Source organism: Delphinus delphis, chromosome 6 (genome assembly GCF_949987515.2).
Source record: "Delphinus delphis chromosome 6, mDelDel1.2, whole genome shotgun sequence".
In the NCBI taxonomy this organism is placed as follows: domain Eukaryota; kingdom Metazoa; phylum Chordata; class Mammalia; order Artiodactyla; family Delphinidae; genus Delphinus; species Delphinus delphis.
This window is the reverse complement of record NC_082688.1, coordinates 41,881,505-42,014,633: the sequence shown is the minus strand read 5'-3', so window position 1 is coordinate 42,014,633 and position 133,129 is coordinate 41,881,505. Positions and strand designations below refer to the sequence as shown.

Here is a 133,129-nt window from a genome sequence, read left to right as displayed (position 1 = left end):
ATGGCTTTAACCCAAACAGGTGGTAGCAGAGGCGATATTGAGACGTGATTGGCTTCTGGCTACAATTTGAATATAGATCTAATGGGTTGAGGTTAATTTTCACAGTGCATATGGAACGAGTCTCAATATTTATGAGACCACCCCATTAAAAAAAAGTGAAAAATTATAGTTGCTCAGCTTAATAGTACATATTATTTACTAGTCCCAGAATCATACGACATTTGGCTATCGCAGAAATCAAATTTCCCCTTGAAAAGTGAAACACAGAACCACTGGAGACATTTATGGGCTCTGAATGCGATTCCCTGTATGATGAAAGAATAATTCTGATTTTTTATGAGCACGCTTTTGTATTCCTGTGATTTAATTCTCATAGCAATCTTTTGAGGTTCTTGTTATTAACCCTATTTTTCAGACGAAAGAAAGGAGGCTCAGAGAGGTGAGCTAATTTTCTCAAGAGCTCCCAACTGCAGAGAGGGAGGATTTAAATGCAGGCCGGTTCAAACATGTGCTAGACGAATAAGAGCACCATGTTGGGAACAAACGTACATGCTGCCTAGAAAGAATATTCATTTGGGGCATTTCAGTATGACTTACTTAATTTCTCTCTTTCGACTTCATACTCACATCTCATAAGGACAACTCTGGAGGGTGGAAGCCCTGCAGCAAATACGAGACATCGTAGCTAGGACACTAGGACCAGTTGTGTTTTCCTGTTAGACTGGGAACGAGCGTCCTTTCAATGGCCACAGCCCTGGGTCGGGTGGTTCTTCCAGACGGTGTTTCCAGCGTCCCTGGGAGAAAACGCTGCCATCACCATGGGGATTCGATGCTTTCCAGGGCTATGTAGCCAGCATCGTCTCGAGACAAGGAACTATTGTTCGGATAGAAAGAGAGCATATTTCTCACTAGGGATTTGGGCTTGAATAAGGATTCAAATTTCAACAATGCCTCCTTTTGTAAAAATGGCTGACTTTTTTTTTTTTTAGGAGTATGTGATTTTTTTTCAGATTCAGATCATGGCTACTAACAACTGTTTCTCCTACAATGTTTCTTAAAAACATAATGTATGTGTTCCTGGGTATTAGGCTCTCACAGAATAAATACCCCATTACACATTAACATGAAGGCTTCATGCTGTTCTGAGCAGACTCTGGCTTTGCCACGGCAGGAAAGTTGTTTTGGGGGTGGGGTGGAGCCGGAAGCGATGGGTTCCTGGAGGGGAATTGGCACTTATGGAGAATGGCATCTAATGTGCCAGACACTTTAGATAAGTTATTCTAATTAATCCTCACAATCACCTGAACAGATATTATGCAAGTTTTACAAGCAAGGAACGTAACTAGGTGACTGGAGCAAAAATCACAGCTGGTGAGAATGGAATCTGGGATCGGTTCCCAGATTTCACTTCAAACCTGTTCTCTTTCTGCTTCCTGTTACATGCTCCCTTGCTGACCTTTTCAAATTTCATTTTCTCGGACGAGCCACCTGGCAAGGAAGAGTGCACGAAATGGTGCTTGTGAACGCCTCTGCCACAGGGCTTGTCACATAATAAGTACTCAATAAAAATCACATTTTCTCCCATCTTCCTCCTGTATCATCTCATCTTACCTTTTGTTTCTCTTTCTCTTTTTCTTCTCTCTCCTTTTCTTTCACCTCCTGCTTTCTTTTTGCTCTCATATGCTTTTCTCTGTAGAAACCCCAAATCTAAAGATCCTGTTCCCAGTGACAACATAAGCTTTAAAAAAATCTCCCCGGAATAAATCAACAAGAACAATGTGAGATCCACATGAGGAAAACTAAGAAATTTTAGTGAAGATACAAAAGAAGACCTGAATAGATGGAAAGATATACATATTTCAGGAGGAAAGATTCAATATTTTAAGGATGTCAACTTTGCTAATTAATCCATAAATTCAATGCAATCCCAATACAAATCCTAATGGGAGATTTATTGATATTGATAAGTTGATTTTAGAGTTCATGTGGAAGAGAAAATGCACGAGAACAACCAAAAAATGTAAAGAAAAAGAAACAAAGAACAATGGGGTAGGACCTGAATTTTTAGTTATCAAAATATGCCAAGTGTATGTTAATTAAAGAATGTTGTATTGGTTCAGAATAAAAACAAGGACAAATTGAATCAAAAAGAACAATTCAGGGACAAAGGGACATTTAGAATATAAAAAGGGAGCATTTCAAATCAGAGCAAAAAGGACAGATTGTTCAAAAATGATATTGAGAGGGTTGGAAATCCTGAAAAAAATAATTTAGATTCCAGTATCACATCATACACACAAAATCCAAGTGGATTAAACTCTATAAACACTAAACTAAAAAAAATAACAAATCAGAAAGGAACTTGAGTAAAATACAGCATATCAGTTTTTAGAATTTTAGGGGGTGATGAAGGCCTTCCTAGGGAAGATGCAAATTCCAGGAGCTATTAATAAAAATACCTTATTTCAAAAAATTTAAAGTTCTGTGCGAAATAAGACTCTAAAACTAAAGGTCCTAGTGAAAGTCTTTGTAAAATATGTAAAGCAAAGTATAATATACAAAATATATTAAGAGCTCCTAAAATTATTAAAAGACATAAAATGTAAAACTGGGAAAAAGAAATGAAGAGATAACCATAAAAAATTAAAACATTGATAAAATGTAAAAAGATGCTTAATCTCAAAATAAAGGAAATGCAAAATAAACCACAAGGTGTACTTTATAAATAATCAGGTTGTTAAAAATTCAATAGATTGATACCAGTGTTATCAGGTGGAAATGGACAACTTCACACACAGTTTTTAAGAGTGTAAATTGGTACAATCTCTTTTGATGACAACTTAGAAATAGCTATCAAAATTTAAAATAAGCATTTTCTTGGATTTCTTAATTCCATTTCTAAGACTCGTTCCTCTGAAACATTCACAGATATTCATAAAATAAACATGGCTAGTCATTGAAGGTTTATTTATAATAAAGAAAAATTGGAAAAAGAAATTTTCCTCGGTTAGAGAAGGGTTAGATGAAATATGGTACACTTATATTGTGGAATACTACATGATGACTGAAAAAAATGAGGTAGATTTATATTTACTTCATAAAAGAGCTTTAAGACATATGGTCAAGTAAGAAAAAAAAAGTAAGGTACCACATACTGTGGGTAAAGAGGATTTGGTTTTTCATATTATTTGAATTATTTGCAGTTAGCACATTTTGCTTATGTAAATAAGAATAAAAGGAATCTTACTTCATCTTATAATATTTAATTTGAGCCAAGTAACCATAGCAGTACTAGTACTGTTCTCATGTATTCAGTAAATTTCCTGGGCTACACCCTCCCAGGTCAGGGATGAGTTGGTGACACTACGGGCTGGAGACCCAAGAGAACAAAGCTGAGGCGATGCTGAATTAGCACAAGAGAAGAACACTTCTCCTCAACTCCCAGCTCAGTATTGTAGCTATAAGCGAGAATCACTTACTGAATTCCCTCTTTTGCTTTGGACTTCAGTGAAGTCCTTCTGGCCATGGAACCGTGGTACTTACCACCCAACAGTGTGGTAACCATCTTCTGTTTCTTGGTAAACTCCCTTCTGTCACAGGGGAAAAGTAGCACCAGGTCTCTCTCCCCTTCCTCCCTTCTCCAAAACCTTCACTCTTGTTTAGCTGAAACATTTAGGAAGAAAAAGAGAAACTTTTAAAAAGTTTTAGTAATATAAATATACATGTATGAAGAGTATATATTAAACTTCACATCAAACATCATTTTTCCTGGAAAAAGTCCTTTAGAATATTAAAAAGAAAACTATCATCATTTATAACAAAGTCATTATTCTCCTACAATATTTCTTTGTGTATATATTTCTTCTAATTATTTTGTATTCTTTTTGTACCATTTTCAAAATATTTCTCTTCCAATTAGATTTTTCACCTTCTAATTATTTTTAGGTACAAAAAATACTGTTTTTGGATTTTTTCTGATGAGTATATTGGTTAGCCTAAGTCGCACATGATAGCAAGCTAGAACTAAAACTGTAACTGATCATAAAAATATGAAAACAGGACGAATAATTCTGCACATACTCAAGAGTAACCAAAGTACTTGAGCATTTCGAGCAGAATTGAACTCTGGCCTGAAAATCAAGAGACTTCAGCTCTGTCATTCAGTACAAACTTGGACAAGTGTGTGTCCTCTTAGATATTTTATAGATAGATGAGTTTCTTTACCTGTAAATTAAGTGGGTTGAGTAACAAAATTTTAAAACTCCCGTCCACTGATAAGATTCAAAGATTTCCACCGATGGTTGGGTGTGTAGAACGACTGGCAGACAGAACTTAGAAATAGAAATAGAAATAGAGATTATCATACTAAGTGAAGTAAGTCAAACAGAGAAAGACAAATAGCATACGATATCACTTATATGTGGAATCTAAAATATAATACAAATGAACTTATCTACGAAACAGAAACAGACCCACAGACCTAGAAAACAAACTTACGGTTACCAAAGGGAAAAAGGGATGGGGGAGATAAATTAGGAGTTTGGGATTAGCAGATACAAACTACTATATATACTGATAAAATAGGTAAACAACAAGGACCTACTGTATAGCACAGGGAACTATACTCAATATCCTGTAATAAACTCGAATGGAAAAGAATCTGAAAAAGAATATACATATATGTATAACTGACTCACTTTGCTGTATACCAGAAACTAACACAACATTGTAAATCAACTATACTTCAATCTCAAAAAAAAAAAAAATAGAAACAACAATGGCAATAACGTTAATAGCTACCATTTCATGCGCGCTTATCACGTGCCGAGAACTAGGGTATGTGCTTTATATATATCATCTTGTTTGATTCTTATGCCATTTGAGGTTGAGATTATTTCCTCCATTCTTTAGATGAAGAAATGGAGACTCAGAGAGAGTAAATAACTTTCCCTAGGGCATACAACTAAAAGTGGGAAGTCCTGAAGTCAGGTCTAATTCCAAAGTTTGTGTTCTTAAGCTAAGGGCTAACCACAACCTGCGGTACAGGTCATTTTAAGGCTCCCTCTGCATCATACTGTTAGTGCTGCAGGGGCGGGGTTGGCGAGGCAGGCGGGGAGAGGGAGAAGGGGAGGCTGGCAAGATAAGACTGTTGCAGGAGAGGGAAATGTCACGTCATGGGACCTGCAGGAGTCTTAGGACCGATTGCCAAGTGAGGGTTTTTGGCAGGAAAGAATTCAAGAGCCAGCCAGAGTAAAGGGAAAACAAATTTATTTAGACATGCACATTCTATAGGCAGAATGTGGACGTCTCAGGAAGTGAGAGTGGCCCCAGCAATGGGGCCATAGGTTTTTATGGGCTAATTTCATAGGCTAATGAGTGGGAGGAATATTCTTGCTATTTTGGGGATTTCCCAGGAATTGGGCCACTGGGAACTTTCTGGCCTTTTTGGTCTTCCTGGGAACTGTCAGGTGTAAGGGGGAGTGATTTTTAGTGTTACAAGGAAGGTATAATGAGCTAAAGGTCAATGCCTGGGCTATTCTCACAGCCACATTGTTTGCAGCTGGTTCCAGCTGGTCTTCATCACATCCCAACCGCTGCGCCCCTTCTTCATTATGTAGCATTTGTGTCCTGCCTCTTTCCTTCCCATCTCAAGACCTTCAAGAGTCCCTTGTTTCAGAGAGTGAATATAACTCAAAGCTTCTTCCATTGCCTAGAATGTTCAGTTGTGGATGGGGCAATGAATTTCCAGATGAGCCTGGAAATTTATAGCTGTGAGGCCATCCTGAAATTTTCCACTAAGATGAGAAATGATTTGCATGGCTGAAGACAGATGAATCTCCCAGTTGAGTCTTAGAAAGGAACTTCCGGGTCAGGTTCCTTGGCTGGCCTGGATGCCTGTAATTCACTTATTGTGTGATTAAGTGACAGGGTTATTTTTCCAGAGCTAATGATTCAAAAGCTTTCTGTGATATTAAACTCAGACATGTGAAAAAACAACAAGCAATTAGAAGCAATCAAAGCATTCTGAAATTAAGATTCAATTTCTGCATTTGCTAAACTCTTCATCAAAGAAATCAGTAATTTTTTTAAAAGCTACGAATATGATACACAGAGAATTAGAACAGCAATCAGTTTTAAAATGTACCCATGCTTCCCAGAATGCTTAGAATATTTAGGACCTAGCATTTTTCACTTGTCTTATTATGTTGCATTTTTTTAGACATGTGCCTTTGAACACTTTCTTGAGAAAGATTTCTCTTTCAGTTTTGACAGATGAATGGGCATGTAACTCCGTGAATGCCAGAAAAACCCTTATAAGCATCAAAGAATAAAAGCCATACTGAGCCATTTATACAAGTACTTCCAGCAAATTGCAGTGGGCAGGCTTCTCTTCTTTGGGTTTTGGTGTATAAGATGTTTGAAGATCCCTGCAGTCATATTCAACCAGGTGGATCTTGAGGTTTGTGAGTGTACCACCATCCTCAGCCTCTAAGAACCTACCAAGGGACAGAAAACAGGATTAGAAATAAATATCCTTCCATCCAAGCAACTCCTTGCCTTCTTTAATTGGCATTTTCATTTTGCTCAAGGCTGAATTCAATACCTTTTGAATATGAAGTAGAGCATTTTACCTTTCAGTCGTGCATCTCTTTTCCCACAATCCATTAGTCATTCATGTCTTTCTCTTCTCTTAGGTGGCTCAAACACACCTTTTTCAGTTTCTCTAATTTATCAAAGTTTTTCCTGAGTGGAGCCTCTGCACCTGTTGTCACCTCTGTCTGAAACCTCCCTCACCCCCTCTCCCTTTTCCAGCTGCCTCATTCTTTAGGTTTCAGCTCGAATGTCACTCCTTCGGAGAGGTCTTCCTTACTACCCTCTTAAGTGTGCCCCCCTACCCGTCTCCACTTGGTTCTGTTACTTAAAAATAAATCGTATAATATTATTACTTTCTTTTAGAGCAATCACAATTATAATTGTATATGTAAAAAAAATTATGGGGCTTCGCTGGTGGCGCAGTGGTTGAGAGTCCGCCTGCTGATGCAGGGGACACGGGTTCGTGTCCCGGTCCGGGAGGATCCCACATGCCGCGGAGCGGCTGGGCCCATGAGCCATGGCCGCTGAGCCTGCGCGTCCGGAGCCTGTGCTCCGCAACGGGAGAGGCCACAACAGTGAGAGGCCCGCGTACCGAAAAAAAAAAAAAAAATTATGTTCTTTTATTATTTCTGACTTTCCAACAGGACTGTAAACTCCATGAGAGAGTATATCTTAAGGTGCATACATACAATATTGTTTTCAAGTCAAAAAGCAATACATATACAAACACATAAAAAGAAAACTACAGGCCAACATTCCTTATGAATATAGATGAAAGAATCCTTAACAAAATATTAGTAAATTGGTCTCAGCACCATATAAAAACAATTATATATCATGACCAAGTGGAGTTTATCCTAGAAATATAAGGTTAGTTAAATGTCTGAAAATCAATTAATGTAATGCACTATATTAATAGAGAGCGATGGACAGAAACCGTATTATCATCTCTATTATCATCTCAATAAATACATAAAAAGTATCTGGCCAAATTCAATAATTATTTATGATAAAAACTCTCAACAAACTTTCTCAACCTGATAAAGGACATCTCTGAAAAACTAACAACACTATACTTAGTGGTGAAAGACTGAATTCTTTACCCCTAATATCAGGAATAAGAAAGGGATACCCATTTTCATCACTTTTATTCAAGACTGTAGTGGAGATTCTAGCCAGTGCAGTAAGGAATAAAGATACTAGAGGTATATAGATTAGAAAAAAATAAATAAAACTGTCTTATTTGTGATGATATGATCTTGTATATAGAAGATCCTAAGGCATGTACCAAAGAAGAACCCTATTAGAACTAATAATCTAGGTTACCAAGGTCCAGAGTATGCAAGATCAATGTACAAAAATCAATTTTATTTCTAGAAGCTAACAATGAACAATCCAAAACTGAAATTAAGGAAACAATTTCATTTGTGATACTATCAAAAAGATTACTTAGGAATATATTTAACAAAAAAGTGCAGGACTTGTATCATGAAAACTATAAATAATTGTTGAGAAAAATTAACAAAGACAAATAAAGACATTTCATATTCATGGACTGGAAAGACTTAATATTGTTAAGTTGGTAATTCCCTCCAAGTTAACCTATCAATTCAATGCAATCCTTTTAAAATCCCAGTAGGCTTTTTTTGTGTGTGTGGAAATTGACAAGAAGATCCTAAAAGTCATAGAGAAATGCAAAGGGCAGCAGCTAAAACCACTTTGAAAAACAACAAATTCAGAGGACATACATATTTGAGTTAAGACTTGCTATAAAGCTTCGGCATTCAAGACAGCGTGGTATTAGCATAAGGATAAGCATAATCAGTGAAACAGAATAGAGTTTGGAAATAAACTTTATACATATGGTGCATATATATATATATATTTTTTTTAATTTAATTTAATTTTTTTGCCACACCTCACTGCTTGTGGGATCTTAGTTCTCCGACCACGGATTGAACCCAGTCCCGGGGCAGTGAAAGCGCAGAGTCCTAACCACTGGACTGCTAGGGAATTCCTTTTTTAAATTAATTAATTAATTAATTTTTGCCTGCACCGCACGGCTTGCGGGATCTTAGTTCCCCAACAAGGGATCGAACCCGTGCTCGCGGCAGTGAAAGCATCGAGTCCTAACCACTGCACTGCCAGGGAATTTATATGGCCAATATATTTTTGATAAAACTTCCAAGGTAATCCAATAGGATAAGGATCATCTTTTTAACAAATGGCACTGAGAAAACTGCATTATCTAAATGCAAAAAAAAAAAAACCTAGCCCTTTCCTCATACCATACAAAAAATTTACTCAAGACAAATTATAGACCTAAATATAAAAACTAAAACTATAAATCTAGAAGGAAACAAATATGATAATCTTTGTGCTCTTGGGTTAGGCAAAATTTTCTTAGATATGACACCAAAAGCATTCTCCATAAAAGAAAAAATTGACAAACTGGAGTTTATCAAAACTGAAAAATTTGTTTTTCAAAGGACATTTAAAAAAATGAACTGACAGGGCTTCCCTGGTGGTGCAGTGGTTGAGAGTCCACCTGCCGATGCAGGGGACACGGGTTCGTGCCCCGGTCTGGGAAGATCCCACATGCCGCGGAGCAGCTGGGCCCGTGAGCCATGGCCGCTGAGCCTGCGCGTCCGGAGCCTGTGCTCCGCAACGGAAGAGGCCACAACAGGGAGAGGCCTGCGTACAGCAAAAAAAAAAAAAAAAAATGAACGGACAAACCATAGACTAGGAGAAAATTTGCAAAACATAAAACTGATAAAGAAATGTACCCAAAATATATATTAAAAAACTTGTTGCAACTAAGGAGCCGGCAAGCCACAACTAAAGGAGCCCGGGAGCTGAAACTAAGACCCGGTGCAACCAAATAAATAAATAAATATTTTTTAAAAAAACCTTGTAACAATAATAATAAGACAACAACTCAATAGAAAAAAATGGACAAAATATTTGAATAACATTTCACCAAAGAAGACATAACAACTTGCAAATAAGCAGATGAAAAGATGCTCAATATTATTAATCACTAGGGAAATGCAAATTAAAACCATAATGAGATACCACTACACACTAGAAAGGTTAAAATAAAAAAGGCTGACAGTACCAAGTACTGGCAAAAGATGTGGAAGGGCTTTGCTTTTGAGGGAATTCATGTGAGAGGAAAATAAATGAATGCTATGTGCATAATAACACCTCATAGAGGAGACGTGGTTTACACTTTTTCATTGGGTAAGTCTCCAGATGGTTCTGCTAGGGTACAGGTTCTCAATTTTTAAATGAGAGAATTGTATTAGAGGAGCCATACAGTTAGTTCCTTCCTCTCAAATGTGAATAAGTGGAAGGGAGAGGAAACGTACTGCAGGTAAGGGAGAAATATACATAGTGCTATAAGAAGCTATACTGCGTATGTATGTGACAATGAGAGGCCACTTGACTAGGGATAGGTTGCAGGCAGATGAGCTTCAGGAAGCAAATCTGGAGAGAGGAACAATCAGTTTGGTTGTCCTTGAAACCTCAGCCCTGGAAAACTGGGTTTGAAAAAAGTACAGAGCAATATAAAACGTAGGAACAATATTTTTTACTCTTACAGTAAACTTCTGCTATCTTCACTCATTTGGGTGAAAATTTCCTAAGTAATTTAATTATCCAGGCAACTTCATTGCAAACCTTTAATGCAAAATAGTGAAACAAATTATCAAAGGGAAAGTTTTATGTCCATCCCATTTCTGGCATCTTGGTTTCTCCTCTGAACTAATTTTACATTTTTTTCAAATGAAAATAAAATTTCATGCAGTGACCATAAGTAAACAGTGAATCATTAATACGCACAAAAGTTTGAATTTGACATGCCTCAGTATGACATGAGATACTTCATGAATTATTTAGAGTGTTCTTGGTATCTCGAAAATTTTACTTACCTAGCCACGGTGCATATTCTTATGAGATATCACTAGCTTAACTTTACAGGGAAAATTCAGAGGAAATCAGTATGAAAAATAGATTTCATCAGACAAATGTTTTAATAATTTGGTTTTAGTAATACAACTTGATAATAATTCAGAAAATGTGCTGTCTGATGTAAATTTTGGCAGAACTAGCATCTTCCCGTTTTCTCTTTTGATTAGGCTGTTTGATACAGTAGAGCAAACATTCTATTTAAAAGGTTCTTTTATGCCATAAAACTTTATATAATATTGAATTAGTCAAAAGGTAAATGGTTCCACCATCCTACTTGACTAGTGTAATGTTAACATTTGATCATCCAGTCACTATCTGTAAAGATCCTATCCAATGAGAGGGAAATTGCTGCTTCACCAGATAAGTATTTTCATTGTTAGATAATACTTTCATTTGCAGGTATACAAATGCTCAATTTATGATTTTTAAATTAAGAAAATCAGGTGTTAATATTGTTTTTCTATTTATGAACACTCTCTGATTTAAAAACAAAATCCAAAGGTACACTATACTGTGATGCTCAAAAGAAATTAATAATTACCCACTCCTGTTACTGAATGGTCAGTAATGGGGAAGGATTCATTTGTATAGGGTAGACCATTTGATTCTATTGTGACCAAGAAGACTATATTCTTTTTTTTTTTTTTTTTTTTTTTTCGGTACGCAGGCCTCTCACTGTTGTGGCCTCTCCCGTTGTGGAGCACAGGCTCCGGATGCACAGGCTCAGCGGCCATGGCTCACGGGCCTAGCTGCTCTGCAGCGTGTGGGATCTTCCTGGACCGGGGCATGAACCCGTGTCCCCTGCATCGGCAGGTGGACTCTCAACCACTGCGCCACCAGGGAAGCCCAAGAAGACTATATTCTTAAGCAGGATGGTTCAGTGGTTTACTTAGGTTTGTTTTAATTCCCATTTAATTCCTATTTATGATAGTATGATATTTAAACCAGAGAAAAATTCATTATGTGAAGTCATGAACACTAAAAGGAGAAAAAATGCTCACCTGAAACATAAAATAAGACATAGTAGGACAAATTGAAGAAGTCCAAAGAAAGTAACATATCCGTCTTGCATCTATATGTTTCAACAGGGCCAGTGATCATAAGGAAAAGATCATAAAGGTTACTGAGTCTGATGTAGATGCCACCATATTATGTGATGTCTCTCAAACATTGCTTGAGGCATTAGACGCACTGGACAGGAAGCCACAATCAAGGAAGTTCCTGAGCCTTCTCATTTCTTAGAATATTTGCTAGTAAGTCTTCAAAGACTTAGAAATCATCAAAGAGAAAGCAACAGAAGAGCTGAAGACCAGAGTTCAAAGAACTGCAATTCAAGGGAAGTTGCAGAAGTTTCAAGACAGTGAATAAAGAATCATGAAGACAGACTACTTTCATGATCATATCTGATGGGAAGAGATGTCATCTGTCCATGTCAACACTGGAGACCTTCAGAAGTTTGTTGTCAAAGAAGGCAGCTCTCCATAAAGATAAGGCTTGTTTGGAAGTGAATGGCCTCTAGCACTTCAATTACACAGGAGAAAAAGAAAACCTCTTTCAATATTTACTTAAACTACAAACATTGAAATATTCCCTGCACATTTTTTTTTTTTTTTGCCAAATCAGTATAGTCCCCGGTATGATGTTTTTTTAGTTGATTCTATTTTTCAAACTTTAGTACATTTATTTAAAACGGAAAAAATATCTAACTACCACAAATGGAAGTCCAGGAAAGTCACTTTTAAAAGAAGGCAACCATTAAAATAAATATAAATTAAATAAAAATCATTTTTTTCAGTCTTTAGCTAAGTATTATTGCTTACTGAAGGTTCTGGGGAAGAGCTGAAGATATAAAACCCCAAGACTGAGCCTTTCACCTTGACTATTGAGAAGAGTTGAAAGAAAAATCAAAAGGGGCAACATCTATACCTCAGGCAGAATCATCTCTTACACTACTGGTTGTGTTATCTAGTACATGTATAGGTTGCTTTCAGTATTTTGAATAAGTTCTATTCAATTTTTTAAATTCTTTACTGCTTTTTAAACTTTTATTCCTTGGAGGTAGTCTTCCCTTGTTCTTGGGTTAAAATTTGAGCAGCTCCCATGATTTTGCTGGTCATTCTCTGACAGTTAAAATCCAAAGATCATATCAAGTGACAAACACATTCTCACTTAAAATTGTCTTCTCTCTGCTATTAGAGCTAGCTGTAGCCAAGGTGTGAGAGTCTTATTACATGGTTTCCTTTATTTCAAGCCAAAATGTACTTTCTGGTCTCTCCCATGCCTAGATCCTACCTCTGCTCTCTGGAGACATTCTGAATAAGTCCCATCCTTCTCCTCTGAGTCAGTTCCTCATATAATTGAACACAGAAAATTTGGCTTCTTTCATTCTTCATTTTTTTAAGCCCAAATTGCCTCTTATCTCCATGGTTTCTCAACATAAAATTTCCTCTTTAAAATTTTCAAACCTACAGAAAAATTGAAAGACTAATACAATAGGCACCAATATCCTTCACTTCAATTTTATATATATGTGTAATTCTTATTTTTTCTGGGCCATTTGAAAGAAAGTTGGAAACATCATCCTATTTCACATTTAAGTGTTTTAGCATGACAACGTGTATCTCCTAAGAGTAACGACATTATCTTCAAAACCATAATATCATTATCTCACTTAAGAAAATTAAAGCAATTTAATAAATTTAGTAATGTCATATATAGACCATATAAAATTTTCCTATTATGCAAATAATGCCTTTTCAGCTGTTTTTTCTTTCAATCTAGGATCAAATAAAGGATCTCACGTTGCATTTGGTTTTCATGACTCTTTAGTTTCCTTTAATCTATAATAGTCCCTCCAACTTTCTGTGAATTTCATGACATTGCTCAAGTTAAAATTGTAATCCAGCTATCCTGGATCAACCTCACCCTGACAAGCCAGAGCCCACAGCCTCCTCCAGATATAGACAGGCAAAAACAAATTAGAGGGACAGGTACATGTAAAAGTATGAGATTAGAACACTCCCTAACACCAAACACAAAAATAAGCTCAAAATGGATTAAAGACCTAAATGTAAGGCCAGAAACTATCAAACTCTTAGAGGAAAACATAGGCAGAACACTCTATGACATAAATCACAGCAAGATCTTTTTTGACCCACCTCCTAGAGAAATGGAAATAAAAACAAAAATAAACAAATGGGACCTAATGAAACTTCAAACTTTTGCACAGCAAAGGAAACCATAAACAAGACCAAAAGACAACCCTCAGAATGGGAAAAAATATTTGCAAATGAAGCAACTGACAAAGGATTAATCTCCAAAATTTACAAGCAGCTCATGCAGCTCAATAACAAAAAAACAAACAACCCAATCCAAAAATGGGCAGAAGACCTAAATAGACATTTCTCCAAAGAAGATATACAGACTGCCAACAAACACATGAATGAATGCTCAACATCATTAATCATTAGAGAAATGCAAATCAAAACTACAATGAGATATCATCTCATACCAGTCAGAATGGCCATCATCAAAAAAATCTAGAAACAATAAATGCTGGAGAGGGTGTGGAGAAAAGGGAACACTCTTGCACTGCTGGTGGGAATGTGAATTTGTACAACTACTATGGAGAACAGTATGGAGGTTCCTTGAAAAACTACAAATAAAACTACCATATGACCCAGCAATCCCACTATTGGGCATATACCCTGAGTAAACCATAATTCAAAAAGAGTCATGTACCAAAATGTTCATTGCAGCTCTATTTACAATAGCCAGGAGATGGAAACAACCTAAGTGTCCATCATCGGATGAATGGATAAAGAAGATGTGGCACATATATACAATGGAATATTACTCAGCCGTAAAAAGAAACGAAATTGAGTTATTTGTAGTGAGGTGGATGGACCTAGAGTCTGTCATACAGAATGAAGTAAGTCAGAAAGAGAAAGACAAATACCGTATGCTAACACATATATATGGAATCTAAGAAAAAAAAATGTCATGAAGAACCTAGGGGTAAGACAGGAATAAAGACACAGACTTACTAGAGAATGGACCTGAGGATATGGGGAGGGGGAAGGGTAAGGTGTGACAAAGTGAGAGAGTGGCATGGACATATATACACTACCAAATGTAAAATAGATAGCTAGTGGGAAGCAGCCGCATAGCTCAGGGAGATCAGTTCGGTGCTTTGTGACCACCTAGAGGGGTGGGATAGGGAGGGTGGGAGGGAGGGAGATGCAAGAGGGAAGAGATATGGGAACATATGTATATGTATAACTGATTCACTTTGTTATAAGGCAGAAACTAACACACCATTGTAAAGCAATTATACTCCAATAAAGATATAAAAAAAAAACTTAGAGGAAGATTAATACCGCCTTTCCTTTGAAAGCTTTTTTAGCAACTGCAATAGACAGTTGGTTCCCGTGGTCAAACAGACCCCACCTCAGGCCCATTTCCTATGAACACCTGTCAGGCTGGATCTTCCCAGTCTTGGAGTCATGTAATTCTTTTTTGAGCTTGCTTACAAAACCTACCTGGTGGAGTCCTTCTTGTTGGTTTGGCTCATTTATGAAAAATAGCTGAGTCAGTTTGAAGGTCTGGTGTCCCTTCACGCATGCCAGCTGCCCCTGCAGTTTGTGATGTGCTCACATGTGGCGAACACAGCTTAGCAGCAGGAGAGGAGAGTTGGGCACAGGATTGCTCACTTGGCGGGACCAGCACAGGGCAGACTGAGTGAATGTGGAAACGACGCAGAGTCTTGGGCTTGCAAGTGAAGAACGGTGATCTAAGTCCCAACAGTCTCTGTTTTACTCCAGACAAAGGGCCAGCAAGGTGGGAGGGAGAAGATTCCAAGTGGTACTGCTATCTTCACAAGTGAGCAGTGACCCTAGAAGCAAATCTGATGTGGAACACTCAGAATCCAGGAGGCAGGCGGACAGCAGAAGGAAAATGTGTGCCTGGGGAAATAGGGTCCTTGCCCCCAAGCAAAATTTCAGGGGCAGATTGCCTGTCCCCAGAAAGGGACTTGCATATAAAGCAAAGTAAGGCTGCAATAGAGAATTTATTTAAATAGGGGCCTAGAACTGGATTTTATAATGGAGACAGAAATAGTATGTGGGTCTGTGGTAGATCTATATTCCAAAGACTAATCCAAAACCAACGGTGGTTTCAGGGGGGTATGTGTGCATTTGTCACCCTTTGATCTTTTTCCTCAATTAAGTCAGTTTCATCCTCACTTCACCTTTTGGCTCAGAACCTAACTCAAAAACAATAAGAAAAAAAATAAATAAAATCTCAAAATCCCCTCAAACCCTTTTCATTAAAGTAACCTCTATTTTAACAGATGTCATTGGTCCTTTGTATTTTCAGTTGGAGTAGAAATTAATAATATACTTGCTATTCCAGGGGATTTCTTCTGTTCTGCTCTCTCCAGCTAATTCTTTTTTTTTTTTTTAATATTTATTTATTTATTTGGCTGCACTGGGTCTTTGTTGCAGCACACAGGATCTTTAGTTGTGTCATGTGGGATCTTTAGTTGCGGCATGCAGGATCTAGTTCCCTGACCAGGGATCGAACCTGGGCCCCCTGCATTGGGAGTGTGGGGCCTTAGCCACTGGACCACCAGGGAAGTCCTATCTCCAGCCAATTCTTATGTATATCTTGGATCCTGAGCTTCCGGTGTTTGCCCTGGTTCTTCCCAAAATACTCTTTCACTGCCAATCCCTGAAGCCTGTAGATTCTTCCTGGTGACCAGAAATGCTCTATTCTCATCACCAAAGCTATTGATCTTGCAGGTTGTAAGTCAGGAGAGGCTAGATGCTGCAGTAACAAGTGCTCCTCCCCCCCAACACAATGGCTGGTAACACAAAGATTTCTCATTATACTTCACATTCATTACAAGTCATTACAGCTTTGTTCATATGGCTTTTACCCTGGGAACAGCCTCTATCTGGAACGTTGCCAGTCTCATGGTTGAGCAACAGGAGAAATGACAAGCCACACACTGGGTCCAAAAGTGACTGTCTAGAAATGACACACTTTTGCTTACACTTCATTGGCTGGAATCTCATGGACTGGCCTGACAGCAGTGGCACAGGGAAGTATAATCCTCCCCTAGGATGCAAGTATTCAAGAATAATTTACGTAAGTGTTTCAATTTATATAAGTGGTTTTTTCTGTTTGTTTCTTTTTTGCGGTATGCGGGCCTCTCACTGTTGTGGCCTCTCCCGTTGCGGAGCACAGGCTCCGGACGTGCAGGCTCAGCGGCCATGGCTCACAGGCCCAGCCGCTCTGCGGCATTTGGGATCTTCCCTGACCGGGGCACGAACCCGTCTCCCCTGAATCGGCAGGCGGACCCTCAACCACTGCGCCACAAGGGAAGCCCTACATAAGTGTTTTTGCTATCAGGATATATGCTGCTTTCCATCAGGGTTCATGTGCCTATCAGGATATGTCTGCTTCTCTATCAGGATACATGTGCCATTGTTTAGGGACAAGAAGCTTCTGGATCTTAGGCTAGGACTGAGCTGTGGTTTGTGTACTGGCCCCCTAGTTCCTCCCCAGGCCGGGTTTTCAGCATTGCTCTTTCTCCTCATCCTATCCGAGAACCCTTCCATTGCGTGTTTGGGACCTGCCGTAGGACCAGGCTTTGGTCAGGAGTGACAAGCTAAGAATGAGTGTGGGCTGCCCCCTTTTCCCTTCCTACTAGCAGCTGGGTCATAGCTGAGCTTTCTTTCTGACACATGCAGCTTCTTCCCGAAACACTGTTTTTGTTTTATTTTTATTCTTATTTTTTCATTCTGGCCAACCACTTCATAACACACTGCCAGCAGATTCAATTTGTCTTGTGTTTCTTTCTGGAGTGACATTTTTCCTTAGCACTTAAAAAAAAAATCCAGTTCATTCTAGGTTTTGGCCTGCCTGGCACTATTGTCAAAGGTTTCTGTCATTCTTTTCAATGTATTTTTCTGGAACTAAAATTTCCTCAGGCCTCTCAAGGCTATGGGTACAAATGAGATCACGTTTCGGGTAATAACTCAAATCTTGACTCATCTTGCCCACTTGCTCATGTAGAGACTTCCTGACCTCACCAAAGGTCTCTCCAGCTTTTTTCTGGGTGTGCCAGGAGTGAGGGCTGGGGTCAGGAGTCCTCTCACATTCTTCTGTCTAGGCCCCCACCCCATGAATGTCCACTGCCGGTGGACTCAACTTGACACGTGGGTTATTCAGGACTCTTTGGTTGCACATCATGGAAACCAACTTGAGCCAACTTAATCAAGTTAGAAGGTTCACAATAGGTACATGAGGCCATTTCTCAGAATATATGGCATACAGCTGGCCCTCAAGAAAATTCTATTAGACTAGAAAAATGAAATGTTTAAGAATCTCCCCTCTTTTACCTGCTTATTTCTGGGCGTCTGCTTTATTGGCTTGCCTTTGCAGACTGGATCTTTCTGCATGCACACTGGGGAGATTCCCTAGTTCTCCCTGAATCCCAAATCCAGTTTCTGAGAGGATGCCATTCAGGCCTGGATTTTAAGTAAAAGTTAAGAATGAGGATGAAGGTTACTTAGCAAAATAGGAGTTTGAAGGTTCACCTGGCAGAATCGGGTAGGAATGAGAGCAAGAAAGATTTTTCTTGAGTTTTCCAGAGCTTCCATAACAAAGTATCACAGAATGAGTGGCTTAAACAACAAAAATTTATTTTCTCATAGTTCTGGTGGCTAGCAGTGCAAGAACAGGGTGTTGGCAGTGTTGGTTTCTCCTGAGGCCTCCTTGGCTTGCCGAGGGCCACCTTCTCACTGTGTCGTTACATGGTCTTTACTCTGTATCTGAGTGTCTCTGGGGTCTCTCTGTATGCCCTAATCTCCTCTTCTTATGAGGACGCTAGTCAGATTGGATTAGGGCCTACCCTAATGGCCTCATTTAAACATAATCATATCTTTAAAGGCCCATCTCCATGGGCTTCCCTGGTGGCGCAGTGGTTGGGAGTCCGCCTGCCGATGCAGGGGACACAGGTTCGTGCCCCGGTCCGGGAGGATCCCACGTGCCACGGAGCGGCTGGGCCCGTGAGCCATGGCCATTGGGCCTGCGCATCTGGAGCCTGTGCTCCACAATGGAAGAGGCCACAGCAGTGAGAGGCCCGCGTACCGCAAAAAAAAAAAAAAAAAAAGGCCCATCTCCAAATATAATAACATTCTGAGGTACTGAGGGTAAATTTAGAGGGAACATAATTCAGTCCATAACATCTGTTGCCTATCAAATCACTTGAAAACCTAATGGTGTAAAACAAAATTTTTTACTATGTTCATAGATTTGGCAGGTCAGAAATTCAGAAGAGGTATGGTGGGGATGGCTCTTCCCTGCTCCATGATATCTGGGCTCTCAGCTGGGATGACTTAAATGGCTGGAGGCTGACAAATAGCTGGGCTAGGGGACTCACTTCTGAGATGGCTTCTTTACTCACATGTTTCATGCTTGGGTTGAAATGGCTGAAACCTGTGCTCAGATGGTACTGTTGACCACAACAAGTCCATGTGGCTTGGGCTTCCTTATAGCATGGCAGCCTCAGGGAAGATGGACTTTTTACATGGCAGCTCAGGGCTCAAAGAGCGTTCCAGTGACCAAGGGACATAGTTTCACTTCTATTATACTTATTGAAGCAGTCACAAGCACAGATAAATGCCAAAGAATTTGTGACCATATTACAGAACTGCCACAACAGTCATATTCAAAATGTCTAAAAAAAAAAAAAAAAATTGGACAAAATGTCTACTACATCCCTGTCCCATATGCCCTCTGTGAGAAGATCAATTCTCTCCCATGACTGTTGGTTCTTGTTGTTCTCCAAAATTTGGTAAGCTTTTTATCCATTTAATAGAAATCAGCCCCAATGTGTCAGTAGCCACACTTGAGTTCTTCTCTAGCCAAGCATCTTAAATTTGCAATATTTCAAAGATTTCTCAGTCTCATACCTCTCGCTCCATTTGTTTATGGGTACTTAAGTCCACCTCTGGTGAGAGAGTCACACTTTTGGTACCTTTTTCCTGTGCCATTAGAGGCATGTTAAAAATTGAGATATAATTGACATAAGACATTATATTAGTTTCATATATACAACATAATGATTCAATATTTCTATATATTGTGAAATGGTCACCACAATAATTCTAGTTAACATCTGTCACCATACATAGTTAAATTTTTTTCTTGTGATGAGAACTTTTAAGATCCACTCTCTTAGCAACTTTCAAATATACAAGTCTACATTATTAACTACAGTCATCATGTTGTATGTTACTTCCCTGTGACTTAATTATTTTATAACTGGAAGTTAGTACCTTTTGACCACCTTCACCTATTTCATCCACCCGCAATGCCCTACCTCTGGCAATCTACCAATGTATTCTCTATATCTATGAGCTTGGTTGTTGGTTTGTTGTTGTTGTTGTTAGATTCCACATATAAGTGAGATCATATGGTATTTGTTTTTCTCTGTCTGACTTACTTCACTTAGCATAATACCCTCAAGGTCCATCCATGTTGTCACAAATGGCAGGATTTCATTCTTTTTTGTGGCTGAACAATATTCCATTATATACACACACACACACACACACACACACACACACACATGCACGCACGCATGCACACACATAGCACATTTTCTTTATCCATTCATCCATTGATGGACCCTTAGCTTGCTTCCATGTCTTGGCTATTGAAAATAATGCTGCAGTGAACATGCGGGTGCAGATATCTTTGTGAGATAGTGTTTTCATTCTCTTTGGATAAATACCTAGAGGTGGAATTGCTGGATCATATGGTAGTTCTATTTTTAATTTTTTGAGGAAGCTTTGTACTGCTTTCCATGGTGCCTGTTACATTCCCACCAACAGTGAACAAGAGTTTCCTTTTCTTCACATCCTCACCAAAACTTGTTATTTCTTTCTTTCTTTTTTTAAAAAATACATTTATTGGAGTATAATTGCTTTACAATGTTGTGTTAGTTTCTGGTGTACAACAAAGTGACTCAGCTATAAGTATACATATATCGCCGTACCCTCTCCCTCTTGAGCCTCCCTGCCATCCTCGCTATACCACCTCTCTAGGTTGTCACAAAGCATTGAGCTAATCTCCCTGTGTTATGCAGCAGCTTCCCACTAGCCATCCATTTTACATGTGGTAGTGTATATATGTCAGTGCTTCTCTCTCTCTTCATCCCAGCTTCCCCTTGCCCCACTGTGTCCTCAAGTCCGTTCTCTACGTCTGCATCTTTATTCCTGCCCTGCCACTAGGTTCATCGGTACCATTTTTTTAGATTAACGCTATGTGTTGTAGCATATGGTATTTGTTTTTCAATTTTCTGAGTTACTTCACTCTGTATGATAGATTATAGGTCCATCCATCTCATTACAAATAACTCAATTTCATTCCTTTTCTCCAGAAAGTAGGCATAGAGGAAAGTTACCTCAACATAATAAAGGCCATATAGGACAAACCCACAGCCAACATCATTCTCAATGGTGAAAAACTGAAACCATTTCCTCTAAGATCAGGAACAAGACAAGTTTATCCACTCTCACCACTGTTATTCAACATAGTTTTAGAAGTTTTAGCCACAGCAATCAGAGAAGAAAAAGAAATAAAAGGAATCCAAATCAGAAAAGAAGAAGTAAAGCTGTCACTGTTTGCAGATGACATACTACACATAGAGAATCCTAAAGATGCTACCAGAAAACTACTAGAGCTAATCAATGAATTTGGTAAAGTAGCAGGATGCGAAATTAATGCACAGAAATCTTGCATTCCTACACACTGATGATGAAAAATCTGAAAGAGAAATCAAGGAAAAACTCCCATTTACCACTGAAACAAAAAGAATAAAATACCTAGGAATAAACCCACCTAAGGAGGCAAAAAACCTGTATGCAGAAAATTATAAGACACTGATGAAAGAAATCAAAGATGATACAAACAGATGGAAAGATATACCATGTTCTTGGATTGGATGAATCAACATTGTGAAAATGACTATACTACCCAAAGCAATCTACAGATTCAATGCAATCCTTATCAAACTACCAATGGCATTTTTCACAGAACTACAACAAAAAATATCACAATTTGTATGGAAACACAAAAGACCCCGAATGGCCAAAGCAATCGTCAAAAAGGAAAATGGAGCTGGAGTAATCAGGCTCCCTGACTTCAGACTATACTACAAAGCTACAGTAATCAATGCAGTATGGTACTGGCACAAAGACAGAAATTTAGACCAATGGAAGAGGATAGAAAGTCCAGAGATAAACCCACGCACATATGGTCACCTTATCTTTGATAAGGGAGGCAAGAATATACAATGGAGAAAAGACAGCCTCTTCAGTAAGTGGAGCTGGGAAAACTGGACAGCTACATGTAAAAGAATGAAATTAGAACACTTCCTAACATCATACACAAAAATAAACTCAAAATGAATTAAAGACCTAAATGTAAGGCCTGTCACTATAAAACTGTTAGAGGAAAACATAGGCCGAACACTCTATGACATAAATAACAGCAAGATCCTTCTTGACCCACCTCCTAAGAAAATGGAAATAAAAACAAAAGTAAACAAATGGGACCTAATGAAATTTAAAAGCTTTTGCACAGCAAAGGAAAACATGAACAAGACGAAAAGACAACCTTCAGAATGGGAGAAAATATTTGCAAATGAAGCAACTGACAAAGGATTAATCTCAAAAATTTACAAGCAGCTCATGCAGCTCAATAACAAAAAAACAAACAACCCAATCCAAAAATGGGCAGAAGACCTAAATAGACATTTCTCCAAAAAAGATATACAGATTGCCAACAAACATGTGAAAGGATGCTCAACATCACTAATCTTTAGAGAAATGCAAATCAAAACTACAATGAGGTATCACCTCACACCAGTCAAAATGGAAGTTCCTTAAAAAACTAAAAATAGAACTACCATATGACCCAGCAATCCCACTACTGGGCATATAACCTGAGAAAACCATAATTCAAATAGAATCACGTACCACAATGTTCATTGCAGCTCTATTTACAATCGCTAGGACATGGAAGCAACCTATGTGTCCATTGACATATGAATGGATAAAGAAGATGTGGCACATATATACAATGGAATATTACTCAGCCATAAAAAAAAACGAAGTTGAGCTATTTTTAGTGAGGTGGATGGACCTAGAGTCTGTCATACAGAGTGAAGTAAGTCAGAAAGAGAAAAACGAATACTGTATGCTAACACATATATATGGAATCCTAAAAAAAAAAAAAAAAAAAGGTTCTGAAGAACCTATGGGCAGGACAGAAATAAAGATGCTGATGTACAGAAATGACTTGAGGACACGGGGAGGGGGAAGTATAAGCTGGGATGAAGTGAGAGAGTGGCATGGACATATATATGCTGCTTTATAACAAAGTGAATCTGCTTTATAACAAAGTGAATCAGCTATACATATACACATATCCGCATATCTCCTTCCTCTGGCATCTCCCTCCCACTGTCCCTATCCCACTCCTCTATTTGGTCACAAAGCACCGAGCTGATCTCCCTGTGCTGTGTGGCTGCTTCCCACTAGCTATCTATTTTACATTTGGTAGTGTACTTATGTCTGTCCCACTCTCTTCATCACCGCTTCCCCTTCCCACTCCCCGTTTCCTCAAGTCTATTCTCTATGTTGGCGTCCTTATTCTTGTCTTGCCCCTAGGTTCTTCAGAACTTTTTTTTTTAGATTCCACATATATGTGTTAGCATATGGTATTTGTCTTTCTCTTTCTGACTTACTTCACTCTGTATGACAGACTCTAGGTCCATCCACCACACTGCAAATAACTCAATTTTGTTACCTTTTATGGCTGAGTAATATTCCATTGTATATATGTGCCACATCTTTATCCATTCATCTTTCAATGGACACATAGGTTGCTTCCATGTCCTGGCGATTGTAAACAGAGCTGTAATGAACATTGTGGTACATGACTCTTCTTTAATTATGGTTTTCTCAGGTTATATGCCCAGTAGTGGGATTGCTGGGTCATATGGTAGTTCTATTTTTAGTTTTTTAAGGAACCTCCATACTGTTCTCCATAGTGGCTGTATCAATTTACATTCCACCAACAGTGCAAGAGGGTTCTCTTTTCTCCACACCGTCTCCAGCATTTGTTTGTAGATTTTTAGATGACGGCCATTCTGACCGGTATGGTTTTGATTTGCATTTCCCTAATGATTAGTGATGCTGAGCATATTTTCATATGTTTGTTGGCAATCTGTATGTCTTCTTTGGAGAAATGTCTGTTTAGGTCTTCTGCCCATTTTTGGATTGGGTTGTTTCTTTTTCTGATATTGAGCTGCATGAGCTGCTTGTAAATTTTTGAGATTAATCCTTTGTCAGTTGCTTCATTTGCAAATATTTTTTCCCATTCTGAGGGTTGTCTTTTGGTCTTGTTTATGATTTCCTTTGCTGTGCAAAAGCTTTTAAGTTTCATTAAGTCCCATTTGTTTAATTTTTATTTTATTTCCGTTACTCTAGGAGGAGAGTCAAAAAGATCTTTCTGTAATTTATGTCAAAGAGCATTCTGCCTATGTTTTCCTCTAAGAGTTTTATAGTGTCAGGCCTTACATTTAGGTCTTTAATCCATTTTGAGTTTATTTTTGTGTACGACGTTAGAAAGTGTTCTAATTTCATTCTTTTACATGTAGCTGTCCAGTTTTCCCAGCTCCACTTATTGAAGAGGCTGTCTTTTCTCCATTGTATATTCTTGCCTCTTTTGCCAAAGACAAGGTGTCCATATGTGCATGGGTTTATCTCTGGACTTTCTATCCTCTTCCATTGGTCTAAATTTCTGTCTTTGTGCCAGTACCATACTGCATTGATTACTGTAGCTTTGTAGTATAGTCTGAAGTCAGGGAGCCTGATTACTCCAGCTCCGTTTTTCTTTCTGAAGATTGCTTGGCCATTCAGGGTCTTTTGTGTTTCCATACAAATTGTGATATTTTTTGTTGTAGTTCTGTGAAAAATGTCATTGGTAGTTTGATAAGGATTGCATTGAATCTGTAGATTGCTTTGGGTAGTTTAGTCATTTTCACAATGTTGATTCATCCAATCCAAGAACATGGTATATCTTTCCATCTGTTTGTATCATCTTTGATTTCTTTCATCAGTGTCTTATAATTTTCTGCATACAGGTTTTTTGCCTCCTTAGGTGGGTTTATTCCTAGGTATTTTATTCTTTTTGTTTCAGTGGTAAATGGGAGTTTTTCCTTGATTTCTCTTTCAGATTTTTCATCATCAGTGTGTAGGAATGCAAGATTTCTGTGCATTAATTTCGCATCCTGCTACTTTACCAAATTCATTGATTAGCTCTAGTAGTTTTCTGGTGGCATCTTTAGGATTTTCTATGTATAGTATCATGTAATCTGCAAACAGTGATAGTTTTATTTTTCTTTTCCAATTTGGATTCCTTTTATTTCTTTTTCTTCTCTGATTGCCGTGGCTAAAACTTCTGAAACTATGTTGAATAACAGTGGTGAGAGTAGGCAACTTTGTGTGTTCCTGATCTTAGAGGAAATGGTTTCAGTGTTTCACCATTGAGAACGATGTTGACTGTGGATTTGTCATATATGGCCTTTATTATGTTGAGATAGGTTCCCTCTATGCCCACTTTCTGGAGCGTTTTCATTATAAATAGGTGTTGATTTTTGTCAAAAGCTTATTCTGCATCTATTGAGATTATCATACGGTTTTTATCCTTCAGTTTGCTAATACGGTGTATCACATTGATTGATTTGCGTATATTGAAGAATCCTTGCATTCCTGGGATAAACTCCACTTGATCATTGTGTATGATCCTTTTAATGTGCTGTTGGCTTCTGTTTGCTAGTATTTTGATAAGGATTTTGGCATCTATTTTCATCAGTGGTATTGGCCCGTAATTTTCTTTTTTTGTGTTATCTTTGTCTGCTTTTGGTGTCAGTGTGATGATGGCCTCATAAGATGAGTTTGGGAGTGTTCCTCCCTCTGCTATATTTTGGAAGAGTTTGAGAAGGATAGGTGTCATCTCTTCTCTAAATGTTTGATAGAATTCACCTGTGAAGCCATCTGGCCCTGGGCTTCTGTTTGTTGGAAGATTTTTAATCGCAGTTTCAATTTCAGTGCTTGTGATTGGTGTGTTCATGTTTTCTATTTCTTCCTGGTTCAGTCTTGAAAGGTTGTACTTTTGTAAGAATCTGTCCATTTCTTCCAGGTTGTCCATTTTATTGGCATATATTGCCTGTAGTAGCCTCTCATGATCCTTTGTATTTCTGCGGTGTCAGTTGTTAATTCTCCTTTTCCATTTCTAATTGTATTGATTTGAGTCTTCTCCCTTTTTTTCTTGATGAGTCTGGCTAAAAGTTTATCAATTTTATCTTCTCAAAGAACCAGCTTTTAGTTTTATTGATCTTTGCTATTGTTTCCTTCATTTCTTTATCATTTATTTCTGATCTGATCTTTATGATTTCTTTCCTTCTGCTAACTTTGCAGGTTTTCTTGTTCTTCTTTCTCTAATTGCTTTAGGTGTAATGTTAGGTTGTTTATTTGAGATGTTTCTTGTTTCTTGAGGTAGAATTGTGTTGCTATAAACTTCCCTATTAGAACTGCTTTTGCTGCATCCCATAGGTTTTGGGTTGTCGTGTTTTCATTGTCATTTGTTTCTAGGTATTTTTTGATTTCTCTTTTGATTTCTTCAGTGATCTCTTGGTTGTTTAGTAGCGTATTGTTTAGCCTCCATGTGTTTGTACTTTTTACAGTTTTTTTTCCCTGTAATTGATACCTAGTCTCATAGCATTGTGGTCAAAAAAGATGCTTGATACAATTTCAATTTTCTTAAATTTACCAATGCTTGAATTGTGACCCAAGATGTGATGTATCTGGAAAATATTCCATGTGCACTTGAGAAGAAAGTGTATTCTGTTGTTTTGGGATGGAATGTCCTCTAAATATCAATTAAGTTCATCTGGTCTAATGTTTCCTTATTTATTTTCTGTTTGGATGATCTGTCCATTGGTGTAAGTGCGGTGTTAAAGTCACCTACTATTATCGTGTTACTGTCGACTTCCCCTTTTATGGCTGTTAGTATTTGCCTTATGTATTGAAGTGCTCCTATGTTGGGTACATACATATTTACAATTGTTATACCTTCTTCTTGGATTGATCCCTTGATCATTATATAGTGTCCTTCCTTGTCTCTTGTAATAGTCTTTATTTTAAAGTCTTTTTGTCTGATATGAGTATTGCTATCCCAGCTTTCTTTTGATTTCCATTTGCATGGAATATCTTTTTTCATCCCCTCACTTTCAGTCTGTATGTGTCCCTAGGTCTGAAGTGGGTCTCTTGTAGACAGCATATATACGGGTCTTGTTTTTGTATCCATTCAGCCAGTGTATGTCTTTTGGTTGGAGCATTTAATCCATTTACATTTAAGGTAATTATCGATATGTATGTTTCTATTACCATTTTCTTAATTATTTTGGGTTTTTTTTTTTTGTAGGTCTTTTCCTTCTCTGTGTTTCCTGCATAGAGAAGTTCCTTTAGCATTTGTTGTAAAGCTGGTTTGGTGGTGCTGAATTCTCTTAGCTTTTGCTTGTCTGTAAAGGTTTTAATTTCTCTGTCGAATCTGAATGAGATCCTTGCTGGGTAGAGTAATATTGGTTGTAGGTTTTTCCCTTTCATCATTTTAAATATGTCCTGTGATTCCCTTCTGGCGTGCAGAGTTTCTGTTGAATGATCAGCTGTTAACCTTATGGGGTGTCCCTTGTATGTTATTTATTGCTCTTCCCTTGCTGCTTTTACTATTTTTTCTTTGTGTTTAATTTTTGAAAGTTTGATTAGTATGTGTCTCAGCGTGTTTCCCCTTGGGTTTATCCTGTATGGGACTCTCTGTGCTTCCTGCACTCGATTAACTATTTCCTTTCCCATGTTGGGGAAGTTTTCAACTATAATCTCTTCAAATATTTTCTCAGACTCTTTCATTTTTTCTTCTTCTGGGATGCCTACAATTCGAATGTTGGTGTGCTTAATGTTGTCCCAGAGGTCTCTGAGACTGTCCTCCATTCTTTTCATTCTTTTTTCTGTATTCTGCTCTGCAGCAGTTATTTCCACCATTCTATATTCCAGCTCACTTCTCTTTTCTTCTGCCTCAGTTATTCTGCTATTGATTCTTTCTAGAATATTTTTAGTTTCAGTTATTGGGTTGTTCATTAGTGTTTGTTTGCTCTTTAGTTCTTCTAGGTCCTTGTTAAATGTTCCTTGTATTTTCTCTATTCTATTTCCAGGATTTTGGATCATCTTTACTATCATTACTCTGAATTCTTTTTCAGGTAGTTTGCCTATTTCCTCTTCATTTATTTGGTCTTGTGAGTTTTTATCTTGCTCCTTTGCCTGTAAGATATTTCTCTGTCTTTTCATTTTGTCTAATTTACAGTATGTGAGGTCTCCTTACCCTAGGCTGGATGGTCATAGTTCCTCTTGCTTCTGTTCTCTGCGCCCATTGGTGGGGTTTTGGTCCAGTGTCTTGTGTAGGCTTCCTGATGGGAGGGACTGGTGCCTGTGTTCTGGTGTGTTGAGCTGAACCTTTTTCCTCTGATGAGCAGGGCCATGTCAGGTGGTGTGTTTTGGGTGTCTGTGAGCTTAGTATAACTTTAGGTAATCTGTGTGCTAATGGGTGGGTTTGTGTTCCTGTTTTCTCTGTTGTTTGGTGTGAGGTGTCCCAGCGCTGGGAACTGCTGGCACTTGGGTGGAGCCGGGTCTTAGATTCAGATAGAGGCCTCCATGAGAGCTCTTGGCGATTAATCTTCCCTGGGGCCAGGAATTCTCTAGTGGTCCAGCATCCTGGACTCGGTGCTCCACTCCAGAGCCTCAGGCCTGACTTTTGGTCAAGGGACCAAGATCTCGCAAGTTGTTCATCACAGCAATAAAGGGTATTAAAAAAAAAGAGTAACAAAACCCCAGACAAATGGTAAAAAGTAAAATCTAACAAACAGAAAGAGAAACAAGGGAACACTCACACACACAAAAGAAACAAAAACAGAACCAAATAAATCAAATAGCAAGAGAACAACCAGACAAACAGAAGAACCCAAGAACGAAATCAAACAATTAAGAAGAAAGCTGAAAAAAACCCAGAACCAAAACCAAAGCAGAGGGCCATCTGAAGAATAAAGCAAACAAATATATTAAAGAAAACAAAAGGCAAACAAAATCCTGGAGAAATGGTAAAAACAAAATCAAAGAAACAAAAATAGAAACAAGGAAACACACACACGTATAAGAAACAAAAACAGAGGCAAATAAAATAAAAAGCAAGAGAACAACCAGAGAAATAGGAGAACTCAAAAATGAAATCAAACATTTAGGATTAAAACTAACAAAAACACATAACCTAAAAACAAAACCAAAGCAGTGTGCCAACTGAAGAATAAAGCAAGGAAACAGAACAAACTGATAAAAATGAATAAAATAATAACAAAATAAAATAAAAGGGAAAAAACACAGGACAACAGAAAAGCAAAGTAGAAATGGAAATAATAAAAAAAGAGAAAAATATATTAAAGAAAAAGAGGATGAAAAAAATGAGGGAAAAGAATACAGAATGACAGAAAAGCAAAGTAAAAGTAGAAATATGTGAAAAAAAAGTTATAAAACATGGAGATCCCAAAAGACTTAAAAAAAAAAACAAAAAAAGAAAAAGAAACCAGAAAAAAAAAGGTAGAACTAACAACAGAATGAATCAAAACATAATAAAATTAACAGTAATAATTATGTTTCCCTGGGGTCTCTGCTGTAAGTGTCCTCGCACATGCCATGAGCCACAGCCCACCTCCGCCTCCCCAAGAGGCTCTCCTCTGCCTCTGGGCTGGTCTCTGGACCTGCCGTGGGCACTGTGGGGATCACTTAGACTCTGATCTGGCCCAATCCTTGCATGTGCTGCCCCCAGAGTCCACAGCTGCCAGAGCTAGACCGTTTTCATTTGTGGGAACACTCATTGTCTACTCAGATAGTCCATAGACACAGGGTCTACCTAGCTGATTGTGGGGATTTAATCTGCTGCTTCTACAGCTGGTGGAAAGATTTTTGATCTTCTTCCTTAGTCACCCTGTCCTGGGGGTTCAGCTTTGGTTTTATCCCCACCTCTGTGTGTGGTCCACCTAGAGGAGTCTGGTCCTGAGGCTGCCTTGGAGGTCTTGGGTCTGCCCCTGTGAGGACCGGGTGCAGAGGTGGTCTGACTGCTTGGATCACAGGAGCCCCAGCAGTGGCAAATGCACAGGGAAGCAGGTGGCCATGGGTGCCAGAGATATGGCCCTAGTGAGGCCTTTTCTGACGCCCAGTGTAAGGCATGTGAGGGCCAGCCCTGGCCAGGGTTTTTCTGGCACTCGGCAGCAGGCGTGCGAGGGCCAACCCTGAGATGGCTTTTTTTTTTTAATTGCCCTGCAGCCAGCATGTGAGGGTCAGCTCTGAGGGGGATTTTCTTATTGTTTGGCAGCCAGCACACAAGAGCCAGCCCACAGCAGGCTTCTTTTATTGTCGTTGGCAGGCACCAGTGTATGGGGAGAGAGAGGCTACAATAGTGGCTCCTCCCCCTGCGTGTGACTCAGCAGTAGCGCCTTGCTTCCACGGCAGCCTCATCTTCCTCCATAGGCATTCCCTGCTGCAGATTTCCTCCCTCCCGTCCCCTAAGTCCATCTCCCCAAAGCCAACAGCAGTTCTTGCTCTGGGCCTGTTCTCCAATCCCCATGCACCAGCTCCCAGCCCCCTTGCACACCTGTGAACACATGTCCCAGTCCAAGGCATGTAGGGTCTCGGTATGGACCATCTGTGTATTTCTCACTCTGTCCATCTGCCATAGATCAGCTGCTTCACCCTCTTCCAACAGCCTCAGATGTTTCTCTTCTGTCCCAGTCAATTTCCCCATCAGAGAGGGGGTTTCCCCGTTGGAGAGGGGATTTCCCTGAATTTGGGAATCTCTCCTCTGCTTCAGCTCCCCTGCCCCTGGGTGCAGGTCCCATCCTGCTTCCTCTCCTCCTCCTTCTCCCTTCTTTTTTTCCATCCTACCCAGTTAAGCAGGGATCTTTATAGTCCTTTCTGGTGTCCAAGGTCTTCTGTTAATTTTCAGCCAGTGTTCTGTGAGAACTGTTGCATCTGTAGATGCATTCCTGATGCATCCATGGAGAGAGATGAACTCCATGTCCACCTACTCCTCTGCCATCTTGAATCTCATTTCTTTCTTTTTGATAATAGTCATTCTAACAGGTGTGAGGTGTTAGCCATTGTGGTTTTGACTTGTATTTATTTCCCTGATGATTAGTGATGCTGAGCACTTTTTGTGTACCTGTTGGCCATCTGTATGTCTTCTTTGGAAAAATGTCTACTTAGATCCTCTGCCCATTTTTAAATCATATTGTTTGGGGCTTTCTGCTATTGAGTGTATGAGTTATTTATATATTTTGGATATTAAACTCTTATGAGATATATGACTTGCAAATATTTTCTCCCATTCAGTAGGTTGCCTTTTCATTTTGTTGATGGTTTCCTTTGTTGTAAAGAAGCTTTTAAGTTTGATGTAGTCTCAGTTGTTTACTTTTACTTCTGTTGCCTTTGCTTTTGATGTCAAATCCAAAAAATCTTTGCCAAGATCTATATCAAGAAGCTTATCACCTATGTTTCATTTTAGGAGTTTTATGGTTTCAGGTCTTATGTTCAAGTCTTTAATCCATCTTGGCTTAATTTTTATGTATGGTATAAGATAGTGGTTGAATTTCATTTTTCTGCATGTGGCTATTCAGTTTTTCCAAAACCATTTATTGAAAAAAACTCTCATTTCCCCATTGTATATTCCTGGCTTCTTTGTTGTAAACTAATTGACCACATATGTGTGGGTTTATTTCTGGGCCCTCTGTTCTGTTCCTTTGATCTATGCCTGTTTTTAATGCCAATACCACACTGTTTTGATTATTACAGCTTTGTAATATAATTTGAAGTCAGGGAGCATGATGCCTCCAGCTTTGTTCTTTCTCAAGATTGCTTTGGCTATTTAGGGCCTTTTGTAGTTCCATTCATATTTCAGAATTGTTTTATTTCTGTAAAAAATTCCATTGGAATTTTGATTGGGATTTCATTCAATCTGTAAGTTGCTTTGGGTAGTATGGACATTTTAACAATATTAATTATTTCCATTTATGAGCATGGAATATCTTTCAATTTATTTGTGTCTTCTTTAACTTATTTTGTCTACTTGTTATAGTTTTCAGTGTACAGGTCTTTCACCTCCTTGGTTAAATTTATTTCTAGGTATTTTATTCTTTTTGATGCAATTGTAAATGAGATGTTTTCTTAATTTCTCTTTTCGATAGTTTGTTATTAGTGTATAAAAATGCAACAGGTTTTTGTATGTCAATTTTGTATTCTGTAACTTTATTGAATTTGTTTATTAGTTATAACAGTTTTTGGTAGAGCCTTTAGGAATTTTTTATATATAATATCATGTCATGCTAATAGTGACAGTTTTACTTCTTCCTTCCCAATTTGGATGAATTTTATTTCTTTTTCTGCCTAGTTGCCCTGTTAAATACTATGTTAAATATAAGCATCCTTGTCTTATTCCTTAGTAATTTTTGAGTGGGTACTGAACATTGTGAATTTTACATTGTTTTGGGCCAAATGTTGTATTCCTTTTTTAAAAATGTTGAACATTTTCTGCTAATAAGTAAGTTACTGGAAGGGTTGATCCTTTTTTAGGTTTTTTAAAAGCCTTTATATAGGGCTTCCCTGGTAGCGCAGTGGTTGAGAGTCCGCCTGCTGATGCAGGGTACACGGGTTCGTGCCCCGGTCCGGGAGGATCCCACATGCCGCAGAGCAGCTGGGCCCGTGAGCCATGGCTGCTGAGCCTGCATGTCCGGAGCCTGTGCTCCGCAATGGGAGAGGCCACAACAGTGAGAGGCCCGTGTAATGCAAAAAAAAAAAAAAAAAAAATGTCTTTATAGGGTTGGTCGAGAAGAGCCTTTTTTTTTCTTTTTTTTTGGTAGCTAATTTAGTCCCATTTCTAAGGTGTATCCATCTTGGGCTCTCTACTGAATGCCCTTTGTACTAATTGAAGTCTTGCCAGTTTGGCTGGGAGAAACTCTAATAATTAATGTGTGAGCCTGGGGACTATTCATCTTACAACTCCTCAGTAACTGTTCCTTCCTCAGAAGTTGTTCTTTTCTGGCTTCATGGATTCTTGTCATATGCATTTGTAGATTGGTATTTTGTCAAAACATGAAGGAACCCCTATACAAGTTTCTGGAGTTCTTTCTCTGTGTAGCTTTGTTCTCTCTAGTACTTGGTGCTGCAGATTTCTAGTTGCCAGAAATCTAATCTCTGTCTCCTTAATTCAAGAAGATTGCCAAACTCTTCCATGTCACAATCCAAGAATTATCCCGGAAGAGAAACCCTAGGCAATGGGAGGGCTCACATCTTCTATTTCTCTTTTCTCAGGGAGAAAGTCCTCTGTTGCCTTTTGTCTAATGTTGAAGAATAATTATTTCCTACATTTCATCCATTTTTCTAGTTGTTTATGATGGAAAAGTAATTCCAAAATCTTATTCTCTCATAGACGGAAGAAAAAATGGGCAGGATTTTTTTTTTTTTTTTTTTTTGCGGTACGCGGGCCTCTCACTGTTGTGACCTCTCCCGTTGCGGAACACAGGCTCCAGATGCTCAGGCTCAGCAGCCATGGCTCACGGGCCCAGCCACTCCACGGCATGTGGGATCTTCCTGGACCGGGGCACGAACCCATGTCCCCTGCATCAGCTGGCGGACTCTCAACCACTATGCCACAAGGGAAGCCCGGGCAGGATATTTTAACAACAAATCAAAACACTTAAGCTAAGGAGTTTAGCTACTTCAATTGTGTACTAATCTATGTCTAAGCTTCCTAGAATTCAAACACTGATTATAAGGGCAATAACTTCTGTATATAATCTATACAAATCTTACAAACACAATTGGCTTCTTATATCATCAAATACATTTTAAAACTTTTTTTGCATCAGAAACATTCCCGGTTGAAGAGAAAGAATTATATTTATAGAAACCTTTTTTCCCTGGCCATTTGGCTTTTTTTACTGTGTTTTTTTTTAAAACTGCCTTTCCATAGTCTAAAGTATATGTATAATTATTTCTCAGCTTTCCCTCCTTCTTTCTGATGCTCTCCATGTTGATAATACTCAGATTTCTATCATTTCCACATCATTATAATTTCTTCCTTATTCTTTAGAATTGGTCCAAGTTAGTAGTTCCCTTCATTCCTTCCACCACCCACTTTTAGGCAAAGTGATTATCAGGGAAGAACTTACCAGCGCTCTGTTTTTGGAAGAAGGAGACTTTGAGCAGACATCTATCTGTTCAGGAGAAGTTCCTCATCCTTATTATATCTTGTCTCTAGGTCAATCTTGTAATCTGCATGAGGAAAGCATCTTTGAGGCAGTTTGTAAAACATACTCTCTTATATCATTCACCTGATCTATTCCAATCTTTAATTTTATACAAATGGTCTCTGAATTCATTTTAGTGATGAGGTGGATGTTTGTAATTAGTTTTAGTATAGAATATAGAATTTTCTAGATAACAGTGTCTCATAGTTGAATGATGATTATTTGTTACTTTCCCCAGGACCCTTGCCCTGTGTTATGTTGCATAGCAAGAGTAGGGCAGCAAGATACAGGCAACGATGTCAACAGCCATCAAAACCCCAGATTAGGAAGAAAGAGTCTCAGGCTCGAGGAAAGATGGTTTGATGACATAAATGGAGAAGTGCAGGAGTGGAAGCAGCTATATCTATTATTTTGAGTGGTCTAATAAGTATAAATACAGCTTGTACCTTTATTATTGATTAGAATTTTGTGAAGTTAGTTGATTTTCAAAAACTACAATATCTTTTTCCATGACCATAATTTAGCAGCATACACATTGGCTCCTTCTAGGAGTGTGCATAAAATTTATGGAAAAGGAATGCACACACTCGAATGAAAAAAATAGCTGGCTCTGTGTGCCTGAATATCAAATGTGAAAGGACCAAGTACTGACAAGCTGATTGGAGTGTTGATGTATGCAAAAAGCAGTCAGAGCAGAAAACAGAAGTGGCTTCAAAAATATAGATTTTTTCAAAAGTACCTAAGCCCAACAGTATTTACACCCCTTACCAGACATAATAGCTATTAGTATGTAGGCATCCTAGGTGACTAATGTAGTTATTGAAGAGCCCAACAGGGCCTTAAGTTTGTCGTTAGGGGCTTTTTTTTTGCTCAAACTCAGAAACTGAAGCTCAGTATAATGGAAGACTCTCCACTGTGATCAAAATAGTGGAATTAGAAGGTTTTACCACTCCCATATCATTAAAAGCAAGTTCATGGTTCCTTTGAACTACTGAGTGTAGTTTTTTTTTTTTAGATAAAGGATCAGTTTTTTCCTAATGTTTAATGAAGTTCATTGTCTCCCTCTTCAAGGAACATGAACATTATTTCTATGAAACCATAATATAGATGTAAGATGATTGGTTATGTTGATGATCTGACTACCTTCAAATTGTTTGGTAGCATTTCCCTAAACTCTTTTAATCAAATTTTGTTTAAAAACATAGACACTAGTGGCTGTGGCAGTGGGTAGTGACAGTGGGGGCATGAAGGACAGAGGAGAGAAGCAAAGTGGAATTGGATAAAAGCCCCTCACCTGCTTTTGGACAGGTGGCAGGGACCGGCTGTGGACCAAGGGGAACAGAGGAGCCTAGTGGGGCGGGCCCCCTCTCCCCACCAACCTGGACTTCCATGTCTCTTCACTTTGGCCTCTAAGTTCTTTGAGCCTATGTACTCCCTCAGTGGCTCAGGCCTGGGCTTTCTGGGAGTGACTGTCATCTCTTGAACCTAGCCTTCGGGAATAGTGGTGTATTCTTTTCCTAGAGCTGCTGTAACAAAGTACCAAAAACTGGGTGGCTTGAAACAACAGAAATTATACTATTTCAAAGTTCTGGAGGCTAGAGTCTGATATCAAGATGTCAGCAGGGCTATGCTCTCTTTCCAAACTCTAGGGGAGAATCCTCCCTTGCCTCTTCTAGCTCTTGTTATTGGCCAGCATCCTTCTTTACCTTTTAGATGCATCACTCAAATCTTTGTCTCTGTTGTCATGTGACCATCTTCTCCCTGTGTATCTTCACATTGTCTTCACTGTCATTCTTTTTAGAAGAACCCCAATCATATTGGATTAGGGGCCCAAGCTACTTCAGTACGACCTCACCTTAACTAATTACATTTGCAAAATCCTATTTCCAAACAAGGCCACATTCTGAGGTGCTGGGGGTTAGGACTACAACATATCTTTTTTTGAGGAGACAGAACGTGACCTTTACAATTAATAAGAAAGAAGTGCTTGTTATAAGTTCTGGAGATCCCTGTTTTTTTTATGGAATACAGTTCTGCAAAATTTTCATATGATTCCAATATATATACTTGTGATGTATATATTGAAATACTGCTTTGTTGGGACTGAATTCTGATTCTAAGGATTTTCAAGGCAAAGTCTCTCTGTCAGCAATACTAGCACAATGATCGGCAAGAGAGAAGTGGAATTAGAGAATGACAGAAAGGAAGAAGAGGGCCATCACACACAAGCTGGGGCAGAAACATGGAGGCAAAGAAAAAAGTATATCTAGGGACAGAAACCCAGAACAGGTAAGTCACCAGCCACAGAGATAGCTACTTTCTCCTTACTGGACACATGGTCATTCATTTCTGCTTCTCACTGTGTGTGCTTTTCCCCCCGCATTCTTTCTCTAGATACTATTTCTCTATTCCATATGCACACAGCATACAGCTTCCTGTTCATCACATCACATTCAAATTCACATGCTCACTTGAGCCACCACAGACTGGGTGGCTTAAACAACAGAAATTTATTTTTGCTTCTTGCAAATGCTACATGTCCACTGTAGGCTGGCTATGGCTCCATTCCATGGTATTTTCACTCTGGGACCCAGATTGACAGAAAAGCATCTATCTGGTATATAACCCATTTTATAGAAGAGAGAAAGGAAGGGTATGGTAAAAACATGATCTGACTGCTAAGGCTTCTGTTCAAACAAGATATACATCCTTCCTGGCCCATTTCATTGACCAGAACAAGCCATATGGCCAAGTCTAACATCAATGAGGGGGCGGGAGTTATGCCCCCAGGGGAGGGTATCAAATGCTTGTAAATAGTATTATAATCTACTACGACGGTGTTCTCCCTAAGATCAGTGTGGGGCAGACTTGGGGATTTTTCAATATATATAGTAATAATGCTCAGATGTGGCATGGGGCAGTTGGGTGAACAGTGGTCCCAATCTTTATCCTAAGGTTCTTGGACTAAAAGAGATTGTAGATAAATCAAAATGTGAAAGAGCACTCAAGAGAAAAGGCGAAGAATGAGGAGGTATTTGCCACATGAAACAGAACTTCCTGGGATCATAGTGGAAAGGTGTGGGAAGATGGAACTCAGCGGGAATCAGGTTGCACAAGAGAAATCACAAAGAAGTATAGAGAATTATGTATCCCGTCTAAAACTCACATTGTGCATAAATATATGAAAGGCTCTGATGAGTCCTGCAGCAAAGATTTTATGAAACGTATTTATCCACATAGTAGCCCTCCCCCGTTTTTGCCATTAACACCAGAGTCCCAAAGAATACACTCTGGGAAACAATCTTGTTGACAAAGTGAAAGCTGTGAGTTAAAGAAAGTCAACTGTAACATGTTCTATCCATATTTGTAACCACAAAAGTTTGAGAATTGCTTGGGAACAAGGAAATAATCTTGTGGAGAAGTTTTCAAACTTTGTTATTTCAAACCAAATATTACGTAGAACTCTAGTATCTAAAACCCAGAGAAGCAGAGCTGTTCTGGTTTCATCAGGCCTAGGAAGACCAGAGCCCTACCTTTGTAGCCCTCTGTGCCACCCCTCCCACCTGTGCCCCCAAGAAAGCCTCATGGAACTTTAAGGATTGGAGGAACATTGGCTGAAAATCCATAATCAAAACAGTTCCTCATTCTAAGACGGGGACACACCTTAGAGTGTTACTCAACTGGGTCTGGAGTACAGGTCTCCAGCCCCACAAAGCCCAGTGAATTTTTTACTGCATTATGTCGCTTTAAGTCTTTGTTCTAATACCACTTGCGTATATCCTTGTCATTACTCTGTTTCACTGCTGGTTCCTAATATCACAGCATCAGTGAACATAATGAACCCTGTTCTTCTTAAGAATCTCCCTGGGAATAGGCATTACATGGAGAATCATCTAGCCCATTACTGGTGAGCTAAATAATAGCATCCTAATGGCATGAACAAATTAATGTTTCTACCCAAGTGTCAAACGTACTAATAGAAAGTGACTTGGCCATGGGCTAGATTCTGCCACAAAGATTAATAGCCTTTTAAAAAACTTCCTGAAAAATGGTTTATCCCAACCTCAGAATAAGATAAAATGATTTTGAGGGCAAAATTCTCTGCAGATTCAAATTCTGAAGATCTAGATATGAATTGCTTGAAAGATTTCAGAAACAGTCATATAGGTATTGAAGAAGCACTAATGACATTCAAGCTTGTCCATGTCTCCCTGCTAAGGCTTCGTCTGCTTATCAATGTGCCCTTGGGGAATGGTATTACTATAAAAGCCAGAACTTGTATATTAAATTTTGTAAATAATAGAAAACAAGTAAATGGGATAGCAGTGTCAATACCAGGAAGTGTATTGCTCACAGCCTCCTGAAAGCTCCCATGTCATAAGGTAGGAATTTCCTTAATAAATGGACCCAATTAATATCAATCAATGTTTCTCTTTTACACACATTTATAAGGGTTTCCTTGCTGAAAAGGGGCAGGATTATTTAGTTTTTACAAAAATGAGATCATACTATGCTTATTATTCTAAAACAGGCTTTTTTTATCTAAAAATATTATCGACTTATTTCCAAATATACAGAAAGTTATCTCATCCTTTTAATTACTGTATAGTATTTTATAGCATGAATCTATCCCAGTTTATTCAACAATTTCTCTTTGTATATATGGTGAGGTTGTGTTCTTGTTCTGTGACAGCATCAGATGTTTCCAATCTTTGTCATTATGAGGAAAAATACCTTGTTTTATCAATAGCATTTCCATGTTCAACAGCAACGCCTGAACTAATTTTGTCTGTTCCTTAGCCAGTTAGAATTTTCTGTTCTCTAAATTGATTGTGCAAGTGTTTTTCCATATTTCTATTTCATTGGTTAGTTTTTCTTATCAATGGGTAGGAATAATTTGTATATTAGAGGTTAGTCACAGTCTATCTTAGCTTTTTAATTTGTTTGTATTTTCCTTTATCATTAAAAGTTTAATGTCAAATTTTGAAATCTTTCTCTTTATAATTTTTTTCTGTGTCTTATTTAGAAATTCTTCTGATCTGGAGACCCTAAGATTTTTTTTCCTAAAAGTTTTTGAAATTTTGTTTTATCACATTTATGTTTTTGATCCATCTCACATTTAGATTTATGGATGGTATGAGGTAGGGTGCTGGTGTTATTTTTTCCATGTGGAAAACAATTTTCCTTCATTCTTGATGCTGTTCCATCTCTAAGGGATTTTCCTCAAATGCCTGTCAAAGATGAGTTGCAGGCATGTCCATATTACAACACACTGTAAGAGGAAAAGGGAATAACCAGAGCAAGTGATTTTCTTTTAACTAAGTGACGCCACTGTTGCACACACCACTTTTACTCCCATTCCAGTTGTCCGAACTTAGCCACCAGGTCATATGTAGCAATAAGGGAGGCTAGGAAAGCCGCCTTTAGCTAAGCAGCCATGTGCCAAAGAAGAAAATGAGACTGAACTTGTGTCCACAGCCAGAAGCCTCCACCAATATCCATTTCTCCCATATTCCGTAGTAAAAGAAGGAAATTTTATTTAATAGAGCAACAAGTTCACTAAAAACCAAAAACAAACAAAAAAACAAAAAGCAACTCACTTGCTGCTTGCTATGGCTAGGTGACCATATATAGAGGTTGATGGGTAAGACGTCTGGGACAGGTCATTCAAATAAGGACAGCTATCTTGGTACACCTTTTAGTCTCTCCTGCCCAGGTGGATACTATTGCTGGAGTTCCAGAAAGCTTCTTGGAAGAAGAAAATCAAGCATTCAAGATGGAAAACATGACGTCAGAGGGTATCTCAGTGGTAGATGACTTCTCAGAACTGCCCTACCACCCTGGATGGCCCATCTCCCACCCCTGTACCATCCCTGGGAGGTGTTCATCTCACAGCACTCTGGTAGTTATTCTTTCTCTGGTACTAATTCCTTCTGGCCTTATGAAGTCTAACTCTGTTAATGAATAGCTTAGTATTTGTTCAATATTCAAGGGGTCTGCTATGCAGATTTCTGGATCTTCTTCTCTACAGAGTTTTCTTCTCTACACTGGCCTTCCAGGCAGATTGCAGCCACCTCAGGATTCCTGAATTCTGATCCTGTCTCTTCACCTCATTGAGACTGCTCTGCTCTGCTTGGGCTACCCATCCCTGCACCATCATGTAGAAAGTGTGTCCATGCAGAAATCTAAGGTGGTTATGGGTCTCATTTCATTTGTTTCCATTCTCTCAGGGACCACATTCTCAGAGTTGATCACTTCCTCATGTGGCTTGAAATTTTCTTATAATGAGCAAATCTTCTTTAGGGATTTTATTTCCCTGTTGGGAATTTTATAAATACAGAGTTGTAAAAGTGGTCTATGGTTTTATTATTTGTTTGTTTAAATGTTTGCTTCAGCTGTGATTCCCAAGAGTTTTCACTAATATGACACGTATTTTTGTATTAATATTTCAGTGTGGGAAATGCTATATGAAATGTATAATATAAATTTTAATTCCATGCTATGCACGGACCAGGGGAATTCCCTGGTGGTCCAGTGGTTAGAACTCTGTGCTTTCACTGCAGGGGACATGGGTTCCATCCCTGGTGGGGGAACTAAGATCCCGCATGCCCCACGGCACGGCCAGAAAACAAACCAAAAAACAAAAAAAAGTGCTAATGCAGGGTCCAGATGTGAGACTTTGATGTACAACAGAAGGCATGTTTAAGTTCTACTTTGAAGCTCATAGACTCAAACTTTCTTTTGGCTTCCCAGGGCCAGTGGGCATTATTTTTTCAGTTCTCCCTTTCCAGAAGTGGTAGCCCTTCCGGAGAGCTGGTTTTATCCAGGATTTATTCTTCTCTACCAGTTTGTTTTGTTGCACACCTCCAGGGAACACCATTCACGTGAGCACTGTTCTCATGGCCTTATGGCTGCATTCTCATTGTGCTCTGTTTCCTCTAGGCTGGTGAGGGCTCATTTCCAGGTGTGTAGCCCCAAGAGACTATGTTTAATACGAGCCTTCCCTCTGGGGGATGTCCTTTCTTTGTTTTGAGTTCTGGTAAGTGTTTAATCTCTTTTGTTCATATTTTATCCAGCAGTTCAATGTGCTTGTGGTTGAGGGAGAGGGGTCTATATTAGTTCGGTTTGCCCTGTTATTCAAACATTTTGTTTATAAACATTTTATAGCTTTATTTTTTACTTTTATATTCTAATCCACTTAATGCGGTTTTTCTTTCAGATGATAACTAGTATAGATGTTTAGAAAAGCTACTTAGTTTTGTCTGTTGATTCTACGCTATCTTGTAGAACAAATATTCTTTCATTTTTGTTGTCGTTGATTTTCTTACATTTTATCTATATGCAGTCACGTTGCCTGCAAATAATATTGTTGCCTCTCGTACACCTTACTTATACATAAACCTCTCACCAGTTTTTTCCCGTTTTATTGCATTGTTTATGTTAGCTATGATGAATAGTAGTGGTATTAGTGACCACCATGCCAAACTTTCAGAGATGATTCTAAGTCACTATTTTTTTAAAATCAAGTTATGGTGGGTATGGAGATGCACTGCTTAGATTCCCTTTTGAGGAAAGACTTGTTACAGCTCTCAGTTCCTTCAGGATTTCCCTAGGCTACAGACAGCTGCCTCAGCCATGAGCCCACGCTTCCTACGTTGCCCCAAATCCAGTGATTGATCAAGGCGAGGGTATAATGGTCCAACCCTCTGGGTCTAACGCAGGACACCACTGACAGGCTTCTTTCTCTGCCCAGTCCTAATGTCTCCTCCCTTCCACAAGGATTGATCCCTAAAAAATATCCTGCACATTGAAATCTATGTTTCTGTCTGTATCTTTGACCACATTCTATTGAAAGTGTATGGACCTCTCATAATTACTTATTTCTAATTAATTTGCAATTTCAGCTTTTTAAAATCTCTAACCCAAGACTCACTTTTAAAGCTTTCTTAATTCTTGCTGTAAGTGACTTAAACACATATACATACCTATACCTACCTTTTAATATCAATCTAAAATTTTTATTTAATTATGATCAAAGAATATAACCTAGGATATTTCTCCAGAATTCACTGAGATTTTATTTGTGGGCTAATATTTGCTCCAGAGCTACATAATATTCACAGCTATTAGGAAAAATGTGATTTTCTGTACATTGGGAACACAGTAAACAATATATCTATTAAGTCATTCTTACCGATTGTATACTAAAATTTGCAAAGTTTTGTATTCTTATTTAAATTCTGAGTATTTGAGGGCTTCCCTGGTGGCGCAGTGGTTGACAGTCCGCCTACCGATGCAGGGGAAACGGGTTCGTGCCCCGGGAGCCATGACCGCTGAGCCTGCGCGTCCGGAGCCTGTGCTCCACAGCAGGAGAGGCCACAATGGTGAGAGGCCCGCGTGCCGCAAAAAAAAAAAAAAAAAGAATTGAGTCACATAGGGCATTAAATATGAAAGAATATGGTATACTCAATTCATAAAGGATTGGCCTATTATTTCTTTCTGCATTTTTAATTTTATACAGCTGCCCTTCTAAGCTGAAGAAACTGATGGCTCCAGTGTGATTTCATTACTAGGTAGTTCTTTGTCACTCTCACTTACATGGTTATTAAAATTTAAAAAGTTTTCAGCTTTCACTGCTGTGGCCTGGCTTCAATCCCTGGTCAAGGAACGAGATCTCGCAGGCGGCACGGTGTGGCAAAAGAAAAAAAAATTCAGACCTTTTTTCAGAAGACTTTTCAGACTTTTTCAGAGAAAAGACAAAGTTCTCACCACTAGGTGCTAGAACCCCAGACCAAAAGAACCCATTTGAACTTTTAACCAAAAGTAAGACAGACATATGACTTATGGCAGCTCATGTGACTTCTGGCTATGGACAATGGCTGCTTGGTCTCTAGCCAAACCCCTCAAACAGGCTGGGATTGCAGTAGTTAATCTCTGAGACAGTTACGTGGAGAATGATACACCCCTTCCTGTGCCAGGTATAGATCTATTCAAGTAAATTGATACGACAATCCCTCTTTGAGTAATCTATTCCACAGAAGTAAAAGCACTGAGATTTAAGTCCAAAAATGCTTATTGTAGCAATATTTAGAGTGGAAACAAGGCTGGAAACAAACAATGGCCATCATTAGGAATGGTCAAATGAATGTTGGTACCTCAATTCTATGGAATATTATACAGCGATTTAAAAAGGAGTTAGAACCCTATCTATTGATGGCAGGTATAGTATAGCAGCTGGCATTTTTAGAATGCTTACTATGTATGTGTCAGCTCTGTGCTGTACATCTTATAAGATGAGAAATATTATTTCCTCTACTTTATTTTATAGATAAGAAAACTGAACACAAGGATGGTTAAATAATTTTCCAAAGATATCAGAGCTAGTCAGCAAGGAGCCAGGATTCAAGCCTAATCAGTCTGACTCCAGAACCTGTGCTTTTTATCCCTACACTAGCTTACAAGCTGCAGAGAAATGGAAAGTAAGACAACATTTGAATAATAACAAACAACCCAAAAACCACATAATGTGTTTATGTACTTGTATCAATTTGTATGAACATGAAGAAAAGTGTGGAGAGATACAACCAGATATTAACATGGATTACCTTGGGGAGCCAGGTGTGGGTGGGGATGGATGGAGTGGGAGAGCTTATTAACGCTTTATTTATACATCTTTGCCTTGCGTTCCAGGTTATAGACAGCACATCTAATAGTTGTATCTCTAGTCTAACTGATAAAGTTCTTTGTACACCCACAATACATTCCAGAATTCATTCATTCATCCAAAGAACACTTATTGAATATCTGCTATAAGGCAAGCACTAAGCCAGGCATAGGGATACATATATTAAAGGTATCTAGAGACACTTCAAGGAGACAGACAAGTAGAACACATCATAAGTGTTAGGACAGCAGTAAAAAAAAAAAAAATAGGGACAGTTAGTAGAGGCAGGACCCAGGCATTAGCGTGGTGGTGGAGAGAATGGTAATCCTGAAATGTTTTCCCCAAAAGCGGCACTAGACAGCCTCAGCTTAGCAATCCCCTATGATCTCAACTTCACTATTATTGCCTCCTTTTATTTTATTTTACTTTATTTTATTTCATTTTATTTTATTTCAGTTCAGTTTCTGGCTTAGAGATACAACAAGGTAGATTATTTGTTTTTGTTTTTGTTTTTTTGCGGTACACGGGCCTCTCACTGTTGTGGCCTCTCCCGTTGCGGAGCACAGGCTCCGGATGCGCAGGCTCAGCGGCCATGGCTCACGGGCCCAGCCGCTCTGCGGCATGTGGGATCTTCCCGGACCGGGGCACAAACCCGTGTCCCCTGCATCGGCAGGCAGACTCTCAACCACTGTGCCACCAGGGAAGCCCAACAAGGTAGATTAAATAGAGCCTGGGCTTTGGAATCTGGTAGGCCTGGGTTTCAAGTCCTAATCTCTAACTTACTAGTTGTGAAACCTTGGGCAAGGTCTCTAAACCTCAGATCCTTCATCTGTTAAAGTCCGATAATAAGAACTACTTTAAGTCCACGGTGAGTGTCCTGCATACCTATTATAGCATTAAAAACCTCCCCAAATTTAGAGGCTTAATACAGCTACGTCATATATTTTGCCCATGAATCTGCAGTATGGGCTGGGCTTGGTGGGGATAGTTTATTTCTGCTCCACACAGTATGTTAGTTGGGTTGGCTTGACTACAGCTGAAGGATCCATTTCCTGGTTCACTCTCATGACTATCAAATTGGTACTGGGTCCTTTCCACACTGGTCTCTCCATGAGGCTCTCTGGGCTTTCTAGTAGCATGGCGTCTAGATTCTAAGAGCAAATGTTCCAAAAGATAGGAAGCGCAAGCTACCAATCCCTTCAGACCTGGGCCCGGATATTATATAGACTCACATCTGCTACATGCTATTGGTCAAAGCAGTCACAGAGCCCACCCAGATTCAAGGAAGGAGTGTATTAAGAAACTGTGGGGAATACAGATCTATACAATTCATGGCCAGAGAAATTCCTGAGGCAAAGAAATGCAGGTTCTGGCAGCAGGATGTTGGACCTTTGTGAACTGAAGGGACGAGATTGAGGGGATATGGCCAATGTGCCTACTGGGCAATACTCCTACCTGATCCAGTCCACACTGTAAGCTGCTTCAGTTACAGGAATCTTTGTGGAAACAAATAAGTGTTCAATAAGTGATCATAGAATGAATGAATACAAGAAAATTGGCTCTAAATGTAAACAGGGGGGAAGAACCCCGAGAACCTGGCATAACATAAAGCAGGGATCAGCAAACTATAACCAGTGAACCAAATCCAGCCTATGACCTGTTGTTGTAAATAACGTTTTATTGGAAAACAGCCCCACCTGTTCGCTTATGTGTTGTCTGTGGCTGCTTTCATGCAACAATGGCAGAGTTGAGTCATTGTGACAAAGAGCTATAGCCCACCGTGTAAAAAATATTTACTGTCTCTTGACAGAAAAAGTTTGCAGACCTCTGTCATAGAGTATTTAAATCTGAACAGTCTACACCCACACTTCTTATCAGTTCTCCCTTATTTCCTGTTTTCTTTCCTTTATTTTCAAAGGCATTCCCCACTTTTCGAAAGTTCGCTTTACGCCATTTAGTTTTTACGAAAGACCTGTTTTCTCTAACAGAAAGAAATCCAAAGAGGACTCAACAGTGTCAGTGTTTGTCTTGCAGGGAGTCCTTACAGAGGCAGCATGAACCCTGAGCAGTGAGAATGGCACTGCCAACCAAGCTCCTTCCCAGGGAACTACACTGAGCATCCCAGCATCAAGCCACCATAGCCTTGAACTACGTCTGTGAGCATCTGTGCTTTATCTGGATTTGTTTTGTGAATCTATTAGCAAAATGGGTCCTAAGGTAATTGCTTCTTTGTCTTACGTCATTTCAGCCTAGAAAAGATTTCACAGGAACGCTCTGCTTTTGGATCATGGGGAAAAACCTGTATTTATCTATTGCTGTGTACCCAGGGCTTAGGTATAACTTACAGGGAGCGAAAGGATTTGATCCTAGAGAAAAACTCAATTGTACCATTCCTATTTTAACAGATGTAGCTACCACAAATAGAGGAAGGCGAGAAGAGGAATGGTTAGAGCAGAGAATCTAATAAAGTATGGTGCTGCTATTAAACAATTCATTTAACTGTCCTTTTGCTTGTGACAGGGACTGACTGTGTCATATTTATATCACATTTGGCTGCCATTTTGCCAAGGAGTCTCAGTTAGATACCAAGCAACAAAAACAAGTTCTGAGTAACTTAATCAGAAAAGAATGAATTAAGAGATATTCGGTAGCTCACTCCATATCCAAGAAGGCTGAAGAACCAGATGTAGAGGCTACGTAGAGAGGAACAATATCCAAAATCTATAAAACCGGTCCCATGAAGGCCATACTGCCTCTCCTGGTGGACAAGAAAAGTCTCTTGCACCACTTTCTTTACACCTTCTGGACCTTGTACCAGCTGTAGGGAATATCACTACTGTCTCTGGAAACTGGAGAGGGCTATCCAGGATGGCCACTTCATAATTGACTATGCAGTCTTTGATTCTTTGTGTCACTAGTAACTGAGCCAAAGTCTGACACAGGGGCATCTGGTTGGGGAGCTATTTGTCACATGCTTGTGTTTTAGTTCAAGTGAGTCAGAGAAAATGAAAATCTGGCTTCCGTGGTTAGAAGTGATTTGCCCCCAACCCAGAGTATCCTGAATTTTCTAAATTTCTTTACTTTCTTCATTGTTCTTGTGTCCAAATTTCAGCAGGAGCTTTGAGAGGTGATTCAACTGTTTAATCTTTTTTTTTTTCCCCATTTACCTGCAACAGTATTTACTAAGGGTAGGCTGCATGAAAGCAATAACTTTGATTGTGGGCACATACCTGGTCTGGGTCTGAGCGTGGGCTTACCTCACTTATCAATGGAACACTCATTGGCTGTGTTAAATTTGCCATTTCTCAGCTCTTTCAAAAAAGCTTCACTATTAAATAGAGAACAGGGATGTGGGAGAAAGGAAAAGGGATTTTAAAAATTATTTTGTACTTATTTATCAAACTGTAGGAGGAAATATGAGCATGTTTTTCCCACTAACAGGAAGGAGTTTATATAGAGGGAAAGGTTGAAGATACACTGATAGGAGACAACAGATGGAAGAAGGCAAAGTTTTCATGATATTATGATGAAAATGACAACTCAGACAATCCAGACAGAAGGAATATCTAAATTCCCTACAAAATTCTCAATGGAGGGAACCAAATATAAGGAATAATAGGCAAAAGGGAAATACATTATCACTTTTTAAAATAATTAGCAAGATGGACAATGCAAGGCTCTCTCATTAAGTCTATGTTCAAAAACATGGCTAAGATGACCTAAATAAAGTGTCCTACTCTCCCACATGTGAGCAACACATTCAATTGTACTTGTAGAGAAAAGGATGGCCTGTACCCTGGTCCACTTACATACATAGCCTCATGGAATAGAAGAAAATGAAGAGCAGTGTTTTACAACCTTGGCACCAGGGTTGAAATTTTGGACCAGATAATTCTTTGTTGGGAAGGGGAGTGTTGACCTGTGCATTGTAGGATGTTTAGCAGCATCCCTGACCTCTACCCATTAAATAACAATAGCACTCCCGGTGTAACAACCAAAAATGTCTGAAGACATTGATAAATGTTGCTGGGGGGCAAACTCCACCTGGTTGGTAACCACTGGAGAAGAGAATGGCTAGCCTGTCTCTGATTTGTTCTGAGATAGGAAGGCACGAGAGTAGCCCTACATGGATGCAGACTTTAAAAATGCAGTAACCCCACCCATAAGTAAACAAGAAAACAAACAAACAAACAAAAACACCCAGTGCACGCCTGGGGCTCTTACTGTGCTGATTAACAACTCTATCCTTCTCAAGGAACCACTAACAGGTGGGCAGAGAAAACTGACATGTCCCCTCCACTTTAATTTTCATTTTTGATTGCCTCTCATTCCCTCAGGATGGCACACAGAGATTAAGGTCTACTGATGGCAGACTATCCTCTACTCACACAGGGTGTGATGGTTAATTCTGTATGTCAACTTGACTGGACTAAGGAATGTCCAGATAGCTGGTAAAACTTTATTTCTGGGTATATCTGTGAAGGCGTCTCTGGAAGAGATAAGCATTTGAAGAGACCAAGTAAAGAAGACTGCCTTCACCAATGCAGGTGGGCATCTACCAATCCATTGAGGGCCTGAATAGAACAAAAAAGTGGAGGAAGGGAAAATTTGCTGTCTTGCTTGAGCTGGGACATCTGTCCTCTCCTGCCCTTGAACATGATGCTCCTAATTCTCAGACCATTAGACTCAGATGGAGATTTACACCATTGGCTCCCCTGGTTCCCAAACCTACTTGTCTCACCGCTCTAGCTTTCAGAAGTTCATAGGGTCAGCAGAACATACAAGAACGTCAATGAATCAGTCTACATCCACAAAGTACGTGTGAATACCAAGTGATGACAGCTGTTTATTTCCAAGGCAAGTTATTTCTCTAGATCCCAGCATATGGTATAATCCAGACCACATTGCTGTTGGCAGTCAAAGAACATAGCAGAGACTTAAGGTTTTCTTAGGGCAAGGTGGGTAGACAAAGAAACAGGAAAGAGAAAATAGAAGACATGTTTCATATTCTTCCTGTTCTGACTATAAGACCAACACCCAGTTCTGTGAGATAATCACATTCCTTTTGGAGTTTTGAAGCAAACCAGAATCCTGGTTTGTGTTTGGGCACGAGCTTTTTTTTTTTTTAATACAATATAAACGTGCTTTTATTTAGTTATTTTTAGTAAACTTATTTATTTATTTATTTTTGGCTGTGTTGGGTCTTCATTGCTGGGCGCAGTCTTTCTCTAGTTGCGGTGAGCAGGGGCTACTCTTTGTTGCAGTGTGCAGGCTTCTCATTGCGGTGGCTTCTCTTGTTGCGGAGCATGGGCTCTAGGCACGTGGTCTTCAGTAGTTGTGGCTCGCAGGCTCAGTAGTTGTGGCTTGTGGGCCCTAGAGCGCAGGCTCAGTAGTTGTGGCACACGGGCTTAGCTGCTCTGTGGCATGTGGGATCTTCCCGGACCGGGATTCGAACCCGTGTCCCCTGCATTGGCAGGCAGATTCTTAACTACTGTGCCACCAGGGAAGTCCTGGGCACAAGCTTTTAAATTTCCTTTTCAGCTCTTAGATTATTAATAATCTCATTGAATTATTTTCTCTATGTCAACCTAATAGGGTTTTCATTTCTCTTTAAATGTCTGTTTGAAACAAAATCACCTTCCATACCAACCCCCAATCCCACCCCACCACAGTTGAACCCACAAGCTTAGCTCACATCTATGACTTGAGCTTATGAAATGAACAAGTTAGAAGCAGTGTGAGGCCATGTGCTGGTGGAGACCATGATGGTGAGGGGCCAGAGTCATGAATGCCAGGACCTAAGGACAGGCCACATAAATCCAAAGCAGAAATCCACGGTGATTTTCTTTTCTTTGCATCCTCTTCAAAATACCATAAGGAGGAGCTAGATTTGGAACTACCATTTTAGTGCCACCTACCCATGCCAAGCACTAAGAATTTAAATTCCAAATGTTTCACACATTAGTGTTCTCTAGTCCTCAGGAATCAAATGGCTTTTACAGTTTAAAATACTGGCCCACAGTCACGACTGAGTAATACAATGAAGAGAAGTACAAGCTCAACAACAACAACAAATTACTCCACTACCAGTACCTAAAACAGCTGTAATATTGAAGCTCTGTTTGTCTTGAGATGAGTATTTTCTGACTCAAAAGTACCTCTTTTCCTAAAAATCTAATATTAAGTCAAGTTACAATGTCAGCTGTTACAGGTGCACCAAGAACCTCAGTCTCCCTACATGGTACTTTGGCCTAAATACCAGTTCTTATGGAGATATCCACATGAGCCCATATTGTATATCAATAAGTACTGGTTTGGGGAAAGTGGGGGTTTGGGATGTTTTTATTATTGCCAATTATCCAACAACCCTGCCCCTATGCTCATCTCTCCTCCTTGTGGGATTTCAGGCCATAAATATGCAAGAAGCAATAACCAAATGGGAAACAACATAGCCCTTTATTAATAGCAAGAACCATATACAACCAAAGACCTACACCTGTGTATTTCAGGCCTGAAGGTGTGCCACCATAATTCAAAAGCCCCTAGGGATTTCTGGAAGATACAAAACAGAGGGAATGGACTGGTGGCAAAACCCAACAGAATTGAACGATTCTCAACCTCATATGAGAAAAAGGGAACTATTATAAAAAGAGCCCTGAAATATGCCCAAGCTCAAAAACATAGTTAAAAAAAGAGTTGCTCACGAAAAATTAATTAATTAATTAACTCAACAAACAGAACTAATCCTCATAGAAGCAGAGTCTATACAGGGAACAGAAGAAGAATATAGTCAGTAACTTGAGAGAGATTCAAAAGGATATTTTATCAAGGGAAAAAATTCGCTGTGAATAACAAGACTTAGGAATTTTGGAATTAAAAATGTAATTCCTGAAATACAAATTTAACTCAGTGGAGGGCTGAATAGTAGAATGCGCCACACTGAAGACAGAGTCAGTGAGCTGGAATATCAGTCACCTTATTCTTGCAGAACATGCAAAAGAAGACACAGAGGTCTTTTACTGGGTCTCTAAGGTCTCAGCTTCAGGAGAAGAATTGGATGAAGATAAAATTGAAGAACAGAATAATTTTCCTGTGTCGGAAAAAGGCTTGAGCATTCAGATTAGAAGGCTCTGTCAACCAGATGATGAGCAAGAAAAATAATTTTTAAAATACCTACCAAAGTCCTAGTAAAACTTCAAGTATAAAATGAATATACTAAATTACCCAGAGAGAATAAAAAAGTATAACAGAGAAAGAATCAGATTGACTTCCAACTTTTCATTTGAAATATAGGACACAAGAGGTTGAAGGAATAATGTCTTTAAGTTTCTGTGGGAAATTTTGACCTAGAGTTCTCCATTATTCTAAACCAGTATTTAAGGGTAATGGCAGAAGAAATGTTTTTCATAAAACTTATATCCATAAGCCTTTTATAAAGATTTAAGAAGAATGTGTTCCAGGAAGAGTAAAATATAACCCAAGAAAAGGAATATATGGAATAAAAGAAGCAATAGTGAGTAAAAACACACCATTATATCTAAAAAATTAGTGATACTAAGGTGTATAAGCGAATGTTAAGCTTTGCTTTCAATGAAAATAGAAGCATAATTTAAATAAATTTTAGATTAAAATTTAGACCTAAATTTTAGATTATTTCAGAAAAACATGAAAGATCTCAGAAGCAGTGCTGGAAGATTTTGAGTGCTGTGGGTAGGGTCATATTGGGAAAATCAGAGAGATTATAAAGCCTGAAGAGTTTTGATGTTGATGGAAGAATATAAATTAAAATTTTTATTAGAGATGGATTGTTTAGTACATTTCTAAGAAAAATTCTGAAATCTGAAACACGTCTAACCAAAAATGTTTCAGATAAAGGATTGTGGACCTAGTAGTAATTTAAAAGAAGGTGTGGCAAAGAGCTTTTTCTTTCATAGGATATAAGTTCTGTGTTCTAGATAATATTAAATTTGCTTATGAGATAGAATTCTTAAACTCAGTAATAAAAAGCTACTCAAAAGGAAAGCAAAGCTCTATTGACCATTAGATCAGTATTTCTCAAAGAGCAGTCTGGGGACCACCTGTATCAGATGCGCTGAAACGCCTCTTATAGATTCCGGGGCCACACTGCAAACTTTCGAAATAAGTTTCTGTGGGTGAGGTCTGGAATCTGAGGTTCATCTTCCTCTGAACTCTCAGAGTTCTTTGCTTATATCTCTCTATGTCATTTACCTCCCTCTGCTTTGTGCTTTGTTTATATACTTATCTCCTCTCCATTATAAGAGTTGAAGGTCATGAAGGCAGAGACTGTCCCTGAAGACCCTGCAGGACACAGCATACTGCCTTTCACAGAGATATGCACTGTCATATGCAGTTGTGTTTATGTTTCTTCACAACATTATTATCTGTCAAAGTGCAAGAGGAGTTAATCTACTCAAACAGAATCCTGTGTAAATAGTTACTTTAATAAATTTTTCAGAATGAAACTCTTTTGTGCTTTTTATTAAAAAAAGAAGATAGATTATGGGAAACACCCCCTCACCATCATCCTTCTCTATTAAAATTCGTGCTGTTTACATTTAAGCATCTATAAACTTAATGCATCATTACAATGAAAATAAATAGTATATAATATCTATAAAGGAGGGTGAAAAAAATATATATATAGGAGACCTATAATTTTTAAAAAAGGGACTTCCCTGGTGGTCCAGCAGTTAAGGCTCTGCGCTCCCAGTGCAGGGGGCCCGGGTTCGATCCCTGGTCAGGAGGGAAAGCATTCTCTACAAGAAATGCCACACTTTAGCCATGCTATTATCCTCAATTTTCTTCTAGCAGGTAATGTCAACAGGAGAGAGGGTATCTTTGTAGCTTCCTCTCAGGTTCTAGACCCAAGAAAAGATGAAGGGAATAGTGAGGTAAAGACCATATTTAACTACATGGCATTATATACTAATTTGCCCCGGCATCCTTCCTTTTGTCTCTAGGTATTTCATCAAAGATATTAAATATGATAAGGACTGACCTCATGTCATACCAGGACAAATGGGAGGAAGTTACATAGGACTCACAAAAACATAAGTTGAAAATACAATTTTCTTCATTATATAGGGAAGTATTAACAAGCACATAAAAAACACATTTCATTATTTGTTTTGAACGTTAACTTCCACTAGTACCAATGTACGTTTCCTTTGCTGTTATGTCTGATACAATAAGCTTCTGAGATGCCATTCTGGCTTGTGTCTTTCTGAGAAAAGAGCTCAGAAGCAGTGCTGCAGCACATTCCCCAATAAAAATAGCCTTGAAAATGTTTGTGATTAGGCCTCCTTGAATAGATAATTTCCATTTCTATTCTTGACATTTATTCCTAAGATATCAATGGGGGGGGTAGTATATAAACCACTTCTAAGCTTATCCTATTATTGATTTTGGAACTTAGAATATGAGATGTTTCTAAAAGCCACATCTCCACCTGTGATCTGGAGACACAGAGAATAAGCATATTGTACCTGAATTACAATTCCCAATGCTGTGAAAAGGAGAGGCCACATCAACAGGATAGAGCACGGAAAGGAAAACAGTCTCCTAGGAGTGATTCTGAGACTCATTAATGTACCTTATCATTGATTCTGCAATAGAACCAGCAGGAGTCATCCTAGCCTCCCATTGGGAAGCAAATAATTATTTGCTGGGAAAGGTAATTCAGAGGGGTTCTTATAGAAAGCAAATAAGCATATGTAAGTCAGACTATCAGATAAAAAAAAAATCCTTGGAACAAAAGAAAAAATGTGTAGAATAAAAGAACGTAGGCTATAACAACATAAAATTTCCCTGTTTTGGGCTTCCCTGGTGGCACAGTGGTTGAGAATCCACCTGCCAATGCAGGGCACATGGGTTCGAGCCCTGGTCCGGGAAGATCCCACATGCCACGGAGCAACTAGGCCTGTGTGCCACAACTACTGAGCCTGCGCTCTAGAGCCCACGAGCCACAACTACTGAGCCCGCGTGCCGCAACTACTGAAGCCAGTGCGCCTAGAGCCCATGCTCCACAACAAGAGAAGCCACCACAATGAGAAGCCCGCACACCACAATGAAGAGTAGCCACCACTCGCTGCATCTAGAGGAAGCCTGTGCACAGCAACAAAGACCCAACGCAGCTGAAAATAAATAAATTAAATAAATTAATTTTTAAAAAAATCTTTATTAAAAAAAAAAATTTCCGTTTCCCCCTGCTAGTTTTCTCCTCCCAGTTCCTAAAACACCTCTAAACTAAAAAACGGAAGTGACAACATCATGAATCAAATGGATATAAAATTAAGCCCTGTTCATGTTTGCAAGTACATAAAACACAAAGGATAACAAAGAATATCAATAATATTGAAATACAGTTGTCAAAGCACTAAAATAATGTTTATGGTAATATACTGCTGCTTTATTAATAAAAACAATATCTAACAGCTGCTCTAATAACTACCATAATTTTATAGTAAATTATATTACAAGGTATCTGCAACAACTGTAATGTGATGTGCACGTGAGAATCTCCACCCTAAGTCCCCTGACACATTTCTTCCACCGTCAGTATGATGGCTAACATGTCTGTTTCTGATGCGTGACCCCTTGAGAGGAAGTACTGAGAAGGCCCCAGACCATTTCAGTCCCTCCCTCCAGGGTCTCTGAATCTAAGGATGGAGGCAAGTTGTTGTGAATCTGGAGTTCTGTTGGTACAACCAACCATAAGACATTCCTTGAGACAGCTCATAAGATAAGCCTCAAGACTCTTTCAACCCATTTCTTAATGTTCAGGACCAGCCTAAAGTTGCCATCAAATTTTAAAACTCATGCAACTTGGACTAGTGAATGCTAGAGGGTTGGATGGCTGGACTTCCGTGGTGCCTTCACTTATGAGAAATATCACTACATGCAAAGCAAACTGGAGTCTTCAATGCCAGCCTTGGGAAAGTTTGGGATTGGGGGAGCAGTGAGGATTCCCTTGTGAGGACACCCCCGTCCATGACATATTTGCTTGTTGCAGATAGGATGTCGAGTCACGGGGCATGCCTGTATCACTTCCAGAGACTTGGGTTTGCTTTGGTGCTCAAATCTTAACTCTATTATTAGGTCTTCCTCTTGGAGTGTTGCCATCAACGACTCCTTTTCTTCCTCAGCTCTGATTAGCTCTCACTAATCACAGAATTCAGGCAACTCCAGGTTTGTGGTGAAATTTAATCATTTCTGGCTATAATTTTCTCCCATTCTGACCTAATCTTATTTCTTCAAGCAGGGCTCCCCTATTCTTCATCAGGAATGGCCAATTGTACACATACCTCCAGCATGAACGAGTCATTAGAAGATTTTTCCTTTTGTGTTGATGTACAGGTATGATTCCAATTGATTCCCAACAGGTTCTACAACCCATTCTGCAAGGCCCATATAGAAAGAGCACAGAGAACAAGTCAATGGCAAGTGCATGGAGCAGTGGCTCTCAAACTAAGCTGCATGTTACTATCACCTGTGGAGCCTTTGAAAAATGCTGAGTCCTTCAAAAACTGTATAGAGGTTCCTCAAAAAACTAAAAATAGAACTACCATATGATCCAGCAATTCCACTCCTGGGTATGTATATAAAGAAGATGAAAACACTAATTCGAAAAGAGACATGTACCCCAATGTTCACAGCAGCATTATTTACAATTGTCAAGATATGGAAGCAACCTAAGTATCCATCAACAGACGGATGGATAAAGAAGATGAGTGTATATATATAATGGAATATTGTTTAGTCATTAAAAAAAAGGATGAACTTCTAATATTTGCAGCAACACAGATGGACCTACAGGGTATTATGCTTAGTGAAATAAGTCCGACAGAGAAAGACAAATACTGTATGTTATCATTTATATGTGGAATCTAAAAATTAAAATAAATGAATGAGTATAACAAAACAGAAACAGACTCACAGACACAGAGAACAAACTAGTGGTTACCAGTGGAAAGAGGGAGAGGGGAGGGACAAGGTACGTGTAGGGGATTAAGAGATACAAAGTACTATGTATAAAATAAATAAGCAACAAGGACATATTGTACAGCACAGGGAAATACAGCCATTTTTTGTAATAATTTTAAATAGAGAATAATGTGTAATAATATGGAATCACTATGCTGTATACCTGAAAGTAATATAATATTGTAAATTCACTATACTTCAATTAAAAAAAAAGAAAGTAAGAAAAACGTTGAGTCCAGAACACACCCCTACCAAGTAAATCTGAATATGTGGAGTAGGACCCAGGCATCATGACTTCATTATCCCAGCTATGAAATAAATAAATACATAAATAAAATGATTATCCCTCTCCCTCTTTGGGTGGTACGATTACCCATTCCTCTTTTTCATTTTTAAGTTTCTTTGCAGTTTTAGCTTTCTGTGATACCTATGTATGGCTTTTATGATATGTAAATGATTAATCCACTTTTGAGTTAATAAATAAACATTTAAATAGGAATAGAGAGTTGCAAGGCTTCATATTTTATAGAAAGACAAAAAAAAAAATCCCCTTGCTGTGAAAAGTGAGGGGAAATATGATGAGCAGAGGGAGTGGGAGAATCTGAAATAACTTGTTTTCCTCACTTTTGTGGAAGACTTGAGCTTTTCAGTCAAACACATGACAACACTACGGTTCTTAACCTGGGGTTTATGGAGTTTATGAACTTTGGTCAATCCTACAACCTCCTGAAATTGTGTGAAAGTACTGAGTTTCTATCATTGTTTTTCTGGTAAAAGACTCGATGAGTTAAGCAGATTCTCAAGGAGACTTACAGCCCTACTGCTTCAGACCCTTGGTGTTTGAAGATGTGATCTTAGAATCACCTGCATGGGAGACACCATGGGTTTTTGTTAAAATGCGGGTTCCAAGTTCTACTCCAGGCCCACTGATTTAGAAACTTTCAGATAAACAACAGATACTTTTTTATTGTAAGTAAGTCTCAATTATTCCATGGGTTATACTTATACTTAAAAAAAATCAACTGCTGTTATCTACAACCACATAGATGAATCTGAAAAGTATTATGTTAAATGAAAGAAGCCAGACACAAAAGGCTATATATTGATATTATATAATTCTACTTATATGACATTGTATAAGAGGTAAGCGTTTAATGACAAATCTGACCAGTGCTTGTCAGGGGTAGAGGGTGAGTGAGGGACTGACTGAAAAGGGGCATGGAGTAATTCTGGGCTGATGAAAACATTCTATATCTTGAGTGTGGTAGTAGTTACATGTGTAAACATTTATAGATCTGTTTACCTACAAGGGTGAATTTTATTGTGTGTAAATTATATCTCAATAAACCTAACTTAAAAAAATTAATTGTTCATCTGAAATTCAAATTTAACTGTTCGTCCCATATTTGTATTTACTGTATTTGCTGAATCTGGCAACCCTGTCTGATAATGAAGTGAAATAAACTCCCTTTTTAAAAAGAACCTTCAGTAGTTCGTAGGCACACCACATACAGATGTTCTGTGACCTCAATGCTAGAGCTCTTTTGTGAACTTAATACTATACCACCAATCGCTGGACAAACAAGATTATATCACTGGTTTACTAGGGCCTGGGATAACTCTTGTCCCTGCCTAGAGTGGATTTTTATAGTTACTGGAAGCAACCAGGCACTTTATACCACAGACTGCCCAGTTTTGCAATGTACAGTGGCTAGCAGGAAGAAACTTTTGTTTTGATCATTCCAGCCTGGCAGTTTCAGACAGTGCTGATGCCTCTTTGTGGGCTGAAACCAGGAAGTCTGGTTGAAAAGTTGCTAATGAAGAGACAGTAAGGCAGTATTTTCCTTTCTGTTTCAGAAAGGGACCTGTAGGCTCTAATAACCATCCTTTTGGTGAGGGAACATTGCCACCTAGCAACAGAATCAAGCCTCCAGACAAAGAATTGACTCCAGCTATACATTTTCAAGTACACTGAGTTGCAAGTTTGGGTTTTGGTTGCTTTCCACTTAGCATTTAGGGTCTGTATGCTTTCCACGGAATGCAGGGAGAAAAAGGCATTTACCAGTAGAGCCTAGCTTTGTAAAAAGTAAGTGGAAAGGATCTTTAAAAAAAAAGATAGTAATATAAATAAGAATGGATTCCCTTTAGTAAGCACTGGTATGTATGAGAATAAAACAAGCAAAACTTTCTTTTGTTGAAAGAAACTTCTTTCTGCCAAAAGCTATATGGATGAAATTCACATTTTATTTTATAACTCATAAAATGTCCAAGTTTCTGATGTATACAAAAGGCTGAATAAAAATTACCAGCAATTAATACATAGACTCTCATGTATAAAAAGAGCATGACTTGCAAGCATTAAGCTTGGCTCCCACTTGAGATTCCGGGATCAACTAAGGGCTTCCCCCAAATCTAGCTAATCTGGAGTCTTCAAACTCACCCCCACAAAATTCACAACATCTCATGCCCTGTGTGTTTCTAGTATAGGGACCAAATCTTGCCGTCAGAGAAGAGGAGCTAGTTAGAATTTCCCAAGCATTTGATATGGACTTTCCTTTTTCTTGCAACTTAGTCAGTCTTGGCTTAGTACCACCAATTTTAATAAACATGTCCTTGTGAGCTGTAGCAACAAACATTATGTTGCTGTAATAAATATTTACTGTCCCTTATTTGTTGCTGAAGAATCGTGATTCCAACTGTAGTATAGTCTTACAGTTGGTTACTAAGTATGGATATGTTTTACAAATTTGTATAACCTCCATCAACGAGATTATTTTATACAGAAAAAATTTTTTAACTGTCAATCAAAACAGTCACCTATTTCTTTCTTTTTAAGATTTATTTTATTACTTATTTATTTATTTTTGGCTGCATCGGGTCTTAGTTGTGGCACACGGGGGATCTTCATTGAAGCATGCGGGCTCTTCATTGTAGTGCGTGGGGTTCTCTCTAGTGGCATGTGGGTTTTCTCTTTAGAGTTGTGGCCCATCGGTTCCAGAGCGCATGGGCTCTGTAGTTTGCAGCACACGGGCTCTAGTTGAGGTGTGCGAGCTCAGTAGTTGTGGCATGCGGGCTTATTTGCTCCGCGGCCTGTGGTACCTTAGTTCCATTACCAGGGATTGAACCCACGTCCCCTGCATTGTAAGGCGGATTCTTTACCACTGGACCACCAGGGAAGTCCCCGGTCACCTATTTCTTATGGAACACTTAAAATGGGACAGATATTGAACTGCAAACTTACATAAAGGAGATGAGTATCATTATGCCGGTTTTAACTAAAGCTTGGAGAGTTGAACTAATTTGGCTCAGATCCCACAGCTAGTGTCAGAGCTATACTTCAATGCCACCGGTTAGAAGCGCAGAGGGTGGGAGTTCCTCACTAGCAAAGGCAGTAATGAAACACTTTAAATTCTTGGCTACATCTCTATTTAAGCCAGGCTGAAGCAGGTAATGCCTACCTATCTAGTCAAGCTGCTTCCACTGTGTCCTAAGAGAAGGATGGTTGAACCCCAAAGAAACCCACAGCCAGATCCCAAGGCCGCATTTTCATTACAGAGGGTTGTCCTACCACAGAAGACTCCTGATGTCTCAGGTAGGGCAGTGGACACTGGGTAGTGTTCCAGTAATCAAATGCTGTGTAACAAACTATCCTAAAACCCGGTGGATTAAAAGAGCATCCACATTTATTTTGCTCATGAATCTTCAATTTGGACAGGGATCAATGAAAACAGTTCGTCTCAGCACCAGCTAGTACAGCTCAAAGGCTGAGACTGGAGTCACCTGAAGGCCTCTTCATTTACATGACTGGTTATTAATACTAGCCATGGGCTGGAACCTTAGCTGGGGCTGTCAGCCAGAAAATCAGCCTGTGGTCTCTTCATGTGTCCTGGGCTTCCTCACAAAATGGTGGCTGGGTTCCAAAGGTGAGCATCCTTAAAGAAAAAGATTCAGACAGAAGTTGGATTGCCTCTTATGATTTAACCTTAGAAATCACTTAACCTCACTGTTGTGGGTTGAACTGTGTCCTCTCAAAAGATATGTTCAAGTTCTAACCCCCAGGACCTGTGAATGTGATCTTATTTGGAAATTGGGTCTTTGCAGATATAACAAAGTTAAAATGAGCTCATGCTAGATTAGGTTCGGCCCTAATCCAATGACTTTTGTCCTTAGAAGAAGAGGGAAATTTGGACACAGGAAACGTAAGGAAGAATGCCAAATGACAACAGAAGCAGAGATTGAAATGATGCATTTACAAACTAAGGAATGCCAAGGATTTCTGGCAACCACCAGAAGCTAAGAAAGAGGCATGGGACAGATTTTCCCTCAGAGCTCTCCAAAAAACTCAACCTTGCTGACATCTTTATTTCAGACTTCCCACCTTAAGAAACTGTAAGAGAATAAATTTCTGTTGTTTAAGACACCCAGGCACTTTGTTATGGCAGCCTTAAGAAAGTAATACACTCATATCTGCTGCATTCTATTCACTGAGACAGACATAAAGTCTCACCCAAATTTAAGGGAAAGGTAAATAGACTCCAAATTTTAATAGAGAATAGCAAAGCTCTGAAAGAGACTGTGGGACTTGAAATACTGCTATGTTCATTTTGGGGAAATACAATCTGCCACAAGAAGAAAATCCCAATCCATAGGACGTGAATATCTTTGGGCAGCTGCTTTGCTGAACTCTCTATCCTGGGATATCTAAGGTTTTCAGTATTCTTAACTGGATGTTGCAAAGATACTGAAGTTAGAATTCACTTCTTACCAGATTACGTGCTGGTGTTAGTTTCATAAGTGAAGGTTTATCCTGGGAACACATGTATGTATGTATGTATGTATATATGTATGTATGTATGTAATTTTCCCCAAAGGCAGCAAGAGTTGCAAACATTTTCCTTTTTTTTTTTATTCCTACAAAGAGAGCCTTGAATGGACTTCAGTATATGATTCGACATAAAACTAGTGACAATCTAGAACATTCATCCACTTGTCCCTGCTAATTTAAAGAACTTTGTGGCCCAAGAAGCTGGGCTCTGAGGATGTTCTGTGTTCTTTACTTCAAGGTGCATCCAATTAATGCATTTTGGCTGCCCTGACATGAAATGTGGGGTGTGAGACTTGGTGGTGTATAAGTCCAGGGAGTCCCATTCCCCTTGTGTTTAATGTCAGTGACACCTGCTAAGGAAGAACTCTTTGTGCTCTCTGTACAACTCTGGGCAAATGGATGATGGCCCCTGGGCTGAACCACCTGTGAGCCCTGGAAGTGGAAACAAAGCACTTGAAAATATTCCCTAGTACCAGTGCCCTCATCTTCCTGCCATTATTCAGCCACTGAGCTTTACTACTTTTATGTGTTGCCATATGGACAGAAGTTGGGGAAGAGGAGGAAAATGTGCTAAAACAGAGCAAAACTGGGGCATCTCTCCTAGACAAATCCCCCCTCTCCATTTGGGACTGTCTCATACTAGCCCTCTTAGTACAGAAATCCTGTCTGACTGTTCCATCACCTGGGTGTGTATAGAGGTACCCAAAGACACAGGATCCAGAAATGACTTTCCATGTAAATAAAGGTCAGTCTCTGAGCCCTTTCAAGCCACAAACTCTCCTTTGGTGAGAAGTCCTTGATCCCTAAGTATGTGAAAGAGATCACTGGTATGGGAGGCTCATCCCCCAAGTCTCTAGTCCTGCCTTTTCTACCTAGTGGGTCACTGAGAATCTCCGCACTTTGGAGAGTTGGAAAACTCACACATGGTGATAGACCTGCAGGACTGTTCAACAGATAATCAAAATCAGAAATTCATCTTCTCAGACTCAAGGCTTTGCTTGCTCTCTAAGCTTGCCCTACTCAACAGGAACCAAAGTTGCTTTGCTAGGACCACAATCCAGAAGCTAGGGCAGGGGAGTGGCCTGGGGGAGCTGGGGGAGTCACACTGCCCCTAACTTCTCCAACCCCTGGGAGTAAAGGACAGCGTTGGAATGAAAGGTGATGCCAGTGGCTTCTTTTATCACACATTCACAGGCAACCCCCATGCCTCCCTAACCTTGTCCTTTGTGGCCTCACCCTCTTTGAAGTCTTTGAGAGGTGTTGCTCCACTCAGCCCTTCCAGGCTACGTCCAGATAACACAGATGGGGATGAGGGGGAGGAAGCACTGGGTGCCTCTGGACTCTCTGACTTTAGGCTGAGTGGGGATCCAAGGTGAGACCAGGACCCCTGAACCCTCAGCACGAAGGGAAGGGCCCACATCAGCTAAGAGGGTACTGCAGGACACCTATTTCAGCTCCTCCAGGCTCATGAAGACCACAAGGTGGCAACCTAACTGTGATGAGCAAACAGTTTGCATCAAGAACAGTATCTAACAAGTTGTCATCCTACATGGCTGGAAAAAGGCACCAGTATCAGCTTCCCAAGACAGGGAAATGCCTTGCCTGACAACATGCATACATGCCAATATTGCCTTGTGCTCACATACAAAGTCATTCACACCCCTGCCAGGATGGCACCCAAGGGCTGCACAATGACCCGGTCAGCTCTGAATCAGGCACAATGCCTTGAGGCCTGAATCAGGCTTTGGGGCTGGGGGTTGAGGGCAGGAGAAGGCAGGATGAGACCCAGGAATAAGCAGGAAGGGAACATTCCCATTCCGTCCACCTGCTTCTTCCTTCTTCCATCTTTTCATCCTTTCTGACTCAAACACCCATCAAGCTTTCCCTCACTCTCTGTCTCATTTTCCCCCAGGTTCTGTGTGGCTGTACCATGAACACTCCCATCACTAATAGATAGGTGCTCCCTTTGTCCTACGTGACGTCACCAACGCAGGTACCATGGAGGGCCTCCAGTCTGAGAAAACACCCAGCCAGCAGAAAACCTCAAGGTTGAGTTCAGATGGGTCCCCAGACAGGTCAACTCTCCAGGCACAACAGTTCCTCCTCTAGGTTTTGCCCTGGCCCTCCCAGCATAGCTGGAGCACATCCCTGCCACAGCACATACCTTCCTCTAAGACCCACCAGATCTGTGTCCCCTGGACACTGGCTATGCTTGCTGGAAGACAAAAACAGTGGTAGTTTTCAACAAAATGTTCTTGTCCCTGAGCTGCTTCAGTGCAGCTATTGCATGGTTATACAGGGTGGGCAGTCAAGTGAGCTGGACCAGACCAGAAAGCAAAATTCATGTCTATGGCTTTGAATCCAGCTCTCATCTGGAGCTGGAGAGTGACCAAGTGCCACTTGGCGATATGTAAAGATTTCTTGCCCAACCCTGGAATGTCCTCCTTCCCCTCCCAGCTCTGCCAAGACTTTCTTCTGCCCTCTTCACTCTCTGGCATCCTCCCGTTGGAGGAAGCAAGAGGAGAGAAAGGACACTAAACCCTCACCTCACCTGGGCTACAGTGCCCAGCAGGAGAGAGCTGAGGTTCCTGCACACATTTCACCCACTTGTGTCACTCACTCAGCTGCTCAAGCCTCACTGGGAGTGAGACGGAGGGGAAGCAGGTCACCGATGAGCACCTCTTTGTGGGGACAGTGCATGAACAAGGCTCAGAGCTGCCGCCCCGATATCTCTGTATCAACTGGCTTCCCCTCATCGCCCTGGAGCTGGGGCTGGGGCTGGGGAGGGGCTGTGATGTTTACAGCGTCATTAAGGTCTTACACTGCTGCAATCAAGCACCATATCATTTCCTCACTTTGATTTCCTCAATTCTCCTCCTAAGTTTAACAAATCAGCCATGCTTAGGACACTCACACCTTTCCCCTCCACATGAAGAAGACTTAAAAGAGTTGAAAGCGCTTTTCTTTGCTGTTTTCTCCCACAAAATCAGCTTCTTTACAGTTTCCATCTTCCAAAGAACTTAAGCTTCAAGACTCGCCTTCTCTATTCTCCCTTCACCGTAAGATGACTCTTAGCAAAGTCCCTTACACATGATAGCATCTCTGGTGTTGGCATTTAGAGACTGACTCTGGCCCTAACAAACCCCAAAGGTCCCAGGACTTAATTCCTCAAATGTCCTGCGGAGATTAAACGTAGATAAGCTCAAAAAATAAAATTTCCATATGAGAAGAAAGGGCTATGCAAATGGTCCATCAGCTGTATTCCTTAAATATGTCAATATCCTGAAAGACAAAGAAAGGCTGGGGATATTAAATCTTGAGAGACCACAGAGACATGATATTTATATACCTGTGTGACATTTACTGGATCCAGGACTTGAGAAAAGACAATGCTATAAAGGATATTACTGAGTAAATTGACAGACGTGAAATACAGGCAGTAGACTGAGTAAAATCTATTAATGTTAGATTTCCTGAAGTTGATACATTTAATGTGGGTATGTAAAGAAGTCTCTTGGAAATACGCTCTGAAGGACTCAGGGAAAGGGACAATGATATATGCTCATTGTAGAATATTCAGGAAGGAGATTAATACAGAGCGAGACAGACTAAATGAGATAACATGTTAAAAATACATGAATTCTTGTAACTTTTTTGTAAGTCTGCAATTATTTCCAAATAAAATGTTTTTAAATATTTCCCACAAAGCACCAGGAGATGGGCCTTGGAGACACCAAATAAGAAATAAGGGAGAGGGTTCCCTGGTGGCGCAGTGGCTGAGAGTCCGCCTGCCAAGGCAGGGGACACGGGTTCGTGCCCAGGTCCAGGAAGATCCCACATGCTGCGGAGTGGCTGGGTCCGTAAGCCATGGCTGCTGGGCCTGCGTGTCTGGAGCCTGTGCTCCGCAACGGGACAGGCCACAATAGTGAGAGGCCCGCGTACGGCAAAAAAGAAATAAGGGAGAGTGAGGGAAGCATGGGGCTGAAAACAAGGGATTGGTTATAGATCTGGGTAATTAGATCCCCATCCTTGGTTTCCACCCATCACTGAAGAGCCAAAGAGCTTCCTTCTTCTATGGCATCCCCACCTTGCTCCCTGCCTGAAGGGTTGGTAATTAATCTCTGGAGAAGTGGAACTCAGTAGGCTTTGAGCTCAGGGATCCAAGCAAAGCAGAGGGTGGGGTGAGGTACAGGGATTGCCTGAAAGTGCCTAGTGTTCTAAGAAACATGAATGACCAAGGAAACTACCATACCCTTTCTCACTCTTTTACTTCTCTGTATTAGCCGATTGGTTACACTGAAAATGATGAAACAGAAGGGAAGGGGAAAGACAGGGCAACCCACTGTTCCTTTCGCTTTCACTCTTTCTTTACACAACACTAAGCTGAAGGTAGAAATCATGGTAGACATCACATGTGTTGAGAAATGAAGGTGAAACAGTTGAGTTAGTTTTGTGCGGCATTTCCACAGTATGTGTAAGAAAAAAAATACATATGCATGTACAATCTACCAAGTATAAGTTGTGTAATTTTGGTAATTTTGCATACAAGCAAAAAGCTCTTATAGTTGCACTTAAAACTCACATTGTACAATATAAAGATAGATGGTAAAATTCATACTATTAGTGCAAATTTAAAATTTTTCTTTACTTAGAACAATAGCCTATAGCAAATAAAAAACAACCTGACAAGCTGAGGGAGAGAGACTTTCGAAAAGAGGAGGTTTTCTATTTTAACCTGCTAACACCACTTTTTTCCTGCTTTTCAAACAAGGGACCCCACATGTTCATTTTTTCCTAGGCCCCATAAGTTATGGGGCTGTGCCTGGACATTTCTTCTGATCAATTTACAGCCATGGAGGGTGAAAAGTTTGAGGTGAGAAGTTATCCACCTCATCCTCCAATAGGCGTCGATTGTTTTTATTGTTTTGAATTACACAAGTGACTTAGATTGGGTCCCCAGAAGCAGATGCTGAGAGGGGGAACTGTTCTAGGACAATCCAGTGGGACCTGAACTGGAAGGAGGCCAGGAAGAAAGTACAATTTCAAGTAAAGACCCTTAAGGTCAACAAAGGCATTTAGGCTGAATTTCAGGGGAGCCACACAGAATCAAAAATAACACCTTTGAGTTGCCCAATCAAGGGCTAGGCTGCAGGAATCTTTATACTCCTCTTGTCAGTTATTTGTTAAAAGCTGGGGCACAGGGAGAGGGACACAAATAACCAGCACTTCTGCTCTCCAGGTCGTCAGCAAAGCTGCTTCTGGTAGCCTGAAGGCACCCTAGCAACAAAGAGACACAGGTGCCGGCTCTTGGGGGGTGCCAAGCCCCTTAGGTGCTAGAAAGCACAAAACATAAACACACTGTAATAAGACTACTTGAAACATCAGAAATGGTAGTGAACAAAAATGCACTCCAATGCTGCTCCTTCAGAGAGGGTAATTCTGATAACAATGTGACGTTTATCCTTCCAGGTTATTTTCTGTGCTCTTACATTCAGTCCACAAATATGTATGAATGTCCACTATGAGTCCACTAGACGCTGATGCTGCAGATAAATCAGATAGACCTTGTTTCTGTTTTCATTATCTTACATTCCAGTCAGCATAGTGCTTGTCTAACTATCCTGTATCTTGCCTGTTTCACTTTACAATATACCATGGATACCTTGTTACATCAACATATGCAAATTCGCTGCATGTTTTATTGGCCACATACCATTCCATAAAAGGAATGTAGCATAATTCATTTAACCAATTTCCTATTGATTACGCACTGATTCCTAAAAGAAAATAGCTGAGGAGAAAATAAAGCAAGTACCTTCTTTACATGGGTGACACATCTTTGCATGGGTGTATTCTCTGAGGCCAACTGAGAGACGGTTACTTTTTAGGATGAAGATATGTACGGATAAGTAGAGCAATCTGCCTGAACTTAAACCTAAGAGAAGGTTTCAGAAATATTCTGGGTGAGGATGCACAAAGGTATGAGAGTCAGACCACACTGAGCATGAAGGCCACGTTAACGTGAGGAAGTTGAACAGATGTTACAATTAGAAACCATTACAAGTCTTTGCGGGGAACTTCAAGTCATTTTACAACAGGTATATACTGTATGATTTCCAGTTATTAGTTTGCCATTCAATCCTCTGATGCATACTTATAATACAGATGAGGAAAATGAAGACCACTGTTGCACAACCAATGGGTGGTAAAACCTGGATCTGAACCCTAGTCTGACTCCTCAACCCATATTTTTCCCAAACATAATGCTGCCTACACTTATGCTAAACTGTCAGATTTTAAGCAGCAAAGTATAAACTGGGTTTGCATTTTACTGCCTGGCTGAGGAGAGGGGGGGAGATGATGACTAGAGGCAATGAAAGTTGCTTATCAGCAGGATGGGCCTCTAGGGGAGAACATTAACTATTTTTATTTATTTATTTATTTTTATTCATTTATTTTTTTGGTACGCGGGCCTCTCACTGTTGTGGCCTCTCCCGTTGCGGAGCACAGGCTCCGGATGCGCAGGCTCAGCGGCCATAGCTCACGGGCCCAGCCGCTCCGCGGCATGTGGGATCTTCCCACACCGGGGCACGAACCCGTGTCCCCTGCATCGGCAGGCGGACTTTCAACCACTGCGCCACCAGGGAAGCCCAACTCTTTATTTTAAAGTAAATTTTTTAATAGAAATGTAACATACACAGAAAAAGTGCACAAATCAGAAGCACCAATGAATTTTTATAAAGTACATCTGTGGGACCAGATCTTCACACTCAAAACTTTAAACGTTATCAGCAACCCAGACCCCTGTCAGTATTCACCACAATCCTGCTTACTATCACCATGGATTTATTTCACCTGTTTCAGCTCTTCAAAAACGGAATCACATCATGTAGTAGGCAGCTTCTGAATGAGTCCCAATGACCTTTACGCCCTGGTATTAATGTCCTTGCTATACTCCCCTCTGGAACTAGAGACTTGCTTCTAAATGGAATGTGGCAAAAGTGATGGGATGGCACTTCCAAGATTAGCTGACGAAAGCCCTACCTTGTTCTCTCACTTGCTCCCTCTGATGGGAGACAGCTGCCCTGTCACGAGCTGACCTAGGGAGAGACGTGTGTGGCAAGGAACTAAAGGTCACCACCCCACAGCCAGTGAGGAGCTGAGGCCCTCAGTCCAGAGCTTATTAGGAGTGAATCCTGTCCAGAACCACATAAGTACACTTGGAAGCAGATCCTCCCTCAGCTGAGTTTTCAAATGAGACCACAGCCCCAGCTGACACTTCAATTACAGCCTTGAGGCCGAGGCCCCCAGCTAAGCCACACCTGGACTCCTGACCCACAGAAACTGAGACCATAAATATATGTTACTTTAAGCTGCTAAATTTTGTAGTAATTTGTCATGAAGCAATGTATTATATGTACTCCTTTGTATCTGGCTTTTTTCAGTCGACATTAAATTTGTGAGATTCAGCCATATTTTTGTATATAGCAAGAGTTCATTCACTTTCATCGTATTCTATTGTATTGAAGTTACCACAATTTATTTATTCTCCTCTTGGAAGACATTTGGGTTATTTCTAGTTCGGGGCTATATGAATAGTGCTTCTTTGAACAGTCTTCTGCATGTCTTTTGGGACACATATGTACACACATCTGCTAAGGATGCACTAGGAGTGCAATTGCCAGGTCACAGGCTATGCATCTGTTTAGCTTTCCACAGTACTGCCAGCAGTTTGTAAAGTGCTGATATTAATTTACTGCTCCACCAGAAGTGCGTGGAGTTCCAGTTGCTGCACATCCTCATCAGCTCTCTTTTTCATCTTAGTCATAACGATGGGCATATAGTGGTGTTACATTATGGTTTTAATTTGCATTTCCCTGATTAATTAATGTTTGTTTTAATTTAATTAATTTAATTACTTAACTTTCATTTCCCGCATTAGGATGAGCACCTTCTCAGGTTTTTTGGTTATTTTGGATATTCTTCCTTTTGATATGCCTGTTCAAGCATTGTCCATTTTTCTGTCAAGTTGTCTTTTTCTTATTGGGTTCTGATACAAACTGGAATCAAGGCCTTGTCAGAAATAGATATTGAAAAGAACTGTCATTCTTTGGTTTGTCTTTTCACTCTTCAGTGATTATTTTGTTGATTATTTAGATTGACAATCCATCTAGGATTGATTTTTGTATATGAGTTGACATAAGGGTCAAAATTAATTGTTTCTATATGAAGACTGACACATCACCATTTATCGAAAAAAAAAATCCTTTATCCATTGTACTTTCACCTTTGTCATAAACAAAGTGACCATATATATGAGTCACAGTCCAAACCTTTCTGTTCCATTGCTCTATTTCTATTGTGTCAACACCACATTGTTTTAGTTATCATAGCTTTAATGAGTCTTGTTGTCTGACAGTGTAAGTCCTACAGCTTTGTTCTTGTTTTTCATATCTTACTATTTCTTGGTCCTAAGAATCTCCACATAAATTTTAGACTCAGCTTGTCAGTTTACACACACACACACACACACACACAAGGGATTCTGCTTCTTATTGCATTGAATTTGTAAAAAGTGTGGAGATTACTGATTTTCCTACTGCATTAAATCTGTAGAAAGTGTGGAGATTATTGATTTACAATGCTGAGCCTTGCAATCAATGACTATGATATATCTGTTCATTTATTTAAATATGATTTAATTTCTCTCAATAAAGTTTCTCAGTTTTCTGTGTAGAATTTTTGTAAATTTTTCATTATATTTATTCCTAGGTGTTTTGATTTTTTAAAAACACTTTTATTATAAAATAAAAATAGATTCAGGAAACCACATAAGACAAATTTATAGCTTAATATTACAAGGCAAATACCATTTTAACTGACACCCAGGTGAAGAAATAGAACTTTGCCTAAAGCCCCTCCATCTGTCCTGATCCAATTATAATTCCTTTCTTTCCCGAAGTAATCATTTTCCTGACTTTTATAATTGGCTCTTCCTTAAATTTCTTTATAAACGTTATCACCCTAGTTTGCCTCCCTAGACAGCATCGTTTAGTTTTGCCCAGTTTTAAATAATGACTTTTTCTCTTTTAATCTACAGGTTGCTTTTCCATCCTTTTATTGCCCTTCAATTTACCTGCTGACATGTAGAGTTTCACACATGTAGAGTTAACATGTAGAGTTTCCCACAATATGGGTTTTGCTGAATACATGTCCATGGTGCAGCTCAACATGTTCCTCTGTCCTATTTCCTGCAAAATGGGAAACTGATCAATCCTTTTGGGAAGACTATAGTCTGGTGTATTATTTCATTAGGAAGCAGGCAACATCTAGCTATTCTCCTTTTATGATGTTAGCAGCCACTGATACTTAGTGTCTAGATCTGTTAACTCATCACAGATTGCAAAATTATGGTATTCTAAGTTGATCATTTCTTTTTCATTTATTGGTTGGAATACGTCTATGAAGAGATCTATCCCCTCATCTACAATTTTGTTACATAGTGGTACAGTTCATAGTGGAAAGACAGGATAAAGGCTTGTTTCTTCCCCCACCTCACTACATCACTGCCTTTTTAAAAATCAGTTTTCATTATAATGATTTTTCTCTCAATTATACTCACAAGTTGACTTTTTTTTATATCCATAGAAACCCATGGATTTAAACACAGTTGATGAGTTTCAATTCATTGTAATTATTATCCTTATTGATGCTCAAATTGCTCCACTGTCCACTGAGAACCTCTTTACCTTTGGCTAAGTCCTTTTGAAATAACCCTAGTAGTCTTTGATAACTTTCTTGTTACTTGGTATCACAAGATTTTCCAAGTTCGTCTCACACAAATGATTCAGACCTGAAATCAACTTTCTAGACCACAATCTGGACCCTATGGATGACTTTTGCTATTTTGTTGGTCATTATTTCTAGGCCTAGTCAATGAACAGAGATAGAATGTGTATGTATGTATTTTTGTGTGTGTACATGTGCACGTATACACATATATAGTCATATATAACTATATAGTACAGATATACAGTTAATATGTATCTATAGATAGAAATAGGCCTAACTATCTACATGTCTAATCTAAATATATGTAGAAATATATATATCATTAAAATACCTTATTAGTACAGATAATTCAAATTCAGCACTGCAGAGTTTTTAGTTAACCTCTTCTATATTACTTCTGTGTTCCCTTTCTTCCCACCCTGAGAACCTAGTTCTCAAGTTCACAAGGGGTGTTATAATTAGACTATTTCATAATTGTTCATTTGCTCTATTCCATATTACAAAACAGACTCAGGACAGAAACTCTAATATTATGTTTGGTAAACAATACGTTTATTGAAAACAGTTTTAACTTCATTTGGCATTTGTTCAATCTTTCTCTCTCATTTAAAGGACTGACATCTCCATTGCCAGAGCATATTGCCATTATATACTATACTCTCTCCGTTTTAACCTTCATTTAGTTCTAATTCTATAAAAACTATATTCTTACTTCTCACCATCGGTTCTTACACTGATTGCCTCTAGTCATTTTGGTTGTATGATGCTTATTCTTTGATAGATTCTTTCAGGGTTTATGTAATTAAGATACGTTGAGTTCTTGTATGTTGATAACAGGCGGCCTGTCTCCAATTATAAGTGAAAGTTAGTTTTGTTGGGATTAAAATTCCAAGCTCACTTCTTTTTTTAAGTCTAAAAATTTCTCTAGAATACACTTTGGTGTTGGTTGTTCAGGCTTAATAGTCTCAGGCATGTGATGTACTCTATCAATATGCAGTTTCTATTATTACTGTTATTATTAATTTAGAAAAGTTTCTTGAATCATTTTGTTGGTATTTGTTCTGTTTCCTTGCTTTGATTTTCTTCTTTAGGGGCTCCCATCATTTGTATATTTTATTTTATTTTATTTTTTGCCTATGTACAATATTTGTCACATCCTCTTGAATCTTTAACAATTTCTTTTTTTTTTTAATTTTAGATATTCCATAATCTTCACCTACTTTTCATAAGGTGTTATCTGTTGTGTTTATTCAGTCTTGTGCTTCTCCTGGTTAAGACTTCTTTTTTTCTTTTTTTTTGGGGCCCTGCCTCATGGCTTGCAGGATCTTAGTTCCCTGACCAGGGATTGAACCCCAGGCCCCCAGCAGTGAAAGTGCCAAGGCCTAACCACTGGACCACCAGGGAATTCCCAAGACTTCTTTTTTAAATGACTTTTTTTTCCCATCGTAATTCATTCCTGGGATCAGTTTCATGTTTGAACATTAAACCAACCTTACATTACTAGAATAAAGCCAATTTGATTGTGATATATTATTGTTTTACATATCATGGATACAGTTTGTGCTTTTGTTTACACATTTTGCATGCATGTTCAAAAGAGAAACTGGCCTGTGATTCTATTCTTGTAATATTCTTTTTAGTTTTGATCTGAAGCTTATGTTGGGCTTACAAAAATTCTGAGCAATATATTCTTTTCTGTTTCCTGGAAGATTTTTATGTAGGATTACCACTATTTCTTCCCTAAATATTTGGAAGAATTTACTTGGAAAGCCATTTATCCCTGGAAATCATTTTCTGTAAAGGTACTTAATTATACAAACAACTTTTTGAGTAGATATAGATGTTTTAGATATTTTTTCTTTCTTGGGTTAGTCTTGTTAGGTTGCATTTTTTAAGAATTTATAATTTTGGATGAATTTTCAAATTTATAAATAAAAAATTATCATAATTTTAACAGTTTCATTGGGATATAATTTACGTACCGTAATTTCAACCCTTTAATGTATACAATTCAGTGGTTCTTAGTGTAACCACTAAAAGACCTGTGTAACAATCACAACAATCCAATTTTAGATTTTTGTCCCCCCACAAAAAAACCCATTACATATTAACAAGGTTTTTTCATTCTCCTCAACCCTCTCAGCCCTAGGCAACCACTAATCTACTTTCTGTCTCTACAGCTTTGCTATTCTGGGCATTTCATATAAATGGGACCATACAATATGTGGTCTTTTGTGAGTGGCTGCTTTTACTTTACATAATGCTTTCATGGTTCATCCATGTTGTAACATGGATCAATATTTCATTCCTTTTTATAGCTGAATGCTATTCTATTGTACGGATATTCCACATTTTGTTTATTCATTTATCAGATTGGCATTTGAATTATTTCCACCTTTTGTTTTTATAAATATGCTTCTATGAACATTCATGTACAAGCTTTTATGCAGATAATAAGCTTTTATTTCTCTTAAGTATATATTTAGTAGTGGAACTATGACTGCTATGACCCTATGACCCTATGACTGCTGGGTCATAGGGTAACTCTATGTTTAACACTTTGAGGAACTGTCCAGCTGTTTTGTAAAATGGCCGCACCATTTTACATTCCCACCAGAAACGTATGTGGGTTTCAATCTCTTGTCTTAAGGCCTAGCATGTCATCTATGCTGGAAAAGGTTTCACATGTAGTTGAGAAGGATGTGTATTTTACTGTTCGGTTGAGTGTTCTATAGACATTTATTAGGTCTTGTTAATTCGTAGTGTTGTCCAAGTCTTCTATATCCTTGTTGATCTTCTGCCTAATTGTTCCATCCATTATTGACCGTGGAGTACTGAAGCCTCTACCTAATGTTGTGGAATTATCTATTTCTTCATTCATCTATTTCTATCTATTTCAATTCTTCATGTATTTTGGTATCTTCTTCATGTATTTTGGTTTTATCTTATTCAGGTCACATATGTTAATAATTTTTATATCTTCCCTTTTTTTAATCATAAAATGTCCCTTTTCATATCTAGTAACATTTTTTTGTTTTAAAGTCTATTTTTTCTGGTATTAGTATAGCTACTTCAGCATTCTTATGGTTGCTATTTGCATGATGTATATTTTTTCATCCTTTTACTTTGTACACATTAGACCTTTGAATCCAAGGAGTGTCTCCTATAGAAAACATTTTTTTAAACCCAGTTTGACAATTTCTGCCTTCTTTTGATTGTATTGTTTAATTCATTTTCATTTAGTTTTTATTATTATATGGTAGGATTTATTTATGTCTATCATTTTACCTTTTCTTTTCTACATGTCTCATGTTTTTGTTTTTTTGTTATTGTTCCTCCATTTTCCTTTTATATTAAGTGGATATTTTCTACTGTAACATTTAATTCCTTTAATGATTTTTAACCACATTTTTGAGTAATGGCTGCTCTAGGGCTTATGTAATACATCTTCTCAAAATCTCTTCAGATTTATACTAACTTCATTCCAGTGAGAAACAGAAACTGTACTTTTATAGAGCTGCGTTACTTCTCCTCTTTTTTGTTTTTATTACATTTATATATGTTACATACTTAACAACATATTATTAAAATTATTACTTCACACAAGCTTATCTTTTAAAGGAGCTTAGAGAAAGAAGTAGAGCAAATAAATATTTATAGAGTTTGTTGGGTTAATCTATTTATTTACCATTTCTGGTTCTCTTCCTTTCTTCCTGCGGATTCAGGTTATGATCTAGTGTCATTTTTATTCTAATACAGCTTTGTTCTCACTGCCTTCTTTGTACCATATCATCAAATATATGACATTTCTTTATGTTATATACAGAACAATCCAAATATAATCTTATTGTTTATGCACTTACTTTTTAAATTAGTTAAGAGAAGGAGAAGAAATTTGAAATTACATTATCTTTTATAATTCCCTACACAACTGCTCTAGTCAGCATTTTTTGTTTTGTTTTTATGGCTTGATTTACTGCCTGCTATCATTTGAAGGACTTCCACTAGTATTTTTTGTGAAGCCCGTTTGCTAACAATGAATTCACCCAGTTTCTGTTTCTGTGTCTGTGTTATGGTACAGTACTGATGATAAGTTGTGGAGTGGTAGGAAAAACTAAAATGTGATGTACTGTATGATGAATGTTTTACTGAAGTGGCTTTATCAAATTATAATGATTTATGAGAGAAATCACATAAGGCTAGCATCACAATTCTCCAGGAATGTTCTGTAGAATGCTGATGTTAATGATGAATATGTGAATCCCAAATCTTTCATTTGTATTGACCTTATCATCATTAATTCTTCTCCCAACAATGCCATAACTATAGTTGAGTTCTAAAGTGTACCTTCCTCTTTTCCCATAGAAATTGTCCCACAATTTCAAAAAGTTCTCAAAGGTGAAAAAGTTCACACGAAGTTTATCACGTTTGCAAATGCCAGTGAAAATGCTAAGGTAACACTGTCCAAAATGCAATATTCTTCTGTGAGAGCACCCAATTTTAAACAAATACACATTTTCTAAATACAACTTAGACCTGTGACATGTTTTGGCCAATGAAGTGTGAGCAGACATGATGGCCTTAAATGAGCAACAGAGGCCTTAAATGGGCTTGTACGGTTGGGCTCACCTCTTATGTTTCAGTGAACTTTGTAAGAAGACAGGGCCTGGGAGCTGTGGCCTCACAGTTGGGCTCCAGAGTAAGATGTGTGGGACAGACCTCAAACTGACCCAAAATATGGAGCAAAAGCAGCCATCTAGAGGTCTCAAAGAGAGCCACTGCAGCTAGCCCATAGGCCCAAGAAAAATAAATTCTTGTTTATGTAACTGAGTTTTGGGGTGATTTGTTCCAAAGCATTATCACAGCAAGAGCTGACTAATACAACATCCTCCAAATCATTGTTATGTAGATGGCTGCCACCACGCCTACATGTAAGGCAATTGTGTACTCAAATTTTGAGAATTCTTGAACTCTTGGTGCCTCTCCAACACAATTTACATGGCTAAAGTTTCTCCAAATAAGTTCACTAATGTACCACAAAGATCTCCCTAAACTTTTATTAAATGTAATTCAAAGTTCTTTCTATTCATTTTCTGCTTCTATGTAGTTAAAATGCTTTTTATGAATCTAAAAGGATGGAAAATTGTAACAAAACATCTTTGTAGATAGCTGTTATTCACAAAGGAAAATTACAAACAAAATAGGCATTTCACTGAGTGTAGAGCACTGATGCCCTGAGTGCCTCTAAATGCCAAGTGAACAAAGGCACTTAATAAATATTGAATTCTGCTCTCTCCACTTGAGAGGGAGAGCAAGCTATTCTAAAGTGGTGGAGGGATGCTCTTAGCAGCTATTTGCAACACTCTGTGAGCTTGGACACTGTGTAGCTACGAAGAAACCTTTTGTCTAAGGAAACTAACTAAAGAAACTTGAAAGTGGAAAAAGAGAGAAAGAATGAGAGAATAAATACCCTTCTCATGGTGACTCATTCACTTATTCGTTCATTTACCAAATATTTACTATGTGTATGGTACTGTGCTGAAAACTGCACAGAACACAGAGATGTACCTCTGTTCTCAGGGAGGTTAGAGACCAGAGAGGGAGATAAGATGTAGATGCCTTATGGCAGTTCCATATATGTCTTGTTAAACTGTTTACAAGTTCAGGGGAGAAAAGGGATCCATATCTTGCTTGGATTCTCAGTGAAGTTTTCCCAGAGAAGGAGGTGTAAAATAGATTGACTAGAAAAAAAAATTAATGTAATAGGTAGGTATGAAAGGGAGCAAAGATGCAGAGACAATTAGATCCAGTTATTTTTTTTAAAGTCTAGAAAGTGAAATTAAAGTCAAATTATGGAGGGTCTTGAATGTCAATCGTAAGAGTTTGGCTGTATTGTGTTGGCAATGGGTGTCATGGACGGTTTGGAACAGGGCAATGGCATAATCCAAGAACCTTAGGAGGTGTAATAGAGGTTGTGGGGAGGAAGATAGGAAGACATGCTATTCTCCGAAGCAATCATCGCAATCCAGGTATAAAATAATAAATGGTAGAACTGGAGTAATGGCAACACAGATGGAAGGGAGGAGTATGAGAGACCCTATAAAGAAAAACTGTCAGGGCTTGGTCATTGATTGGATACATTCATTTATCGATTTAACAAAGGTTATCAGTAACTGTGCTAGTCGCTGGGGATGCAAGAGTAAGCAAAACAGACATGATTTCTTCCTCTCGGACCATACGGTAAACACCTACCTAAAACTGGATGTGAAATGTGATGAAGGCTATAAGCGAGAGGTACGTGGTGTTATGTGAGCTACGGTAGGGGGATGTGATGAGTTGAGTAGGTAAGGGGATACTTTCTTGACAAAGTAACACATGAGAAAAGATGAGAAGGATGAGGAGGCATCAATCAGTTGCAAACTAAACAGAAGGACTTTTCATGCAGAGGGGCAGCATGGGCAATGTGCCGTTGTAAGTATGCAGGCCTGAAAGGAGGCCACTGTGGGCTGGATGATTGAGAATGAAAGGAAGGAGGTGCAAGACGAGGCTGCAGAGATCATGCTCCATCCTGCCAAGGGGATGCCCTGCCCTGCAGACTAGTGCACCCAGAGTGCCAGTGCACAACAAGATGAGAAGCTTGCTCTAGAATGCAAGTCAACACACTGTTTCTTTCATCAAGAAAGTCTTGCCTGTTAAACTAAACAGTATATATCTAGTGGAGGTATGATTTACATTCTGAAGCAAGGGCCTTATCTTACAGAATGGCAACAGTTCTCAACCGGCAGCCAGCCTGTGACTCCACATTTTAGGCCACTGTGAGGAGGTCTGTCTTTATCCTAAGAGTAATGGAAAGTCACAGAAGGATTTGAAGAGGAGATGGTGGTGTCTGCGTCATGGAACATGGATTGGAAGGCAGCCAGAGTCAGCAGAAAGAAGATGATGAAGTTTGTGTCTGAAACCTTACTTTCTTGGTGAAATAAGAGGTATCCTCTTCAGGTGAGAGAACAAGGACACACAACAGAGTCTAGTGGGACATGAAAAGAGTGGAGAAAGAGTCATTGTTAACAGCCATAAGTAAGGGAGTAGAAAAAAGAAATGGGGACCACATGTCAGTTAAAATAAGACAGCCTGTGTTGTTGACATAGCTCTGTGACTGGATCTAACAAACCCATTGCTCCGAAAGCAGGTCCAGAGAAGATGAATGTTAGAGATGAGTAGAATGCATCTGCAGTGAGGTTCCATGGGAAGGTAAAATGGTTTGGCAGTCTGGGTATAATGTTGTCATGATGGACCAGCAGTCAACTACAGGGAATCAGAGGTAAAATGATAAACTGTATTCTAGTCAAACTTACACTCACCAGAGCCCTGAAGGAGGAGAGTCCACATCTTGTACTGCCCAGTAGCCATGTCCCTCCCAGGGCAGGTACCTGCAGGGAAGCCAAGGCAGCTTGTCTTGGGCCAGGCATGGATCTGGCTTGTCAGAGGATCCCAGAGGTGCTATGGGGAGGCAGCTGTTGCTCACCATGTTCAGGGAAGCTGGAACACACCAGATGCTGAAAGGAAAACCAAAGCCACTATTAAGCCATAACTAAATTAAGGAGGGAAGAGATGATCAGGCAAGTCTTGACTGCCAGACAGAAAATAGGGAAGCTCGAGGAAAACACATTTTAAATTAATATGTTAGATGATTAATTAATATGATGAAGCTTCCCTGAAGTTCATCTGTAGGCAGTAGCCACAAGGTGCTAGTAATGACTTATATGGAGAATAGATGAGAAAGTCCCAGTAGTCATTAATCAGCACTTCCTCTGTACCAACACTGTGCTAGGCATAGGGAATATAAGGATGAATGAGACACTTTCCCTGCCTTCAAAGGGCTTATAGTCTGTGGAAGAAAAACTATCTAAAAAGATGCTTATCATTGGAGACACGAAGTATTATGATACAGAGATGTCAGGGAGCAGAGTAGTGAGGCACTAAACAAGCAGGGGAGGAGAGATGAGGGTCAGGGAAAGAAAGCCTCCCAGGGAAGCTGGCCCCCAACCTGAGGCTGGGAAACAGGCGGGTGTCAGCTTTCTGAAGAGCAAGCAGAAGAGGAGGGTCTTAAGTAAAGAAGCAGCATCTGTAAAGGCCCAGGAAGGAATGATAGAACATCAGAAACTACAAGCTGGTCCACATGTCTAGAGAAGACATTCAGGAAGGAGTGTAGCCAGAAGTAAGACAAAGGAGGTAGTCAAATCGTGAAGGAGCTTATATGCCAAGCTAAGGAACACAGATCTGATGCTGAGGACAATGAGAAATATGTGGCTTTCCAGGAAGGGGACACGGATTCGTGCCCCGGTCTGGGAGGATCCCACATGCCGCTAAGCGGCTAGGCCCGTGTGCCATGGCCGCTGAGCCTGAGCGTCCGGAGCCTGTGCTCCGCAACGGGAGAGGCCACAACAGTGAGAGGTCCACATACCGCAAAAAAAAAAAAATAATAAAGACATCACCCTGGAGGGGGAAGTTAAGCCTGAACAGGAAATAAGATCACCCAGAGAAACTGTGAAATGTCCGAAGGGGTGGACACTGAGGATGGGAACCTAAAGAACACCTACATTGAAACTGGGTAAGCAAGAGACACCCAAGAGTGAGACTGTGAAGAAGGAATTAGAGAGGGATAAAAAAATCAAGTGGCTTGATGGAAAACACAGAAGAGGGAGCTTTAAGAAGACAGGAGACAACTACATTAAATGATGCTGGAGACTAAAAAAAATAGATGTAGCAACACAGAAATCATACTGACAAGGATTCCCACTCTCACCACTTACACTCAACATAGTTTTGGAAGTCCCAGCCGCAGCAATCAGAGAAGAAAAAGAAATAAAAGGAATCCAAATAGGAAAGGAAGAAGTAAAACTGTCCCTATTTGCAGATGACATGATACTACACAAAGAAAATCCCAAAGAGCCACCAGCAAACTACTAGAGCTCATCAATGAATTTGGTAAAGTTGCAGGATACAAAATTAATACTTAGAAATCTGCTGAATTTCTATACACTAACAATGAACTATCAGAAAGAGAAATTAAGGAAACAATCCCACTTACCATTGCATCAAAAAGAATAAAATACCTAGGAATGAACCTACCTAAGGAGGCAAAAGACCTGAACTCCAAAAACTATAAGACACTGATAAAAGAAATTGAAGATAACACAAACAGATGGAAAGATATTCCATGTTCTTGGATTGGAAGAATCAATAATGTTAAAATGACCATACTGCCCAAGACAATCTATAGATTCAATGCAATCCTTATAAAAATGCCAATGGCATTTTTTCACAGAACTAGAACAAAAAAATTTTTTAATTTGTATGGAAACACCAAAGACCCTGAATAGCCAAAACGATCTTGAGAAAGAAGAACAGAGCTGGAGGAACCATGCTCTTTGACTTCAGACTATACTACAAAGCTACAGTTATCCAAACAGTATGGTCCTGGCACAAAAACAGAAATATAGATCAATGGAACAGGTTAGAAAGCCCAGAAATAAACCCATGCACTTATGCCAATCTACGACAAAGAGGGCAAGATTATGCAATGGAGAAAAGACAGTCTCTTCAATAACTGGTGCTGGGAAAACTGGACAGCTACATGTAAAAGAATGAAATTAGAACATTCTCTAACCCCATATACAAAAATAAACTCAAAATGGATTGAAGAGCTAAATGTAAGACTGGATACTATAAAACTCTTAGAAGATAACATAGGCAGAACACTCTTTGACATAAACACAGCAATATTTTTTTGGATCCATTTCCTAAAGTAAAAGAAATAAAAGCAAAAATAAACAAATGGGACCTAATTAAACTTAAAAGCTTTTGCAAGCAAAGGAAATGATCAACAAAATGAAAAGACTACCTACTGAATGGGAGAAAATATTTGCAATGGATATGCCCAATAAGGGATTAATATCCAACATATATAAACAGCTCATAAAACTCAACATCAAAAAAACTAACAACCCAATTAAAAAATGGGCAGAAGAACTGAATCGACATTTTTCCAAAGAGGAAATGCAGATGGCCAACAGGCACATGAAAAGATGCTCAACATTGCTAATCATCAGGTAAATGTAAATCAAAACTACACTGGGGTATCACCTCACTCCTGTCAGAATGGCTAGCATCAAAAAGAGCACAAACAACAAATGTTGGCAAGGATGTAGAGAAAAGGGAACCCTGGTACACTGTTGGTAGGAATGTAAATTGGTGCAGCCACTGTGGAAAACAGTATGGAGGGTTCTCAAAAAAATAAAAATAGAACTACCATATGACCCTGCAACTCCACTCCTGGGTATATATCCAAAAAAAACAAAAACACTAATTTGAAAAGATACACGTACCCCAGTGTTCATAGCAGCATTATTTACAATTGCCGAGATATGGAAGCAACCTAAGTGTCCATCAAGAGATGAATGGATAAAGATGTGGTACATGTAACCAATGGCATACTACTCAGCCATAAAAAAGAACAAAATTTTGCCATTTGCAGCAACATAGATGGACTTGGAGGGCATTATGCTAAGTGAAATAAGTCAAACAAAAATAAATACTGTATGATATCACCTATATATGAAATCTAAAAAATACAACAAACTAGTGAATATAACAAAAAAGAGGGAGACTCACAGGTATAGAGAACAAACTAATGGTTGCCAGTGCGGAGGGGGAGGAGGGGGCAATACAGGGGTGGGGAAGTGAGAGATATAAACCACTGGGTGTAAGATAGGCTCAAGGTTGTATTGTACAACACAGGGAATATAGCCAATATTTTGTAATAACTGTAATGTAAAGCAACCTTTAACGATTGTATAAAATTTTTTTAAAAAAGAAATCATACTGAAAATTGGAAACAATTTAAATGTCCATCAACAGGAAAATACACATATAAATTATTCTATTTCCCTACATGGGAATCTTACATAGCGAGGAAAGTACATGAACTAGACAGATCTTTATGTGTCACCATGGATGAACCTAGCAAAGATAACACTAAATAAAGCAAGTAACAAGAGAAAACATAGTAGAATACTATATGCTGTTTAAGAATACCTAAAAATATAGCATAAATCTAAAGACATCCATGGCAGTGATGGAGACCAAGTTCAGAAGAGTGGTTACCCAGGGTCAGCTGGGGAGTGGCTGTGTTTGGGAAAGTGGTCACACCAGACTCTTCAACAGGAATGGTAATGTTTCACTTCACACACTGGCTGGAGGACGGAGGAGTGTCTGCGATGTTATAATGTGAGCACGCTGCACGTGAAAGCCATTGCTGACCACATCTAGGGGATCTGATGCGCGGGAGATGGTAGTGGGTGGAGGCATCCAGAAGGTGGTGGTAGAAGAGGAACGTTGTACACGTAACACCTAAGGCCTGACCAGAGGACGACCGCTGTTCTAGACACTGGATATGGTTTGGAGCATCCAACTTCTACGGCCAATGTTAAAAGACAAACTGAGGCATATTTAAAATTTTAAGAGTTTATTTGAGCAAAAATAGATTCAATTCAGGCATCACCAAACTGAAAGTGGTGAGGAGCACTCCAGCCACAGGAGCTGCAGAGGTTTTTATTTTAAAAGGGCAGAAGCAAAGCAAGTAAATTACTGACTTGCTATGGCTTTAAAGCCTAGTTGGTGGTTTGTGACTGGTTGTCCTTAGCGGTTTTCGTAATCCTGAGGCATTTACAGGCTTAGATTTTGGTTGGTTTATGCAGGCGGCCACATCACTAGTCTAACGGCCTCCTTGCAGGGTTAATTTATTAACACCAATTGTCTGAGTTCTTCCTCTTACTTAGTTACTTCACTTCCTACGCCTCAGTTTCTCTTTTGTAAAGTGGATATTCAGTAGTAAATTCTCTGTGGAGTTGTTAGGAAAACTGAATGATTTCATACTGAAACAGTGCTTAAAATAATGCCTAGGAGACAGAAAGTACTAGTTACCAGAGTTAGCCATCATTATCAGTACAAAACGAAGTGATTATTAGTAACCACGATCATGTCCTGAATGCATGGAACACGTGACCATTTGCCAACCACCTTGTCAAGTCAGCAGAAATTACAGAAATTAAGAGCTCTCCGCAGAAATTTACACACCCGTGCACGAGGTAAGGGACCACAGGCACTCAGCTTTTCATGTGTCCCTCACGGAGTGCACGCTTTCTCCTGGGCGGGGCGAGCACAGACACTTATCAGGAGTTTAACTACTTTTAAAATGCATTGAGGGCTTCCCTGGTGGCGCAGTGTTTGAGAGTCCGCCTGCCAATGCAGGGGGACACGGATTCGTGCCCCGGTCCGGGAAGATCCCACATGCCGCGGAGCGGCTGGGCCCGTGAGCCATGGCCGCTGAGCCTGCGCGTCCGGAGCCTATGCTCCGCAACGGGAGAGGCCACAACAGTGAGAGGCCCGCGTACCGCAAAAAATAAAAAAATAAATAAATAAATAAAATGCATTGATACAACCATATCTCACTTTTATTTGGATCAGTCAGTAAACGCCTTCTGGAAACCCCCAGCTCTCCAAACCACCTACTTTTCGCGCTGCCCTAGTCTCGAAGCTCCCTCCCCTGCTCCTCAGGCCGGGTCCCCATGGGAGGCGGGGCTGCGTGCTGACGCACGACGAGCGCGCTGACGTCCTCTAGCCCCGCCCTCACGGCGCCGCCAACCGGCTTGAACCGCAGCCCCGCGGCGCGGAGGGCGATGAGGCTGGCGCCAACTGCCTTCTCTGCGGCGCGGGAAGCGGCGCGGGAGCGCGGCATCGAGGGGCAGGCCTAGCTGGGGCCCGTAGCCCTCCGTCTTCTGGCTGGTACGCAGGTCCTGCGCACGCTGCGTGGCCGCAGCCGCCGGGCAGTGGGCGCCGGAGGGACCGGGAGGCGAGCCGGGGTCCCCAGGCGGGTGTGGGCATCGTGCCCGCAGCCAGCGTCCCCCGAGGCCGCGCTGGGGCCATGATCCACTCGGTGAAGCTGCGCCGCGATAGCGCGGCCGACTTTGTCTCGCACTATGAGTACCTGTGCGCGCTGCAGGACTCGGTGCCTCTGCCCGCCGTGCGTGCTTCTCTGCGGGGGGGCGTGCTGGACTTCAACGCCGACCGCCTCCGCGGGCTGGACTGGGCGCCGCTTCTGAGCACCCTCAAGATTAATAAAGATCTGCCCCTGATCTGTATCAGGAGCTTCTTCCAGCCATGGCTTGGCGAGACAGGTTTGTAGTTCCCGCTTCCAGGGGCTCTGGTGTCGGCGCTGCGAAGCGGGGTTTGATGGTGCAAGGTGGAGGGTGGGCACTAGAACCGGTGCCCAGTGCCCGGGTGTGCGTGCACCAGACGGGGCGTGCGGCCTAGGACTCCTGCGGAGTGCCTTAAGGCTTCTAGGTCTCAGTGTTCTCATCTGTAGTATGGGCTTAACAGGACCCACTCTCTGTGGCGGTTACAAGGAGGCACTCTGTTAATGCTTGTAGACTCTACAATGTAGAACACTTAGCACAGTTTGGAGCATCGTTAATTGTTCCACAGATGTTACTTGGTCTGTTGCATGACTTTGTCCCGTACAGACCAAAGCGATTAGGAAATTGATATATCCCAGCTTCATTTCCTTTCCATTAAAACAGGGCTCAGGAAAAAAAAATTTTTTTTCAAAATAGTCGTATCATATAGTGGGAAGAGCACAGGTGTGAAGGCAGCTTAGGGTTTGAATTCTAGGGCTTATGCGCTCTGTGGCCTGGGCAGGTTACTTTTGAACTACATTCCTCACACTTGTAAAATGACATTAAAAACCACTCTTTCTGTGGGTTCTTAGAATTAATGAAGTAGGTTATGTGGGTAAAGTATCCTGGCACTTGAATGAGTTGTCAGAACCAAGGGCTGCTGGAGACGATGCTTCTGCCATAGGTAATCTTCCCTTCTACTGGGTGGCAGGTAAACACAAGCACAGTAGTCAGTGCTCTGGAAGAAGTGAGTTCTGGTGCTAAAGAGCACAGAATCTTTCTTTTTTTTAATTTAATTTTTATTTTATATTGGAGGACAGTTGATTTACAATATTGTGTTAGTTTCAGGTGTACAGCAAAGTGATTCAGTTATACATATATCCATTCTTTTTCAGATTCTTTTCCCATACAGGTTGTTATAGGATATGGAGTAGAGTTCCCTGTGCTATGCAGTAGGTCCTTGTTGATTACCTATTTTATATATAGTCGTGTGTATATGTTAATCCCAAATTCCTAATTTATCCTTCCCCCCCACCTTTCCCCTTTGCAGAGCACAGAATCTTGGAAGGGAAAGTTCAGGGTAGGCTTCTTGGAGGAGGTGCCATCCTTTCTAAGGATATGTAGAAGCTCCTGGGGTAGTAGGAGGGAGAAGTGTGTGTCAAAGTTTGAGAAATATAAGAAAAAATGGCAAAACTAAGGTACAGGAGTGGAACTCAGGGTTTGGGAAAGAAATGAGAGTTGATACTGGAAACCTAGTGGGGCCCAACAGAAAGGGGCCTTGTTTGTCCTGTCAGAAGTTTGGATGTTTATCCTGAAGGCTGAGGGAAACACTAAAGAACAGTGAGATGGACTTCTGGTTTAGAGGCTCACTCGGACCTCCGTATGGAAGGCAGTTGATTGGGTGCAGGGTGAATTGTAATCTAAGGGTCCCACTTAAGTTATAAAAGGTGGGACTGGATTTTAGAGATCCGAGAGAGATTGGGTGGGGCCTGGTGACCAGTTAGAAAAGGGAGGGCAGCAGGTGTGGGTGACAGTTTACAGCTGCATCTTTTTGTGAGATACAGAGCACAGTAGGAAGGGATTGGGGATGGGGAGAGGATCTTACTTCATCTTCAGTGCTTTAGAGGGGCCTGGTAGATGGGTCTGGGCCCAAGGTACAGATCTGGGCTTTTTGGAAGGACAGGTGTTTGAAGGCATGGGAGAGACTTAGGTTACCCACAAGAAGATCCAAAGAATCATAGGTCTGAGAGTTTTTTAGGTGGGTATATTTGAGGATGTTTATAAGCTGAGAAAAAGTAGCCAGCAGAGGAAGGGTGTGAAGATCTAGGAGAGGAAGTGATTGTTCATTTGTTTTCAAAAACCTGAATACTTGTCATTTGCCTGGCCCTTTTCTAGGATCTGGGGTTCACACCATCTGTTATCTCTTCTTCAAGGACAGTTCAACTCATCCCCTGGTGAAGAGAAGTCAGATTATTCTTTGCATCCCATTCAGGTGTAGGAACTGTTCTGTACCTCTGAAGGGACTTTACTTAACCAGAGTACTAACTTAGAAATCAAAAGAAATTATAGCTGGAAGGGACCGTAAAGGCCACTGTACTTAATTTTGCCTAATATTTTACATTGAATGTAAGAAAAATTTATTGCAGAGCCCATTCTCTTCAGAGCTCCTTCACTGAACTTTCTTTATGTCTTGCATCCAGTGGGTCTAGCTTGTAGATTTTGGCCTCCTCCTAAATTTGCTTCTTCATCCATATTACATTTTGCCAGGACTATGGCAGAAGCTCCTAGGTGATTTCGCGGCCCCTGGGCTCAGTTCCTCTAAGTTCATCTGCCTACTTGGGTTGAGTGATCTTCTACAATAGAAAGATACGCTTAAAACAATGCTGCTAATGGCTTGCCCACACAGATTTAGTGCATCCTAGCCGCCAGCGTGTGCTCTGCACAGAGGCGTGTAGTCTGAACTGTGCTCTTCCAAGCCTCATGGGGCTATTTGGCCCTGAGGAAGGGGAGCTTTCTGTGATCACTCCCTTTATCTAATTGGTCCTTCAGCAGCGGGGTGCCTTTTTCTAATTAGCGGAGGCACCCTTACTCAGCCAGTGGTAGCCCCAGGCCTCATCACCTGTGGGATGCAAGCCATGCTCTCTCCCAGGCTTGCTTCGGCCAACATCTCTATTTTAATTTCTGTCTCTTCTCACACTTGGACCCCTGGCCTTTAGTCATCCCCACCTGCAGTATTTACAGTGCCCAGCAGGTGTCAGGCTTGAGTGTCTTTGCACAGGTGCTCTCTCTGCAGTTAATGCACCTCCTACTGCAACTCTGCATAGTCTCATCTTTCTAGATTCTACTTCAGGGTTATCATGAAGCCATCACTTAGATATAACTTTTTGCCTCCAAAAGAATCTCTGTGCATAAAGGTTATGTTTCTTTATCTCATGTGATTGAAATTTTGAGTTTACACATGTCCCTCCTTAATCAAGGCTTTAAGGGCAGGAGTCGTTTCTAATCCTTAGCACAGAGCAGATGCTTTTTTTTTTTAGGTGCTTTTTAATGATGATAAAATGTATGGTTTAAATCACTCATCTTACAATAATTTTGCTTTAGGTTCTGACAGAAATAAAGTTTACAGAAGTCGTGTTCCTGCGATAAGAAATAAAGATGTGACCTTCCAGTTGTGTAAAGCTCTTAAATGCTGTGTGAGTGCGTCGGGTGCGCTAAGGAACCTGGAGCTAAATGGGCTAGTTCTGAGAGAGAGAGACTTAACTATGTTAACAAAGGTAAGCCTTCATTGTGTCCTGCCAACGTTTGATAGTTGCTTTTGGGGCATACTAAACCAATAAAATTTTAAACTTTTTCTCCCCATTAAAGGGATTGAATAAATCGGCCACTTTGGTGCACCTGTGTCTTGCGAATTGTCCAATTGGAGATGGAGGTTTAGAAAGTGAGTTTCAGTCTTGTTTAAGTCTCTTCCCATCAGACTGGTCTCATGATTTCCTACACACCATGTTACTTCCTGTCCACCTTTTCTTGCTGTTGTTCATGCCTGGATTGTCTCCTGTACCTGCTCAAACCTTGGTCCATTCTCATTTGTACCATGGAAGTTTGTCATGCTGGATACTGTCACAACTAATATTACTTAAGTTTGTGTTAAGCCACAAACCACACATTTTGTATATTTTCTGTTTTTTGTGTTTGTTTATATTTTTATGGTTTCTCTTCAAGAAATATTACGGGAAGGGAAATAGCAAGATGTAAAGAGCAAAAAAGTCATCATTATCTTTAAATTGTTAAAACATCTATCTGCAATCATAATTATAATGCACTGTGGTATGTGTTAAAATAGGAAATATTTGTAACGTCCCATAGGAGCAGCAAACTCAGTGGTGTTGGCGGGGGTGTGTCATGGAAGTAATCACAAAGCAGGTGACTGTTGGTTGGGGTCCTGAAATATTAGTGTGTGTTCCCTGTGTCCAGTAGTGGTCTGGAGGGGTCAGGAAGCCTGCCTTTCAATTTGAGGGAACAGAGTGTTTGAGGTCCTCTATCTTCTATTGCTCTAGTATATTGCATAGCACCTAATAAAATACTAGATTTATAGTTGACATTTAAATTGTTGATTGATAATCAAGATTGGGAAGTATCATTGGAAATGAAAATCGGAAGAGTCTTATGCTTTTTAGGTTTTTCTTTTTCTTCCTATGTCTCAAAAGGTATGTAGTACTTTAGTGGTTGGGAATAAAGTTTGCAGTATTCAGTGTATTCAGTTTTAGTATCTAAATAGAATTAAACTGTTGCTGTAAACTGGAATAACACTTTGTTACTGACAAGTTTTAGAATGTATTGGTTCGTCAATTACCTGTTTGGGAAGATTGTAGTTAATGATTTCAAGAATGTGGCTATAAACCTCCAATTGACTCAAGAAAAGCAAATAAGTCAAGATTGACAAATGTATAGGCTCTTCATCTTACTGTGTGTGTGGTTTTTTTTTTTTCCCTTTTAGTTATTTGTCAAGGTATAAAGAACTCTATCACTCTTAAGACAGTAAACTTCACGGGGTGTAATCTGACATGGCAGGGAGCAGATCACATGGCCAAGATCTTAAAGGTGATTTTATGTTTAAACTTTCATGAAAACATATGTGATTGAAGCACATTAACATATTGATACAGATGGCAGTTCATTTTTGTGTGATACCTGTGAGTGCAGCTTTAGTTTTGTTGAAAGAATGTGACCAGTTTTCAGTTTGGGATTCTACCATTTAGTAAAGATAGTCCACTTAAATTTAGAAATCAGACATTTAATATATAATACATAATAATACTTTCATGTATTTTTAGTTACTGAAAACATTGATTGTGATGCTGTGCAGAAACTATGCCATTATAGTCTTCAAGACTTAAATGAATCCAGTGTTTATTAGCTGATGTAGTTTATAAACTAATAAAAATCACTACATCAGCAATTTGTAAATACAGTTTTTAAAATAATGCCTTAACAACTTTACAGTGGTTATAATTACTGTATTTAGGCTTAAAGTTATTTAATAATTTTACATGAAGCCTTTTTAATAGTTTGCTGGTGCAGATCAGGGATAGGTAAACTATGGCTGGTGGGCCAGATCCAGCCCGTCGCCTGGTTTTGTAAAGAAAGGTTTTTTGGAACATAGTCGCACCCATTGTTTACATGGTAGCTGTGGCTACTTTTACCCTACACCAGTGGGGTTGAGTAGTTGCAACAGAAACTGTATAGCCCACAAAGCTGGCAATTTTTAAATTTAGATTTTAAAAATTGAAAAATTCTTTGAGCCCATACAGGGCAAGTCCATTGACCCCTGGGAATGAAAGCAGTCAAGAACTTGGGTGCCAAAGCCAAATGGCCTAGGTTCAAATTCGCTTTCTCCCATTTCATAGCTAGTGACCATGGACAAATCACTTAACCTCTATGCCTCATTATGAGGTTTAAATGAACTAATTTGTATAAATAGTGCCTGGCACATACTAAGCACTGTGTAAGTGATTGCTGTTATTTCTGCTTGTAGCTTTTATAAGTTATTGTTAATAGAAAAATGACACTAATGATTTTCCTTTTAGAGTGTCAAAGGCACTTTGAGTCTTATTTTTTCAAGAATGTAATAAGACTTTTTTCATTTAAAGTCAGTGTTCCCTGTTACCAAAATTTATTTTATAAATATAAAGAATTGAATGTCTTTAAGACAATACTTGTGGTTAAATGTCAAACCATTATTTTCCCAAGGCACATCAAACTGGCTCTGCATAGTCCAGGCCTCTGAAGTTTGTGTGCATACCCTAGGGAGCATGTGAGATCCATTTTTGTAAATATAGTTTTTAAAATAATGCCTGGGACTTCCCTGGCGGTCCAGCAGTTAAGACTCTGTGCTCCCAATGCAGGAGGCCTGGTTTCGATCCCTGCTCAAGGAACTAGATCCCACATGCATGCTGTAACTAAGAGCCCACATGCCACAACTAAAAGATCTGGCATGCCGCAACTAAAGGCCCGGCACAGCCAAATAAATAAATAAATATTTTTTTAAAAATAAAATAATGCCTTAGGAGTTAGGAAAAGAAAATATTAGAACCTGTTTACCTTTGTATCACTTAAAAAATATCTGTGTAGTTTATAATGTACATAAATTATATGTATAGAACTTCGTGTATATTATTTGTTAATAAATAAGATGCATATTAAAAAGTTTTCTTATGGGTTGCCCAGTTAGGTGTTTGGAGACCGTAGGACAGAATGATGAAATTTAGAACCTCAGCAATGATAGAATTTAGAACCAATTTCCTGACTTAGAAGATAAGGAAAATAATTCATGGACTGTAATTGAGTTGTCCAACTTTACGTAAGTGTTCAAGAACAGGTCATCCAGTGGCTGGAATCTAATCACTGACTGACTAGAATCTGGGTCACTGGACTCGTAAAGCAGAACTGACTGTTTAATTTCTCAGGTTGATTCTCCTGGCATATATGCTTGATGTGTGTGTGTGTAAATCTCTGACATAATAAGCCATACTCAGTAGGCACACCGTGTTTCCTTATTCAAGCATCTTAATTTCATCCCATTAAATCTTTGAAGTATCAGACTATCAGAAGGCATGAAGAAACCTGGGCTGAGAGTCTTCGTTACAGGAGACCTGATCTTGACTGTATGGCTGGTTTGAGGCGCATCACTCTGAACTGCAACACGCTTATTGGTGACCTGGGTGCAAGTGCTTTTGCAGAATCTCTTAGTGAGGATTTATGGCTTAGAGGTAAATTCTAAAATTGAAAATATTGAATTTTTAATATTATATGTGCTTAGCTTTTGGCATGATACGTTGTGATAGGATTTTTCTTAAAGCCTCATTTCTCTGAGAGCTTTTATTTTGCTTTTAAACTTTCTCTAAGAGTTGCATATATCCTTTATAGAAAATACAGAGTAACAAGAGAACAATTACCTATAATCTGAATACCCAGACATAATCACTGTTCATTTTGGTGTATATACTTTCAGTCTTTTTTTTTTCTATAAATATATTTGTACACTTAGGGATTACACAAATAGAATTGTAGTATACTTGCTATTTCATATTCCTGCTTTTTTCACTTAATGATGTATCATGTAGTATTCCATCGTATTGATGTCCCATAGTTTAATCAATTCTTTGCAATTAGATTTAGTTTGCTTTTCCCTGTCAAAAACAATGTGAATACGTTGTATGTACATCTCTGTGTCCGTCGGGATTACTTCTGTAGAATAAGTTACTAGAAGTGGAATGACTAAGTGTGACATATTTTTAAGACTTTTGATACACATTGCCAGCTTACCATCCAGAAATGCTATGCCAATTTGTAGTCCACCCCAACAGTGGATGTGAAGCCTCCCTCTCACAAACACTGGCTTGTAGCACTTTTAAAAAACTGTAAAACTACAAAAATGAGTACCTCTCCCTTTTTTATGCAAGTAGGATTACTCCAAATTTTATAACTTGTTTCAGTTAATTTAGTATGAGCATTTTAGCAAGTCAGTAAATTTGCGTTTACTGCATCATTTTTTGTGACTGTTCAGTGTTTCATTATATGAATATGCCACAGTACACATAGCTTATCCATTCTTGTATATAAGCTATGTCCAGTTTTTCAGTTACAAATAGTACTCTGATATATATCCTTACCTATATCTCTGACTATTTATTTTGGTTAAATTCTTAGAAAGACAGTTGTTGGATCAAAAGGGTATAGACATTTTAAAGGCTTTTCTTACAGAATCGTGGCTTAATCTGATAGGAGAATAACCACATTTTATTTTGTATTCATTTGATTTACTAGAGAGGTTTACTGGCCGATTGTATTAATTTGGCTAGTTGGTTAATTACACCGTGTGTCCATTCTTCTGTAGTGAGAGTTTGTAAGGGTTGTATCATATCCTGTCAGATCCATATGTCTGACTTGCTATTTCTGGGTGTCGTGGGGTGTTGAAAGACTTCAGTTATTTTAATGCGATGGTACACACAGCACTTAAAAAAAAGACTCATGATAGTTTCCTTTCATGTAATATTTTTTAATACCTGTGCTTTTGTGATGATCCCTTTTGTTTAAATGAGTAGGTTGTTCAGCCCCAGAACTACTAGAAGTCATGATCATTTGTTCTGGTTTTAGTCTGACCTTTTACTGAGAAAGTTCTTGACCATGATACTTTCAAGATAGGTTTTTAGTATGTATTCTCTATTCACACATTCTTTGAATTTGTTATTATTTGTATCCTCTTAGACTTGTCTTTTTGTTCTAAAACTAACAGAACAATGGAAAAGTTGTTACATTTCTTCTATTTTGTTTTCCCCTTTTAACTGGTTTCAAGTGTGATTTGGAGCTCAAGATCATGATCAAAAGAATGCAGTGCATTTCTGAGCTCCACCAGTTTTTGCTTGTGAGGTTTACATGCCACCCGCCCTTGCTAATTATGAACTGAGATTCATTTTGTGATGTTTTTTTGCTCATAGGTTATATACAGTTATTCTTCAGTTCTTTAATTGTAAAATATGTTGGATGATTTATTGGCACTAAAGGCAGGGTTATCATTGCACATCCAAGAAGAGGTTTTTAAATTAGATTATGCATTATGTGTGTGTGTATACGTTTCTGTTTTTTTCCATACCCAAAATTACAAACCTGCCATGACTGGTCTTGTGCAGGACTCTTCCACACGTGAGAAAATGAGAGTTGTCTATATGTCAAATCTGTATAGAGTTAGCAAGTGACCTTTTGTCTTTCATCCAAAGCACTTGACCTGCAGCAGTGTGGCCTCACCAGTGAAGGAGCAAAGGCTTTACTAAAGGCCCTTGAAACCAACAGAACTCTGGTCGTTTTGGATATAAGAAAAAACCCACTTGTCGGTACGTGGTCACTTTTTTTTTTTAATTGATTAACACCTAGCAAAACAAAAAGAATTTGTTCACGTATTGACAGTTTTTAAAACTTCATGTGTTTAACTTTCCTGATCGTATACAGTTGGTCCTTGAACGACTTGGGGGTCAGGGATGCCGCCCCCCAAGCAGTTGAAAATCTGGGTATAAGTTTATAGTCAGTGGTTCCACATCTGTGGATTCAACCAGCCTTGGATCGTGTAGGACGATAGTACATACTTATTGAAAAATATCTGTGTGTCAGTGGACCCGCGAGGTTCAAACCCATGTTGTTCAAGCGTCAACTGTACTTTTCTAATGTTGCACTTCCTGTACATTTTTAGCAGATAATTTACCAATTAAAGTGAGTTATACTTGTAAATTTTTCTTATCTCTACTCTGAATAGAGGTGAACCTAGATACTAAGCCTGCTTCCACCAAGAGCATTATTTCCTTCTTGTGCAACCTCTGAATTCTTGCAAGGAGTACTTTATTCATTTGTCAGTTTAACAATATTTTTAATACCTTCTGTGTGGACTTTGGTTTGACATCTTAGATGCCCTTTAGGTATCTAAGTGTCTGGACAATGCTCAGACTGTACTTTCTATCCAAAGGTATCCAAAGCCGCTTTAGATGCAAAATGTTTAAAGTTGTCCTTTGCTGCTGCCAAAATAGTAGCCATTGGGGGCAGTCTGCAAGATGGCATCTTAGGTTTTTGAGGAAGAAATTAGAATACACAAAGGGGGAAATAAGTGTATGATTACGTAATGTAGATTTCATATTTAAATTTATGGGAAACGCAATAATTAGTTGGCTTTTGGTTTTAAATGGAAATAGCTACTCATTGGGAAATAATTATTCTAATTTCAATTTATTTTACTTTAGATCATTCTGTGATGAAATCAGTTATCAAAAAAGTTCTCCAGAATGGAAGGAGTGCCAAGTCAGAGGTATATAATGTGTTTTAGTTCTCTCGGAATAATTTCTCTTTAATGGTTTGTTTTTCTTTCTTAAAAGGAAATTATCAAGGTACTTTCTGCCATCTTAAAACTAAGTTTTTAGTCAAATCAAATGGCTTTTCTGTCTTTGAAAATGTTGTGTGATTCTTTAATTTAGGTTCTGAGAAATGCAGATTGAAAACCTTTTATTAACTTAAAATATCTTAATTTCCAGTTAAGATCAAACCCTCATAAATTACCTGGAACTTAAATGGCATATTTATTATTTCTCAGTACCAGTGGATAACTTCTCCATCTGTGAAGGAACCATCCAAAGCTGCTAGACAGAAAAAGAGAACTATAATTTTGGGAAGTGGTCGAAAAGGAAAAGCTACTATTAGAATTGGTAACTTTTTCTTGTTTTTAATGCTACTAGAATTTATACCCCTTATGTTTTCCAGTGTGCTAAAATTAAAACAGCCAATATTAATCACATGCATATTAGGAGGACTATAATTATTTTGATACTTATGAGAATTTATAGAATGTAGATATAATAAATGAATTTAAAGAGATATTAATATTAACCAACATTATTGTTTGGATTTCCTAAAAAGTTCATTATTTTGAAAATATTTCCTGGTTGATGATTACTTCTAATACTTTGCAATTGAAATTTGGGGTGCACTTTGATGATAATTTTAGTAGTGGTGCTTTTGAGGGATGATTTTTTTTTTTAATGCAGAATTACCTTTTGCGCTATAAGAAACAAAATTTCTTCCCAGTTCCAACCTTCCCATTGTTCCCTTCTTCTTTCTTAGAAATTCTTACCTAAATTTTTGATTCAGGTAATATCTTGTTTCTCTCAATGATAACAAAAACTTGAAATATGTATTATCCTTATAAAAGACTTCTACAGACAAGTTTATTGACCTAGATGGAACATTTTAGAAAAACATTTTCTAAATGCTTACTGTAATGTGTATTTAATTTTCCAAATGATAGTTAACCCATAGATAGTTAACCCATAAAATCTAAAATGATAGATTTTACAACTAAGCCTATAATTTTGTTACCAAATGTAATAAAAAGCTTTTAAAACCCTTTAACAATCAATGGAATAAGTTTCATATTTCTCCTGAATATATAAATGTGGTGTAATTCACTTCTACTGATAACGTTTGTATTGTTTCTAAGAGACCTTAACTTTTTATTTTCTGGAACATATTATCTTTAGTCACAGTCTTTTTTTGTTGTTGATAAGAATGAATAGCAGGAGCAGCATTTGTGAAACCAAATCTAATATGAAACTGACTCTTTCTTGTGAGTAAATTTGAATTTTGAAACAGTAAAACAATAAGGTTTAATATAAAGCAAAATAAATTTTTTATGTTTATGATCTGCCAATTTCCCAAAAAAAGTTTTGTGGTGACTTTAGTTATATACCAGATACATTAAAAATCACCAATGGACAACAACACATCTTTTATTTAGGTGCCATCTGAAAGTTTTAAAAATTCGTTGACTTAATATCACTGAACTGTCCACTTTAAAATGGTTAAAATGATAAAATTTCTGTTTTGTGTATTTTACCACAGTTTTTAAAAAACATGTTGTTTGAAGATTTTTAGGTTTTATAAAGGTATTGTATTAGCATAAGAATGAAAAATTTAAAAGACCACCTCTAGTCTCATTATCCTATCAAGCAATATTTACATTTTTATTTTCTCTTCCTGTTGTCTATAAACATAATTCCACATAGCTTAAATATAATTTGCCATTCTTATCTTTTCATATTAAATTTAAATTTTATGATTCATAGTTATACTTTTTAACGTTGTATTCACAAGTTTTCATTGAGTTGGTCAATTTTTTAAATTGGTGAAAAATTGGAAATAACCTAAAATAAACTATTGTAAACATCTTCATAAGTACAGCCTTTTTTTTTTCTACTTAAAGGTGTATGTTTTTGATTCTCCATTAATCAACTTGCTTGGACAATAGTGTATTAAATAGAAGTTGTTAAGAGTGTTTATTAAATCAAAAAAAAGCTTATGATTTGTCTGCCAGTTATTTCAAGACAGTGATATTTTAATAATCAAATAGTACATACAAAGATTTGTGATATCACTAATTACATATTATTATTAAAAATTTATATCATATGTAAAGCATTCTTAAAACAGCTAAGTTGACTTTTGCTATAATATTAGAAATAAAAATATATATAAATAAAACGTATATGTAAAACATATTAGGAATTCTATAATATTAGTACCTGGTGGTATATAATAGGGCATCATGGAATGAGAATAAAACAATTAAATTTTTTTTTATTTAGCATGATTAAACAAAGTGGAAATGTAACTGAAGTATACGAGCTCATTGAGCTATTTTAAGAGTAATTTTATTTCTTGGGCTTTTTTTTGTATTTGCCTCAGTTATTTGGAGACATAGAGGTAAGCCAAATGAATGACTGGGTATATAGTTAGATCCAGGTGAGTGTGGGGGTGAAATAATGGTGTGAATTGTGTCACATTTATATTGTAATTATGTATACCTAAAAAAAGATGGGAACTTTTATTAGAAATTTTTTTTAGCTCCTAACAAGAAAAGTGTAATTTTAAAAAATTTTATTACAAATGTATTTTCATTAGTTTCTGAAAGTAAAGGAAGGGTATACACATACAAACCACATGCATATAAACATTTTTTTTTGAGGGTAATTAAGTTAGACAAAATAGAATAGCACAAAATGAACTGAGCTCCTATATATTTTTAAGAGACATGTAAGTCACACAGGATCATGTGGTGATTATCAATAAGCTACACTCTATGAAATATTTGTCCTATATTACCACATGCACTCTATTTTGCACTCCATCCTAATGCTGCTAAAATATAGTAGAAAACAGCAGCATAGCACAGGGAGATCAGCTCGGTGCTTTGCAATGACCTAGAGGGGTGGGATAGGGAGGGTGGGAGGGAGGCTCAAGAGGGAGGGGCTATGGGGACATGTGTATGCATATGGCTGATTCACTTTGTTGTGCAACAGAAACTAACACAGAATTGTGAAGCAGTTATACTCCGATAAAGATCTATTAAAATAAATAAATAAAATAACATAAAATATAGTAGATTTGAAGGATAAATATAACCATTTTAACCTATGATGTTTGTTTTCAGTAAATACAAATTAAATATTTAAATGTGAATTTTAATATATGGCTTGTTCTAAATAAAATATTAACACGTAAGTCTGGTTTTTGCTACCAAATATTTCATATAAAGATACTTGACTCTCTACTACTGAAATATAGGATGTCTCCACATTTCACTCTTTTATCCAGTGGGTTTCATTTGTTTTTTGTGTGTTTTCTATATGAAATCAAATGAGCAGTGAATGTTGACAGGCTTATAGGAGGGTAACGTTGACTCACCTACCGCTTGTAGTCTTATAACTTTTATTGTTTTTACATAGAAAAATTCATCTTAAATTGAAATTTTGGTCTAATTCTAAAGATTCTGTTTGTCAGAAGTCATGGGTGTGTATCTGTGTTTCTCTATCCTGGAGATTCAGAAATGCCAAAGGTGTTCTAAGAGTCAATAAACTTGAGTGTTTCTGCATGATACATAAAATGTATCATTCTTTGGGATTTTTTAAAAATTTATTTTTGCATTTCTGCACATCTCAGTACTTTTGTTTTAGTTAAAATAACTTGTTACTGTAGAGAACTTATATTTTTTAAAAATGCTGGCTTATGTAAAACCTTTTTACAAAAAGATCCTCTTTTTAATGGCCTTGGCACCATTGTCAAGTGCCTGTTTGATTCCTTTCAAAGTGTACACGTGTGACAGTTGCTCTGTAGACCTTTGGTGCATCTTGATTCCTTCTTATCATGCTTTGTCAAACATAGGCTTGGCCACAAAGAAACCTGTAAGTAGTGGAAGGAAACACTCTGCTGGTAAAGAATGTTATGCTCCTGAACCTCTACCACCTGGTGTGTCTGGTTTCCTGCCGTGGCGTACTGCAGAACGTGCAAAAAGGAACAGGTAACGTGCTTGCATTCCCTGTCTTTTTCAGTCATTCAGAATTCTTTGTTTTGGAACTTCTATTATGTGGGCAGTCTCTGGTGCTTTCTATAGAGCAAAAAAGATAACTCACACATGGCTTCGGCCTAATGAGCCCTCTAAGGAAGAAAAACAAAAAATAATTGGGAGTTTCAGCTTGTTTCTCAAGTGTCACAACAGAGGTAACCCGTGGGCATCACGAGGAGACTAAAATTATCTCCAATTGTGCAGGTGAGAAAAGTTTCACTAAAGGCAGGTGTAGTTGAGCCAAGCCCTACAGCACAGAAGTAGGAATTTGGATATGTACGAATGGGAAAAAAAACATTTTAGGCATGGGAAATAGTTTAATGCAGAATGGATGAGAAATATGGAGTAGAGGGCTTCCCTGGTGGCGCAGTGGTTGGGAGTCCACCTGCCGATGCAGGGGACACGGGTTCGTGCCCCGGTCCGGGAAGATCCCACATGCCGCGGAGCGGCTGGGCCCATGAGCCATGGCCACTGAGCCTGCACGTCCGGAGCCTGTGCTGCGCGACGGGAGAGGCCACAGCAGTGAGAGGCCCGCGTACCGCAAAAAAAAAAAAAAAAAAGAAAGAAATATGGAGTAGATCTATTCTAAACCAACTGGCTTAACTCAGTAAATCAGCTTTAGTGAGTCAAACTAGCTTTAGCTGATTACTTATCCAGGGGATAGCTGTTCATAGTAATTTTTGTCATAGAACTGTAAATAAAATTGTTGAACTATAGCTTCAGGCTTGTTAAGTGAAATAGATGGCTCTAGATTATTTTCAAGTGACTTACCTGGTAGTATTCACGAAATTGGAGGTTAACAATTGCTTAAGAAAACAAAGAGAATTGATTTTAAATAGTACTTGAAGTAGTTACTGTGTAAAATATCTGTTCAGTTGCTCATGTTAAATGGATGTTTATAATCCCCATTGGACAACTGACTACTTTTTTGCAAATGGTAATGTGAATTGCTGTTGCATAAACTATAGTGTTGAATCCCCAGTCTTTGCCCTTGAGTTTAACAACGCTGTGGTTTCCTATCTTCTTTCTGAGACACTTCATGTCAGGTCCATCCTTGTCACATGGAGTGGTAAATTAGAGAATGATTAATATCACCAGTTAAAGAAGTGAGCCTGAAATCTCAACCATCCTGAACATAGGAACTGAAGGGGCCTCTCAGCAGTTCAGAGAGTTATTACCAAGCCAGTCGGCTGAATTCTGCTCAGTTTTCTCCATAGCAGAGCCCTCCAGGTCCTTCTTTTGAGCTTATTTTCATACACAATTCTGTATGGATACTGTACATAATACTAAATAGTTGTATTAACTGGGTTTAACTGGTGATTATTTACATCAAGATATAACTTCATTTTGTTGATATCTTTTTAGGGGTTTTCCATTCATCAAAGCTCGTGATGTATGTAATCGGTTGCAGGTATGTAGCTATCATATTTATAATATATAGGGGGTTGAACTGGGAAAGGGGGATGGTCATTCTTTTTGCTTTTTAAACTGACAGAGCCTTACAAGAAGCATTTCCCTCTCTGAAATAAATCGATTTAAAACTTGTCTGGTCGCTCTCCCAATGCCACTGTGTAGTTGTGTGGATTTGGCACACAACTGGCAGCCTTGTGGTTATGTCTGTAAACAAGGAAGCCTGTTCTCCGGTCCACAAATCAGCTGTTACCCAGTGAAACGAACTTGACTGCCATTTCTGACCCCTCACATGGAGCTGTCATACTCAAGAATGTTCATATGTTTTCAAGAAATGTTGTTTGTGGGCTATATGTACAAATTCCTGATCTTAAAGCCAATATAAAGCAACATATACCAAACCTCTGCTCTCTCACCAAGGCCACACACATTCCCTCTCTTTTGGCCTCATGGCAAGCTAATACTGTCAGTGTCAGATTCTCCTTCCCAGTGGTCTTGGGAGACTGCATAGTTGCTCTGTGAAAGGCAACACTGCTGAGACTGAGAGAAGAGCACCTTGGGTGTCAGTCCTGCCCTTGCATGCCCAGAGGGAGGGGTGTGTGCCTCGTTCTACCTTTGGGATTTTCCTATGCTGCAGGGTTTGCTGCTTGTTGTCAAAATGATGTCCTAGTGACTTGTCTTCTGCGTAGTTATATAATCCCAGTACACTTCTTTATGATCTGTAGACTTTTATGGGGTTGTGACCAGGTCAGGTTTTAAATGTTTGGAAATGTCATATTGAACAACATTGCAGTGGCAGTGAAGCTTGACAGGAGAATTGTATTACTATTACACTAGTTTGGGCTTAAGGGTGATGAGAAGATGAAATTTTTGATGGGTCAGTTTTAGTTGTGTATGTGTACGTGATTTATTTTTTAAAATTCTAATGTTTATTATTCACAGCTTAGATATGTTGACTTTCTGATTATTCTTCTGATTCTTTATCAGTCCCCTTACTGATGAATTCTCCTCCGAAAAACTACATTTTCTTCCAGACTGTTTTTGTCTGATGGTAAAGAATAAATTTTTCATTTGCAGTATAAAGTTGATCTGAGAAAAATGTTTACCTTGGCTCTTCACTTGGCTTCTGCGAAAGAAACTTAATAAAATAATATGGGCAATTCCCATTACTAATCCTAACCATGTACAACAGAGGTCTGTACAGTAACATAGCAAAAATAAGTTCCTGTAATTTTGCTTAGTCATTGCCTGTTTTAGACTAAGGAGCAGTGAGAGACATTTATAAATAATGATACCTCAGATCACTTTTGTTAAATGTTCTCCAATATTTGGTATCTGCTTGTGTTATCTTTTATACAATCTTGTTTTCTTTCTTCAAGCAGTCAGAATTTCCTGTGACTGTGACAGTAGAGAGTCCTTCCTCCTCAGAAATCGAAGAGGTCGATGATTCCTCAGAAAGTATTCAGGAAGAGCCAGAGAAAATCAATTTGAAACAAGAAGCATTGCAGGTACAAAGTTATCACTTTAAAGCTATAGAGAAGATTATTTTTCAAGTGGAAGCCTTATTGCAACACTGCATAGCTTGTGTGAGGGTTCTGTTTTCCCCTCCCATCTGCATTGTATCCCCTTGAATGGTTCCTTAAGCTTAGACCAAGGTGAATGGTGGACATTTGAACTCTAAGAAATAAAAATCAAAACATGTCATTAGTAATATATTTTTCTTTCCTTAGAACCTTAGGATATTAGGTTTAGGGAGAACCTTAGTGATCATACGATAAAGAAATTAAGTTCTGAATATAGTCAGCTGATTCAGTGCTCTTGTTTTACAGATGAGAAAATTGGCAGTTCTAGTTGAACTCTCTTTTTATAAGAGGAAAATACGATCTCATTTTAAATAAAAGTAAAGTTGAAAAAAGTTTTAAGGTTGATATTCTCCTTTCCTAAAATAAAAAATATCAAGAAGCTACATTATGTTACCTAATAAACCTGATATCTAATGTCATTCCATACTTTTGTTTGTATGGACAGAAAAGAAAAATTGATTTTCATAACAAATTTTTGAACCTCAAAAATAATACATTTATTTTATTTCAACTTTAATGCAGAGCTGAAAATTTCTAGTAAATAAGGGAACACCATTTGGGGGGACCTTGTCTTTGTGCTACAAAGTCCATGTTTAATTTTTTAAAAATTACTTAATATGATTTTCTTTTCATACGAAACTTGACAGGTTTCAGAACTAATTATCCTATTATTGTAGGACTATGGAAATTACTATTTGATTTTCAAAAGAGAAAGTTAGATTTTTATTTTTTTAATTAAAATTAATGATAATATAGAGAAATTTTAAGAAAAGAACTTAGAAAATTATGAAATGTTAGAGTAGGAGTAATCTATGGTTCATTTAGAGTTACCCCCTTTTGTTTTATAAATGAGCACCTAAAATTTGTAGCGCGTAAGTGGTTTATTAGTAAGTTGCAGAGTACGACAAGACCCTAGAGCATCTACCCGCGTTCCTTGTCATTTTACATGTGTTGTGTTCATTTCCTTCACGAGTAGACAAGGAGATTGTATTTCTAAAAGCAATTATAGACGCTGGGGAAGACCAAGAAGTTTAAACACTGGGACCACAGAATAGCAGATTCAGAATATGCACTGAGAACCCTTTCAGCTCTTGTCTGTTTTGACAATACACTAAAATGATGGTATCAAAGTGTTTAAGTATATAAGCCCACAACAATCAAGAGCTTTCAACATAGTTTTGAAAGACGGAAGACAAGTGGAAGAGTGTGAAACTGAAGCAGTAGAACAGAGGAAAACCATCACCTAGAATATGCACACGGACCACCTTCAACTGAGGAGGAATCTGACCCCACCTGCAGAAGCAGCTCCGTGCTCAGATGCGCGTGTAGGAGAGAGGGTGGAGTTAGTTAAAAGCGTGACTCAAATAGGGGAGCTCATTGAAGGGTTGTGTTTGGAGGAGTGGACTCCCAGCCCCGCCCTCACGCTCCTGAAATGAGATGATTTCATTTTGAAAACAGTGAAACTGGGGAGAACTAAGGCAGCTAGCGTGAGTTTTTACACCCTAGAAAGGAGTGTTTCGGGGGGATGCTATTACAGTTATTCCCAGGTTCTTCCTGCATAAGAAGCCAATCAGTCGTTGACTTCAGGGAGCTTTCTGCGCTCATTCTTAAATAGAAAATAAATATCATTTGCCTGATAGTTGAGTAAAGCTTACAACATGAGAGAGGGGGAAAAAGAGTGAAAGCATACCCTAGTAGGACCAGGGACAATTTAGGGAACAAAATAATTTAAGAAAAGCCCCTAATTAGTATTCTGAGAGAGGTTTAAAAAGAGCTAGCAACTATAAAATAAGACTAGGGGGTTAATTAAAAAGAGAATGGTCAGAACGCAAAAGAGGTCTCTTGGAAATGAAAATATGGTTGCTGAAATAAATTCAGTAGGAATTTAAAAAATTTCTCAGTATATAAAAAAGTAAGACATAATGGAAAATGTGATAGAAATATGTTAGAGAGGCTGCATCTAGGAGATCTAACATGTTACTCTTAGAAACTTTAGACCCACAAAAAAAATGGAGGGAAGCTGTCAAAGGGCAAGAAAATTCCCCACAGCTGAAAGTAGACATCAGGCCTCAGATTGAAAATAGCTGCAAGATGAACAAAAATAGACTCATACCTAGACACCCTTCATTGTGAAATTTTAAAATACTGAAAAAATAAAATAGAATAAACTACTGAGAGGATACATCCATTCCAGAGAGAAAAATACTGGTCACCTAAAAAAAAAAAGTTACAATCTGACTTTATCATAGTTGTCATCAGCACCATGGATCCTGGAAGGCATTAGAAAGATACCTCCAAAGTTTTTCAGGCACATAATTTTCACCCTAAGGTTTTGTATCTACCCAAACTATCAGTCATAAGTGGAGGCTGAATAAGATACTTTGTACGTAATTTGAAAAATTTACCTCCTGTGCTACACCTTAAGCTATTTATAGAAATAATCCAGCAAAATGAGGGAATAAACCAAGAAGGAAGGTAATAGGGGATTCAGTGCAGAGAGCAGCTAGTTTAGATTTGAGAGGCTTCTATTGAGATTGTGTGATTAAGAGCTTAGAAACACCTTGAGACATATTGTACTTACTAGGTATTAGGCACTGTTGGAAGGGAGGAGGGAGAGGAAGGGGAGAAGGAACTTGAACTCCAGAGGAGGAAAGGCTATACTGACATAAACATGAAGCAAACTAAACTATGCTTGATTTTTAACCTACCATTGGTGAGCAAGAGAAGAATCCACTTAGACTTGACACTATAGATGTCCCCCTTTTCAGTGACACACAGGGGTAATGACCACCTATCTAATTTGTGGTCCAAACCAGAACACTTCAATAGTGTAAGGAGGCGCTCTAATGCTGTAACATCAGGACAACAGGTATAAACTGGAACAGCCCAAGGCAGCTTGGGGTATGTGGTCACCCTACACAAGGGCAGTGACACTGAAACAGTATAGAAGGAGGTATAGTCTATACACAGAGACACAGTACATCTGCAGTGGGCAATATTAATTTAATTGTAATAATGGAAATACTATCTTGGTTTGCAGCTTTTATTGTCAACTTGCATGTAATAACAAATAACTAACCTAAACTATACTTAGTATGTATTAGTATTAACTTGGTATGTACTGAAATGTATTGTGTACTAGTATGTACTTAGTATATATTATGCTCTAAGTGTTTTTGCATATATTAACTCATTTAATCCTCTGAATAGCCTTATGAGGTTGGTGCTAATATCATTCCCACTTTTCAGAAAAGGAAGCTAAGACAGGGAAGGAACTTGCCCAGACTGTACCTAATTTAGGGCTGAATTGAGGCTTTGAGTGTAGGCGCTCTGCCTGTTCTCTTAAACATTACTCCGTACTGACTCTCAAATAACGGAAGACTTAACTGCACATAGAACAGAATATAAATTTCAACTTTGAGAATGTAAAAGCTAGGTTTGGAAGGTAGACAGGAGGTAGAAAAAAGGGAAGATGGTATGAATGTCCTCGTTTTACAAAGCATGACGTTGAGAGAGTTTATAGTTGATCAACAATGTAGGTTTTTAAGTATATCACTACAAGTCAAAGAGATCATGAACAGTGGAATAACTAATGATGACATAACTTTACTGAGCAGTGTGGACATAGGAAAGAGTGTAAAGGAACTAAACCCTTACTTAGTAAATTAGAAACTTAACAGATAATGCCTCAAATTTAGTGAGAAAATAGTTATGTAAGAGTATTACTTGGAAATGGAGAAGAATTCAAAATAACGATAGTTGGGCTTCCCTGGTGGCGCAGTAGTTAAGAATCCACCTGCCAATGCAGGGGACATGGGTTTGAGCCCTGGTCCGGGAAGATCCCACATGCCGCAGAGCAACGAAGCCCGTGCGCCACAACTACGGAGCCTGCGAGCCACACCTACTGAAGCCCGCGCGCCTAGAGCCTGTGCTCCACAACAAGAGAAGCCACCGCAATGAGAAGCCCACACACCGCAAGGAAGAGTAGCCCCTGCTCGCCGCAACTAGAGAAAGCCTGCAGGCAGCAATGAAGACCCAACACAACCAAAAATAAATAAATAATAATTTAAAAATTTAAAAATAACAATAGTTGACTTAAACCTCATAAAAAAAGGAAATCCAAACAGCCAGTAAACACGGAAAAGCGTACGACTTCATTAAGTAATAAGAGAAAAGTGAGTCAAAACCAGTGAAACTACATGCCAATCAGATTGACAAATACATAAATAAAGTGTGGTAGTATCAGGTACTGTAGACCTGGAGTACTATGGGAATCTTCTACCCTGCTTATACTGGAGTATAAATCAACACAACTACTTTGGAAAGCATTTAGCACTCTCCATCACCTGAAGGTGTATAAATACCCCGTGACCCAGCAGCCCTCACCCCCGCCCTGTATAAATGCACCAGGATAACTGGTACAGCAGGATTCGTGTGCATTATTTGCATTAGCACAAATGAAAAAAATACAAATGTCCATTAAGAGTCAAAAATTAAATAAGGGCTTCCCTGGTGGCGCAGTGGTTGAGGGTCCGCCTGCCGATGCAGGGGACACGGGTTCGTGCCCCGGTCTGGGAAGATCCCACATGCCGCGGAGCGGCTGGGCCCGTGAGCCATGGCCGCTGAGCCTGCGCGTCTGGAGCCTGTGCTCCGCAACAGGAGAGGCCACAACAGTGAGAGGCCTGCATACTGCAAAAAAAAAAAAAAATTAAATTAATTATGTGTATTCGTACAGTGAGAAAACTATCAAGCAATAAAACTGAATGAACTAGAGCTACAGGCAGCAATGTGGGTGAATTTTGTAAACCAATGTTGAGTGAAAGAAATAAGATAGAAAAGACTTCATATACTATGATCCTCTACATAAAGTTAGATGTTGACAAAACTAAACTATTTTGTTAGGGATGCATGCAGGTTAAGGGAAATGATTGTCACGAAATGAGGATGGTGTTTAACTGGGAAGAGGGAAGGAGCTTGTGATGAGAAAAGGATATGGGGGGTTTTTGAGATGCTGACAAGTATCAATACTTTCAGATTTGAGTAGTGGTTATGTAAGGATTCTCTTTTTATTTGTCACATTGACAGTTTTTTTCTGTGCGCTTCTCAGTACGCATATCGTATTTTACAGTTAAAAACCTGTTTAAAGAATCGGTCGCTTCTTGAGTGCTGGATGTGGGAGTGGGATGAGACCATTTCATTTTAAGCCCTTCACTACTGTTTGCGTTCGCATGTTCATTCATTCACCATTAACTGAACATATTCTATGTACCAAGCACTCTTCTAATTTTATATGTGTTTTAATTCATGTAATCCTCACGAGAGCTCTGTGATATGGGAGCTTATCTCCATTTTATAGATGAGGAAGTTGAGACCTAGAGTTACAGAACTTGTCCAAGGTTATATAGCTAATGGGTAGGGCCAGGCCCATTTGCCTCAGAGAATCTGAATTTTTTAAATATAATCTAAAAGAGAATTTAATTACTAATTATAAGCAAAAAAATTGTATATTAAAGAAGATGACAAGTTTTCATCTATCCAGTTAGAAAAAAACATACAGTCTATCTTTCATACACATACATCTTGTATTGGCAGGGATTTTCCTTATTAAGCAATTATTTATTGACCGTCTACTTTGTGCTAGGCACAGGTGCTGGGGATAAACACTTAATAAAATACACTCCTTTCTTCAAATAACTTGCACTCTAAGTGAGGAGGTAAGCCAACAGTTATAGTAGAAGTTATATACCAAGTGATACATCACTGATGGCAGTATAAAATCTTAGAAATCTTTTGGAAAGAAGTTTGGAGATAGGTACCTCAGAGCCTTAAAAATGTTCATTTGCTTTGATCTCAAACTCATTTTTATGGATTTATTGCAAGAACGTCATTCTCAATATGGAAAAAGCCTTCATGCATAAAAACGGTTATTTTGTCTTATAATATTGAAAAGTTGGAAAGAATTTAAATGTGTAAAATGGTTAACCAGTAAACCCACTCAGTGTAATATTTTGTAGCCCACAAAAAAAATCAAGGTTGTGAATCCCCTGATTATATGAGAAATGATTTATTTCAATGTTAAATGGAAAAAAGTTGAACATAAAATTTAATATACAATATGATGGGAGCTTTGTCCCAGAAAAATCACCCTAGCCAGTGTACAGAAGGGAGGAAGGAGAGCAGATGACAGGAAGGAAAATTATTCCAAAGCCTTATCATTAGTCTTACTTAAGTAATAGAATATCAAGCAATTTTACTTTCTAACTTTTTTGGTTCCATATTTCCATATAAGGGACATGAATTATGAATACTTTGTAGGAGGAGGGTACACTTTTTCACAAAAATTTAACACTGTGTTCTAATTCCCTCCACTAGAGGGAGAAACTATTTCATGTAATTGCACTTTGATGTGCTATTTAGAACCAGTCAGGAATATTTAGTCTACTTTCCTCTGACTGTGGTGAGGTTTTTTTGTTTGTTTGCTTATTTGTTTAGAATTTCTTTGAAATCAGTTTTAGAAGATTTATTAAACCATTATATTAAAAGCAGAGGAATTTTGCAATTTTTTTCCCTTTTTCGCCATTGAAAACTTGGCTGGCTTTAGTAATGAAACATTAAAGAATTTGAAGTTATTAGACTGTCAATTTTTAAAATATGTTCTAAATATAAAAATATATGTTCAGGGGCTTCCCTGGTGGCGCAGTGGTTGAGAGTCCGCCTGCCGTTGCAGGAGACACGGGTTCGTGCGCTGGTCTGGGAAGATCCCACATGCTGCGGAGCAGCTAGGCCTGTGAGCCATGGCTGCTGAGCCTGCGCGTCCGGAGCCTGTGCTCCACAATGGGAGAGGCCACAGCAGTGAGAGGCCCGCGTACCGCCAAAAAAAAAAAAAAAAAATGTTCATTGAGCAAATTTTTGAAAGCAATGAACAACTTATTGAGGGAAATAAAAGCCACCTCTGCATGTACACACACCTGATCTGCTCTTTTGTCTTAAAAAAGTATGAAAAATACTTTGTCTTATCACTAAATACTCTTCTACATCAGAGAATTTGATGAAGCTTATGCACCATCTCCCAGGAAAAACGCACAGATATATTTTGAATGTAGAACTCCTGAAGCCCATTCATTAACTCTGGTTGAGACCTGTTGTCATTCTTTTCTTAGTGGCTTCATAGCACATTCCTTCATACGGTGAGCTGTTTTTGTTTAAACCAATCCCAATTTGGAGGCTCTTAGCTTTCTTCTAGGGTTTGGTTATAAACAATCTTATGACATCATGTTGGTACATAAATCTTTGCCCACATCTCTGATTTCCTTAGGGTAAACTCCTGATGTAGGATTGTTGTTAGGTACCAAAAGCCACTCTCCAGAAAGTGATACCAGTTCCTCTCCCAATGATGGCATATAATAGAGTTCCTCATTCTTTAAGTGATTGTTCAAAGCAGTTAAAAGGTATAAATATACCGTACTGTTTGCATAAGTGTAGGTATTCTGATTGTGTATCGCTGCATAAGAAACCATCCCGTAACAGTGGCCTAAAACAATGACAATCATTTATTTTATTCACGAACCTGGAGGTTGAGTAGAATATTAATTCTTTTACTACACTCCTACTGACTGCAAACAGTACCTATTTTACTAGCTCACAGTTCCATAGGTCAGAAGTCCAGGCACAGCGTGACTGGGTTTCCTGTTCAGATACACACGGGAACATGTGGGGTCCTTCCTGAGAGTGTTAAAGCACGTGAAATTTAAGTATAAGACATTGAGCCGCAAACGATGGATGTTCACCATAGTTTGTGTGGGTCACAGAGCTGAAATCAAGATGTCAGTCTGGCTGTGTTAGCATCCAGAGGCTCTGGGAAAGAATGCCTCCAAGCTTCCTCGGCTTGTTGGCATAATTCAGATTCTGCAGTTGCAGGACAGAGGTCCCCATTTCCTTGCTGGCTCTCAGTCGGGGGACAGTCTCAGCTCCTAGAGGCCTCTCGCTTGCCTTCCCTGCTGCAACATTGGACTTCTTTAGAGCCAGCAATGGAGAGTCTCCCTCTTGTCCCTTTTGTACTTCAATTTAGGAAGAGTTCAGGTCTTTTTTTTTTTTTTTTTTTTTTTTGCGGTATGCGGGCCTCTCACTGTTGTGGCCTCTCCCGTTGCGGAGCACAGGCTCCGGACGCGCAGGCTCAGCGGCCGTGGCTCACGGACCTAGCCGCTCCGCGGCATGTGGGATCTTCCCGGACCAGGGCATGAACCCGTGTGCCCTGCATCGGCAGGCGGACTCTCAACAACTGCGCTACCAGGGAAGCCCTCAGGTCCTTTTTATGAGGTGCCTGATTAGGTCACATCCACCTAGAATAATCTCCCTATCTTAAAAAATCAACTGATTTTGAACCTTAGTTACATCTGCAAAATCCCTTCACCCCAGCACCTAGATTTAGGGTTTGATTGGATGATTGGAAGGTTTGTGTACTTCAGTAAGTAGGAGTCTTAGGGGCTCTTATAGAATTCTGCCTATTGCAAGCAGTGTCCCCAATTCGAGGACCTGAGTGTCTTAGTTCTTAAAACTCATAAGAGAGTTTATCAGTGTTCATTTTATTTCATTGACCTTGGTGATGGGAAGACTACCACCTCCGTGAACAGGAATGGCACCCAGCTTCCTGAGTTCCCAGTGTGGCTCTGCTACTTAGTGGTGTGACCTTGGCTGTTACGCTACTTCTCTGCCTGTGTTTTCCTCATCTGTAAAATAACATGGAGTTAGTGATCATTCTTTCCTCGTAGGGTCTTATTGGTTTTTTTTAATATAAATTTATTTTATTTATTTATTTTTGGCTGTGCTGGGTCTTCGTGGCTGCTCGCGGGCTTTCTCTAGTTGCGTTGAGCGGGAGCTACTCTTTGTTGCAGTGCACAGGCTTCTCACTGCGGTGTCTTCTCTTGTTGCGGAGCACGGGCTCTAGGCACACGGGCTCAGTAGTTGTGGCACATGGGCTCTAGGGCGTAGGCTCAGTAGTCATGGCACACAGGCTTAGTTCCTCCGCGGCATGTGGGATCTTCCCGGACCAGGGCTCGAACCCTTGTCCCCTGCACTGGCAGGTGGATTCTTAACCACTGTACCACCAGGGAAGCCCCCCTTAGGGTTTTAAATTTATTTATTTGTTTATTTATTTTATGGCTGTGTTGAGTCTTCGTTTCTGTGCAAGGGCTTTCTCTAGTTGCGGCGAGCGGGGGCCACTCTTCATCGCGGTGTACGGGCCTCTCACCGTCGCGGCCTCTCCCGTTGCGGAGCACAGGCTCCAGACGCGCAGGCTCAGTAGTTGTGGCTCACGGGCCCAGTTGCTCCGCGGCATGTGGGATCCTCCCAGACCAGGGCTCGAACCCGTGTCCCCTGCATTTGCAGGCAGATTCCCAACCACTGCACCACCAGGGAAGCCCCCCCCTTAGGGTTTTGATGATTAGATTATTTAATGGGCAGAGAACTCCAGGAACAGTGCTTGACTGTAAATTGCTTTAAAAGTGATTACTTTTTTAAAAAAATGCTTTTGAATCTGCAATTATGCAATTCAGTTATGTTAAGCATGTTCATTAATAGGACTTCCTACTATAAAGAGACCCACAAATAAAAATAGAATTTTTCTTTCTTGGTCTTAACTTTTTATTTCTGACTTACTATGTTATACACATATGGCTTTTATGGTGGGCTGCCACAAATTTATGTTGGAAAGAGTGGGATTTAAATAAATCTTTACTATGCTAATTTGATAGATTTTGATAATTCATTTCACTAGCATGGTATGATATTACCAGTAGCAGACTAAAATCTGAGTTCACTTCTGGCTCTGCCCCTAAATCCTGATGAGACCTATAGCTGGAAAGGCTTTTGGATATTATACTACGAATTATCATAATATTTACTCTGTTTGTTTAGGAAAAACTGGAGGAGTGCCTAAAGCAGTTAAAGGAGGAAAGAGTAATAAGACTTAAGGCTGATAAACGAGTCAGTGAGGTAAACAAGTTTCTTCTTACACTTTTGAGAGTGTTTTGGTTTTATTTTGATTAGATTTTAAGCCATATACACATAGTTTGTATGTAATATGTTGTAATATGTATATAAAACTGTAATATGTTGCAAATTGGTTGTATCATATGGACTTTTGCATTTACTGGTATTTAATGATCTATATTCCAGAAAGCATATTTTTAAAAATGTGAAAATTTGGTTTTGTGTGTGTGTGCTTTTATATGACATTAGCTTATTTTCTGTTCATGGTTCTTTGATTCAAGAAAGCACTTTTTGTGCATATACTGTATATATAGTAACATAAAAGACATGATGAGACTCTCCTGGCAATGAATTAGGAAAGGGAATCATTTAAATAAATTTAAGATATTGGAAAACTTCTAAGAATGCAATGAAAGATAAAAATATATACTATGATAATTACATTAGGTAATGTACATGAAAGCAGGGCATAATCTAAAAAGTTCTATATCACAGGGTGAGTGTACGGAGGAATTTTTGAAAGTGCATCCATTGGATTGGCAGACACTCATTCAATAATTGTTGAGCACCTGCTTATATAAGGCAAAAGGGGCATCATGAACATAATGGCCTTTCTGAGAAATACTAGAGTTGAGCTTACAGGGGGTTTTAAGTGCATAGATGATGAGCGGAAGGGGAAGAGTGCACGAGGGTGAATATTTTCAAGAAGCCAAAGAAAATATTGGTGATCCTACATTTAATAAATTGGGTTGGGTATGATTTAGGACTTTTAAACGTAAGCATTAGATATTTTGCTCACTAAAGTTAATTCTTAACATTCAGCAGAGTTGTAATATGTTTTGTCCAAATCAGATTCTATATTTGATTTTCTAATTTAAGGGAAACTTAAAGCAAGTAATTTTCTAATGTGGAATGAGGCTCCATTATGAATTGAACTAGTTAGAAATGTGATCTTTTGTGAAAGATCATTAATAAAATGATAACTTTGGTTTATTTATATACCACCTAAGCGTTATATAGGAAACTTTGTTGGGTGCCTGGGGGTTTTGGTTATTATGTGATGCGGTCTCTGTCTTTACTGGTGGAGAGTTAGGTTAGTTACAAATTAATTACATTTTGAGTGTTTTAGTTTTGTTCCTTGAAACTAGACAAGGCTACTTTTGATGACAATGAGAAAAAATCATGTCAGACATTTTCAGTTTTCTTTTATAGCTGGAACATGAAAACGCCCAGTTAAGAAATATAAATTTCTCTTTGTCTGAAGCCCTTCATGCCCACTCATTGACAAGCATGATCCTGGATGATGAAGGTGTTTTGGGCAGCATCGAGAATTCTTTTCAGAAGTTCCATGCTTTCTTGGATCTCCTTAAAGACGCCGGGTTAGTTCATTTCTCTTCATGGCATTCTTCTCTTTGTGACTCTAATGGTAGTTTGCTGAGGAACTGGAGCAGTTTTCGTCACTTCCATGGGCATATTTTGTGTAATTATAGGTAATATAGTTGACTTTTTAAAATGAGGAATTAAATTTTTTAAGAACTGCAGATAGGGGAGCCTGCTTTGGTAGAGTGGGGAGCCCATTATAGAAGAGTAACCTGTAGACAGAATAATTAGTAGGTATAGTTTTTTGTAAAGACTAAATTGAAGGCAGTTTTCATTGAAAATATTTGGGAATGCATAAGAATTTTCCTATCTTTCACTTATTTGCTTGTTTGATAAGTTTAAATTAAAGTTATTTTTGTCTTAGACATAAAAATTAGTATTAATCTGCAGAGAAGATATAGGTTAGTGGTTCTCAACTGGGAGCAATTTTGCTGAAAGAGGGAAGTGGAGATTGATAGTTGATGGAGTGGTGTTTTGTCAGTGAATGAATTGGTGTTGGGAAGGAAGGAACAAACACAACTGGAGGAAAGGTGGTAAAGAGGTGTGGGAATGGAGGTGTGACAGGCAGTGGACGAGGTGCGTGGTAGATGTTGAAGCTGCTAGTGAGACAGTGTTTAAAATGGAGCGGTAATAGGTAAGGAGATGGGATGTGTCCTAGAGGATGAATCTGGAAAGGGCTGAGAATTTGGGGGAGAGAGAGGTTTGTAGTCAGGGGTAGGATGTTGACTTTTAAGATTTTAGAAGTATTTCATGATTGTAGGTCCGGGGAAATCTAAACTGCTCTTATGTGCTTATAATAACCTTTGTCTTTTCTCCTTTCCTCCTCTGGTCCAGGCTTGGGCAGCTGGCCACAATGGCTGGTATAGATCAGTCAGATTTTCATTTACTAGGTCGTCCCCAGATGAATTCTACTGTTAGTAGTCCACCTAAAGAAGAAAAGAAGGCACTTGAAGAAGAAAAATCAGAATCAAAACAGGGTGCCCCAGGACAAATGCAAAATATCCAAGTAAGTGGACAGAACAGCACTTAATGATTCTAAGAGTGACTAGCAAAAAGGAAATAACCAGGTCAGGGAGAAAACAATAATGATCAGTCTCTAATAGTTCACATGCTCGGGAACTAGAAGACTCTGGAGTCCTTTCCAAATCTGAGATTAGTAAATGTGTGCCCATTTCATGATACTGTATTGTTGTAAATAAGGAGACTGGAAGTTCTTCAGAAAATTTATGAGTTAAAGCAAACTATTCTTAATGAAGAAAGAAACCATTAGAGAACATATTCCAAATTTTAAATTGTATAAATGTCTATTCTATTCTATTTGTATGCAGTCAGCTTACAATGAAGGAACACTAATGAAGGTACACGTACTGATATAGATAATTTTTAAAATAAGTAATCCAGACATACCTAATAGGTAACATATTATACTGACTCCCCTGGTCATGGGAATAGGAGGGGAAACCTGTCACCTCTTCCTCCAGCCTCACTTGGAGCCCCCTTCTCCCACCTCAGCCAATCTCAGACTGGTCTTGGGAACTGAAAGCTTGAGAACACAGTCTGGTCACAAACTATATACTGTTTACATGTGCCTGGAGGATAGAAAAGAAATTAATTTTCTTACAGAGTAGGGTTTATTTTTAGTGAGGGAAAGGAAATGGGTAATAACTACCCCAATCACCAAAGTCTGAAAATATAGCGGACATAGCCTTGGCTATAGCTAGGTTAAGTTGAGAATCACTTGGCAAGATACAATTAGAAAGAAACTGGCTCTGAAATCTTCTGAATAATCAATTGACTGTCTTAATAATAATATCGCAGAGTAACATTGAAGTTTTGAACTCTTCTTTTTAATGGTTGGCTTTGTTCATCACTGAATTTTTGTCTTGTCTTTTGTTTTTCCTTCCAGTTTCAGAAAATTACAGGTAATACTAGGATTCCTTTGTCTCTCGACTCCTTCCAGGTCCCAGTCTCTACTCAGGAGGCCTTAGAAACTTCCAAAGATAACCTGGGGTTCCCAGTCACAGAGCAGCGGCAGGAGTCTTTTGAAGGTTTCATTGCTAGAACATGTCCTCCTTCAGCAGATGTCATTTCTGGAACTGGAAGTCAAAGAAAAGAAGAGGAGTTATCTAGAAATAGCAGGTCTTCAGAGAAAATGACCAAAGCAGGTGAATATACCAAAAAATACTCTGCTAAGAAACAACCTGGGAAGGACCTGCATTCCTCCTCCGACTCACCTGTAAAGCAGAAAAACAAAGAAATTGGGCAAAATAATTCTTTGGTTAATAAAGCAATTAAAAGTGAGTCTTCGAAAAAACACATTTCTGTTAAGAAAGAGAGTAGAATAGTGACTGTTTCATCAAAGACAACTAAAAGTAAACGCAGTCTACTAGAACATTCTGAAAGTGATACTCTTGGATCTGATTGTGAATTTCCAGAAAGCATCCATACTCTATCACGCCTAACATAGGTCTAAATCTTTTAAAATTATGTTTTTGCCTTCAAATTTTAATAAATTACTTATGTTTTTAGTATAGCATATGGTATTTTAAAATACTTGACTGGAAGCCATTAGAGAAAGATTTATCTCTACTTTTTTATTATAATGAAAGTTTGGGTGTATTTTTCCTTGTGACAGTTTGCACCATTCTTCAGCTAGTGTTTACTGAGGGCTTCATATGTACAGTAATTTTCTGGGTGCTATTGCTTTCAGCAGTGAACAAAAAAAAGCCTTTACTCTCCTGGAACTAACACTCTGGTGGGAGAAAACATAAACAGCAAAGCAGGGTAAGGGGTAAAAAGAGATGGGAATAATAAATGGAATAGTTTTACCATTTGGTTAACTGTCAAACTATTATAAATCGTATGGCCAGAAGCCATTGACATATTTTAATTCACAATAACCAGAGAGCATCAAACAATTTACCAAGGCACTTAACCGTGTTTATGGATTACAGCAACGCTTGAGGTAGGGAACTGTTACCATCCCCATTTACAGATGAGGAGTCTGAGGAGACATTATGTGAGTTGCCCAGAATTACACAGCTGTAAGTGGGAAGCTGGGATGTGACCAGAACCCATGCTCTTTTTTTTTTAATGTATGGGCTTTATTATGTTTCATTTGTTTCTGCTTTATTTATGTTTCATTTGTTTCTGATTTATGTGATTTTTTTTTTTAAAGATTTTTTTTGATGTCGACCATTTTTAAAGTCTTTATTGAATTTGTTACAGTATTGCTTCTGTTTTATGTTTTGGTTTTTTGGCCGCACGGCATGTGGGATCTTAGCTAGGGATCGAACCCTCACCCCCTGCATTGGAAGGTGAAGTCTTAACCACTGGACCACCAGGGAAGTCCCCCTTATGTGATTATTTTTATGACAATTTTTTAAAATTTTATTTTTTATTGACGTATAGTTGAATTACAGTGTTGTGTTAATTACTGCTGTACAGGAAAGTGACTCAGTTATACATTTATATACATTCTTTTTCATATTCTTCTCCATTACGGTTTATCACAGGATATTAAATATAGTTCCCTGTGCTATACAGTAGGGCCTTTTTGGTTTTTTTAAATACATCCACTTTTTTTTAATAAATGTATTTATTTATTTTTCATTTTTGGCTGCATTGGGTCTTTGTTGTTGCGTGCGGGCTTTCTCTAGTTGCAGTGAGCGGGGGCTACTCTTCGTTGCAGTGCACAGGCTTCTCATTGCCGTGGCTTCTATTGTTGTGGAGCACGGGCTCTAGGTGCATGGACTTCAGTAGTTGTGGCACGCGGGCTTCAGTAGTGACTCACGGGCTCTAGAGCACAGTCTCTGTAGTTGTGGCGCACAGGCTTAGTTGCTCTGTGGCATGTGGGGTCTTCCTGGACCAGGGCTCGAACCTGTGTCCCCTGTATTGGCAGGCGTATTCTTAACCACTGCACCACCAGGAAGTCCCATGTAGGGCCTTTTTGTTTATCCATCCTGTATATACACCAGTTTGCATGTGCTAATCCCAAACTCCCAATCCAACCCTCTCCCACCCCCTCCCCCTTGGCAACCACCAGTCTATTCTCTATGTCCCTGGTTCTGTTTCTGTTTCACAGATAGGCAGAACCCAGGCTCTTAATTACTTTGTTATCCTGTTTCCTTGTTAAGAGAGGAAGGGTTTAAGGAAGGCACCGAGAGAGAAGCCAGTGAGCACTAGAAGTGCAAAACAGTGGGGCTGTCAGAAAGCACACCTGTCTCCTTCCCCCATCGTGAGCAGAATTTTTAAACGGCAGAGTATGTAAGAGTATGTGATGACACATCTCTGGATTAAATTATGTCTCCCTGGTAAACATGCACAGATAAGTCTTTAGTTCAGCCAGACTGAAAGGTGAGATCAGAGAAAAGCTGGAGTGTCAGATTTCTTCTAGAAGGTCCTGCCTGATTGTTACTAAGAGGGCTACTACAGTTTAGTTCATTAGTCATGTATTGAGTGTTAGAGGAGTGAAACAATGAGCAAGATGTACTTTAGCAGTGGAGTGAGAGGGGAAGACGCACTAGATGTCTCATCCTGCACGTGACATGCTATGATGGGCATATTCAGGGCGTTTGGTCAGTGTTTGTGGAAGAAGAGGGGGAGCTGTGAGGCAAAGAAAAGTCATCGAAAGAGGCAGTCCCTAAGCTAAGTCTTAAAGGACTCGTGAAAAACTGGTGAGTCAGCCGGTGAAGGGAAAGGACACTCAAGGCAGAGAGGACAGCGGAAGTCCAGAGCCGTGAGTGTGCGAGGGGTGTGTTACGGAGCCACAGGCACAGGCTCTGAAGGATCAGTGCAGTGTCACCAGGCAGTGGCAAGTGCCCCTAAAGGAGGCCGCGAGGAGGAGGAGAGTGGGTCTTAACCACCCATGTGCGTGGAGCTGGTTTCCTCAGAAAGTAGCTAAGAATGGAAAGGACAAGTTCAGGTGGCATTTTAGACTACTGACGTCAGTATGGATGAGGAATTTGAAGAAGCCTGGAGATAATTATGCCCCACTCTTCTGAGGAGCAGTGTTTTCTATTTTCAAGTGGGACTTTCACGCTGCCACCTCCTCTCCTGTCCCTACTGAAAGGTTTATAGGCCGGCAGAAGGGAGAACCTGGCTTAAGTAAAGTTAATCAGGTTTCTTTACTGTACAGCTTCTCGGGGCTGCTGTAAGCTAGTGTTCATTCTGGATCGTCACAGCAGGCGCATGGTACACAGCCATCCTCAAATATATTTGATTGTAGAGTCCTTTTTTAATAGAAGTGTCTAACAACTGGTTCCACCAAACAGCAATTTGGTAACTTCTAGACCAGGTAATAGCAAGAAGAAAGGGGTCTGAAATAAGGTATAGATGAAGGGAGGAAATAAGTTCTAATTGTATTTAGAAAATTACAAGCAAGACTTGGTCTTGGGAAGTAAGGAAGAAGTAGGAGGCGGAGGCTGGACCCCCATCTGTGTGACTAAGGTCGGGTGGTGGTATCATTGAGTTTGGAAATAGGGAATAAAGAACTGAATTGGGGAAAAGACTTTACTTCTGGACATGTTGAATTTTAAAGCACCTGTAGAATTCAGGAGATAAACTGGTAGATAACTGGATATGCATGTGAAGACATGGAAAGATAAAAATTTGAATGTCATCAGCACATACAAGCAGTCATTAAAATCATGAAAATGGATGAGATTTCAGAGAATTGTGGGTACTGTCAAAGTTTAGGTAATAAGCAGAGAAAGAATTCTGGGAAGGAGAGAGGTGATAGAGTTTCAAGAAGGAGGAAGTAGATGACAGTGTCATACTTCAGAGACTGTAAGTGTCCATTGGATTTGGGCAGTTAGGTCCCCAGTGACCTTAGAGCAGTTCAGTGAAGTGGTGGACAAGAAAGCCAGATTGCAATAAATTGAGGGTGTAGGGCAGCCAGGCAGGGCTAGTGAAGACAGTGGGAATACGCTACTCTGAAGGAGTTTGGATGAAAAGAGAAAATAATTAGCAAAAAAGAATTTTTTAGAATGAGAAGGACTTATATTTTATATGTTGAAATGAAGGAACCGATAAAGAAGATCCTGAAGATGTAGATAAGTAACTTAGAGAATTGGGGAAACATGGAAATATGGATAAGAAAAAAACCTTGCACAGTATATAAAAAGCACTTATATCCTTCGAGTTGGATGGATACTGGTAAGTTTGGGAGGAAATAGAGGTAAGAAGAGATAGAAGTTAAATGAGTTTATACTGATAGCCTCAGTTTTCTTTGACACAGATTTTTCAGAGACATATATACACATACATAATTATAGTTTTAAAATTCATATTTACATGTTTTATTGATCATTTAAAGTGATTCCATTAAAAATTATAAATATGGATACTTTGCTGCTTAATATGTACAATTTCAGTGCTTCGTTAAACTTTCAATACTCAACCTAAAGCATTGTCACTTAATTGAAATTAAATATTTTCATTTGGGTTAGAGTTTATGAGCATGTACTTTTACTGAGAAATTACTGTGTACCTTTGCTGAGTGTTTACCAGAGCATACGCAATCTATGCAAACAGGAATTCTGTTTTTTTTTTAAACAGTGTCAGATGTGATACAGTAGCAAAGAGCTTGTCATCTTGCCCTAAATATGCCATAATTACTTTTGGTCAAAAATTACTGTTGTATGCATACCCAATACTATGGCCAGGAATCAGTCTAATTTCAAATGGATATTTGCAAAATAATCCCTAATCTCAAAATAGTAACACTTGATTTTCAGAAGATCAGCAAGATGGTTAATTTTTTAGAAGATCCTGATTATAAACTACATACGAGAACTTATGGTTTAACATGGATCACTGAACACATTCTTTTACTCTTCCAGAGTCCCATTGAAAAGACTGGAGAAATATTAAAACAAAAATAAATTAATAGCAGAGTTGGAAAACCAGAAAATGAACAATGTGGACTTCCTAGAAGATAAAGAGCAGATTATTGAAAGACGAGTTAATTGAAGAGTGGAACAGCTAAGCCATTCCAATCACCTCTTTGTGGAGTACCTAATTATGGAGTTTGCCACCAGGCTCAGGCTAAGAAAGCAGCTCTCTGAAGTGGGGGTCCTGACACAGGAAACACTGGGATTGGAGAACAAGGGCATTATCCAAAATGACTCCAAGCAGGAACCGAAGATAAGCTGCCACACTTCTGGTTACGGTAACCTGCCACTCCCTTTATAATCACCAGAGTGCCCATAATCAGAATTTGTATTCATTGAAAGTGAACCAGAATTCTCATTTGGCTGAGGAAAAGCACTTCAAACCTTAGTCTTAGGCCCTCATCTATAAATATGCCAAGAATCATCAAATTTGAAGAAAACCACTAACATAAAAGGAGACACCAAATTAAAACAAAGTAACCTGTTCAAGAAAGTAGTTACTAGAAGAAACAGAAGAAGTTTAAAAATTAGTACAATTAGGATCTTCAAAGAGTCATGGGGATGTTGCATCCATAAAGAATAGGATGCTAGGAAAAAGATACTTAGTTTTTGGAAATTAAAAATACGATTGTGAAAACAGAACATACAGAAGATGGACTAGATAGCAGAATAGATTCAGTTGAAGCTTGAATTCATGAAATGGAAGGTCTGATTGAGAGATCCCCTTAATATGCATTGCAAAGGGATGAAAGATAAAAGTTATGAAAAAGAAAGACTAGAAGAACACGGAAGTTGGCATACAGTAAGTGCACAAATACTTGTTGTATAAGATAGTGCAGATATCAGTATGAGCAATGAATCCATGGAAGATTTTAAATCAAAGGAACTGATGATGCCATGTGATCTGTGTTTCCCCTTTATAATCACCATGGATGCCTATAATAAGGAAAAATCTAAGTAAATATTATGCATATATAAAAATGAAGTGAGCTAAAATTCTAGGCTTTAACATGAATGGAAGCAGGATATAGAAAGTGGAACAGTGTTCAGGATCTTGTCTTATTCAAGGCAAGAATATAGTGTTTACCTCTAGGTGTTGATAGAAAAATATATTTAAGTATATTTGAAGTGAAAGGCATATCAGTAAGGATAGGTTATGTGACGATACTTCAGCCGCAAGCCTGAAATCTTAGTGACTTAAAGCAACATTGGTTTATTTGTGCTCATTCTGTATGCGTTTGGCAGATTGGCTAGAAGCCCTACTCCATGTCCCCCTCAACCTGGGAGCCAGCTGACGAAGCATCACTATTTGGAACATTGCTTGTTACAATACCCAAGCAAAAATAGATTGTGATGCAACATACCCTGACTTAAAGCTTCTGCCTAGATGAACGCATGTCACTTCTCACATTTCATTGGCCAAAGAAAATCACATGGCCACGGCTGAATTCAACTGAGCAGGGAAATGCAGACTTACTGTGTGCCAAGACAAGGAGAGAGAGAAGCAAATATACGTCAACAACTTTAATAGCCCCCAAACCACCAGGAAAGGGGGGATGGAATTTAAAAATCCAAGAAAAGGCAGGAAAGAAGAAAGAAACAAGATAAATAGGAACACACACAAACACACGTACAGACGGTAGCAAGACCAAATGCTTTTCTCACAATAAATGTAAATTAAATTCTGGAATTCCTTAAGCTTGAGTAAAAAAAACAATCCAACTATGTGCTATTTGCAAAAAAAAAATCTAAAAGACTTTCATGGATTATAAAGAAGTAAACGAGCATACCAGGCAGATGCTAACAAAAGTGTATGTGACTATGTTAACCTCAGAATAAACAATAAATAGGACTCAAGATGAAAACCATTAAGTGGGAGAAAATAAAAGCATTTCGGCTGATAAAAAGTATAGTTTTGCAGAAAGATTATTTGAAATCGGATCTGCAATCTAAAAACTCAGTTTCAAAATGTATAGAGCAAAAACAGAAATACAAGGAAAAGTGAGCAAACCAATTATGAGAGAGACTTTAACACATCTCTCTTCCAAATCAGTGGATCTACTGCTACTCACTAAATAAGAAAATACTGACAGAACCAAGGGCTGGTGAGGATGCAAAGTAACTGAAATTCTGGTGGAAACACAAAATGATGTAGTCCCTCAAAACAGATTGGCAGTGTCTTTAAACATAAATACACCAGCAGTTTCACAAGTTACGTGAAAACTTATGTTCATGTAAAAACATGTATGTGATGTTTATAGCAGCTCTATTCATAATCATCAAAAAGTCTTCCTAAAAGTGGATGGATAAACAAATGATGGTGTGTCCACACAATGGAATACTACTCAGCAACAAAAAAGAATAAATTATTAATACATATGTCAACTTGGATGAATCGCAAAGTCATATGCTAAGTGAAAGAAGCCAAAAGGTTACATGGATGTAATCTCAAAAGGTACATACTTTATGATTCCATTTATGTAATATTCTTTTTTTTTTTGGCTGCATCAGGGCTTAGTAGCAAGATGCGGGATCTTCACCAGGGCACGTGGGCTTCAGAGCGCGTGGGCTCCGTAGTTTGCGGCACACGGACTCTCTAGTTTAGTTGTGGTGCATGGGCTTAGTTGCCCCACGGCATGTGAGATCTTAGTTCCCCGACCAGGGATTGAACCCGCGTCCCCTGCACGGGGAGGCGGATTCTTAACCACTGGACCACCAGGGAAGTCCTATTTATATAATACTCTTGAAAAGGCAAAACGGTGGTGATAAGAGACTAGATGAGTAGCTGTCAGGGGTTGGGGTGGGAAGGTTTGGTTACAAAGAGGCTGTGCAAGGGAGTTTCAGTGATGAGCTGTTCCTTGTTCTGGTTGTATTGGTGGTAACATGAATCCATACTTAAGTTAATTTAAGGGAACTGTACCCCCCCTAAAAAAAGCATCATTTTTACTGTATAATAATTGTAAAACAAAAATCTCAGGCCCACCCCCCTCCCATCAGTAGGTTAGGAGAGGGAAGATACATAAATATTTTGTATCCATCATGAATTCAAAACATTCTTTATATTTTCTATCCATCAGGAATACAAAATGTTTTCTTGGAAAACTTATGAACTGTTTATAGAAGGGATTCATATAAGGGTAAAAAAGTACAGAATGCAGACCTGTTTGCTTTCATAATACAATAAAACTAATAACAAAAGGCTTGTCCACTTGGAAATTTTTAAATTACCTTTTAAATAACTCATTTTAAATAACTCATTTATAGGGGAATTCAAAACAAATTACAAACTATTTAGAATTAGTAAAAAACTACTTCTCAAAACCTACAGGATTCTGCCAAATCAGGAATTAGAGAAAATTTTATAGATTTTATTTTTCAGGGAGTAAGAAAACTGAAAATAGGTGAAATAACAATTTAACTTCAGAAGCTAGAAAAAATGATGAACTAGAAGAAAGACATGAGGAATTTTAAATGTTAAAAGCAGAAATTAATAAAATAGCAAAAAAATTTTGATCAATGAAACTAAAAGGTTTTTAAAATAAAAACCAATAAAAGGCAAACCTTTGGAAAATATGACAAAGAAAAATAGCTAGCATTAGGAATAATTTTTAGAACGATACCTACAAATAGACTTCTTAATTACAAGGGAGTACTGTTTATAATTTACTCCTGATATGGTTGTATAACTTCATTCCAATAATTTTGGAAGACTAGATGAAATGCGCTAACTTAAAAAAAAAATAGAGATTCTAAAAATTGGCAAAAGATAGAAAATATAAATAGACCAAACATCTTAGAAGAAATTGAAAGAGCAGTATGAAACTTTTTTTAAATATAATTTTATTTTATTTATTTATTTTTCACTGTGTTGGGTCTTCGTTGCTGCGCTCAGGCTTTCTCTAGTTGCGGTGAGCAGGGGCTACTCTTCGTTGTGGTGTGCGGGCTTCTCATTGTGGTGGCTTCTCTTGTTGTGGAGCACAGGCTCTAGGCTTGCAGGCTTCAGTAGTTGTGGCTCGCAGGCTCAGTAGTTGTGGCTCACAGGCTTAGTTGCTCCACGGCATGTGGGACCTTCCCGGACTAGGAATTTAACCCGTGTCCCCTGCATTGGCAGGTGGATTCTTAACCACTGTGCCACCAGGGAAGTCCCTGAAACTTGTTTTTAAAAGGCAAATACTATTAGGCACATCTTTAAGGAACACATTTATTTGTAAACCATTGCAGGGGATAGAAAAAAGACATAAAACTTCCTAATTCATTCCATGTGGTTAGCATAATCCTAATACCAAGACTGCACAAATAAAACAAGGAAAAGTATAGGCCAGTCTCAACAGAAGTGCAGAATCACTGTGGCTCACTAAATCAACAGATTAAAGAATACCATATCATTTTCAATGCTAAAAAAAGCATTTGATAAATTCAACATCCTCTGATACTCAACAGTCTAGAAGTAGAAGGAAACTTTCTTAGCATCCCATCTTGCTGACTCAGAAAGAAGACCAAAACAGTACTAAAAAGTAAACTCGATGGAAAGTGAGACAACTATGATTGTAAAGTTTTTTTGGACAAAAAGAAACCTTGTAGTTACCTACTGGCATGCTGTTGCAACGAGTGAGAAAGCTTGTTAAAGAGGCAGGGCACACCACCAACACTGCAATATCAAAAGCTTCTGTATACACTGGCAGTAACCAATTAGGAAATGCATGGTGGAAAAGAATGCATTCTCTAGAAAAGGTCAGCAGAAATCTAAGGCCTATGTGAATTTTAAAAACCTATACTGAACGGTATAAAAGGAAACCCCCAAAATGGAGAGGCACGCCACATTTCTGTATGAGAAAACCTAACATAAAAAATGCCAGTTCGGGCTTCCCTGGTGGCGCAGTGGTTGAGAGTCCGCCTGCCGATGCAGGGGACACGGGTTCGTGCCCCGGTCCGGGAAGATCCCACATGCCGCAGAGCGTCTGGACCCGTGAGCCATGGCCGCTGAGCCTGCGCGTCCGGAGCCTGTGCTCCGCAACGGGAGAGGCCACAACAGTGAGAGACCCACATACGGCCAAAAAAAAAAAAAAGTCAGTTCTATCAATTAACATAAATTCAAAGCAATTTCATATAATCATAGCAAGGTTTTTAAATGGCTATAACAATATAATTATAAAGATCATCTACAAGACAACACACGAAACAATTTTTGCTATCAAAGCAATCCATGGAGCCAGAGTAAATGAAATAGTGCACTATAAGCACAGGAATAATCAAATAGGTTAAAGGCACAGAACAGAGAATCCAGGAACAGAGCAGTATATATACATATGGGAATTTAATATTTGGAAATGGCATTATAAATAAGTAGGGAAGAGTTGAACTATTCAGTAAATGATGTTGAGATTATTTACTACTTGGAAAACATTTTCTTCTTTCATACCATGGACCAGAAATGAAATCCAGATGAATTAAACATGGAAACATAAAAAAAAGAAGGAAATATTGGGAAAAATCTCTAATAAACGGGTGAGGAGGGCCTTCCTAATGAAGATACAAAGCCCAATATCCATGAAAGAAAAAAAAAAACTGATAGATTTGATTACCTTAAAAAAAAACAAAAAACTTCTGTACACAACTATAAATAGGCGACAAAAGATTGGGGGATTATGTAAAATATAACAAAGTTAAAGATCCTTAATATAAGAGCACCTAGAAACCAAACAAAAGATGAACAAAAGATATAAAAATATTTTTATAAAGAAGAAATATAAACATGTATAAACTTCCAACTTCATAAGCAGTCAGAAATTAAAATGAATACCATTTTCCCATCCCTTGAAAAGGCAGCTATGAAAGGATTTGTAATAACTAGTGCTGGACATAATGAACACTCTGTCATTGTTGGAGAAGGTATACATCCATGTAGCTTTTCAGGTGGACAATTTGTCAGTGTGTATCAATACTTAAAAGGGGTATAGCCTCTGATTTAACAGCTCTGACTGTAGGCATCCAACCTGAAGAAATCTTCACGCAAGTCCTAGGAGTCAGGTATAAGCATGTGTATTGAAACATTTTTTGAAATAATAAAAAATTTGAAACAACATGATTATACATAAATGAAGAAATTGTTGAAATAATACATACCAACTTCTACCATCCAATACTCTGCAGCAGATAAAAACAGCTGTATGGTGTGGACATAAAAATATTCCTAAAAAAAAAAAATTCCTAAGACGGTGATATGAAAAACAAGTTGCACAATAATACTGAATCACACAATCCTGTTTACGTTTATATGGTTACGAACCCGTTTACATATATATGGCATGTGTGTGTCTGTGCGTGCCTAGAAAAACGTCTGTAGTAATGTATATCAAGATGTTGATGGTTTCCTCTGCCCAAGGCACTAGGATTAGGAGAGAAGGAATGAAAGGGGCCTTTACGTAATTTACTTCATTTACTTCTAGGTTATTTGGGTTTTTTAAATAAGTATATTTTTATGGATGACAAGTAATTTTCATTATCACAGAAAACTTGGAAAATGCAAATATATAATCTCTGATACCCTATGTCCTATGTCCACTTATTTTTCAAAATGTGTCTTTCCTAATATCTCTGTAGAAAATGAGCTTTACTATGTAACCTCCTCTCAGAGCTTTGGACCCCTGAGGTGTTCCTACGTAATAGTGTATTTGAACTTTTTTTTTAAAGCCACAACCCAGAGTAAAAATTGTATTTTATGCAAAAGGAAGGGTAATTGTCCTGGCCCAAACCTACCTGTGAGCACACATAATAAATGGAACATTTCACCAGACAGTTCTTACTGTACTTCTAGTGACTCACTCTGTGTTCTTTTCTATTGCATTCCTTTAAATAGAGTTGTGTTTGCAACCTGCTAAGTGGGTTTCACAATCCACTCACTAATGGATTATGTCCTACAGTTTGAAAACACTGGCTAGAGTGCTTCAAACATTTGCTGTGTCTGTTGCTGACAAAACTGCTGCACGGAGAACCCAAGTCTTTCCCCCATTTGCTTTGTTATTTTATGGCTGAAAGTCCTTCTCCGTTTGTGCATTATTACTTCCAAAGCCCAGCTTTTTTGAGCTCTTTAACTCCCAATAGTCTTAAGGTAACTTACATTAGATTCCTCTTTTAAAAGCCCTTTTGTTATACTGAAAGCTTGAGTTTTCAAATTGACACATCTACAGGAGAAGTCTAAGATATAATTTGGTCAAAGAGTTTTAAAAAACAAGAGGACAAGTGCCGGGTGACTTCAGGCAACCACTTGGTTTGGGTGGCTGGCTGCTCGCCGGCACATCGTGTACTACAGGGTTGAAAGGGTTTGACCTAAGGCCCATGCTGTCTTCGTACAGTTTGTAAGTTTTAAACCGGTGTGAATTCAAAATACAACAACAAAAAACCAAGCAGTTTAGACGTAGGTTAAGGATACCTATAGACCAAATAATTATTAACTTTGTTCCTGAGAGATCAGTGAGGATTAGTTGGGTTATTTAATGTCTTAGAAAGATAGTCCTCGAAGTCCTTGAAATGTAGAGGAAGTTTTTCTCTCTTAAAAAAAAAAAGGAAAACAAAAAGCAAACCTTCACAAAATCTCTTTAAAAAATTTTTATTGATGTACAGTTGATTTACATTGCATTAATTTCTGCTGTACAGCAGAGTGATTCAGTTATACATATATTTATTCATTTTCATATTCTTTTCCGTTATGGTTTATCACAGGGTATTGAATATAGTTCCCTGTGCTATACAGTAGGACCTTGTTGTTTATCCTCTGGAGGTTAACCTTTAACTTTAGGTTAAAGCGTCAGGCCTAAGACTCTCAGTTTTCCGTGCCTTTTGAGTATTTACTTTCAAACAGGACAAGGATTGAACTTTCCACTAACCTGAGGTAAATCTCCACAGCTTACAGAGACATTATAATCATTTAGGGTTTCTTCTCGACTTGAAACCCATAATTCTTTTTTTTTTTTACATCTTTATTGGAGTATAATTGCTTTACAATGGTGTGTTAGTTTCTTCTTTATAACAAAGTGAATCAGTTATACATATACATATGTTCCCATATCTCCCTCTTGCGTCTCCCTCCCTCCCACCCCTCCAGGCGGTCACAAAGCACTGTGCTGATCTCCCTGTGCTATGCTGCTGCTTCCCACTAGCTATCTATTTTACGTTTGGTAGTGTATATATGTCCATGCCACTCTCTCACTTTGTCACACCTTACCCTTCCCCCTCCCCATATCCTCAAGTCCATTCTCTAGTAGGTCTGTGTCTTTATTCCTGTCTTACCCCTAGGTTCTTCATGACATTTTTTTTTCTTAAATTCCATATATATGTGTTAGCATACGGTATTTGTCTTTCTCTTTCTGACTTACTTCACTCTGTATGACAGACTCTAGGTCTATCCACCTCATTACAAATAGCTCAATTTCGTTTCTTTTTATGGCTGAGTAATATTTCATTGTATATATGTGCCACATCTTCTTTATCCAGTCATCCGGTGATGGACACTTATGTTGCTTCCGTGTCCTGGCTATTGTAAATAGAGCTGCAATGAACATTTTGGTACATGACTCTTTTTGAATTATGGTTTTCTCAGGGTATATGCCCAGTAGTGGGATTGCTGGGTCATATGGTAGTTCTATTTGTAGTTTTTTAAGGAACCTCCATACTGTTCTCCACAGTGGCTGTATCAATTTACATTCCCACCAACAGTGCAAGAGGGTTCCCTTTTCTTCACACCCTCTCCAGCATTTATTGAAACCCATAATGCTTATCTACAATGAAAAGATGCCTCTTACCTATTTCTCCATCTCTCCCATTCTCCCTTGAAGAAGAGTCGAATGCCTTTGGCCTTGGGTTACAGAGCCTTGGTCTTGCAGGTCGTTTGCCTTCTAAGTCTGTGACAGCTTTCATTGCTGCTCCTGTCCTGCAGGCTGCTCTTCATGTCACAGGCCTTGCCAGTGATGTTAGCACCACAGGCCTCCCTTCTTGGAGAAATGAGAAACAGCTTCATTTCTTCAGGGACTGCAGAGTCCCATGTGGAAGAGGCAAGGTGCTTGCTGGAGCTGGGCAAGTCTTACCTCCAAGCAGGCAGAGATGCCTGTTCGCAGTGGGTCTCCTCTTGATGGTTTTCAGGAGAAGCGGCTTCTCAGGAGAGCTGCCACCGTGGCACACAGGCCTCAGCCTGCCTTGGACTTCCGCCAGACAAGGAGAGGGCCCCATGGCAGCAGGACTGACCCCGTGAGAGTGGGTTTCTCCCAGTTGAGTTTAAGTTCATAAGTTACGGACTCCAGACAACCGGCCAAGGGAGTGACAGCCTGGAGAGCCTGAAGCCAAGATTGTTCTGCAGTGCAAGCAGCTGTGGAAGGAGCCAGACTCTACCGCCATCGCTGAATGAGACCCTCTGACTGACCCTGAACCAGAAAGGAATTGGGCAGGAAATAATTGTGGACTTTTAATTTCTCTAGAGCTCAACCTTCAAGAGAAAGGATATTTATTTTGGGGGACTTTAATTCCTTCCTGAGAATTTAATAATGTGAGGCATTTCATATAGTTCAAATCAGGGCATTTTAATATTGCTAGCATTTGTTATTTGCAGTTGTTTCATGACTTCATCTGAGTTCCTTGCATAATCTCCAGTGAGCTCTATTGAATGTCCTCCCTGGGAGAATGTGAAATGGAAGACAGACTGGGGAGTGAATTTTCAGGCTAGGCCATGGATAGCCTCGAGTAAATTTAATTGGTGTTTTGTGCAGACCCACTTCAGAGCCCTCAGGTCCCATAGCTGACCTCGGGAGGATTCACAAAGAAGTCGTGATGATGTCAGAGAGCAGCCTCACAAGGGGGGTGAGCAGCCCTGCTCCCATGCACTCAGCATTCTTTCACAGGAAGAACAGCTGCATTTGTGCAATGCTGAGTCCTATTTGTTAAGAAATCCAAACGTTAAATACCGTATGCTAACACATATATATGGAGTCTAAAAAAAAAAGGTTCCGAAGAACCTAGGGGCAGGACAGAAATAAAGACGCAGATGTAGAGAATGGACTTGAAGACACGGGGAGGGGGAAGGGGAAGCTGGGACGAAGTGAGAGAGTGGCATGGACATATATACACTACCAAATGTAAAACAGATAGCTAGTGGGAAGCAGCCGCATAGCACAGGGAGATCAGCTTGGTGCTTTGTGACCACCTAGAGGGGTGGGCTAGGGAGGGAGAGAGGGAGGGAGATGCAAGAGGGAAGAGATGGGAAGATATGTATATGTATAACTGATTCACTTTGTTATAAAGCAGAAACTAACACAACATTGTAAAGCAATTATGCTCCAATAAAGATGTTAAAAACAAGCACACTCCAATGTTAGAACTGCTGGGGAGGCTGTGGGGGGCGACATTTCCTCCTCCCTTCGTGCACCTGCCGAAGCCCACAGAGATGAGCGTACGTCTTCTCAGAGCTTCTGGGGGCTACGCTTCCATTCTTCTTTTCAAACCCCCTTTTTGCTTCCAGGATGAAGGAGTGGCTTATTCTGGCTGGTGAGATCGGCAAAGGGGTGGTTACACAAGCATGGACCCTCCCTCTGGCTCTCTTGCAGACCCTGCCTGTCCCCAGGCAGCATGCAGCGTTTCTGTGCAGTAAACCCACCAGGCCTTCTCTGCCTCTGTCGTAAGGTGGACAGAGCAGCCCTGCCATTGCCGGTAAGTCAATTCCACTTGGTGGGGGAAGAGGAATGGGAAGACTGGCCTGGACTTGGCTTTCAGTCCTCGTCTCCAGTCCTCCTTGAAAAGTATTGGCACTGCTATTTTGATCCTTATTGGAGTCTATTTGGCTTCTGTGAATAGATTTCAGTTGGGTTCCAAACTTTGGAGGGGAAAAGGGTAGGATTAAATAGTGCCCTAAAAACTCAACACAGGCTGTCTGCCTTCACATGTCAAGAAACATGACAATTGAGAATCTCACCTCCATAGCTTCTGTCATGGGAAGAGACTGACTTCCTTAGTTCCAGTTAAAAATCCTGGGGAAACCAAATCACACCCATTAGGATGGCTACTATAAAACAAAGAACAAAAAATGAAAGTAACAGTCATTGGCAAGGATGTGGAGAAATTAGAATCCTTGTGCACTATTGGTGGGAATGTAAAATGCGGTAGGCACTATGGAAAATAGTATGATGGTTCCTCAAAAAACTTAAAAATAGAATTACCATATGATCCAGCAATTCCACTTCTGGGTACGTACCCAAAAGAATTGAAAGCAGGGGCAAAGAGGTATCTGTACACCCATATTCATAGCAGCATTATTCACAATGGCCAAAAGGTGGAAGCAGCCCAAGTGTCTCTTGACTGATGAATGGGTAGACAAAATGTGGTATGTACATACGATGGAATATTCTTCAGCCTTCAAGAGAAAGGAAGTTCTGACATAAGCTACAACATATGCTAAAGAAGGGAGTCTGAAAAGGAAGCTTGAGGACACTATGCTAAGTGAAATAGCCACAAAAAGACAAATACTGTATTATTGCGCTTATATGAAGCACCTGGAGTAGTCATAGTCAGAAACAGAAAGCAGAAAGGTGGCTGCCAGGGGCTGGAGGAAGGGAGGACTGGGGTGTTGTTCAGTGGGTGTGGAATTTCAGCTCTGTGGGCTGAAGAGAGTTCTGGAGATTGCACAACAACGTGCATGTACTTAACATTATTGATCTGTACATTTAAAAATGGTTAAGATGGTAAAGTTTTTGTTATATGTATCTCACCTTAAAACCCTGGAAGAGATTTCTGATGAACGCCCCTTGGATCTGGGGATAACTCGTACAACAATCAATTGTGGCCAACGGCAGAGTCAGCTCAGAACATCTGAGCCTCCGCTGACATGGAGGGAAGAGTCTGTTACTCTTGGCCTTCTTATTTTAAACTAGTGAGCCATTGGAAAGCTCTGGAATCCTGTGACTGACAAATATCTGTGGCACAGAAGTTCATACGTGGAACTGAAGAGTCTTTGAGATTTTGGCAGAACAAACAATTCTGTAGTTTTTTAAACCAGTCAAAAGGAAAGGGTGAAATGTCTCTTCTTTTTGAGAAGAATGGAGAAGAATAAAACTAATAAATCTCAGAAGTTCAATCTGAAATGACAGGACAGGGAGTGCAGGAAAGACAGATTTTTTTGCCGAAGCTTTGGGATAAATAAAATGTCCTTGCCTGTGATAAATATTTTCTAATGATATATGGTCTTCTGAGTTTAGCCATTTAAGTTCATGTGCAATTTGCAGCAATAAGGACTTGGTGATTTAAAAATAAAAACGTCTTTCTTTTGGAATATGACTTAGAACTTTGGTTCAGAATATAATGTTATTTATTGATTTTCTGTTGAAACGTGGATTTCTGCTGGGCTAGTGTCTCACTCTAAGGAGTCTGCCTGCATGGTGATGAACCGGAATGTCTGGAGGACCAGGCACATCAGCAGAACATGTCAGGATTCTGGTCACTGACACGAGTTGGGGTGAGGTCACCAGGCCCAGCTGTGCAAAGGAGGGGAAGCTGAGGAGGAAATGTCATGTTTGCCTTCCCAGCCCTCAGCCTTTTTTCTACCAAGAGCATCCCCTTTTGGGGTTGAACCAGGCCCCTCTCACTTCAGTATTGTGATTCAGTGGATGCTGCCAATCCTATTGCTCTGCACCCCTGAGTGCAGGAGTGGGCGTGAGACCCAAGGGCCCTGTAGTCCTTCCACGAAGATTTTCACAGCAGAAGCAAAAGAAGAGAGTCCCAGCACGTGGGTTTCTTGTCTAGGTTGTCCCTGAAGCAAAGCCTTACCCTTCCACCTGCCCTGAGGTTCCAGGTTCAACAAATGGATTCATTTCCCTTCTGATGGTTGGAGTGGGATTTGTGTCGATTGCAATTAGAAGAGTCCAGGGACGTAGCTAAGTGAATTGAGCACAGGCCACCCAGCGTTCCTCTGAATATGGACTAGCGACAGGATTAGGCTACTGCCTTCCCTCCATAAGGAAATGAGGAGTAGCAGGAAATGGTCCCTTGAACAGTGGTCTAAGAGCAAAGGAGAGCATTCTGGTTTCTGCCTCTGCCATTAATGTGCTGTGTGATCTGGGATGAGTTACTTTCTAGTCTGCTATAAGATGGGGGACTAGACACCACCATCTGAAGGGCACTTTCAGCCCTTATAATCTTTCAAATACCTAACCCTCAATTTGATCCATGCTATAGAGGTAGGAGATAGGTAGGAGAGAGAGAAGCACCAGGCTGAGCAACTGCAGCTGGTCTCCTAACGCTTTGAGATGGGAGTGGGAGCACGGGGCCCTGATGGGGTGCATTTCTGTGGATTTCCCGGCCTGACATGTGTGAAGAGAAGGCCCTCAGTCTACAGGAAGGACAAAAAGGAGGGAGAAGACGCCAGCTGGAATCCACCTTGGCTGAGAGATGTGCGTGCACACCAGTACCAAATGTGGAGATGATTGGCCAGAGACAACCTAGAAAACTGCCCCTATATAAGCAACCTAAGCTGCCCCTATGGTGTATAACTCACTCTGAGTCCACCCGTGTGTCCTTTCACACTCATTCTGTTTCTAATAAACACTTGTATTTTCTTCACAATCTTGGTCTCTTTGCTGAACTCTTTCTTCAAAGAAGACAAGAACTGAGGTCCTTCTTCCAGCTTTTCAGTGTTTGGATCACTATTGAGTCTTCTCTTGATTTTGACCCCCTTTCAGTTCTTTGCTCAAGTTTTGCTCACTTCTTTTTTTTTTAGATTTATTATTTATTTATTTGAATTTTATTTTATTTATTTTTTTATACAGCAGGTTCTTATTACTCATCAGTTTTATACACATCAGTGTATACATGTCAGTTCCAATCTCCCAATTCATCCCACCCCCACCCCCCACCGCTTTCCCCCCTTGGTGTCCATACGTTTGTTCTCTACATCTGTCTCAATTTCTGCCCTGAAAACCAGTTCATCTGTACCATTTTTCTAGGTTCCACATATATGCGTTAATATACGATATTTGTTTTTCTCTTGCTGACTTACTTCACTCTGTATGACAGTCTCTAGATCCATCCACATCTCTACAAATGACCCAATTTCGTTCCTTTTTATGGCTGAGTAATATTCTGTTGTATATATGTACCACATCATCTTAACCCATTCGTCTGTTGATGGGAATTTAGGTTGCTTCCATGACCTGTCTATTGTAACTAGTGCTGCAATGAACATTGGGGTGCATGTGTCTTTTTGAATTATAGTTTTCTCTGGGTATATGCCCAGTAGTGGAATTGCTGGGTCATATGGTAATTCTATTTTTAGTTTTTTAAGGAACCTCCATACTGTTCTCCATAGTGGCTGTATCAATTTACATTTCCACCAACAGTGCAAGA

The 133,129-nt window shown here is 39.1% G+C and overlaps 1 protein-coding gene and 1 long non-coding RNA gene across 4 annotated transcripts; one reads left to right on the top strand and one right to left on the bottom strand.

The window, feature by feature from the left end:
- Window positions 1-59,319: 59,319 nt before the first annotated feature.
- LOC132426617 (uncharacterized) lies at window positions 59,320-82,955 on the bottom strand. The gene is made up of 4 exons (XR_009519737.1): window positions 82,846-82,955; window positions 77,763-77,888; window positions 77,504-77,637; window positions 59,320-59,650 (listed from the first exon to the last, which is right to left on the bottom strand). It is a non-coding gene; the product is annotated as an uncharacterized lncRNA (long non-coding RNA).
- A 343-nt stretch (window positions 82,956-83,298) lies between these two features.
- On the top strand, window positions 83,299-119,228 carry CEP78 (centrosomal protein 78). 3 transcript variants are annotated; one of them, XM_060013415.1, is made up of 16 exons: window positions 83,299-83,570; window positions 86,670-86,842; window positions 86,934-87,006; window positions 88,063-88,166; window positions 90,160-90,334; window positions 92,342-92,455; window positions 93,350-93,414; window positions 93,697-93,808; window positions 97,320-97,455; window positions 98,866-98,911; window positions 100,290-100,418; window positions 110,406-110,483; window positions 111,693-111,859; window positions 112,695-112,866; window positions 113,767-114,025; window positions 118,703-119,228. In XM_060013415.1, exons 1-16 carry the CDS (start codon window positions 83,318-83,320, stop codon window positions 118,711-118,713), a joined length of 2,067 nt encoding a protein of 688 aa, XP_059869398.1. In that variant the 5' UTR covers window positions 83,299-83,317; the 3' UTR covers window positions 118,714-119,228. The 3 variants fall into 3 exon arrangements, with proteins under 3 accessions (XP_059869398.1, XP_059869397.1, XP_059869396.1); XM_060013414.1 differs by lacking the exon at window positions 118,703-119,228 and having other exon boundaries at window positions 113,821-115,524; XM_060013413.1 differs by lacking the exon at window positions 118,703-119,228 and having other exon boundaries at window positions 113,767-115,524.
- Window positions 119,229-133,129: the final 13,901 nt, after the last annotated feature.

Bases quoted from the DNA above. Each gene is read 5' to 3' on its own strand.
- CEP78 (XM_060013413.1), top strand. From the start codon at position 83,318: ATGATCCACTCGGTGAAGCTGCGCCGCGATAGCGCGGCCGACTTTGTC. The intron at 100,419-110,405 runs GTACAAAGTTAT...CTGTTTGTTTAG, and splicing joins TGAAACAAGAAGCATTGCAG to GAAAAACTGGAGGAGTGCCT. The intron at 110,484-111,692 runs GTAAACAAGTTT...TTTCTTTTATAG, and splicing joins CTGATAAACGAGTCAGTGAG to CTGGAACATGAAAACGCCCA.